This window comes from Marmota flaviventris, chromosome 5, assembly GCF_047511675.1.
Source record: "Marmota flaviventris isolate mMarFla1 chromosome 5, mMarFla1.hap1, whole genome shotgun sequence".
NCBI lineage: Eukaryota > Metazoa > Chordata > Mammalia > Rodentia > Sciuridae > Marmota > Marmota flaviventris.
In genome coordinates, this window is record NC_092502.1 from 31,489,825 (window position 1) to 31,632,727 (window position 142,903).

Below are 142,903 nucleotides of genomic sequence, written 5' to 3' on the forward strand. Positions count from 1 at the left end.
AAGCCTCGGCCCAGCCATCGCCCCTGATAAGGTGTGTGCTGGGGGAGTCAGGTACGCGGCGCGGCACTTCCCTGGCAGGTACACTCTCTTTCGCCTACGAGTGACCCAATTACAAGGTGCAGGCAGCGCCCAGAGGGGGTGGCAGTCACTCCAACTGGGCTGCGACATATCACCCGTTCCTGTCCCAAAAGATGCATTAATCCTATGCAATTCCAGCGCTGTTGGATTCCGGAAGAGTCACAGGGTCGCAATTCTCGTTCCGTTACCAGGCTGCCAAGCCCCAGGTAAAGCGCTAGGGATTGTTACCCAACCTGCTTCCCAAGGGAGCAGGTCTCAGAAAGCCAGGGTCCTCCACCAAAACTGCGCTTGCGCGGGACCAGCAACGGCGCCTCACGAAGTTTAGAGCTCGCGGATTAGCCGGGTTGGCCGTTTCGAGCACTGCGCTTGCTTGGACTCTGTTCTTCCCCTCCCCCATAACCCCTCCTTTCTGGGGGACCACGCCCCAAAAGCGAAGGCGCTTCAGTCACCAGCCCACTACAGTGCGCCTGCGCCTTGGCCCTAGTGTACGCCCCGGCCCCAGCCGTGCGTCGGACCGCGGCCGGCTCTGCAGTTGCGCAGCTCGTCTCCCGGCCCGTTTCCCCTCCATTCCCTGCCGCCTCCTGACGCCGGCGTGACGTCACCACGCCGGGCGGCCGCCATTACAGAGAGCGGAGCTCCGGAGCCAAGGCGATCGGAGAAGGAGACGCCGCGGCCGGTGGCCGAGAACTGCGGAGAGAGCCATCGGGCCAGCGCCCAGCAGCTGCCAGGGGCCACAGAAGTACCCCGGGAATCGGCGGCGGCGTGTGCGTGTGGCCCGTGTGCGGGCGGCGGCGCGGGAGTAGCGCGGAGCGGCAGTCAGTTCGGGCGGGTGGCATCATGGACGAGAAGGTGTTCACGAAGGAACTGGACCAGTGGATCGAGCAGCTGAACGAGTGCAAGCAGCTGTCCGAGTCCCAGGTTAAGAGCCTCTGCGAGAAGGTGGGTTGCTCTTGTTATGAGGGACCCGCCGCGGGCCGGGCCGCCGAGGAGAAGGCTGTGGGGAGGGTGCAATATGGCGGAGTCGCGGGCTGGGCCCCCCGAGCCTCGACGACCGGCGCCGGGCCGGGCCGGCGGCGGCTCCCCGGCGACCCGGCGCCCCCTGCCTCCCGCGCGAGGATTGGTTGTTTCCGCCGCCTAAAATGGCGCCGTTCACCCGATTCCGGGGCTTTGGAGCCTCCGGTCTGTGCCACCGGGCAGAATGGCAAGGGGGATCCGAGACCTGGAGGGTCAGGGACGGGGGCGGGTTGAGATCTCTGTGAAATGAAGCTTGTCTTCGGACGCCGGGATAGGGCCAGGTCCACCGCGGTGAGGTGGGTGAGAGGCATTTCATTAGTGCTCAGGCCTAATTCTCGGGCCAACGCTAACGCGAGGATCCCCCAAACATAAACTTATAGGCCAGATTTCAGGACCTATGTAAAGGTCACACAGCTTTAGTCCTGTCCTTGGTGGTTTGTATAATGCTCACCAAGCAAGTCTTCAGAGACCTGTTTAAAGGGCGTCTTTAAAAATCAGAAGAATTCGGTAACCTAATTTCAGCGAAGGTCATGGTGGTAGTTACAAGGGAATAGTATAACTTTATTTTTCATAGTTGGAAGAAATGGAGAATACGGTGAGTCATACTACATAAGGAGCTTTTGGATTGGAAATCAAGTTTCAGTTTAATCTGATTTATATGCTGACTCAAATTGGGTAGTGTGAAACCTTTCTCTAAGCTTAACGTACTTGGCATTTTGCCATTTATTTTTAGAATGAGCAACAAATTGGAAGAGCGTCAAAATTGGTATTCTCGCTCTTTGTTGAAAAAGTTACTTGATTTTATTTTTCTGGCTACCAGTAGTAGTTACTGGATTCCGGACTTTGTGCTTAAGGTTTAAATGATGTCTCACAGATGTTGAAAATGGATTGTTGTGGTCCACTTAATAACACTGAAGTATTTTCTATTACCTGATTCCGCTTTGTTTTTCCTTAGGGGTTGGGGAAACAGCCTGTTGGCTATCGGCTATGTTGTATTTTTAAAGTTTTGTAACTGTTTTCTAAAGTATGTAGAATGTTCATTTCCACTATGAACATTTTAACTTTCCTTTTCACAATTAACTTTGTAGCGGTTCGTTTTAGTATAGAATTGTGTATTTTGTATTAATGGAAGAGTTTTTGGAGAGCTATTTGGGCTGTCTGGCTTGTGTTTGAGTTGAAAATTAGGATCATAGGTTTGATGTGTATGTCCAGACTTTTCCAAAAACTGTGCTAAGAACAATTAGAAATTAAGTTTAATTTAGATTTATTTATTTCAAGCCTGATCAAAACTCCACCACTAGTTGATGACATCTCTTGGAATTGAATTTTAATTCTAGCAATGCATTACGTCTCCTATTTCTTTACCTTTCTTTCTCTCACAGGAGGTTGGTATTTAGAAGTTTAGAAATAGGCCTTTAAAAATTACTAAATGTATATTGTCAGGTCTTAATTTTTAGTTACTATAAATGATGGTTTTACTGACTTTGGGGGTTCAGTACTTATAAAGTTTTTAGTCTATAGTTAATTAGGTGACTAATTATTTGTGAAGAAAACATTAGAACTGACCGGCTTTGGGGCAACCACTTCACTTAGTTCTTGTTTTATTGTCTGTAAAATAGTTAAAATACATTCTGAGATCACTTTTAATCTCCTGATATATGTTTTTGTTTTAAATTAATATTTTGTGTTTAAATATCGAAACCTATTGAATATTCAAGATCACATACTTTTATGATGGACACGAAAAGCAGTGAATAATCTTGCGTATTTTCAAGAAGCTTTGAATCTGGTTGGAAAAACTTAGCATGGTGTGGATATAAGTAGGAGGCGAACCATGGAAATATAGGGTTTGCTTTGAGACTTATTATAGAAGATCACATTGGATGCTGAGGTGGAGAGGCTGAAGCTTAATGAATTCAGTGTTATTTTCCATATCTTTGTAAAACTAAGATGTAGTGAGGCTAATCAGCTATCTTCATTGCTCACTCAGAGTGTATAGATTTTAGTTCTGAGAGCCAAAAGGGTAAAAATAATAATTGAAGCTAGGTGTTAACCATCACACAGCCTTTTTAATATTTTTAACTCATAAGTATGCCAACTTTTGGAACTATATTAACTTCCCAAATCAAGTTAATTTGAAGACTGCTTTTTAGATATATGGGGTGCATGCTTGATATCATTCATACAAGTTCTAGTAAAACAAGTTTTCATGGTGAATATTTGAATAAGCCCATTGGCATCTCTGGGTGAAAACCACATGTACTCTGATGTAATTGTCTTCTAAATAGTAATTTTGAAAATACTGAGTTAAAGTTTTTCATTAGTATATAAGTAGGTTTTTTAAAAGATACTTTATAGACAAGGGCCAACATTATTGACTAGCTAAAATGTTTCAGATGTGATTAAGGTTTATATTTATTGTATGTACAGTATATTTTTTCATTTTAGGGGATCCTAATTTGTTTTAAAATTTGGTGTGTGAGTGCAGTTTTGTCTTGGGTACAGTTCTATAGTCAGTAGCCTAACTACATCTGTGTAATTGACTAACTATACTCAACAGGTTTTATTATATGAGGTCAGTAGTGACTTAACTTAGGTATGATTTTTTACTTTAACTTCGAGCTTTCAAACACATGGAGAATGTTGTTTGATAGCTAGTTTCTCCCCAGTGGAATTCTTCACCTAAGTATGCATTTTCCTTTGCTCTACAAGCACTATAAATAAAATGCAGTCATTATGACTTCATTTACTTTTACATTGTTATATGAAATGAGTAATGTACTTGTGTGAATGTGTTTGTTTAATTTAAAAGGTTGTTGGGCACATTTCCATAGAAGTGATTTGGAAAAAAAATGAAAAAAGAAGCAGTTTGAATATTGAGAACAAACATGTGGGAGAAGCATCTTACGTAATATTATTTTCATCATACTTTCATGTACAATTTTTATTCTATAATACATATAGACAAATGCTCAGAAAAATAAAATGACTTGACTATAGGGGCTAAGGCTGAGATTGCCTGGGTTTATGGATTCTAATCCCAATGTTCTAGCGTTGCTTTATAGATCCTCTTCTCTTTTGTGGGGTAGTGTTAATGAAGGATGCAGCCATGCCTGATGGTGCACACCTATCTGTAATCCCAGTGACTTGGGAGGCTGAGGCAGGAGGGTGGCAAGTTTGAGGGCAGCCATAGCAATTCAGTAAGACCCTGTCTCAAAAAATTGTAAGGTGGGGGGATGGTGGGGGGTGGAAGGTTGATAGTGGAGGTTTTAGGGGTACCGGTGAATCTGCCCAAACCGAATTGTGAATCAACAATTATCTTGAAAGCTTCTATTCATGTCATATACTGTTGTCTTACTTTATCCTGGAAACAGTAATTATTCATCCATTTTGTACGTGGCTAACTACATTTGCTTCTCAAATAAGAGTAGTAAGATGAAAACCCTAGGTCATTGTGACTTGTCTGAAATTATGACCCAGAAATTGAGTTGTAAAATATTCTAATAAAATGTAACTGACTATAAAAGTCAGTCATTGCGGCTTATGAAATGCCCTTTTTTTTTATCCTTAGCTTCTACAGTCAAATGTATGTATGTTTGTTTCATGATCTGTCAGTGTGAAATTGAAATGCAGTTTTGTATTAGCTTAATGGAGGAAACAAATCAGTTCTATTCCCATATGCAGGTATCAGTCCTTCTGTTTTTTCTATCCAAGGCTAAAAGTTCTGTGTCTTCAGAAATGGGATATAAGGTGAAACTCATACTTCAGAAAGAATGATGAGTTTTCCTAGAGGAGTAAATGGAATAATATATCTCAGTCTTGGTGTTCTTCTGTTTTTTGTATTTTTTGTGATGCTGGGGATTTTAACCCAAGGGTGCTTTTTCACTGAGCTACACCCCCCACCCTTTTTAGTCTTTTTTGTTTGTTTGTTTGTTTATTTATTTTTATGTGGTGCTGAAGATTGAACCCAGGATCTCACACAGGCAAGGCAAGCGCTCCACCGCTGAGCCACAACCCCAGCCCTCCTTTTTAGTCTTATTTTGAGACAGTCTTGCTAAGTTGCTGTGGCTGGCCTCAAACTTGCAATATTCCTGAGTAGATGGGATTACAGGCATGCAGGTGGTGCCTGGATGGTGTTTTCCTGTTTTATGGCACAAAATGTGTTCCCTATCTCATTGTAAATTAAGTGTGTCAGAGTTTATTCTTTGTTTTATTTGGAGGTTAAAAACCAGGAGACACTGAATTTGGGTGGAGATGGTGGTGAGTTCTTTTTTGAGATTGTTGAGAGAATTAAGTTGGACAAGAAAATATTCTTTTCTTTCTACTTTGACCCATTTCTCTTAATTCAACTTTTTCCCCCCGTATTCATTTTTTTCATTTTCATTCTTGTCTGAAAAAGCCCTCTTATACCCAAGCAAGATCTAAATTGGACTGGGACTAGAAACAGGAAGATTTTTGTTAAATAACTATTCTTTTGGTTTAGCAGAATAGGCTGAAGAAGGGAAAGGTTTTTAGCTGTCAGTAAATGACTTGGGGGGTGGGGTCTGAAAGAAAATAGAGAACAGTCTGGGATTAACTGCTTAATTTATGCACAACACAACATTATTGTCTATATGTTTTAGTATTATGGATTGTGATTTGGAATGGATGAAAAAGGAGAGATGTGTATGTATCTAAATCTAAACGAGCTGGCCAGTTGCTCCTGTACTCACTGTTCTCACCTCTGCCTTAGTCATTGTAGTTACTATTACAGATGGTAACTTTTTTTTTAATATTTATTTTTTAGTTGTAGTTGGACACAACACCTTTATTTCACTTGTTTATTTCTTTATGTGGTGCTGAGGATTGAACCCATGGTCTCGCACATGCAAGGCAAGCGCTCTACTGCTGAGCCACAACCCCAGCCCCAATGGTAACATTTTTTGAAAAGAATTCTTACGTTCATTGAATTTATTATTTCACAGATGATAGTTCTTACCTTTGTGATGCTGGGACAGAAAGACTATTGCAAATCTTTGTTCTAATTTCCCCCTAGGGGACAAAACAGAATTTGTTCACCTGCTACATAAAGTGTTGTTCACAGATTATTGATTGTCATTGGTACTATTAGCTGTATGAGTGTACATTTATTTTTGGAATTCATTCAACCAGTATTAATCCGTCATGTGCATCAATATCATTATTTAGCTTTGTCTGTATAGCATTATCTTATTGTAGTGCACAGGGATTTGTTTGGTTTTTGCTCTGATTAATAGCAAAGTTTCGTGTTTGTCAGAAAGTTGACTTTGTAATTAACCTTTTTTTTTTTTGGCAGTGCCTGGGGATCAGACTCAGGACCTTGCTCATGCTTCACCTTTCATTGAGCTGAATTCCAAACCCTTTTTCATTTTGAAATAGGATCTCACTAAATTGCCCAGGCTGGTCTTAACTTTCATCTTCTGCCCCAGCCTCCCGCGTAGGTGGGATTACAGGCATGCTCTATTATGTCAGTCTTGTAATTAACTCTTGATAGAAAATATTTTAGAATGTTTCTGCTAATGGTGATCAGTAACTGATTTCACTACCAGCTGTCATTTGTACACTAGCAGTAATGCCTATTCTATTTATGTTGGGTGACTTTGACTTAATAAAGACTTCCAGCTAGGTGTGGTGGTACATACCTGTAACCCTAGCAGGTTGGGTGGCTGAGGCAAGAGGATCACAGGTTCAAGGCCAGCTTCAATGATTTAGGACGACTCTTAGCAATTTAGTGGGATGTTGTCTCAAAAAATGGAAAGGACTAAGGATATTGCTCAGTGGTAAAGCACCACTGAATTCATTTTGCAGTACCAAACAAATAAACAAATAAATAAAACAGGCTTCAAATGTGCTGGGGCCATAGCTGAGTGGTAGAGTGCTTTCTTAGCAAGCATTGAGTCCCTGGTTCCATATCTCCAGCACTGAAAAACAAACAAAACAAAAAAAATACTCTAGGTTGGGGTAGAATTTTAATGTTAGCCTGCATTAAAAACTATGCAGGCTAAATCATATTTTTACAGATGAGGAAAGAAATCAAGACCCAGAGTAGTTAAATCTTATTTACTTGGATTATTGTGAGAATGTTTAAATAATTACACATGTAGTGACATTTTCAATTTATTCCCTGTATGCAGAAATGATTTGAAATGCTTAATACATACAAGTTGGTTGGTAATGAGTGAGGTCATCCTATTGCACAAGATATATGGCTTTAAAGAAAATGGTTGTTACTTTTGTTTGAAGCTAACGTGATTATATGATGCAAACAGACAACACATAATTTTGGAATTAGAATCATCCTTTATTCCTGATGTTTTCCTTTTTAAAGTTAGACCTTAACCTATGAGGCCAATTAGAAAGAAGTAGTTCCTAGAACATTACACAGAGGAATATATACACATATGTATATTTCTGTTTGTTTCTTTTATTTTTTATTTTTTTGGTAGTACTGGAGATTACAGGGCCTCAAGCATGCTAGGTAAGCACTTTATCACTGAGCTGTATCTCTAACCCTTTTTATTTTTATTTTGAGACACAGTCTCACTGAGTTGCCCAGGATGACTTCAATCTTGGCAATACTCTTGCCTCAGCCTCCCAAGTAGTTGGGATTACAGGGATGTGCCACCATGCCTGGTTTATACTATTAAAGTGTAACTATACAAATTTTAATCAAAGAGGATTAAAGTATTTCATAAAATGTTAGAGGCATCTGTTCAGTGTAATTAATGAAAGTAGTGTGGAGAAAGTTTTTATAGTTGAAGGTAATTAAGATTCATTTGCTTCTGGGACTAGCAGTTTGTCCAACTTTATGTACCACCCACAACTCAAATCTAGTCTTATATACTAATTTATCACAAACCTCAGTTGTTTTTACATTTATGAAAATAACATTATCAAAGGATGTACCTTTTATCTTCCATAAAAGCTATATGAAGACTAGTGCAGTGGCCCATGCCTGTAATCCCAGCGGCTTGGGAGACTGAGACAAGGAGGATTGCGAGTTCAAGTCAGCCTCAACAATAATGAAGCGCTAAGGAACTCATTGAGATCCTATCCCTAAGTAAAATAACAAAATAAGGCTGGGGATGTGCCTCAGTGATAAAATACTTGCCTAGTATGTGTGAGGCACTGGGTTCGATTCTGAGCACCACATATAAATAAATGAATTTTTTAAAAAGGTCCATCAACATCTAAGCAATTTTTTTTTTTTTTTTAAGCTATATGGGCTCAGGATGTGGCTCAAGTGTTAGCGCACTTGCCTGGCATGTGTGAGGCACTGGGTTCGATCCTCAGCACCACATTAAAAAAAAGATATCGTGTCCACCTAAAACTAAAATAAAAAAGATTTTTAAAAGCTATATGAAGCAAAATGAAATTCTTAGGATATTGAAAAAAATGTTATTTTTGACTGAGAGTTTTACTTTTTTAAAGAAGTATTTAAATGACTTCAAAACTGAAAAGCAAAGCAAAACTTAAAAATTAATTGCATTTTTTTCCAGCTTAGCTTCTCTATATCTTGTATTGGTAGATGTGTATTAAGAAGTATCTAGTTTATTTGAACTAGAATTCCAATAAACATTAGAATTAGATTTTTTTAAAATGTTTTTTGTTGTCTGTGGATCTTTATTTACTTATTTATGGTGCTGAGAATCAAACCCAGTGTCTCACACATGCTAGGCAAGCACTCTTCCAGTGAACTACAACCCCAGTCCAGAATTAATCAGATTTTTAATAGTACAATGACTTTTTTAAAAAATGAGGATTCCTTTGTCAAATAATACTATTAGTATTACTAAGATTGTGAAGAGCTTATTTGTGTTGACTTTGAGTTTGATCCCAGAGAAGACACAAGACCAGCATTGGCTTCTTCTTTACCTAAAAAGGATTGCTGTTTGGTGTATTCTTATATATATAATGACCTTTTCACCAAGGGCAGAATTTGTAATACAAAAACAACGAATTTCTTTAGTTAAGCTCAGGTCATTAATTATCTGATGAGCCTAAACACATTTTCCTTAATATAGACCTTGAGATTCTTTTTTTTTTTTTTTTTTTTAAGAGAAAGAGAGAGAGAGAGAATTTTTAATATTTATTTTTTAGTTTTCGGCGGACACAACATCTTTGTTTATATGTGGTGCTGAGGATTGAACCCGGGCTGCACGCATGCCAGGTGAGCGCGCTACCACTTGAGCCACATCCCCAGCCCCAGACCTTGAGATTCTTCTGTTTGACTTATATAGAACTTGCTTTTGTAGGAGTACTTTTCATTATTTATTTATTTTAAGGAGGCCACATTTAGTAAATATCTTTAAGAAAGTGCTTCTAGTTATATCCCTTTCAAGTAGTTGACACCAAAAATGAATATTAAGTCTGGGCACACTGGCACACGCCTGTAATCCCAGCAGCTCCAGAAGTGGTAGGAAGATCTTAAGTTCAAAGCCAGCCAGCAAGGCCCTGTGTCTAAGTAAAATACCAAAAATGGGCTGGGGGTGTTGCTCAGTGGTTAGTGCCTCTGGGTTCAATCCTCGTCCTTGATTAAATGATGTTTTGTTGTTTCAGATACAACTCCTTGTTTAATTATTCACTATTTAAAATGTATATGATAAAGGTATCTACTGTACCCAAGTGTATAGATGAGAAGAACAATTATGGTGTAGACTCGTAATTACTATGTGTGATTAGATCCTGATGAAGGTATTGAATATTTGCCCTTGGGTGTTCCCTGGAGTGATAGCCAGTGTTTTGTTCAACAAAGCCACTTGCTGCTCTCCTATGGCCTTGCTGTAGAATGGCATGATCTGATTTGCCAAGTCCTGATGTTTTGAAGGAGAAAGCTATTACTTTACTCATATTTTCTGTGAGAAAGCACAATGTCATTATGTTTTAAATGTTATTCAGATTTAAAGAATTGATATAAGAAGCTAAAGTAGTTGTCATGTAATCCTAGATTAAAGTATAAAACAAAAACTATTAAAAAATGGCAAGGAGGTGGTTGGGGATATAGCTTAGTGATGGAGTACTTGCCTAGAATGTGTGAGGTTCTGGGGTTCAGTGCCTAGTACTGCAGAAGAAAAAAATAAAGGGAGAAGAAAATAGAAAGGAAGTGAAAAAGAAAATAGCAAGGTTGTGGATTTTCTTTTTAACAGTTATAGAAGAAAAATCACAAAGTAAAAATGAACATGGAGATTTGGGGGCTGTATATTTAAAAATAAGAGAAACAATGTCAATAAGTTAATTAAAATAACAAGTTAAAACATAGTTTGTATAAATAAACAAGAACATTTTCTGCTACTTTTTTTTTTCCTGCCTCTGGATTTATTAGTACAAATAACACAGGAGGACACTAGTCCCCTATACACAGGGGCTCCAGGGTCACACCAATCCTTCTGTCCTCACATTCACAGACAGAGGCTTTCACTGTGAAGTCTTCGCAGGGACCTGGGCACCCTTGAGAGGAGGAGCTGGAGCTGCAACCTGAGTCTTGGCGTGGGCTTGGGTTTTGGCCTTGCCTTCAACCCCTGGCCATGTGGGCATGAGCACACTTCCCAAGCTTGGGGCAGGCAAGGAAGGCCTCTTGGGCTTAATCTCCTTGGGCTTTACCAGGACCTTGATAACCTCGGCAGGTGCATTAGGGACCTTGGCATTGTTTGCTGCATCTTTTTCAGGCCTTTCTTGTTGTGCTTCTTGGCAAAACAAAAATTTTCAGGAACTTGGGGTTTATTCCCTCAAGAGATTCATATCTTTGTGATCAGGGTTTCTTGATGCCATTTCTGTGCCATTTTCAGGACTGATTGTCCATGGTGTGGTTCTTGGACTTGGCCAAGTCTGCACTGTAAGCCACAGATGAGACCAGAAGAGGAAGAACCAGTGTCTACTTCTTAATGATTAGATGCTCAAAGAACACTGGTGGACAATTTGTTGAGGAGAAATAACATATAGTAAATAAACATGGAATGAAAAAGTTGTACCCAGAAGTGAAAAATTGCCTATTAAACCAGTGAGATGACATTTTATATGTGAGAATGGGTGCATTCTTTCTATTATTGTGTAACAATTTGGCGTAATCCAATTTTGTAATGCCTGTGAACAACAAACAGGTTTTACTATTTTGCTGTGTGGTCCCACAATTGAAAATTTCCTGAAGAGAAATTCAAATAAACAATAAAGATATATAGATCTTCAGGGGGGTGTTATATAGTAGTTTTAAATGATCATGACAATGTCACATGAAATTAAGTTCATGAAAATAAAATGGGACATCGGTCAGTCTTTTTTTTAAAAGAGGTCTTTGTGAGTACAAACAGCAAGTTCCAAGAAAGAGTAGTTTTTGTGGGTAGGAATAGACAGATAGCCATGTATTACAGGTTCACCACTGAAAAATGAACCGTAACCCAACATTTTAATGTTTTTCAGTCTTTTATTCAAAGGATTTTTGTCACACTTGTAATTATTTTGTGCTTTTAAATGTTTACTTGATTGAATATAGAAATACATAATTTGCAGCTTTTTTCCCCCGAATAGGTTAATGAGTCTGTTGTTGTTAGTTCCATGTTTTTTTCTCTTTTAATAAATTATCTTCCTTTAAAAATCTTGGCCTGGATGATTTGTGAGGTCTAGTTTAAGCCTACCTTCATTTTATGATATGATGTTAGGACGGCCTATAATAAAAAATGTCCAGGTGACTAGGGGTATAGCTCAGTTGGTATAGTGCTTACCTTGCATGCACAAGGCCCTGGGTTCAATCCCCTCTACTGTTTAAAAAAAAAAAAAAAAGAATCAATTGTTTACTGTATAGGTGATTGTTTTATTTTTTTTAAAGAATATTTTTTTTATCTATATATTTTTTTTAATATTTATTTTTTAGTTTTCGGTGGACACAACATCTTTGTTTGTATGTGGTGCTGAGGATCGAACCCTGGTCGCACGCATGCCAGATGAGCGCGCTACCACTTGAGCCACATCCCCAGCCCCTAGGTGATTGTTTTATGTAGGTTGGAAATAATTTTGAGATGTCTGAATCCAAACCAGAATGCTGAGAGGATTTTGATAATAAACTAATACTCTCACAGATTGCTTTCAAGTTAGTCTCCACAAATTCTTCAGATTCTAGGACACCGAAAAATTTTTAACTTCCCACAATTACTTGTAATAAGATTCTATTAATAGAGTAGCCTATTTCCAGTTTTAACCTTGTTCTAGGACGTTTATATATCAAATCTCTTTTTTTTAAATTCATTTATTTTAGTTTTGTGCCATTTGAATTTCAGAAGGGGTTTTGCTGAATCAAAGCGATATGGCACTGATTACATTATTTTCAAATGTTAATTATATCAGCTGACAAATTTGAAAGCCTTGCAAAAAAATGTTTTTAGGAGAAGCAAAAAAAATTTAGAATGCATGTGTTTTGTTTTTCTTCTGCTTCGTACCATAACATGATCCTTTAAATACAGAAGTCAAAATGTTAGAGTGAAAAAAAATGGTTATTTAAACACATACATCAAGCCTCTTATGTTAATTAAATTACCTTAAGAAACCTGCTTCTGGGGCTAGAGCTGTAGCTCAGTGGTAAAGTGCTTGCCTCGAGTGTGTGAGGCACTAGGTTCGATCCTCAGTACCATAAAAAATAAATATGCTATGTGTTTATCTACAAATAAATATTTTTTAAAAAAAAGAAACCTGCTTCTCTTTTGAGTACTGAACTAGAGAGTTGAGATTATGTAGCCATCTTTGAAGCTAATGATTCATGAGGGCCTGGAAGCTCTAGGGTGACCCCTAGAGAGAGAGGTTCTTCAGGCCTGACTTCTGGTTATATATAACACAGCTTTCCTCAAACATCTCTTTTTTTTCTTTTTCCTTTTCTAATATTTTCCTGAATGTAAAATAATCTTTAGTGTAGACATCTTAAGCTTTTAATGTTCTAGCATTCCAAATAGTATATTATGGTCAGTAATTATGTAAAAATAATTATCTTAAAGTTGGTAAATTGAGACAAAAACCTAAAAAGCATATTTGCAAGCGCTCCCCCCACCTTGGAGTACTGGCGATTGAACCCAGGGCCTCACACATGCTAGCACTCTACAGCTGGTTCCCAGCCCTTCACTTTTGTTTGTTTTTTTAGTAGTTGCCTTTATGATTACATTTGATATATTAGTATTTGCTCCAATATTTAGTTATTATGAATTCTTTTCTGTGAAATTTGGTAGGAGGGACAGAAAGAACTTTGGTTGGCTTTCCCCGATTTAGAAGTTGAAGTTTTCACTTAATGATTATAGTGTCCTTTCCATTTGGGAAGATGAATTGATAGTGTAAACATTGAAAATACAAACTACTAAATTACACCAGTAAGTCTACTTCATAGTATTTTAGGAAATATGTTGCATATGTCTACAAGGGAGCAAATTACTAGGATATACATTTCTGTATTTTTACACATATCACTCCTCCAATTGTAATCTGTCAGGGACTATTCTGCATCCACTAAGGAATTAAAAGGTCTTTATGTGTGTGTTATGAACTCTGAGATGTATTTTCAGAAATGCAGGCTGTTGAACAGTGTTCTAATTTTAAAACACAGGGGGAAACTATTATGTTTCTCACAGGCATACAGTTCATATGTAAACCTTTTTAACAAGGTTTGAAAGAACAGACACTAAACTGCCATTGATGGTTTCTTTGCCCGAGGGAAGTAGGAGTTCTGGAATGGAGCTCAAGGGTCATTCTGCTTCAGCTGAGTCAATTTTTTCTTTGACAAGAAAATTTTTTCTTTGCACAACTTGAATGTTTATCATTGTGATTTGCCTAAATTGACATAAAAGAAACAAGTAGCATTTAGGCTTAATTTTTCTTTCACAAAAATTAAGGAATTTTTCGACAGTCCTGAATACAACTTTTTAACCATTCATTTTAAATAGCCTTTTAGGTAATCAAGTGTGTAGAAGTGTATTTTGAAATTTAGCTTCTGATAGAATTAAATATGAAAGTTACATCTTGTTGAGACTTACATGGTATATGACTATTAGTCTTTGTTTTTAAAACGTTTGAATAATTTTTTCAGTCTTCTCTGAGGTAGGATCTGTTATTTTATTCTCAGCTATTTGCATTAGTATTTGCCAGGTGCTATTGAAAACATTAGACATGTGTTAATACCAGAAGACTTAATAATGGATTATATCTACTGAGCAGCTAGCTGCTTTTTAGTAATGATAAATCAACAGAGATAGGAATTATCCTAGAAATTTCTCAAAATACAGTAAGACAGTGGATTAGCTGTATTTCTTAATAATGTCTTGAAATGAGGGTTTTTTTTTTTTAATTTGTTCTAATTAGTGGACATGACAGTGGAGTATACTTTGAAATGATTTTTTTTCTAAACTTCCTAAAAATGTTGGATCAAATTATTGTTTTGGGGATGTTAGTGGTTGTTGAGAATTTGGAAATAGGTGCCTCAAAATGTTTGAAGAATAGAAAACTGTGGTTCTAAAACTTGGTTGTACCTAAAAAAGTACCAGCACCTGAAGAGACACTTAAAAAATTGTTTGGATCCCACTTTCAAAGAATTCAACTTAATTGGGGAAGGAAAACCTGGGGATTGGGATTTTTTTTTTTTTTTAAAGAGAGAGTGTGAGAGAGAGAGGGAGAAGAGAGAGAGAGAGAATTTTTCAATATTTATTTTCTAGTTTTCGGCGGACACAACATCTTTGTTTGTATGTGGTGCTGAGGATCGAACCCGGGCCGCACGCATGCCAGGCGAGCGCGCTACCGCTTGAGCCACATCCCCAGCCCGATTGGGATGTTTAATGTGCAACTAAGGTTGCACACCACTGTCTTAAACTTGTTGTCCTTTGTTGTTCCTAAATGTAATGAGCATTTGGCTCATTAGCAACAATTTTTTTTATTACATTTTGTTATTCTATCTAATTTAAAAGCAGTTTTCCTTAGTTAACCTCTTTTCCTTCATGGCATTACATAGTCTGTACTTTTTTGCTTGGTTACTTGTAGCCTTTCTTTCCCTGCAGTAGGAGTAATCTGCTTGTACATTACAGAACTCCAGTGGCTAGTACAGGGCTTGGCACATATTGTCATTCTGATGGTTGAGCAAATGATTGTCTTCCAGTGTTTGTAGCATATAATAAGTGATCGGTAAATGTTTATTGAATAAATAAATGATACGTGGATTTCTAATGTGTGAAATGTTTGCCATTAAAAGTAATGTTTGAATTTGTGATTTTTCTTCCTTTTTTTAAATTTACAGTTGTAGATGGACAGCATGCCTTTATTTATTTTTTTACATGGTGCTAAGGATCAAACCCAGTGCCTCACACATGGCTAGGCAAGTGCTCTGCCATGGGCTATAGCTTCAGTCCCCTGAATTTGTGATTTTATGGGGGAATGTACATGCCACCAAATGATTTTATAAAAGCAACATAAAAAGCCTGTGCATTGAAAAACTGTTCATTGAAAAAGAACTTTATATTTGGGTATAAAGAAATATGCTAAAAGACCAAATTTTAATGTCTTCCAAAAATTAGGAGAAATAAAGCCTGACCAAGAAACCCTCTTATAGCCTGAAATCCCCAGAGTGGCAGCATTATAGTTGGTCTTTTGTGGCAGCTAATGGTCTCAGTAGTCTTTAGTTAGATGGCAATTTGATAGGCTTAATAACTCCTGATATTGATAAGAGTGGGGCTTTGTATGTACCATGCTACACATTTTTTCTCCTAGATATCAGGGGTGAGATAGCCAATGAATGGAATCTAGCCATATCTTATTTTAATGGGATTATACATGTCTGCAGTTTCATCTTACTAAATTTGCCTATTTGGGTACATCAAGTGTGAGTAAATGTATCTTCATTAATGTTGTTTAAAGCCAAATGATTGCTTCATTTTTCCCCCCTCTGTAGGCTAAAGAAATCCTGACAAAAGAATCCAACGTGCAAGAGGTTCGATGTCCAGTCACTGTCTGTGGAGATGTACATGGGCAATTTCATGATCTCATGGAACTGTTTAGAATTGGTGGCAAATCACCAGATACAAATTACTTGTTTATGGGAGATTATGTTGACAGAGGATATTATTCAGTTGAAACAGTCACACTGCTTGTAGCTCTTAAGGTAATTTCAGTTTTATGTTTTGGGCCTTTTAAACTGGGTTAAGACAGTCCTCTTGTTCGCATGATTTGTGATTTTCTCCTTATGAATGTTAGTTTTAGAAGAAAATTCCACATTTTAGGAATGCAAATAATTTGGACTTTAGAATTATAATTATAGGTGCCTACATTCTGAGTAAGAGGATGGCACAGAATAAAAACAAAAGAGAATATCTTAATCAGCTTATTTGAAAAATGTTAGGATTGGTGAGATAGGAATTTTAGTTTAGTACATTGATTATGGAGAGGTAGTATAATGATAAATATAACAAGTGTTGGAGTATTTATATTCTCTGACAATAATCCTATAATTAGAATTTTACTAAGTAAGAATTTCAAGAGGAAAAGAGCATTATTCTTATAAACATTACAGCATTATCTTTATCAGAAAATATTGATCTAAATATCTCAACAGTGAGTGGATACTTAAATCCCAGTTTGCAGCTGTTAGCATGACAAAAATCTAGAATATTAGAAATGGTCATTTCCTGTAATCCCAGCTACTTGGAACAAGGCCCTAAGCAATTTAGTGAGACCCTGTCTCAAAATAGAAAGGGCTAGGATGTGGTTCAGTGTCAAAATGCCTCAGGTTCAATCTCCAGTAACCAACCCCAAACCCCATATGTGTGTGGGTACCCATACCCACACTGGTTGTAGCTTTGCGAGATATACAGGTGAAGATTTGAAGGTGAAATACAAAATGGTATTCTTTGGAGGTGGAATACTTCTTTCTGCTTTCCTTTTTTTTTTTAAATTGGAGATTGATCCCGGGAGTGTTAACCATCCAGCCACATTCCCAGCCCTTTTTATTTTAATATAGGAACTCGCATAGTTGCTGAGGCTGGCTTTGAAACTTGTGACCCTCCTTCCTCAGCCTCCCTAGATGCTGGAATTACAGGCATGCGCCATGCCACCTAGCTAAGGAAGCTAAATAGGGTATTTTTAAAAAAATATTCTTTGAATTTACTTTTTTTGGGGAAGAAGTGCCCCCCGCTAGTTTTCTTAGGCAACAGTTATTTTTATTATTAAAGAATATTCAGAATGATAAAATGGCTGTTGTAGAGATGTGATTTCAGCAAGAGTCAGATTTAATTTTAGGTGATTAATATTTGAATTGTGTAAAATGGTCTAGAACTTATTATGTTCTGCATTTTAAAAATGAAAGTGTTGAATTAGATGGAGGAACTGTTCTGCTGTGACTCCAGGTGCTATAAAAGAAACTATCCAGCTACTACTATGTACGTATCAATCCCAGCATGCAAAAAAAGCAAATATACTACCTTTAAGAATTCATGCAGGAGGGTGAATGAATTGTGTCTGCTTAAATTTCGTATGTTGAAGTCCTAACCCCTAGTACCTCAGAATGTGACTATATTTGGAACTATAGCCTTTACAGAGGTAATTAAGGTAAAATGAAAAGAGATTAAGGCACAGATAAGGGGAGAGGATGGAAAGACATGGAGAACATGTCTATATAAATCAGGGAGAGGCCTTCAAAAGAAATAAACTCTGCTTACACCTTGATCTTGGACTTTAGCCTCCAGAACTATGCGGAAATAAGTTTCTGTTGTTTAAATATTTAGTCCATGGTATTTTTGTCATGGTAGCCTTGGAAATTGAATATTGTTGGAAAGGATGACCTTTTCAGCAAATGGATCATAGGCTTAAAATGCAAAACTTCTAGAATAAAACTTAGGAAAAAATCTTTGTGATACTGCTTATATTAGAAGATTTGTTAACAGAAACATCCATCACAAATAGAAAAATTTGGCTTCATCATAATTGACCTTTTTATTCTTAAAAGACTTCGGAGAAGAAAAAGTATGTGTATTTGAATTTTCAGATATTTATTTATTGGTGCTGCTGGGATTGAACTCGGGCCTAATGCATACTAAGCACAGGCTTTACCACTGGGCTACACCCTCAGGATCAAAATTAAAAAAAAAAAAAAAAAAAAAACTCTTAATAACAAAACATAATTTTAAAATGGGCAAAACATTTGAGTAGATATTTTATCCAAGAAGATACGTTGGTCAGGAAGCATATGAAAAGAAGCTTTAACATTATTAGTCATCAAGGGAATGCAGCTAAAGTCAAAGTGAGATAACCCTTTACATCCATTAGAATGACCTTATGCTTTGCTGGTGGGAATGTGAAATGGTCCAGCTACTGATCTGTGCTACAATGTGGATAAGCATCAAAAATATTTCAAGTAATATTTAGCACAAAATACTATGTTATTGTATTAATCTATTTCTAAGTAATTTCTAGAAGAGGCAGTCTCAAGAGCCAGAAAGTAAATTAGCGGTTGCCAGGAAGTGAGAATAGGAGTGGGAGTGAGGAGTGACTGCAACCAAGCATGAGGGTCTTTTGTGGGTGATGATTAATGCAAAACTATAAATTTACTAAAAATCATTGAACTGAAAAATCATGTATGAGGTTTTATATCATGATTATGCTTGATATAATAAAGTCAGTAGTAAAGGGAGTTTGATTTTATTTATTTATTTAAATTTAATTTTTATTCATTTAACTTATTTGGTACTGGGGATTGAACCCAGGAGCATTTTACCACTAAGCCACATCCTCAGTCCTTCTTAAATTTCAAGATAGTCTTGCGAAATTGATGAGGCTGGCCTGGAACTTGCAAAGGTCCTCCTGCCTTAGCCTCCCAGGTTCCTGGGATTACAGTGTGTGCTGCACTGCACGTGGCTCCCATGGGCATTTAAAAATGTTCATCAGGGCTGGGGATGTGGCTCAAGCGTTCGATCCTCAGCACCACATACAAACAAAGATGTTGTGTCCGACGAAAACTGAAAAAAAATAAATATTAAAATTCTCTCTCTCTCTCTCTATTTTTTTTTAAAGAGAGAGAGAGAATTTTTTTTATTTTTTAGTGTTTTTTTCCGGCGTATACAACATCTTTGTTTGTATGTGGTGCTGAGGATTAAACCCTGGCCGCACGCATGCCAAGCGAGCGCGCTACCGCTTGAGCCACATCCCCAGCCCCTCTCTCTTTCTCTTTAAAAAAAAAATGTTCATCATGGATTTGTGATTTCATTTCACTGTAATTGGGGGATATGTGCTGTTTTTTTCAATATAATTGGAACTCTGAATTATCATTTGAATTTTCAAAGAGTTTTTGATGTTTTCCATTTTATTGTTTTAGGTTCGTTACCGGGAACGCATCACCATTCTTCGGGGGAATCACGAGAGCAGGCAGATTACACAAGTTTATGGTTTCTATGATGAATGTTTAAGAAAATATGGAAATGCAAATGTTTGGAAATATTTTACAGATCTTTTTGACTATCTTCCTCTCACTGCCTTGGTGGATGGGCAGGTTTGTGCACTCATATTGCTGATTATTCTTAGGGACCTCCTTCCTTAATGTTTATGTGCCTTTAACTTTTTTTCCATCCTTACATCCTTTTTAGGGATTTTTTTTTCCAAATATTCATAGCATTCACTTAAAACTTTTAAAAATGCTCTCTTTGTATCAGGCTCTTTGTATGAGGTGGGATAACAGGGATGGAAGACATAGACCATCCAGCCTGTTAGTCTGTTTTGGGAGAAGTCTAGGAGATGTATTGTACTTGTTACTGGTCCAGGTAGAGATGTACACAGAACTTACAAGTAAGAGAATTCTGAATATGAAGATACTATACTAATCTCTGGCAAGGGATGGGAGAATTAGACATTTTCTTGAAGGAGTTGACTGAGGTAGACAAAGTAGTGATGGTTTATCAGGAAATAAAAAAGGGTATTCAGTAGTTTAGTGTTTCCTGGAACAAAAATGGATCCTTCAGAGTTAAATCTCATTTAGGCAGAGCCCAGAAATATTAGTGAGGCCAGTGACAGGGTCTACTGCCTAAAGCTTAGTCTAGAATATTTACAGTTTGTTTAGATGAAGTTAACATATTAAACCAATCTTTCTTCAGATCTTCTGTCTACATGGTGGCCTCTCACCATCCATAGACACACTGGATCATATCAGAGCACTTGATCGTCTACAGGAAGTTCCCCATGAGGTAATACTTTTATTTGGTAATAAATTCTTTTTAGGGAGATGAGAAATTTAATTGTAATTGGTTCATTATATGTATTTATTCATTTAATCCTCAAAAAATAATTTCACACGGTATAAGCACTCTTGTCAACCCCATTGTTCAGAAGCCAGGATATCTGCTAAAATAATAATAGCTGTGGGACTAGGCTTAAAAAGAACCTACTTCGTTTAAAAAATCTTTGCCTTACCCAGGCATAGTGGTGTGTACCTGTAATTCCAGTGACTCTGGAGGCTCAAAGACAAGAGGATCCCTCATTCAAGGCCAGCATGGGCAACCTATTGAGACCCTGATTGAAAACAAAAAGGCCTGGAAGTGTATTTCAGTGGTAGATTGCCTACCCCCCGATTTAATATCCAATACCTTACACACTAGCCAATACTGCCTAGTACTGAAATTTGCTTACTACAGGGAGATTAGGACATGTTGCTTTTAGGACCCAGTGATATCATCTGTTCCTCATAAAGCTGGAAAATGTCTTTTTTTTTAATATTTATTTTTTTTTTAGATGTAGTTGGACACCATACCTTTATTTTTATGTGGTGCTGAGGATTGAACCCAGGGCCTCACACATGCTAGGCAAGCTCTGTACTGCTGAGCCACAACCCCAGCCCCTGGATGTTTTAACTGTAAAATCTGTTACTGTTTTCAGCAAATCCCACTAAAATGTATGACTTAGTACTGTGCTGTTTCTGATGAATTACTCAAATTATGCATTTGCCATTTTTGTAAAGCTGTTTGTAATGTGAATCTGCTTTTTAGGGTCCAATGTGTGACTTGCTGTGGTCAGATCCAGATGATCGTGGTGGTTGGGGTATATCTCCTCGAGGAGCTGGTTACACATTTGGACAAGATATTTCTGAGACATTTAATCATGCCAATGGCCTCACGTTGGTGTCTAGAGCTCACCAGCTGGTGATGGAGGTAGGTTTTATTCTTGGAAACATGATTTGCTTTTTAGTAAACTAAAGAAAAAAGGATATAGAAAAGAAGTGGCATTCACATTAATGCTTTAATGGCACAGTCCATGTATTTCTTCTGGTGAGTTTGCCATTATAGCCTGAATCTTTTCAGTAGATGTACATTAGAATTAAAATCAAACTTTTGATGATAATGAAATACATATTTAATACAATTTCACAAAATTCTTAATGGCAGGGAAATAAACTTGAGATTTAAGGGTGGGAAAGTACAGTTCTGGGAGGGATACATTTTATGATCCCATTTTTGTTTATTTCATATATTTAGCATGTATATATATATGTAGGAGAGAAGGAAGAAACAAATGTTAAGTGGTCCTTTAGATGGTAGGATTACAGGAGATTTGAATGAAAAAATTGCACAGAACATTTAATTAGTATACTTTCAGGGTACTATTTAAATTAATACTAATGTATCTTTGTGATTATTATAATAAAATCTTACTTGGTTAAAGATAGGGAAAGAGCTTTGTGAACACAACTAAACACAAAAAGTGTCAGAAGTAGCTCATTTATTCAGGTGGGCTTTGACTGGCTTAGGGATCTTCACTTATGACTGAGGAACAAACAAGATTCTGGTGTCCAGGAGTAGGTATATTAATCAGCTTTTTGTCGCTAAAACAAAATACTCAATATAAGCTATTTGTGAAGTAGAGAGGTTTATTTTGCCCCATAGGTTTTGTCAGAGGGTGGCACGTCGCAGGACCCTATGTCAAAGCAGATCGTAACCTCTCTAGCCAAGAAGCTGAGGAGACAGAGCATCTCCCCCCCCCCCCCCCCAATGACCTAAGGATCTTTCACTAGGCTTTACCTTCTAAAGGTTTCACTGCCTCCCAATAGCTGCACCCTGGACACCACATCTTTTTTTTTTTTGAGAATTTTAATATTTATTTTTTAGTTTTTGGCGGACACAACATCTTTGTATGTGGTGCTAAGGATCGAACCCGGGCCGCGCGCATGCCAGGCGAGCGCGCTACTGCTTGAGCCACATCCCTAGCCCTGGACACCACATCTTTAACATGTGGGCCTTTGAAGGATATTAGGCATCTGCCTCTAAAAGGAATGGGCTGTTTAAGATCTTTGCCAGAAGAGAGGGTGATGAGACACTGTCATTGAAAGAAGGGCAGATAGATAAGCAGTTTATTCTTTAGTGATTAGTGCTATTTTTTTTTTAAGTTTTATAATAAAATAATTTTGTAATTTGGGGAAAAGTGGGTATATTTGTGTTTTATATGTTGTTTAGAAAGAAAGTATTAATATTTCTTAAGTCTTTGTGGGGAGGGAGGGATGTCACATTTAGTTGTATAGGAAAGGAATAAGTAAACTTTAATTCCTTTCTTCTCCTTGTAGGGATATAACTGGTGCCATGATCGGAATGTAGTAACAATTTTCAGTGCTCCAAACTATTGTTATCGTTGCGGTAACCAAGCTGCAATCATGGAACTTGATGATACTCTAAAATATTCTTTGTAAGTATTTACACTTGACCATTTGGTTGTTATACCTGAATATTTAATTTTAATAGTGTTTATAAACTTAGCTAAGCCAGATTCCAACTTGGCAAGTCTCTGAAATGGAGCAGTGATATGTTGAAACACATCAGCAGAAGCTAACTCATCCTGCACAGATTCTAATATGAATTATTAGATTTTTGGACTTTTAAACCATGTTTTTGTTCTCTGGATGAGAGATCAGATACAATATGTTAGATATTTTAAAATTTGCTTATTAGCCACCCACGCCTGTAATCCCAGTGGTTCTAGAGGCTAAGGCAAAAGGATTACCAGTTCAAAGCCAGCCTCACCAATATAGTGAGGCCCTAAGCAAAACAGTGAGACCCTGTCTCTAAATAAAAATATAAAAAAGGGCTGGGGATGTGGCTCAGTTGTTAGCCTGGGTTCAATCCCTGATACCAGTGCTTATTAACTAGAAGTGCTTAAAGGAGCCTGGAGTTCTAGCTACTCAAGAGGCAGAGACAGGAGGATTGTGAGTTTGAGGCCTCCCTGGCCAACATAACAAGTCCCTGTCTCCTCTTTTATTTATTTTTTATTTAGTAGAACCCTTTCTTTTGACTCCCCCTTAATTACTGTTAAAACCCTTCTTTTCAAACAGTCTTAGAGGAGAGGGACCCCATTGTGTAAAAGCATAACTTCTCTGACTAAAGTTGCTTTGGATTTTTCAAGGGGAGGACAATTAGAAAAGTAAATGCACGATTCAGCTGCAATTATGGCTCTGTTTCATTAAGAGAAGTTAAACTTAGATAGGAAAGAAACGTGTAAATTTGACAACTGGAGTTCTTAATTTTGATTGTTCCCAAGACATTCATTGATTGATCATGCATCTTGTCTGGTTTTGCAGCTTGCAGTTTGATCCAGCACCTCGTAGAGGCGAACCACATGTTACTCGTCGTACCCCAGACTACTTCCTGTAATGAAATTTTAAACTTGTACAGTATTGCCATGAACCATATATTGACCTAATGGAAATGGGAAGAGCAACAGTAACTCCAAAGTGTCAGAAAATAGTTAACATTCAAAAAACTTGTTTTCACATGGACCAAAAGATGTGCCATATAAAAATACAAAGCCTCTTGTCATCAACAGCTGTGACCACTTTAGAATGAACCAGTTCATTGCATGCTGAAGCGACATTGTTGGTCAAGAAACCAGTTTCTGGCATAGCGCTATTTGTAGTTACTTTTGCTTTCTCTGAGAGACTGCAGATAATAAGATGTAAACATTAACACCTCGTGAATACAATTTAACTTCCATTTAGCTATAGCTTTACTCAGCATGACTGTAGATAAGGATAGCAGCAAACAATCATTGGAGCTTAATGAACATTTTTAAAAATAAGTACCAAGGCCTCCCCTCTACTTGTGAGTTTTGAAATCGTTTTGTTTATTTTCAGGGAAACCGTTTAATTTAATTGTATGATTTGTCTGCACTCAGTTTATTCCCTTCTCAAATCTCAGCCCCATGTTGTTCTTTGTTATTGTCAGAACTTGGTGAGTTGTTTTGAACAGAACTGTTTTTCCCCCTCCTGTAAGACGATGTTACTGCACAAGAGCACTGCAGTGTTTTTCATAATAAACTTGTGAACTAAGAACTGAGAAAGTCAAATTTTAATTGTATCTATGAACAAGACTGGTGCTGTTTATTTAAAAAGATTAATCAATTGATAAATTTTAGAATTTGTAGAATTCTAGGTAAAGAAAAATAAAAAAATCAAGGCCACTACATAATCTCTCTTGAACTCCTTGACATTCTTGACATGAATTTGAGGATTTATTTATATTGCATAGAGTAAATTTGTCAGATTGCTGGTATGCTCTTTACTTGTTTGTAAGAAAGGAAATCTATGCTGCTTCAATAAGATCTGCTTGTGAAACTATATTTATTTATAATTTGTGAGTTAAGTTTTTAGGGTTTTATTTTAATAAAATGGCATGTTTTTAGGTAGAACTTAAATGATATGTCTATTTAACACTAAATAGATGTGCCATATAAATAGATGTGCTTCTGGTTATAAATATTATATTGCTGTGTACATTACATGAATTCTTTAAATGATTGACAAATTGGTAAGTTCTTAACAATTTGTACATTATTTGTTAAGTCATGTTAAGAAAGCAGTGAAAACATTAGCCTGTGTTAAAGTCTATAAGTGATAGTGAAGTGAAATGGAAATATATTGTTGGATCATGGTTTAGTATTATGTGCATTGACCACAAGAGGTAAGTGGCACTTGAAGTGCCAGTGTTCAACATTTAATGAAAATTTCCCCTTTTTATCTTTTGAATGGAATTAGAAGCTAAAACAGTTCTCTGAGAACTAACATTTCATTTGATATTTTAAGCTACTGGGATAAACCTTAGGACATTTAATCATTACTTGTGAGTGCAGTAAATAAATGTTTCCTTACTTTGTACTGTGTTGAATTTGGAACCAATAGAGAAATTACAGCATTTCCCTTTTTTTACAAAGCTTTAGGAAAATGCACAATTTTGAAGTGTATAAGTGGCATACATTTTCTTGAGTGGTCCACGTTTTCTCTGATCTGAAAGAAAGTATATCTGGTATATGGGGTTAATTGTCCAGAGCAAAAAGCCCTTAATATTTCTGCATATTTCCATTTAATTTTTTTTTAACAAATATTCTTTTTTTTTTTTTTTTTTTGCTTTATCACTTTATACCTTAACTGGACACGCGGCCCATCTGTATGTAGTGGTTTTAATGCAATGCCCAAGTGATTTGGAACCAAGTAGCTGTTTCTCAGGTCCTATAAGAATTGACTCTACAGAAATACAAATCTTGTAGTTGATATGGTACTGTTATCCAGGTACAGATTCTCTAAATCGTGTGATTAGCAGAATGGGGCTTGTGATGAAAATTGCTTGGTTTTAGGATAATTATTGAATTGAAGAGAATGACTAGGCTTTTCCTCTAAACTAGAAATGTTAGTACCTTACCAGCTAATGAAATGTGTGAAGAAAACATGTTGGTAAGTATGGTAATTTCCTATAAAAATTTTTAATTATGTTTGGATGGGAATCACTTCAGTTGGGTGATATTGTCAATTTCTTTAGATTAGAAATAGATGAGAATAGGATTTTCATAACAAACTTAAAAAGCTGCTTGTATTCTAAGAACAAAGGCCTGTTGAGAAGATTTTTCTAAAAAAATGAATGAATGTTCTGGACTGGGGTTGTAACTAAGCAGCAGAGTGCTTACCTAGCATGCAAGAGGTCTTGTATTTGATCCCTGGCACTGCAAAACAAAGTTTTAAATGAATGTTGCAAGCACTCTGTACTAAGGGCTTGCAGCAGTTTGCTTTTGCAACTGAATAGATGTGCTTATATCTTGGGTTGAGAGTTTTAAGCAAATGATTTTTTTTTTTACATTGGATAATTTTTGTTTTCTAAATAGATAAAAACAAAAATTGTACTTATTAATGGGGTACCATGTACTATTTCAGTACATGTGTACATTATGGGATGTTTAAATTGGTTTTACTCTTGATTCATAGTCCTAGATGTAGATCACCTATAAAAACTTACAGTATATAATTTTATATAAGAATATAATAGTTCATATAAGGTCTGTTATGATTTTGGGCCCATTTTAATGCACCTTTGTCAGTTTCATTGAAGTACTTACAGAATTGAAAACTTGGGATTTAATGGATCAAGCATATCTGTCTCAAGCATTCATCATGTCTTTATGGTGAAAACTTTCAAAAACCTTTCTTGTAGATTTTTTATATGGGTGGTGTGTTATTGTTACCCATAGTCTCCCTGTTGTGCAGTAGCACATCAGAACTCTTTCCTCCTATCTTGTTCTTAGTGTCAGCCTTTCCTCATCCCTCCCCGCCCCTATATAAATGAAAAAATCCCCTGCCCCTCCAAACTGCATATTAAAAGTTAACTTAATAGGAAAGGGATAGGTATTTCTGTGGTTCTCAATCTTGATGCCTGTAGAGTCCTGATTTAAATTTTTTGGAGGAGTGCCCAGGTGAATCTAAATTATATTTAGTGTTAAGCACCCACTGATTTTTCCCAACTACAAATTTAAGAGAACTGGATTGTATTGTAAATGAGTGGTAGTGGTTTACAGGTTTTCATAAATAACTAAAATAGACTATATAACTCAATTTGTTTTAGTAGTGACTTTTACTTGTCTGGTATAAGTCTTCCCTTTAAATCATAAAAGTTTCCCTGAAATGGGCCTACAGTTTCATAAGACTATCTTTTTAGATGAGTCTCTTCCCATAAACTTGTTTTTCGCTAAAGCCTTAACTGTTCTCACACATTCCTTGATTGTTTCTTATCTTTCTAAATTTTTTTTAGATATTTTCCTTCACAATTTCACCTGTACTCTAGTAAATAATTTTTATCAAGATTGTAGATTTATTTGGGCATTCCTGATGATCTCTATTTCAATTATAGTTTGAGGGTTTTTAAAAAATATTCTGAGTTGTACATGGACATAACTTATTTATTTATTTGGTGCTGGGGATTGAACCCAGTGCCTCACGTGTGTGAGGCAAAGCTCTACTGCTGAGCTACAACCCTAGCCCTAGTGTGAGCTTTTATGTCTTAGAGCTATAAGTACACTTATTTCTGCTTTTTTTTTATATATATATTTAATTAATTGCACAAGTGTTGCTGTCTAGACAAAAATGGTATGTTGCTATAGCACTGTTGGCTTGCAACTGTTGCTATCCTGGAAAATAGGTTAAAATTTATCAGTTGTAATATAAATTGGAAAGAAGGAAAATGTGGGTTACATTAAAAATTGAACATAAAAAGTGGGGATGTAGCTCAGTGGCAGAACACTTAGCATGCTCAGGGCCCTAGGTTCAATCCCCACCTCGCACCTTTAAAAAAAAAATGGTGGCTCATACAGAGATTCATGACAATTAAGTGTGGAATAGGCACAGATCCCAGTTCACTTTTGCCATCTATCATGTCTAGACCAGAATTCCTTACTCTGAGAGGTAGAAGAGGAAATAATCGCTTGTGATACAATGCTGGAAAAAGGCCACACTTGTTTTTAATGACAATTGCAAACTTGTGACTAAAATTAAAAAGTAGTTGGGCTGGGGATGTGGCTCAAGCGGTAGCACACTCACCTGGCGTGCGTGGGGCGCTAGGTTCGATCCTCAGCACCACATAAAAATAAAGATGTTATGTCCACCGAAAACTAAAAAATAAATATTTTAAAAAAATTCTCTCTAAAAAAAAAAAGTAGTTTGTAACCTTAGGCTTGGCAGAAGAAGCTGGGCTAGTAATAGTTTTCTCTGCCGTGTTGCTAATGCAGCAGACCACTGCTTGTGGCTTGTTTTACTGCTGAATCTTTTCTGGATTGCCTCAGCCATGGTGTACGATCTCAAGCGTACAGAGTGCTATTGGTGGGAAAGACTTCTTTTGGGGGGGTGATACTGGGGATTGAACCCAGAGGCACTTAACCGCTGAGCAACATTCCCAGTCCTTTTTTATATTTTCTTAGAGATAGGGTCTCACTGAGTTGCTGAGGCTAGGTTTGAACTCAGGATCCTCCTGCCTCAGCCTCCCAAGTGGCTGGGATTACAGGTGCATGCCACCACGCCTGGCTGGGAAATACTTTTTAATAGATAATACTGTACATCTTCAAAGAGATGAATGATTAGGTCTTTGTTTTGTTTCCCTTTCACTGAGGAGGATACTGCCTAGTAGATCTTAGTGCAGTGATAGGCTGCAGCCACCAGCAAATGACCTTCCCATTAGTGGAAGTCAGGGTCCAGAATTGTGATAAAAAAGGAAATTAGAGTATTCCTTGCTCTGTTTAACATTAGGAAGACCAAAGTGAAAGGTCTAATTAAAACTACTGTTAATGCTCAAGACTGTTGAGTGCCTTTACCTGGTGACTGATCTGTGAGGAGACTCAGTGGTCTGATTTTGTTCAAGCTTGTGCAGGGATTCCAGAACTACTACAATGTGATAGTGTAACTGGGGGGCTAGTTTAGTGATAAGATTTTGTAGTCCTAGTTAAGTATGAGCCTTGGTCAAGTAAGTCTCAGGAAAAAAACTAAAGTATGGTAAAATATACCAGAATTACAATCTGTAGGCTATTCCAGCCTTTCCAGCATCAGTAAAGGTGTTGAATATGTGTTGAATGCTGTAGTCAATAGGGAGAAGCTGTTTAATATATTTGGTCTTAAGCATTTATTTTCTTTGTCTCCTGGAAACACAGATTTCTTTTTTTCTTTTTGGCACGGGAGATTGAGCGGGAAGTACTGGATATTCAATTTTGAGATGGCAGAAATAATCTAATATTTAGATACTCATGTCTAGCAATGAATATTTCCCATGTGCAAGTCTTCATATGGATTATTTTATTGACTTGGGTCAACACCGTTTAGAAAAACAGGGAAGTTTCTAATGTTGACATTCTGATCTGTGTCCCTAACTTGCAGAAAGTATCAATACTGTTTTTTTGCTGGAATTTTTTTTTTGGTATGGTTTGAAGGATGGGCAGGACCCTACACAGCTTTTGGGTTGAGATAGTGACCTGGGTTTTTGACTGACAACTGCTTCATGAAGCCAAGTAAATGACAGTCCCTTTGGGAAGCATGGTGAGGAGTGACTTTTTTGAGTGTTGACCTAAGTCACATATATTCTGTTCTCAGTTCATGCAGTGACCTAACTGTCTCAGGGCCATTTATTTGAACCAGATTTTTAAAAAGTAGCTGACTGAGGCTGATCCAGAAAATGACTCAGACCACAACCTCTTGCTCCTGAAGATAATCGAATGTGCACAGAGAATTCACCAAATATATTAGAAAGGGAGATTCATGGTTTTCTTAAAGAAATACATGTGGAGTGGGGCACTCCATCTTCAACTTCTAAGAGTACATAGGTATGAAATAATTCCTCTTTTTTCCACCTAAATGGTCAATTGTTTGGGGAGTGTTTTTGTAGTTGAAGAAATGACTTAAATTTTTCAGTCTCTGTGTATAGGACCTTGGGAACTAGTCAACTGTTCAGAATGGGAAGGATAGTAATGAAGGAAGTCTCTTGCTCACTGTTTGTCACCTGACCATCTCACCTACTCTATTGAAGCCAGAAACCAAGAGCAGATTACTTTCTTGTCTGATGTCCAGTTCATGGAAGATGACTTCACAAAAACTGCCCATCTCTCTGATCTGTAGATGTGCTCTTGTTTTAAAAATCTTTTCCGTTTTCATTATGTATTTGTAAAATCAAGCAGTAGAGCTGTATGCAAAAATATATATATATATATATATTTAATATTTTTACAAGTATCAATGTGTTGGTGGAAGTATACTGGGTCCCTGAAGTGGTTACATGTTCAGCAAGGAAGTAAGTTGTAAGTTAATTCACCAGTTTGTGTGTGACCACAGGTGATCGTATCTCCAATATAGGGTGACCAGTTGTCCTGGTTTTCCTTGGAGCTAGGGATTTAAGCAGAGCTTTCAATTCTCAAACCAGGATGGTTGGTCACCATAAAATGGGGTCTTGTACAAGCATAGAAAGTTTCCCACTCTCACCAGCTTAGCAGAATTCCGGTTCTGCTTTGGCTGTCAGTGGGATCCTGGTGGAGTGGAAGTGTTGATTGAATTAATTTACTCAGTCCTGACTTCTAAAGATCCATCTGTTGTTTAACTTGATGTCTTTCCATTAATTTTGTGATTTCTGGAACTTCCTGATTCCTGACATTCCAAGCCTTGTTCTGTATGCTTTAAAGTCTGGATGCAAAGTTCCGAAATCTTTGGTTTAAAGGGTCTATCAGAGGTAGGAATAAATTGACAGAAATAGAAAAATAGGGAGGAGGTAAACAAGAATGGTGTGTTGAGGGTAAGGGGTATGAGACTAGCAAACAAAAATAAAGCTTAGTTCTCTCAGCCAGGAGTAAGGAGCCACTGCTCCCTTGGGAGCACAGTAAGTGAGTCAGGAAGATGTTACCATGGTGTTTGAGTAACATCCATGGAGTAGTAAGCCGTGACCAGGCACCAGCTGAGCTGAGTGGTTTGGTGGCATGCAAAGATACTTTGAATTGGACAAATGACTGGACAGCCTTGAAGGGTCATTTTTACTTAATTGCATCATAGGACCATGGCCTTTTGTCAATTAATTTCCTTGCAAAGGAAATGGGGATTTGGTCCCAGGTATGCTGTGTGGGTCATTGTAGCTTTGAGATTTCTTCATCAGCTGCTTTCTGTTACAAGTCTTAAAATATAACCGCCTTTAATAGGACCAACAGAAAGAAATGGGTTCAAGCATTCATCCAGCAACTACTTCATGAGCACTTGGTTGTATGCCAGGTGTTACCCCGCACTGAGAATATGTGTGTAAGACAGTGTCCTTGTGATGTTTTTATTCATGAAAGATAGATACAAAAATGAGATGGGAATAATGTGCTTATAAGGCAAAAGGACAGGAAGCAAGAAAGTAAAAAATTCAGAAGTGTAGTGTATAGGACAGCAATGATCATGACCTGATAACATCTCTAGAATCTCTGCCTTCAGCTGCTGGGGGCAAGAATTCTGAAGCACTGTTAAGGAAACCTGGTGGATGGGAGCCTTTTGTAGTATTCTGACCAGAGCATTTTGCCTACATGTGAGCAGCAGGACATAGCCTAGAGAAATTGATAAAACCATACAGGTGCCAAAGGGCTCATAGTTACTGCCAGACAATCCCAATGTCTCATACTTCTTGGATCCTTTCTCAGGCTTCTAAAGGACTGATTCACAGTCCTCTCAAGTTACCAATACCTCCCCTCCACACCAGACCTTGATGACTTCAAAGTACTTCAAAGCTCAATCAGACAAATGTTCTTTGTTCCTGCCATCACAGGCACTAGTCTTGCAACTGTATCTCTAACCTTGACCACCTCAATTGGACTATTCACATGAGCATACAAACATGGTTCTCTGTTCAGTCTTAAAAACAGGCTCCTTTGACCTCACAGTCCCTCCCTTAAGTGCCTGCTCCTCTTCTACATTCCTCTGAGCAACACTAGAAAGATTACATTTTTCCCTGATTTCTCATACCACATTCTTGGCATACCACTGAAATAAAGATTTAGCAAGGTGATTTTCACATTGCCGAGTATACTATTTTTCTGATTTTAAATTCCAGTGTTTGATATTTGAAATAATCAATCTCAGCCTATTGGCTAGAATCAAATAAAATGATTGACCAAAGTAGTTTTCTGGAGATAATTTCTTCTTTGTTTACTTTTTTTTTTTTTAATAGTGGGGATTAAACTCGACCTAATGTATGCTATGCAAGTACTCTGCTACTGAGCTACCCATCCTGCTAGTCTCTTAACCATGTGATGTTGTCCAGTCCCATCCATTTGCCAGAAAGTCCCAAATTTTTATGCCAGGGATTGAACCCAGGGGCGCTTAAACACTGACAGAGTCTTGTTAGGTTGCTAAGGCTGGCTTTGCACTTGTGATCCTCCTGCCTCAGCCTCCTCAGTTTCTGGGATTGTAGTTGTGCACCACCATACCTGGCTGAAAAGCCCTAATATATGTTCTTATGCCCGTGTCTCCCATAGCTTGCAGAGTTTCATATCCATCTGCCTACTTAATGTGACTCAAATCTAACTAGCATCTCAAACTAAGTTCCTGATCTCTCACACTCCTAAGGTTTTCTTTCTTTTTTTAAAGTTTTTTAATAGTTGTAGATGAACACAATATCTTATTTTTATTTTTTATGTGGTGCTGAGGATCGAACCCAGTGCCTCACACATGCTAGGCAAGTGCTGTACCACTGAGCTATAACCCAGGCCTCCTGGAGTTTTCTTATCTCAGTAAATTGTTCATGCAGTTTTCATTAACACCTGTTTCATCCATGTGTAGTCCTATAATCATACCTCCAAATACATCCTCCTCATCTCCATTGCCCCTACCCTCATCCAAGCTTCCTAAAAGTTTTTGCTACATTTCTTCCCCTTCCCTCCAGTTGTAGCCCATTCTCTGCATAATCAAGAGTATTCTTTTGAAACTAGAACTGATCTTGCCTCATGCTGCTTACCCTCATCCCCTGAGGCTGCTTAATGCAGATGGAATAAAATCAAACTTGCTCCTGATGTCCTATAAAACTATTTGCTTCTCTGCCATCATCTTTTCATTCTCTCTCCCATTCATTAAGCTCTAATGATATTGGCCTTGCTGTTCCTGGAACACACCAAACTCATTCTTAAGAGCCTTTATACACACCCTTTAATGTGTCTCATATCTCTTGGGGGTTCCTTACACATTTCTGCTTTGATGTATTCCTCTCCCCACACTTTCTAAACCAGTTTTCTTGATAGTATTTATCCACCTAACATTCTCTTGTTTTTGCTTATTACATCTCACACATTAGAAGGTAAGCTCCCTGGGGTCAGAAGTATTTCTTACCACTGTTTACAGTGGTGATGGGGGGTGGGGGACAGGGAAGAAGGTGCTAAACACTGATTGACATAGTGCATACTGGTACTTGTGGGCTTGGACTTGAGGTTCCCCTGGAGAAATCACTGCCACTCAGTAGTTCTCTGGCAGTCAGGCCTCACTGACACTCAGCAGTCACAGGTTGACACTTGGCTTGTAGTACATACTCAGGTCACATGACTTCACCCTCACTGATATTTGCCCCCATCTGGCTCCTGGGATGCACTTCTGGAGCTCACAGATAGGTGGTTGGCTGGCAAACTTTGTGAGATTGTCCTGTTGATCTTTACCCCAATGTCCTTGCCCCTTGTGACACACATAACTGGTAAATCATGCATGCCATTGTTTTCTCATCTGTGAAGCAGCCCTTGCTGCACTGCCCTGCCCTGCCCTGTTCCTGACTCAGCCTGGCCTACTGCTGCCAGGACTTACTTTGTACTCCCCATTTCACAGAGGGACAACTGTGGCCCAAAGGCCTGGAGGCTGGTTCCCAGGTCACACATGAGATGAAGCTGCACTGATATTCAGCCACCGGTGACCAGGCCAGGGGCCTGGACAAGACTCTGTCCTGCAGAGGAGAGGCAGCCTCTGAAGTCAGCCCAGAGAGTGCCCAGGTGGAAGAGGGCAGGCTTAGGAAAGAGGCACTTTTTGGACAGCCATCTGGATCTCTGGCACCACCTGCTGATTAGAGCCAGTCAGTGCTGGTAGTTCTTGGTTATCCAGGACCAGACCTAAAGATTCATATCCTTGTTCCTGCCTTTATTTGAACCCAGCGTGGCTACTCTGAGCACCCATAGTCTCCCCTCTGATGAGGGGTGGAGCACAGCCTTCTCAGAAGGCCATTGTCTTCTGAGAAGCTCTGACCTACCTGAGTTAGCCAGACCTAGGTTCAAATTCCATCTCCCCGAATTACTGAGGTATGTCCTGGAGCAGATTATATAACCCTTCTCAGCCTTGCAATTTCTCCTGTAAAATGGATGTAGTAATAGTAACTACCTCCTAGAGTTGCCCTAGAAGGACCAAGCTCATAGGTACACTGATTTGAGCAGTGTTGCTTCTTAGTCCCTGCCTCAGGTAGGCCCACTTTAGTTTGACAAAACTCTTTAATCAAGTCTGGGTCCCAAGGGAACCTGACTTCTGATAGTGTGGATAGTGTGGGGTACAAACATGGATCAAGAAGTTTTCTGGGGGCTGGGGACATGGCTCAAGTAGTAGCACGCTCACCTTGCATGCATGAGGCACTGGGTTCTATCCTCCGCACCACATAAAGATAAAATAAAGATATTGTGTCCACCTAAAGCTAAAAAATAATTTAAAAAGTTTTCTATACCAGTTAAGTGCATAAAACAACTTCTACATAGAGCTTCCACAGCAACTTTCTGATGGCAGGTCCACAGGCCTGGTTGCCTCCATTTGAGGCAAGGAGGCAGACAAATGTTTCTTTCTGTAGCTTTGTCCAAGATCCAAAGTTGTACTCGAGCTATGGGAAAATAAGTCCTCTCTGTGTGCAGGGACCTTGTAGAAATTCTCTTGTTCTTCCCTCCCAACATCTCCCATTGCTCCTCTGACCTTGGCTGTGAATGGTTGGGCAGCCATGTGAAAGAGGCTACAGGAGCTCAAGTTTCCTTCAGGAATTGACATTGGAGTCAGTTCCATGCAACATCTCATTGTCACTTTTTCCTCATTTTTTGAGTTATAATGTGCATGCAGTAAAGTACACACATAATTGTAGCTTAGTTAATTTTTATATATGCATAATGTGAGAAACTACCACCTATATCAAGATAGAAAGTGTCTAGCATCCCAGAGACTTCATCCATCAGTACCTGCCACCTGCTAGAGGTAACACCTATTGTCTCCCCTCTCCTTAGTTTTTGCCTCTTTTTTTGGTCTTTAAATGGATTTGTATAATAACACTCCTGTATCTAGCTGCTTTTGTTCAATATTGTGAGATTAATCCATGTTATTGATATCAGTTTATTTTTCACTACTGTTTAGAATTCCATTATATGAATATACTATAAATTACTTGTTTTTATGGCTGATGTATTTGTTATTTCTAGTTTTTTACTCCTATGAATAAAGCTGCCACAATGGTTTGGATGTAGTTTTGGTGTATCCCCTAAGGCTTTGTGTCCTGGAAGCCTGTTCCTTGGTGTGGTGATATTGACTTTATGTGTGTGTGTGGGGGGGGTACTGGGGATTGAACCCCAGGGTGCCCTATCACTGGGCTGTACCCTCAGCCCTTTTTATTTTATTTTTATTTTGTATATATATATTTTTAGTTGTTGATGGACCTTTTATTTTATTCATTCATTTATATGCAGTGCTGAGAAATGAACTCAGTGCCCAAGTGCTCTGCCTTTGAGCCACAATCCCAGCCCCAGCCCTTTTTATTTTTTGTTTTGAGACAGGATCTGGGTAAGTTGCTAATCTTGAACCTGTCTCAGCATCTCAATTTGCAGGGATTATAAGCATTCACTACCATGCCCAGCAGAGGTAGTGGAAACTTTTTAAGAGGTTCCTTAACCTCATAAATTACCTAATTCAAAGTAACTAGGTCACATTCCCTCCTCAGAAGGGATTAATATTGGTGTTATGAATTCATGGGAGAGAGTGTGTTGTTGTAAAGCAAGCCACTACTCTACATGCTTGGTCTCTTCTGTGTGTATCCTGTCCCTTTCTATTTCTCTGTCATGTTATGATTCATCCAAGGGGACCCTCACCAGGACCTAGGCACTATGCTGTTTGTGCCCTTCAGCTACCAGAATTGTGAGCCAAATAAACTTCTTTACATTTTAGTAAATACCCAGCCTTGGGTATTTCATCATAACAAGGAAAATAGACTAGCAGGGTGGGGCACACCTATAATCTCAGTGATCCTGGAGGTTGAGGCAGGAGGATTGCAAGTTTGTGACCACCATTGGCAACTTAGTTTCACCCTGTCTCAAAATACCTGGGTTCAATCCACAGTAGTTCCCCCCACCACAAAAGGACTAATACAGCTGCTATGAACTTTTTTGGGGGGTGGGTATTGGGGATTGAACCCAGGGTACTTTACCACTGAACTATATTCCCAATCCTTTTTAATTTTTATTTTGAGACAGGTCTTGGATCAGATACCAGGGGTGTCTTCCTCCTCATTGCTTTAGCACTGTACATAAGAAAGAAAAAAAAAAAAAAGGCCAGACACCGTGGCCCATGCCTGCCTGTCATCCCAGGGACTCGGGAGACCAAGGCAGGATAGGAAGATCATAAATTTAAGGACATCCTCAGCAATTCAGTTAGATCCCATGCAACTTATTGAGACCCTGTCTCAAAAAATAAAAAAGGGCCCTGGATGTGGCTTAGTGGCAAAGTGTCCCTGTGTTCAGTCCCCATTAACAAAAAAGAGAAGAGACAGGGTCTCATTACGTGGCTGAGGCTGGCCTAGAACTTGTGATCTCTTGCTTCAGCCTCTTTAATCACTGGGATTACAGGCATACACCACCACACCTGGCTGCTATGAACATTTTAACATATCTTTGGGTGGACATAACAACTTATTTCTGCTTGTATATATCCAGAACCATAATTGCTCAACCATTGACTAGATATTGCCAGTTTATTGAAGTGTACCAATTTGTAGTCCCATGAAAGATATATGAAATTCCCAGTTGTTCCAACACTTGATATTGTAATTTTTAAATGTAGCCATCCTGTTAACTAAAATTTTCACAAAATTGCTGTGATATCTTCTTATTGTTGTAAAGCTCAATTTGCAGACAAGACTGAGGCTCAGCAGGGGGGAACCCACCTATTCCAGAAGACATGAGCTGTTAGCAGCAAGTGGGAGGGAGCAGTTCTATATTATTCTTGTGTACCTGTGGCTGTATGAAATTTTAAATTCAGAACACTTGGACTTGGGTGTACTAAGATGGTAGCTCTCTTATTTTCTTCATTACTTTATACAGCCTTTATCTCCATTTGGTAACAAAAATGTAATTGGGTCACTTCCTGGCATAGTCAAGTGCATGTCACTCAATCATTTCAAGGATATACTCAGTTGAATTGAGGCTTCTCACTCTCTAATTATATCCAAGAGCACGATCACATTCTGCATCATTTGTGTAGTCCTTGGTTATCATCATCTTCCTCTGCTGCTTAGGGAAGGGGACAGGCTTAACTCCTACTAGTCAAGGGTTGTCATCCTTCATTTCTGCTATGCATCTGGGCCATGGCTCTGGCTTGGACTATCTAGTTTGTTTGTTTATTTATTAGTACTCCAGCATTTTTTATTTTCTTATTTTTAAACAGGGCCTTAAGTTGCTAAGGCTGGCTTGAACTTGCAATCCTCCTGCCTCAGCCTCCCCAGCCACTGGGATTACAGGCCTGTGCCACTGTGCCCGGACTATTCATTACTTTAGTATCCCCTGTATTACTTCCAGAAGCATCTCCCTGATCATCTGCCCCCTCATTTAGTGACTTCCATGCTGCGGAAGGGCCCTCAGGACATAGTGGGCATCCCAGGAGCATCATAATGTTAATGTGGGATGCTTACACGTTAAGTGGGGAGACCGCCCCCAAACTTATCTGGGCATCCTTATTTCTCTCTGTTGCTGGGTTAGGTGAGGTGGGAATGGGAGTCTCTTAAAGCCTTTTATAAAACTGGTCTGGCATCAGCATACCTCCTCCTTCCCATATCTTTCAACAGAAGAAGATGAGGTTCAAAGAGGTGAAGTAACTCACCCAAAATAGCATAATAGAGGCAGGTGGTCTGACTCTAGTGTAGCTATTAGGGGAATAAGATAGAGGAGACATAGCAGCAAGCTATATCCAGGTTTTGGTCCAAGCAGACTGCATTACTTTTTTTTTTTTTTTTTTTTTGGTACCAGGAATTGAACTCCGATGCACTTGTCCCCTGAGCCATATCCCCAGCCTATTTTGTATTTTATTTAGAGACAGGGTCTCACTGAGTTGCTTAGTGCCTTGCTTTTGCTGAGGCTGGCTTTGAACTCCCGATTCTCCTGTCTCAGCCTCCGGAGCTACTGGGATTACAAACATGTGCCACCACGCCTGGCTGAATTACTTGTTAGTTTACATACATGCTGTTCTTTGGGTTGAACCTCATGTCCACAGTCTGTCCATGGATAAATGGCTGAGAAAGGGAGTATGAATGGAATTCGGAGCTTCCAAGGCTCATTTGTGTGCACTGAGAGGACTTTTCCTTATAGGAATCTTTCTGTGAATGCTTTACAAAAGGAGATGCTCTCTGGAAATGAATTCACCATAAAAAACAGATTTGTTCCATACAGACTTCTTGAATTCAAGGCCTTTAATATTCCTGGAGATAGTGTGCTGGGAATAGTTGCCAGTCAGGAAATGTCCCTTGTGTTTGAGGGGTGTGACCAAGATTCAATATCTGGGCTGAAATGGCAGGAGCATAGCTGGGGCTGGAACCACAGCTCTGCTCTTCAGTGGCTGTTTGATACTGGGGAAATCCTCTCTTGGCTTTTGATTCCTTCCTCTCTACAACAAGTGTTTTTTTAAAAAAATTTAATACATTTTTTATTCTTTTTAAAATAAATGGTTTTTGATTACATGGTATATGGACTGACTGAAAAAGGATGAGATTTCGGTTTCCTTGGGAACAGCTCTGGAACCAGGGGTATCCCTTTCCTTTTACACCCACAGACACAGCCACACTTACCAATGGGACTCTGTGTGGCTGGTCCTTTCTCACCTGGACTGGCAATTATGGATTAATGTGTGGGGATGAATCATTCCCAGCCTGTATCCCACATTCCTGTAATCACCTTGGTTCTCTTGAATGGAAGGTTCAAGAAAGCATGGGGTTGATCCAGAAAGTATAGAGTTAAGCCACTCCCTTCTGACTTGGCTCCTTCTTTACAGTGCTTTATCAACAAGTCTCTACTACATGGGTCTCTCATTTTACTCTGGGCTTAAGAATCACTTGGAGAATTTGTTTAAAAGGCAGGAAAACCTGCCTACAAGAAGTTAGATTCATTATATTGAGAGTGGACCCAGGAATCTGTCTTTTCATTGACATGTTTACATTTGTCCTTTATTTTACAAACCTTTGTGTTGAGAGCTGACTTTCCGGAGACTGCAGCAATGGAGTTGCTATGCTATGTCTAATTTCTTTAAGTTAAAAAAATGAATGTGGGTCAATATCAAAAGGATTCAAAGTGAAATTCACCCCAAACCCTGCCCCCAAGCCACCTAGTTCTCTTTCCTTGAAGCAACCAGTTTCTTGTGTGTCTATTCTGGCATATACAAGTGAATGGAAATCTCTCTCTTGGGGGTTAGTGCTGGGCATTGAACCTGGGACCTTGTGCATTCTAAGCATGCAAGTTCTACCACTGAGTAACACCCCCAACCCCCAAATCTTCATTTTAAAAACAAGTGTGTCCTGGTGATTCTAATATTAGGGCTTCTCAGAATTTGGAAAAACATAACTACTTTGTGCCAGGCCCCATGCTTAGGTCCTCAGGCTACTTGTGTGATGTGGAACTTCTCAGTCCTGCTTAGAATGCTCATCAAGTTTATAAGTTGCCACCCTCTATTCCACAGGCAGGAGAGCAAAGGGGTTCCAGTGGGTCTTGCCTAGGAGGTCTGAAAGCTATAGCTGCAGAGGGCAAGGGCTATGCTGCAGATAAAAATTATGAGAGCTGTGGGCCTTTCATCTTCTGTCATCAGTTGTGGCACCTGGCAGACACTGGATACCACAGCTTGCAGACAAAGACCTGGTAATCCAAGGAGCTGCTTGACCTGCCAGCCCAGTCCCAGACCGAGGAGTTGGAGGTATCTGATTTCTTTAGGGGGCCCTGTGTGGAAGCGTCTTTTGTCTTCCTAGTGTCAGGAATACCATCACATGCCTGTTGGCTACGTGAACCAGGCGCCTTGGCCTCCTGGGAAGGGGGTGTTAAGGTTTTCTCTTAGAACAGGACAGGGCTGGGCAATTGCACAATCCCTGATTGGAGTGGGGCCATACGTAGGGGCTTTCAGACCTGACTCTTTCCTGTAGAGCTGATTTATCCTGTCGAACTTATCACAGTCTTCCGGGGGCAGCCTGTACAACAGAGTTCTGTCCTGCTGGGCCTGGCTGCTTGGCTCACAGCGGGATCGCCAGCACGGTTGGTGCCTCCCACACGGGGACTAAGTGCACAGTTACTGAAAGAACGGATGGCTACATACACGCCTTCTCTCTGGGCTTGCGATTTCAATAGCTATTTGGGGCCTGGAAGCCTTTTCAAATGTCAAGGGTAGAAAATAAGGGTCAAGAACATCGAACTATGGGGCTTGAGGCTCAGATGGTAGAGTGCTTGCCTCACATGTACAAGGCTCTGGGTTCAATTCCCCATATCACGTGGAGTGGGGGAAGAACATTAAAATGAATGGAGTTGGTCAAATCATGGCTCCTCTACTTAACCATTTGGAACCCCTTTCCTCACTATAAAGGTAAAAAGAGCTAACACTATATCATTTCATGGAGTGCCTGTGGAGAGCGCTTGCAGGTCAGGGTGTATCATTTCCGTGACACATTCCTCAGTGGCTCGCACACGCCCACATCCACCCGCATTTTGTTGTTTGTTGTTTCCAGTCTTTGGAGGATTGGGGTCTTTCACACAGCTTAGGACAGCCCCTGCCTGAAAGACCCTTCCGGGACGCGGAGGTAAAGCAGCCGGTGGCTGGTGCCGGCTTTGAAGAGACCGAGCCGCGCTCTTGCGGGCGGGGGTGAGGCAAAAGCTCCGGCCCCCCAATCCCCCGATCGCGGCCCCGCCTCTTTTGGTCAGTGCTGCCCGCCGGCGCCCTGGGCCCGCCCCATCCGTCTCGGACTGCCGTCAGGCAATCTCGGCGGCCAGCCCAGCCGGCTGTGTGACGCCGCAGGCCCCGGGTCCTCGGCGCCTGCGCCCGCTTGTATAAAGGCCAACGCCGCGAGGCGCCGCTGGAGTGGCCTTGTCCAGCACCTTTTTATTTCCTCGTGTGGTCGCCGCCCCGCTCCTTTCAGCCTCCGGACCGCCGTTTTTCTTGAGACCAAACACCGTGAGTAGTCACCTACGAGCTAGAGGGGGCTGTGGCCTCGGGTTGCGGGGTGGGTGGCGTTACTGCAGCGGCTTTGGCCTGCGCGAGGAGGGCTGCGTCTGGGCCTGGCCTCGCCTCAGGCCCGGTGGAACCCGTTGTCGACCCGGTTCTCCGGGAGGCGCCGTCCGGGCCTGTTCAGCCCTTCTGCGCACAACTCGCCCAGGCCTGTAGTGGCCGCGCGCCCTCACGGCGCCTCTTGAGTATGAAACGGGCTCGGGTTCGGGCCTTTTTTGCGGGCGAGCATCAGCTGGCGCGGAACTCGGCTGCAAGGCCTGGGCCGCACGGGGCCTACCTCGGCCTTGAGCTTGTTGCTGGGGGCGGCGGCGTAAGAGTGGGCGTGTGTCGGTGCCTGAATTTTTGTTGTTGTTGTTGTTCTCTGGAGGGAGTATGGCGGCGTAGTCCCCTGCATTTTTGGCTCCCTTCCTTTCTCTCGCTTGTATCTAGTGTCACTAGCTACCGGTCCTGCTCTGCCGCCAAGTCTCAGCAGATAACCGCCTTCTCTTTCTAAATGTTTCTCAGCCTTGTTTTGCCACGGCCTAGAGCCGCCGAAATTATTTGTATTAGCAGATATCGTCGTCACAGTGGTGTGACTTTTAGGAGCCCGGGCTCCTGAAAATTTGACGTGTCTGGCTTTTTAAGGGGATAAAAAGTTTACCTGCTTTGGTTCACTTTTCAGTGGTTACTTCAGGTTTGGATTTGGGGGGCATGCATTTTATTCATCATTGCCACAATAGAACGTATGTGCCATATAACAATCTTCTCCACCCTACAGTCCAAAAAAGAGTTTTCGTAATTTCGGGTTACTGTGTGGAAGACCCCAATCCTCCAAAAACAGTTTTTTTTGTTGTTTGTTTTGTTTTTTAACTTTGTGATGTGATAGAAATCACTTTATGCCAACCTTGGAGGGTTCTCTAATTTTCAAGTACAGGAGCCTAGATAAAGAGTTTTTAAAAATGATTTTAAATTCGCCATTAATAAAAATTTTGTGTTTAATTCCACTATAATGCTGAAAGTTCTCTTTGTAACGTCTAGGATTACAAAGTGCATCGAATTACAGATTAACCAATTGCCTTTCTGTTATTTAATAAGATCCTGGCTCACTTAAGAGTAACCTAATACACGAATTTGACTGTGACTAAGCACATCTTTCTTTATTGTTAATTATTTCAAGGAAATATGAAATTGTTGTCTTGCTTTTATTTATCAACTGAGTTATTAGGTTTGTGTTTCTGGAATGTTCATTGCAGTAGTATGGAATATTTAAAAAAATGTAAAGTGTTTGGTTATTAAAGTTGGGCTCACTTTAAAATATTTTCTTTCACAGATACCTTTTGTTGTTGCCTTGTCACAGGGAGGGTCCGCCACCCTGGGCCTTTTTCCATTGAGCAGGACAACTGCATTATTGGCAAGCACTAAGTAACATGGAGAAGCAGACATGTTTGTCAGCTGAAAAGTGAAATCTGATTCTTTCTAGCCTTGGAGGAGAGAGCTGAATATTTCAATGGCAATTGTAAAACATGCTTTACCTTTTTGCTTCCTTTTAACAACTTGTTTGCTTGGGTGATGGCAACACCCAAGTTGTCTCAGAAAAGCTGAATGAATATTTTAAGTGATGTAGTGATATTTTAAGTGATATTTTAAGTGATGTTAACTCTTTGAACCTAAAATAGGTGCAAATAATAGTACTGAATGCCAAACTCTACATTTTGGTGAAAATTGACACTGTATTTCTTTTAGCCCACCTAGAAAGCTTCAAAACTAAGTTACTAAATAGGGACATGGTAGGATTGTGAATACCTGAAAGCCTGGACCTATGTGAATTTTAGAGATTTTGAATTAATCTTAACAGTAGGATATTGCTGCTATTTTTTTTTTTAAGATGGCAATAATTTGCTGTCTTAGAACCTTTAGTTTCAGTGGATTTTTTTGGTTTTTTTGCTAGAACTCAAGTTCTTTGAAGTCAATTGCTTAATTTTATGTAAGATATTTTGTTCCTAATAACTCATGATTCATTTGAGTTAATAAATGTATTTTGAAGCAGGTATTTGCCAAAAGATCTTAAACTTGGCCACCTGGACGATGAATAATGAAAGACAGAACTCCGAATTTTAATCTCCCTATGAGGTTTTGGAAATTATATTAACACCTGTTTATCCTTAAGTCCTTTTATTCTTTTGTATATGTCTTGCATTGGTTCATACATAAATGAGCATATCCTGATCTACTCTTTGGATATGAACTCAGTTTTTACTGGTAGGTCTAACTATGGGGAAATTACTGTCTTATTGGATAGCTTTGTTTATTTGGAACGATCACCTCACATTTGCAGGTGGTTGATTGTAGCAGTTAACTATTCAAATAGAGTAATTATTCAGTGGGAGCTGAAAGCAAATAAATATATTTTACTTTGAATAGAATTTACATCAGAAGTATAGACTAACTCTTAAATTTATATCAATAGTGAGTTTAGTAGGGCAGACCTTAAAAGCTTTGGTTCCTGGAAAGTATACTTTGAAAAAAATTTGTAGACATACTGTTGTCTAGCCTGTGAAGAACTACTTACAACAGGGTTTTACAAGGTTATATACTGTAGGTTATTTAGACTTTATTATAATTTATAAGTTAGACATGACAGACCGTAGTTGATGAAATGTCACATAGAACCTAGTACCTCTTGAATTTCACATTCAGTATGCCTTTTTTAGATGCCTTCAATTAAGTTGCAGAGTTCTGATGGGGAGATATTTGAAGTTGACGTAGAAATTGCCAAACAATCTGTGACAATCAAGACCATGTTGGAAGGTAAGTCTATCAGAAAACCTGGGTGGGAGGAAAGGGGAAGAAATGTGTTTGAGATAACTTGTGAATATTGGATTTACATGAACTACATCTGTCATAAGACTCAAGACTATGAAAGGGTAACATTTTCTTTTTCTTTTCTTTCTTTCTTTCTTTTTTTTTTTTTTTTGGTGGTGCTGGGGATTTTTTTTTTAACGTTTTCATTTTTTGTCTTTAAAGCATAGACTGCATTGTTCTGACACAGGTCATCTTTTCTGCAGCAGTGTCTTAATTAATGACTTTTATACTTCCTAAAAGGATAAAACACAAGATAATTAAGTCCAAAGTGATTTTTCAGGTGTCAGACAGTGGTCCATTTTTGTTTCAAATAAATTTGAATTCGTATTTTTTTTTTTTTCTTTTTGGTACTGTGGATTTAATCCAGGGGCCCTTTGCTACTAACTATACCCAGAACCCTTTTCATTTTTTTATTTTGAGACAGTGTCTCTGCATTCTGAGGGGTTCACTAAGTTTATGAGACTGGCCTCTAACTCAGCCTCCTAGGTCTCTGGGATTATAGGGATGTGCCACTGCGCCCAAATTCTAATAACAAAAACTAAAGCCTTTGGGAAAGGGCTATTTTATCATAGCTAAATAGAACACCTTTTTTTCGCATAGGGAGTAAGCTCTGTAGATGTGTCATTTTTCTTTAAAAACAAGGTTTCCCTTGTATCATTCCTCTGAACCTGCTGAGAAGTATATATATATAGAACACAGCAGAGTGACACAAGAAAACAGGTCCTGAAACTTTGAAGCCTTCTTAGTGTTACCAGTACAAATCTGTCTAAAATTGATGGAAGACAAAACTTAGTAGCAGTGGTGTTCTTTAGCACTGAAATGTCAGGTTTTTATATAAGCAAGATCTGCAGCTTACAAATACTTAAATGAAGAAAGGGGTTATGTGCCAAGTGCTAGCTATATACTAGTGAAAAGAAGGTGAGAGATAATCTTTGCCGTTGAAGAGTTATAAACTAGGAAGGGAGCAGAGCCAGACACTAAACAAAGCAAACAGTCACTTGGTGTAATTAGTGCATTAATAAAGTTGTGTGCCAAGTGATGCTGCAGGAACATCTTGACAGTGTTCTTTACCCTTTTGGAAAGACACAGTGGGAGTACTAGAAAGATTACACGTATTTCAAGTTTAGTAAAGTTAGAATGTTTTGGAAATCATTCTGAGGTAGATAGGATTAATTAGAAACAAGTATAATTAAGGTTATTAGTTGAGGTTTGTTGGGTCCAGTGGGATTTTGGTACTGTCATTGGTAGAACTGTACATGAATTGGAGAGGAATGTAGAAGAAAATGACTCTGAGCTTGAACTATGTTTTGAGATTCCTTCAAAAGATCTATGTAGAGCGGAGCATAGTGGCACACACATGTAATCTCAGATACACAGGAGGATTGCAAGTTTGAGGCCAACCTCAGCAATTTCGCGCGGCCCTATGGACTTAGTGAGACCTTGTCTTAAAAAAATAAAAGGGCTGGTTAAGCACCCTTGGGTTCAATCCCTGGTACCAAAATAAATAAGTAGATATCAATGCAGCCGTCTAGTAGGCAAATTTGGATCTTGGCCCTTGACTTTTAAAACTGCTAGAGATAGACTTGGTTTGTATGGTGCACTATTAGAGTATAACTCTGGAAGATGAGGTTAGTGCAGGGCTGAGGTGTTAAGAATATAGTCATCAGAATTGGACAAATCAGTGGAGTAGGATTTGTGGAAACAAAGGGTAGAGGAAGTATTTCTAGATGACTAGAATGATTACCAGATTCATATACTATAGACTGGCTACTTAGGATTTTATTGTAGTTGATAAGTTAGAGGACTACTAACGTAGATATTTAGGTGTGGTAGAGGTAGAAACTGAATTGTGGAGAATGTGTCTTCAGTTTTCTAAATAAGAGGCTTCTGCTTTCCAATAAAAGCTGAACACAGCATTATTTTTGGTACCAATCATGTGGCACTTGCAGTCCTATATTCTTGTAACTTACACAGATCACTTCTATTAGGTTTATAAACCCCTTGGTACATCCCACAGTCACTGTTCATCAAGTACCTGTTAAATGAAGAATTATGGTATGGTCACTAATAAAGAATATGAAAGCAATCCAGGTATCTCTAAAGGCAGGTGAGTAAGGCTTTATGTGAAAGATGTAGAAACTGACAGTAAAATTGCTGCCTGTATACTTGCTTTGGCAATGAAAGTGTTCTTTATTTCATATTAGTTGGTGCTTGACATACTAATCTGTCCCATGCTGCTTCAAAGAACATTTGTCAATTTTAAGAACATAGGGCTTCTTGAAGGTTTTATGTCACCTTTAATCACTGAAGCAAGTGGATTGATAGCAACAGTTAAATGATTCTCTCCATACCTTTTGGAAATCAGAGGTGAATGGTTTTATCTTAAGTACCAGTAGCTTATACAGGATTCTAACCTCTTGAAGACTGGAGTCTTTTGAATTTGGCAACTTACTGCTTTCCTTGTTTTGCATCTGCAGTGTCTCTTGTTAGAGTTTCATGTGACTTAGAAAACAAAATAAAACCTTTTAATCACAGGACAATCAGAAGTGAAAATCTTGGCATGTGTACATGTGGATTGGCTTATTTGTTCAGGTCCAGGGTGTGGTATCAGGACACAGGTTTCTTTTAGAAGTCCTTGAAACCAAATAGCTTAAAGGAATGACTGTTGCTACTTGTGCATTTGGTTTAAAAACAAAAAAGTGCTTCACATCCAAGTGCTGGAGAAGTAAACCGTACAATTCTTAAGGAGCTTAATTTTAATGTGACTTAAGCTTTCTTCCAAATAACCTTTGGAACTAAAAAGCTGGTTTTCTATTTTGTTTTCCCTTATCTTAACTCCCCAAGCACCAGTATTTTATATTGTGTAACTTCTTTTCTCTCATTTAATGAAAAATGAGTTTATACTTGTCCAGGAAACATAAAGATGACAAATGGAACTTGAAACATTGACATTTTATAGTTTTAGTCTACACATAGATGGGATCATGGTTGCTATTGTGGGAAGGAGAAGGGAGTTAAGTTCATCTACCCATCTAGGATAAGAAGAATTAAATTCTTTTTGAGTCTGCTCCCTCCTCAGTATGGGGGAAACTGAGTGGTCTGCCTCTGGACTATACATCCCTAGCCTACCCACCCCCACCCCCCAAGTCAGGTCTTGGTAAGATGCCCAGGCTAGCCTGGAACTTAAAGTCCTTCAGCCTCCTGAATAGCTGGGATGGCAGTCATGCACCACTGTGCCCAACTTGAATCTGTTCTTGCCTTTACTACTCCATTTACACTGCTTGTTAAATTTAGTAACCTCCAAGTGGTTAAGTGCCTTGTCTGTTTTTGATTGTCAACTAGACACTTGAAAATTGGCTTCTTTTAGTTGCTTCCAAGAGACTTTATTATACTACTTAGACTCCTATCTTGTTTTAGTCAGCTTTTTTGCTGCTGTGACTAAATGACCCCACCAGCAAAATTATAGAGGAGGAAGAGTTTATTTGAGGGCTCATGTTTTCAGAGGTCTTGGCCCATAGAAGGCTGGCTCCATTTCTTGGGACTTGAGGGATGGCTCAACATCATGGCCGGAAAGTGTGGCTAAGAGAAGCAGCTCACCTCATGGTGATCAGGAAACATTCTCCACTCTCCATATACAAATATACACACCAAAGCCATGTTGTAATTCTCACCTCTTCCAGCCACACCTTACCACTTAAGTTATCACTCAGTTAAACCCTATCAGGGGATTAATTCGCTGATTGGGTTAAGAATCTTACAACCCAGTCATTTTTTTTTTTCTCTGAACCTCCTTGCATTGTTTCACATGTGAGCTTTTGGGAGACAGCTCACATTCATACCATAACCATCATTAAAGCCTGTTCCCTAGGACTTAATCCTTGGACTTTTTTTTGTTTCTGTACTCATTCATTCCCTTGGTCATAGTACCATAGCATCATGAATCATGGCAATAGCAATTCCCAAATTCACCTACATTTTTTTTTTTTTTTTTTGAAGGGAACTGGGGATTGAACCCTGTCGCACTTTACTACTGAGCTGCATCCCCAGCCCTTTTAATTCTTTATTTTATAGAGATAGAGTCTTGCTGAGTTGCTGAGGCTGTGCTTAAACTTGAGATCCTCCTGCCTCAGCCTCCCAAGTTGTTGGGATTATGGGTGTGTGCCACAGTGCCTGGTTTTGACACCTTGCATAACAGTTACCAGTGACAGGTCTATCCTTCCCATGCCACAAACCCCAGTCTTCTCTGACTCCTCATATTCTTCCATTTTCTTGGCAAATTCTTTGGGCTTTTTCTTCAAAATGCATACAGGAGTAAATCATTTCTTAACTTCTTGTTGGGTACAAACCTTGTCCAAGTTAACGACTTGTTCCTGAATTATCAAAACCAGAGTTGTTTTCCCTCTTTTCTCCCTCCTGCTTCCTCTTATGCCAGAAAGCTGAGTATCTTACTACTATTTAGCTCCCTATTACTCAATTCTTATCTGCTTCACTTCCTATTTATTAACACCAATCTAATAATATTAGATTCTTTAGTGTTTATGTTTATTTTGTTTAGTTTTTGAGATCGGGTCTAGTTAAATTGCCTGGACTGGCCTAAAAATCCTGGGCTCAAATGATCCTTCTGCCTCAGCCTCTTGAGTAGTAGGGACTATAGGAGTGTACTGTGCTTAGCCCTTGGTGTTTTCAGAACATTCCAGACACTCCTTAGTGCATTTGCTGTTCCCTGTGCTTCAGGTATTTTTGCCTCTTAAGATTTTACTAGGATAATCTTAGGAGAAATTTTTAAATTGCAACTCCCCACTCACCATGCTCCTGTATTCATTGCTGACTCTCTCCTGCCTAGGACAGCATCTTGTATATTAGGTACTTAAATGTTTGACTAAGTATTGGCCGTGTTGCATCACTGATAACTCTGTTAAAACCATACAGCACGATAACTTTTGGCCTCTAATTTTGGTACTTGGTAACAATTACATTATTTTGTTAGGGAGCTCTTCTTTAGTTGTATAGAAACTGAAGGATAGGTCAAAAAAAAAAAAAAAACCAAAAACATTTCTATTCAGAATCTTTAAACCAAGCTAGGTATGGTGGTGCATGCCTGTAACCCCACCTATTTGAGAAGCTGGACCTGGAGGATCCCAAGTTTGAGGCCAGATTGGGCAACTTAGCTAGACCCTCTCTCCAAAAAAAAAAAAAAAAAATCCAGGGATATAGCTCAGGGGTAGAATACCCCTGGGTTCAACCCCCAGTACTGCCCGCCCCCCAAACAAAAAAGATTCACTATTTTTACCCTTCATGCAGTACTGGCGATTGAACCTGGGGGATATTCTACCACTGAGCTATGTCCCCAGCCCTTTTTTATTTTGAGACAGGATCTGGCTAAGTTGCCCATGCTGGCCTTGAACTTGGGATCCTCCTGCTGCAGCCTCCTGAGTCCCTGCTCCAGCCTCCTGAGTCGCTCCTGAGTCGCTGGATTTGCAGGTGTGCTCCACTGCATCTGGCTCACCAACCATTTTGAGAATTCGAGTTAGACCTTTGTTATCAGAGAAACTTGTAGATTCATTATTTTAGGTAATAAGTGCTTAATAGACTAAATGCAAGGGTATATGTTGAAAGTAAGTCCCTCAACCCACATTCTCTGTTAACTTCCTTAGACTTAATATCGTTCACAGTTCCTCAAGTTTTCTGGAGGTAATTTTTAGACAAATGTGTAAGCATATTTCCACTTTTATTCAGATAACATTTATCTTTATATCTGGCTTTAAAAACTTTTCTTGTTCATACCAGTGTATATGGGTTGTTTGCCTTGTTTTTGTCAGTAGCTGCATGACCTCACGCGAGCGGGCGCGTGCGTGTGTGTGTACATCTTTAAACTCTTTTGTATTTTTTGTTTTGCAGTACTGGGGATGGAACACATGGGTTTTATATTTCAGTGGATTGAAATTTTATTACTTATAATGCTTTTCATTGTTTTTCTAAATGCAGTCCATCTAGAGAATTTGGTATAAAGAGAGTAAGAATAAGGGTCTAGCCTTAATTTTGTTTCCTGATGACTGGCTATCTTAAGTCACTTTTTCATTTAGCCCCTCTTGTTAAATCTAATTAAAAACTTCTCTTTTATTATATTCTCGTCCTACTCACACAGCTTTTGGGTGGATCATGGACCCATTGTCAGGAACCACCAATTTTAAATGCTCTTATAACTATTCTTAGTAAAGTACTTTGTGTTTTCTTTCAGACAGTATGCCTTGCAAGTTTTAAATATAGCCTAGTTGGGAGTAGAGAGTTGGAAATAATGGTCACTCTTCCGGTTTTTTTAGATTTGGGAATGGATGATGAAGGAGATGATGACCCAGTTCCTCTACCAAATGTTAATGCAGCAATATTAAAAAAGGTAAGGTCTTCATTTATTTTTTTATTCATTCATTCTGGTGATTGAACCCAGGGCCTTGAGCATGCTAAAAATATGGTCTCCCACTGAGCTGCATTCCCAGCATCTTTTAAGGTCTTCAGTGAATTTAGCTTTTAAGCTTCTGCATGTTTTCATTTTTCTTTGTCTAGATGAGTAGTTCCGAATCTAGCCTATGATGCTTCTAATCCTGAAATAGGAAAATGTAGTTTTCTCTTTCTTTTTTTTTTTTTTTTTTTAATTTTGGGTAGATTTTCTGAAAGTAAACTCAACCACACTTGAATTTACTCTGGTATAGTTTTTATTGAGGCATATACTATTGGTGTTTTCCTGACATCAGTTAAGTCTACTTAACTGTCTGTATTAGAACTTTACTGCCTAAATTACTTTTAAATATGACTCTTCAACAATTATTTGAATGATTTTAAACAATACTATACAGAAAGAAGTTTTGTCTGCTTTGTTGCCACCGTTGACCATTGTCATTGATTATTAGAAATACTTTTTTTCTTTTTTTGCTGTCTTGGGAATGGAACTTGAAGCCTTGTGCATGCTAATCACATGCTTTACAGAAAGGTTTCTATACTTGGTACTCCTATGTCTATGTAGATGATATAGTAAGAAATCTGGGTCACAAGATTGTTTATACACCTAAATTTTCATAGATATTGGTAAATAGCCTTTCATAAAAATATTTCTCAGAGCATCATGGAATTGAATCATGCCTACCTTTCTTAGAGTTATATTTTTGAAATGACTAAAACCAAAAATAAAGGAACACGTAACACTTCATTCTCATTTCCCTGTTAACTTTGATCCCCCTCATTCAGGTAATCATTTAGTCTTCCAATATTTTGTGTTGCAGATAATTAACAAATAAGTATATTTCTTCTCATTCTTAAAGTAGCAGACTATATACTTGCAAATGTTTTCTTTATCCATATAACTAAATAAAATGATGATCTTTCAACTCATAGCATCCTTTTTTAAAATTCTATGTAGTATGATCATGACTATAGATAGTTGTTGCAGTTTATTTATCAAGGCCTTATAAATATTTGAGTTGTCTGGTCTTTTGTATTAGCACATTTTTGAGTATGAAAAGATGATTTTATTATAAAAATGTGTGTTATTTATTGATCATTCACTTTTCTTTTAAACAAAACACAAACATGAGAACGGAACAAATACCTCCAGGACTCACTAGCCCTTGGAGGATAGGAAGAAGTCCTGAATGGGGAACCACAAATGTTTTCCTTTATGCCTAAGGTCTCTATTTCTTTGTTCACTTTGGACTGCCATTTTTTTTTATCACCTCTTGGATGTGAGAGTCATGTATAGGAAGGTCACGATCAACTTTAAGGCTATCTGTTGCTCACAACTTGTACATTACATAGTTTGTAACTCTAAGAAAGAATATCAGACAACCTTTGCTATCTTTATTTGAATTACCTTTGGGACTGGTTATGTTCTTTCAGTGTAGCTTCTGTTTACAGAGCACAAAACCTCTAAAATACACGTGTGTTTCAATGATCAAGCGTAAAAGTTTATTTCAGGACAACCCTGGTGGCTATAATGTTTATTCCACTGTAGTGTATTGATTGTCATACCCTTGGACAAGTTGGTCTAGTGGCAGCCCAATGCAGGGGGCACACATAAACTCTACCACTGCCAAATTTGCTGACTGTTCAATCCAAACACTGCCCCACAAACAAGGTAGAATTATTGAAGTCGGTGCTCTTATGGAGCAGGAATCCATTTATTTGCCATTAATTAAATGGAGTTTTCAAAAGGTATCTGAGGCGGAGCTAGAGAGTTTTAGCTCTCAGGCTCTGGAGAGGGTACTGGGATGGCAGGAACTCATAGTTGCTCTTTCATTCTGCATGAAATGAAATGGTTTTGTTTTGAATCCCCTTTGTATTTTACTTTGAGTTAGGGTCTTGCTAAGTTGCTGAGACTGACTTCAAACTTGGGATCCTCCTGCTTCAGTCTCTCAGTTTGCTGGAAGTACAGGAGTACACCACTACTGCTTCTTACATAATTGAAATAACTTTTTAAAAAGCAATTACTTAATTTATTGAAATCCCTTATGCTTGGCTTTTCCTTTTTGAAATAATTCTTTGTGTGTGTGTGTGTGTCCGTCCATCCGTCCGTCCTGGCACTATAATTTCTCAGCTGTGTCATTTTCTCTCAACATTATACTATGAAAAAATTTTAAAGATACAGAAAAGTTGAAAGAATTACATAGCAAACAGACATCTACGTACTACTTAGAGTCTATAACTTAACAGTTCCAGTATTGATTATTGGTTTTTATGCTGCTGTACATAATTTGAATAGTCAGTTTTCTGAAACTTTATGATATATTCATTCCCTGCCACCAAGAGAACATGGATTTTTCTGCTTTGTCCTACATCAGTAGTTATATGCTCATTTCTGGGTTATTTAGAATTGCTTGGTTATAAGTGTAATGTACATATTTGGTTTTATTAGGTAGTGCTAAATTACTTTTCAAGGGAGTTATATTAATTTATACTCTCTAGTAGATGACTGAGTTTCCTTTAAATACTGCTAGTAACTAGTATCCTCACAATTTTGATTTATTTTTTTCTTAGAGTAGTATCTGACTTAGTATTATTTTGTGTCTAGTGAGGCTGACCATGTTTGACTATTCAGATTTCTTTTGTTAATTGCCTGTGTATATTTTTTAAAATATTTTTTTTAGTTGCAGTTGGACACAATACCTTTATTTTATTTTTTTATTTTTATGTGGTGCTGAGGATCGAACCCAGCACCTTGCACATGCTAGGCGAGCGCTCTACTACTGAGCCACAATCCCAGCCCCATTGCTTGTATATATTTTTAACCCATTTCTTTATAGTGATTAAGATTTTTATATTCTTGGGCTGGGGTTGTGACTCAGCAGTAGAGTACTTGCCTAGCATGTGTGAGGCACTGGGTTTCATCCTCAGCACTACATAAAAATTAAAAAATAAAGGTATTGTGTCCAACCACACCTAAAAATAAATAAATAAATAAGGATTGTTGTTGGTTGTACGCTGGTATCTTCCAGTCATTATCCTGTCAGACTTTATGATTCTTTTTGTACATTTAAAAAAAAGGCTGTATAGTTTTTGTTTATCTAATAAAACTTCTACACTCTAAGATTGTAAAGATTCTTCAGGTTTTAGTTTTTCTATTCAGGCTTGGCCATTAACTTATTATTCAAATCAACCTCTAAATAGTTATTATCCCAATATAGGAATAATGCTGTCTTAGCAGTGGAGTGACAGAATGTCCCAGAGGAATTGAACTTTCTTTGTTGTAGGTCATTCAGTGGTGCACACACCACAAGGATGACCCCCCTCCTCCTGAGGATGATGAGAACAAAGAAAAGCGAACAGACGATATCCCTGTTTGGGACCAAGAATTCCTGAAAGTTGACCAAGGAACACTTTTTGAACTTATTCTGGTATGTTTTTTAATGTATAAGATTGTTCTAGAGCTTTTACCACTTCTTACAAAGTTGAATTTGCTAAATTCATGGATATTCAATTTTAATACTTTCTAAACTCACATGTAATACTATATTTAAATTCACATATTAATAATTACATTTAATTTAAATGGTCCAATCACCAGTTATAAAGCAGCGATGTCCATCAAATAAAAAGCAAGACTTGGCTATATGCACTCTGTAAGAAACACACTTTTTAAATACAAAGGCACAATTGGGTTGGGATGGGAAAAGATGAGAGTATTGCTGTAACATTAGACAAGAAGGCAGGAGTGACTATACAAAAGTAGATTTTGGATCAAAGAATATAAACAGGGTTAAAGGGCAATTTTATAATGAGGGGATCAGTTCATTAAGAAAGCAGAACTCAAAATTGAAGCAAATCCAAGAAAAAGAAGAAATATACAAATCTGTGGGTTGTGGGTGTAGCTCAGTGGTAGAGTGCTTGCCTAGTGTGTTCAAGGCGCTGGGTTCTATCCCCAGTACTGGAAAAAAAGAAAAAAAACTATCATTGCAATATCTGTCTTATAGATAGAAAAACAGTAAAGATATGGAACACTAACACTACTAGGGTTTCTTAATTGACATCTGAAGAACATTATATATAAAACAAGTCAAAATTTAAAAGAATTCAAGTTAGACAATGGGTTCTTTAACTTCAATAGAATTAAATTAGAAATTAATTACAGATACCTGAAAAAATCTGCAAGTATTTGAAAACAAACACATTTCTAAGTAACTCATAGGTCTAAGGAAAAATCCAAAAAATTAAAGTAAGCTGAACTGCAAGTAAAACACCGAAAAATCTCTTGGGCACAGCTGAATTAATACCTGAAAGAAATTGATAGTACTAAAAATACTTAGATTAGAAAAGTTTCAAGCCAGAAAGCTAAGCTTCTACCTTAAACTAGTGAAAGATGAAATAGCTCATAATAAGCAGAAGAATGAGTATAAAAGAGGTAAGAATTAATGTCTTAAAATTGACTAGCTTTTTTTTTTTGTACTAGGGATTGAACTCAGGGGCACTCAACCACTGAGCTATATCCCCAGCCCCATTTTGTATTTTATTTAGAGACAGGGTCTCATTGAGTTGCTTAGTGCCTTGCTATTACTGAGGCTGGCTTTGAACTCGTGATCCTCCTGCCTCAGCTAGGATTACAGGTGTGTGCCACTGTGCCTGGCAGAATTAACTAGCATTTTAAGCTAATTAATGTAGATTGTCAGTCACTAACTTTGGTTTTAGCTTGAAACATCTAATATACGTGGGTGAAAACAGCTATCATTTTACAGGCTGCAAACTACTTAGACATCAAAGGTTTGCTTGATGTTACGTGCAAGACTGTTGCCAATATGATCAAGGGGAAAACTCCTGAGGAGATTCGGAAAACCTTCAATATCAAAAATGACTTTACTGAAGAGGAGGAAGCCCAGGTGGGTAACATGAAGTTTGTCTTTGATCACATGATTTTCAAGAGACTAAAACCCATTAACATGACAAGAAAAGAGGTGCTTTTATCAAGGAATCTTGAAACTTGAGGGGAGATAATAGTTACCTTCTGAGTCCTACACATACTCTTACTGCTCTGTCTCTGAGTTTAAACACTTAGATAATACTATAAGAAAAAGTGAGTTTTAAACCAAAGAGTTCCTTCATATTAATTCATTAGCACTTTCTAATTTTAGTACCTGGGGTATATAGACCATACATATTTGACCTCAGAAAAGCATAGCCAAAGGAAGAGTGTAGGCTAGAATACTTCTGAGCAAATTAGTGAATGGGGAAGAAATGAACCAACAGAATGACTGTTGGCGTGGCTATGAACCAAAATTATATGAATAAACTAGTTGAATTTGCTCTCTCAATTTTTCTAAAGTGAATTACCATTGAATTTTTTGTTTTTAATAATTTCAGCAGGACTAGAATACAGATCTGGGGAGGTAAACAAAGGGAGTTAGAAACTGTACTCTTAACCTAATATTTTCCTGTTTTGTTTTATGGGGGGTGGTTCTGAAGACACTAGATCACTAAGGGACATCCCCAGGAACACTTGATCACTAAGCTACATCCCCAGCCCTGTTTTGTATTTTATTTAGAGACAGTAAAACTGAGTTGCTTAGCACCTTGCTTTTGCTGAGGCTGGCTTTTAACTCGCAATCCTCCTGCCATAGCCTCCTGAACCGTAGGGATTACAGGTGTATGCCACCATACCTGGCTATTTTTCTGGTTTTTACGTGTCCTTCTGACTTACCTCATAGGCTGTTGATGGAATCAGTATGTAATACAAGTCTCAGGAAGACTACTCAGGTTAAGGTACTTCCTTATGTCTGTCTCTTCTTCTAGGTACGCAAAGAGAACCAGTGGTGTGAAGAGAAGTGAAATGTACCTGACACTGTAACACTATAAGGATTGTTCCAAATACTAGTTGCACTGCTCTGTTTATAATTGTTAATATTAGACAAACAGTAGACAAATGCAGCAGCAAATCAATTGTATTAGCATAATATTGTCCTTATTGCATGTGTACTTTGAGTACAGACTCCAAACCTATGGCTGAATTTCTTTTAGTGTGAGAGAAAGTTTCTTTTTTTCTTTACTCTGAATAAAACTGAACTGTGGGTTCTCTGTAGAAAGTGGCATTTTGGGCTTTCCCTCCTTTTGTAAAGCGATTTCTGCCTAGTTTATTGTCCAGTTAACTTTAGTGAGCTTTTAAAAGTTGGCGTTGTAAATAAAACAACTTGCAAAAAATTTTCTGAAATAGAATTAAAAAATATTATCTTTATTCATGAGTTGGAAACTGGAAAAAGGCTACTTGAAGTAAATGTTCTGAGTTGGGGTTGTTAGGATTTCTTCCAGCCTCCTGGAGTCGAGCAGTACCACTGGGATAGATTTGCCTGTATGTAGCAGGGTTCCCTTAATTGGACCGAAGGACTCGGGTTTTTTGTTTGTTTTTTGTTTTTTTAATCAGCTTTGAATATGTTGCCTAGAGACTCGGTTATTACCCAGTTTGTGGATTTGGAGGGGAGAAATGTAACTAGACAGTTTGATAGCTTTTCAATTAAAAAAGACACTTCATTCATGTGGTATGTCATCTTTTATAAATCAGTGTTCCCATATGGGGAAAACTATTCATACTACTTGCATGTAAAAAGTAACTTTTAACATTGAAATATGTGGCAAAATCCAGAAAACATCGTAAGTGCAAGATACTTTCAATAAAGAGTAAGTTATGTAGTAGGTAGTAAATAGTTTGCTTTTTGTGGACTTATATGTGTCTTTTCACTTACTTTAAATGGGTTAAATTTGGTTATATTTGGTTTAGCTTGAAAAATGTTTTTAGGCAGTTCATGTTCTAGCTCACTGAAGGCTACTGACATAACCAGACAATACTAATGACTTCTGTCTCTTCTAATTGTCATTTATGTGATTAACTGGAGTCAGTGCTTCACTTCTTCACACAAAACCGCATGCCATTCCCTCCACAGTAGAATGAAAATTTTTTGATGGCTTGAGATATTTCGCAGATTTTTTTCCTTTCCTACTATGTTCCCTTTATCTTTACTAGTTATCATTATCTGTATTCATATGTAATTTTACTGTATTTTCTTCACACTTACTGTGAGTTGTTCTGGTGTAGGTTATCATGACAATAGCTTGTTTATTTCTCTTCCCACTTGTTCCAAATTTATCTTGCCTAATAAAATCCCATATGTAGTCTCACATAAGTTCCATTTGTTGTCTCACATACTTCTCAGTTTATTTTTCTTTATCAGAGATCGCAAACTACAATAGGCATGTGGGTCATATCTGGCCCAGTCTGTTTTTACAGTCTTTGAGCTAAAAATAATTTTTGTTTTTTAAAACAAACAAAAAAAACCCATACTGTATTGACCAAAAAGCCTGAAATATCTTCTGACATTTTGCAGAAAGTTGATGACCATTGCAATTTGTCTTAGGAAATAAACTTGTTTTCCATTTGCCCTGGGCAGTCGGGAAGGTAACAAGAGTCCAGTCCTAGCTGGAGTGATCAACTCCTACAATAGATTTTACCATCTCAGGTAACCTTAGTAGTATCTTGACAAGCCCAGGTCTTCACTGAAGGTCTAAGATTACTAGCATATGCCATGTTGAATTTTGTAAAGGAATTTCAGCTTCTAGAAAATGGAAGCCTATTATCATTAGCTCTTGATCTGCATGCATGACACTTCAAGTTAGAATGACAGGCATAAATAACATCATTATTCATATTTAAAGGATAATGTAGTCTTTCAGAAAGATGAATGAAAAGACAACATGGTAGTTTAAATTTTTGTTCCATTCTTGACTTTTAATTATGGCCCTAAGTCTTTGTGTGTGCATGTATATGTATGGTATGGGGATTAAACCCAGGGAGGCTCTACCCCAACCCTTTTTATTTTTGAGACTGTGTCTGGCTAAGTTGAGCTGGTTTTGAACCTGTGATTCTGCTGCCTCGGCCTCCCCATTATATAGTGGTGATTGAAGGCGTGTACCACTGTGCTCACTCAGCAGATAGCTTTTTGTGGTACTGGAGATTGAACCTAGAATTTATACATGCTAGGCAAGCATGCTACCTATAACTGAGCTACATATCCAGCCACTCCCAACATTTTTTTTTTTTTTTTTTTTTGCCTCCTAGTCTTTAAACAGAAGATCCTGGTAATCTCGTGGATTAATGGGAATATGATAACTCATCCTGGGAAAAAATAGGGTATTTGTGGATATTTATCCAGATAAATCAGTCTGGCTGCAGTAATATTTTCCTAACCTTTTTTCCCTGTTCCTTCTATATGCTCATTATTCCTTTAATTTGTCTACCAGGAGTGTTCCAGGCTCACACCTGTAGTGAGTACCTCTTTCCCATTATCTTTAACAGATATACCTCAGTCTTCAAAGGTATATTCATGCTTATATTTTTACTATTATGCTAAACAAATGTGGCATGAAGATTATACCTTAAGGTTGGAGTCTCACCTCTGCTGCTTAGTGCCTACATGGCCTTGGACAAGTTAAAAATAGTACCTTCTATGAATTTCAGTCTGATGCAGTCTGCTTTATATTCATTGTTCCAGGACTTAATTACAGGCCCTTTGCTGGCAGGACTTACCTTTATTTAGCAGCACTGCTCCATGTATTTCTGTATAAAGAACATTAGTGATAAAGAGTCCCATAAAATGCAGGTATGGAGCATAAAGAAATTGAGCAGTTTCAGTGCATGAGAGAGGAGAACTGGTTAATAGCTTTGGTTTGGAAACTGGTTAGTGGTGATGAATCATAAAGCCATTCTTCAATTACTAATATACATAGGGAGAGGGGAGAAATCCTTTCTTGGTTAACCTCAAGGCTTAACTTGTTTTGTCAGGAAAGAGAATGAGGGGTAGGTATTTGGCAAATTTGGGTGACTGCCAGCTAGTACCAAAGAACTTTGTCAATATTTTTCTATATTCATAGAAAATGCATAGCTGCCTCCTGCAATATGATGTGCTTTTTTAAAGGTAATTATGATTCCTCTGACAATTCTTGGGCTTGTCAGTTTTTCATTGAATGTCTTTGTCACTTAGGATCTAAAAGTAAACCATATCCTTCCTGAATGTTAGTTTATATTTTCTCCCTAACACTGTCATAGTAAGGATAATTCTTATGTTGTAAAAACAAGTTATTTCTTTTGATGTGTTGTATTTTATTGGCTCACTTTCTTGTCTGTCCTTAATGTACAAAGTAGGTATTGCTTTATAAGAGAGCTGGGATTTTGGCAGTTCATGCAGTTCGGTGGTAGAATGCTTGCCTAGTATGTGCAAGACCCTGGGTTCAGTTATCAGCACTGATTAAAAAAAAAAAAAAAAACTCTGAAGAGACCCAAGAGTCAGTGTAGACTTTCTAAACTCAAAAGCAAAGCTAACTTGGCTTTTATATAATTAACTAGTTTTGGTTAAAAAATTTTGGCAAGCAGGAGTTTGACATGGCCTTGTTACCTTTGCCTCTCTGTTTTCCTAGAAATGGATACAGAAACTGATTCCTTCCTTTCTGGAACAGAATGTAGAGACCATTCATTCTGCTTCCTTCTGGTTGTGGCCTTCCTAGCCAGGCTTATTTTGCACAGAGCTGGGAAGCAGTACTTCTATGCCAGCCTGGGACTCTGCAGCCAGAGAACTTGAGACCACAGGAGTCCTTCAAAAGATAGTTATAAAGATTGGGAATGTAGCTCAGTTAGACTCCTTGCCTAGCATGCATGAGGCCCTAGGTTATGGAACCAGCCAACCCACCCCCCCAACTCCCCCCCCCCCCAAAAAAAAAAAGCTCAAGGGTAGTCACTGGGCTAATTAGAAAAGAGGAAAACACCTTCGAATTGGGAGACATGAGCTGGGTGCAGTGACACACACTTGTAATCCCAGTGACTCCAAAGCAGGAGGATCTTAAGTTTTGAGGGCAGCCTGGGCAATTTAGTAAAACCCTGTCTTTTAAAAAAAGTGGGGATGCTGAGGATGTAGCTCAGTGGTAGAATAGCCCTGGGCTCAATCCCCAATTTAAAAAAAAAAAAAGACATGGGAATGCCCTGCTTATGCTAGGCTGAGCCTTCACTGAATCCACTTAGCACAGGATGGGGGGCAGTTGCAGTAGATGGGAGCAGTCAATGTCTGTTTCAAGAAAGGCTTAAGTCTGCCAGTTGTCTGGGAATGTATAAGGGTATCCTGTCCTGTGAAGTCTCAGAAAACATGGTTGATTCTTGGCTAGCTGTGAGGGAAAACTGGCATGGTATTTGAAGTTGAATTTGGGTTTGCAATCTCAAATCACTCTCTGGCCTCATAGGAACATGGTGGAGTGAGTTAGGAGGATTTGGATTTCCTTTTGGAAATCAGGTGGTTTTTGTGTTTTTCTTTTTTCCTAAAAGACTGGTCTAACAAAGTTGCCAAAGGACACCCCCCCACACACCACTATACAAAGGTTGCATTGTTTATGTATCCAGTGTACTCTAAGTAAGACACCAAATCAGATGCAACAACCCAGCCTTGCAGAAGCCCTGTTTAGAATGTATTTTTTGAAACAACTAGGCCAGTAGCCAGAGTGGAATTCTTTAAAATGGGACAGATGTCCAGAGAATGGTTGGTCTCCTGTAGCATCCTCCCACAAAGAAGTAAGACTGGGATTACAGCTTCCAGTGGCCTATTTTAAAGAAACACTACTCTAGAAGATGACTTTATAAATATTTTTAAAATATAAAATCCAAAATGTTAAAGAAAAAACAATGCATAATGGTGGCTTAGTGGCTGTGCCTTGTGAAATTTTTTGCCCAGCATTTATCTAATGGCCAACTGATCTATCAGAGTGGTTTTTATGATCTCTTTCACATTCACAATAGGTCTCAGGAAGTTAGCAGTGTATTTTAACATGGTAATTGCCTTGTAAAAAGCATACTGTAGATCAGCAATCAAACTAAACAGGTCTTTTATGAAAATAGGAAAAATCCTTTTTTTTTTTTTTTTTTGGTACAGGGGATTGAACCCAGGGGTGCTTAACCACTGAGCCACATCCCAGCCCTTTTTAAAAATAAATTTAGAGACAGGGTCTCAGTTGCTTAGGGCCTTACTAAATTGCTGAGGCTGGCTTTGAACTCTGTGATCCTCCTGCCTCAGCCTTCTGAGCCTCTGGGATTATAGGCTTGGGCCTACCGCACCCAGCAGGAAAAATACTTTTAGTACCCTAATAGACATAATCGTCGCCAGCAAAGAGTGCTATTAAAATCTTTTTTGTAGGACTTTATGATGATGGACAGTTGTAAGAGATTGATTGCTTTTATTTTCCTTGAAAACAGGATATCTTTTTTCTGCTCTCAGGGAAAAAGCCTAGTGTTCATATGCAACCATTTTGTTTTCAGGGTTTATAGGATAGCAGTTTCCAACTCATCACTTTAAGGGCACTGGAAAACAGGCTTTGCTGCATCAGTTGTGGGGTAAAGGTCTGTAGTCTTAAGTTTATTCTCAGCATGAGCCCAGCCTTAGGGGTGGGGGTCCATGTCCTTATAGGGTAAATGACAAGGGTGATCTCTAGTTTCTGTAGGTTGGAAGTCTTGGGAATATGTACACCATATTAGGCAATTAACCCCCAAGTTTTGTGACCGGAAAAGAAAAGGTAAATGTCATGCTGTTACCCAAACATCTTATTCCTCAGGGTCAGACTTTGAAAAACCCAGTAAAAAGTATCTTTATTCTCATGTTTTAAAAAGTTTTTCTTTGATGATGCATTAACAATACAAAAATATTTTGAACACTACATTGGTCCTTTTTTCTCAAGACTTTTTGCAACACTACACAAGAATAGGTGATCTTTGGATTCTGAGAAACCAGTGGCTAAAGTATGTAACTAAAGGCTTTTTGTAAGGGTATATACGAGTACACAGACAGCCCTTTTTCTTTGGATTCAGGCTATGTACAATGAGGAGAAGGCAAAAGGAAAAAAAAAAAGTTAAATTAAAATAAAAGACTTGTTTCTCAAGGCTCAGGGTTGAAGCTTGGCTCAAAAATTGATTAAAGTAGGCTGTGGTGAAAACCTATGTCCACCACTAGAGGTTTCTGGGCTCCTTTAGTTTTAACAGTCCTCTTTCCTTCAGCCCCAAAGGGAAAAAAACAAGCTGGCCTGGTCTGAATGCTAGAAGGCAAGCTCTGGCTATTGGAGGAGGTTTTGGGTTTACTCTCTTAAATTGCCCAAGAGCTGGCTCAAGTGACATGGATGAGCTGGAAATGGAACTGTGAAAAAAAGACTGAATGGAGAGGGATACATACTAGATTTGGGCCATGACTTCTTTGAACTATTTGCCTGCATCACCTGGTGCCTGAGCTTTGGTGTCAGGGTTTCTTAAGTTGCTCAGGAACCCGCATTTGCCTGATAAGTTGTTAGGCCTAAACCTATTCCATTCCCTCCTCCTCTTCTAAGCTCCTGAGAATATACTAAGAGGCTTCCTCTGGTTCAGCTTATGAAGAGCAGCTGGTTTTCTGTAAACAGCTCCTCCATTCCCTTTGGAGAAGCATAGTCATCTTGAGCTTTGTGGTTGTGATCATGCTCAGATGATGTTTGATAAAACAGGTTATTCTTGATCCATGGAAGTGTCTGGTGTGGGAAGGGTGTGGCAGAGGAGGACAGATGAGGCATTTCTGTAGAGAATGTAGCTGAGCTTAGTCCTGCCCTTCTGTGACCTATAGCAGAAAAGCAAGGGAGACAAGGGTATCTGGCTAGTAAAGCACATGGTTTGGAGCGGGGTTGGGGACACCACAATATAGGCTGCCACAGGAATCAGGATTCCCTTAATGAGACGACACACTGGCATTAATATGGTCCCACCACTTGAGAAGTTTGAATTGATGGCTTCACGTTCAGGCAGAAGTTGTTCAGCCTCTGAAATCTTCAGGGCATGGACCCTACATGGAGTATTGGGAGGGCTGCTGGCCAGTTTCCATATGACTGGGGCTTCTTCTGCTTTCTCTAAAGGGATAGGCCTCTGGAGGAGGCCAGGAGTCCTGTGCATGCTAGGCCGCCTGCCTCTGAGATTCCTGTTGCTGTACTTGTGTGTTCTGCAGGGTGCTGTGAGGGGCCTGTGGTGGTCCAGGGGCAGGGAGACTGAGAATAGTGGAGAGACGTGGGGATGTTGGTGCCGACTCCACTGGGCTAGCAAGCAGTTCTGTGGGGAAGAGGGGCAGAAGGAATGAGGGTGAGTCTTGGGGAGCTGGGGACCTAGGGCAGTCTAGAGCACTGTCATCGGAAGGAACGGGGCTGGGGCAGCGGCCTTCTCCGGGTAAGTACCGAATGCATTTCTTTTTCCTCCTAGGAATAGTGAAGAGAGTTATCTGTAAACAGAGGGTGAATTCACAGTCATACACCAAAACCAAAAAATGCTGTCTTTGCACAGGTTGGCTGACCTCTTGTCCTCTCCCCATGACTTGGGTGATGGATGTGCTTATGTCCTCAAACCTGAATCAGCCCTGCAACTCTTGGGTTTGGCCCAGACTAGGTCAGGTGCAGTTTTCAGAACAACCACAAGGTGGGGACCTTTTGTAACTTGGCCTGTGGGGGCCCCCCTCCCCCCAAGGAAGCCATCTCCTAGTGTGGGTCTTTAAGCTTCTGTTTCATGTTTGTGGGGACTCAGATCTACATTAAGGCAAAGGACTGCAATGCCTGTAGTTCTTGGCTGAGCAATCCATGTCTTCAGAGCAGGGCTAAGGGGAGAAGAAGTGGACTGGGACTCTTGTATATTACAACCTAGAATTCTCAAAGCCACAGTTGGTCTTTTGAGTAGAACAGAATGATGAGGGCCTCATGTATGCACACGTGCCTCCACCCACTAATTTTTTTCTCCTTGCCCTTGAATAGGGACAAAGATAGGCATACCAGAGGGCTGAACAAGTGTTCCATAGAGCCATTGACCTTACTGTCTGAGTACCCTCAGCCTTGGCTCTGTCAGGTATGGCCTAAAAAAGGCATCTTTAACCACTTGGTGGGTGAAACTTTTCATACCCATGATAAAAAACAGAAATTTAGTGCCACAGGGCTCTCTGGGTAAGATAGTCCAAGAGTAATGCTGCTTCTCTCTCCTAACCTCTCCAGCCCTCTGATCTCAGTAGGTATGAGAGAAGAAAATCATAGGCTGCCTGGCGACAAGGTTATTTAGGTGGTTGTCTGATGTTATCATTTCGTTTTTCTCAGATTTAAGGGCTTGGGATGGAACAGGCATGGGTCCCACTTTGAAGAAGTGGAAAGCCATAATGATTTTGAGGCCTAGGAGTAGGGGCTTAGGCTTCCTGAATGATATGTGACAGATCTGTCTGCTAAGGACCTACTAGGCCTGACTGGCACCAGAGCCATCTCTTTAAGTCTGCTTTCCTTTCTGGAACATTCTGCATGTCCTCCTCCATTGCTTTCACCTAGACCCAAGTGCTCTCACAATCTGTGTTCAATGTTCACTCCCATTCTTAGGAATCTCTTGGGTATGCCAGGGGGCTGAGGGACCAGAGGGGGCTGCAGGCCCAGCAGAACATGTGTAGTCAGGGAAGCAGCTTGAAGCAAAGGGAGAATGATGGTGGGGACAAACCCACCTGCAGGGACCACACCAATCCGTCTGCTGGTTGAGGCCAAAGCGAGCACGACATTTCTTAGGCGAGCCAGTGTCTGCTCACAGCCATGCCAGAGGGGCAGAGCAGGGCAGAGGGCGAGCAGGCAGGCAGCAGGGCAGAGCAGGGCCCAGAAAGAAGAGGTAATATCAGTGTTAGCCAGTTATAGACATCCCACAGCCCCCACAAGCAGAATGGACCTCTCCATGGCACAGCCAGCCCCAGTGGGAGCCCTAGGCCCCAGAGCAAGGTTTTAGGAAAGGAGGTAACCCAGCTGGGCAATAGAGTCAGTGGGAAGAATGGTGAGGTGGAGTAAGGGTCCTCAGGCTGGCTCCTCTCTTTTGCTTGTGGGAACCCTTCTGACCTGGAGACTGCAGAGAAGCCCAGGGAGGCTCTTGGGATCCAGCCTTTTCTGCACTGGGGCTGTCCATCTCTTTCCCGACTGCCTGCCTATTTTATCCAGTTTTTCTTCATTCTTGCCAATGCCCAGTCTTTCTGACCCGAATTCCCTTAAGGGCTAAGGCTACAACTTACACTCTATGTGTAGCCTCAGAGAAAGAGCTGCAGACTTTGTCCGCACAGTCTCAATCCTAGTTTCCAGCTTCCCACTATAGGGGCAACACAGCTGAGAAAGTCACGCATGTGAAGCAGGAATTCACCCACAGGAAGGAGACCTGCAGAGTGTGGGTTTCCTGGGTCCTCTACACAGAGCACTTTACATTGCCATGAGAAACCAGAGTAAGAGATGGGGATATGATGGTGGAGAAATTGCCAGGCACTAGCTAGCAGACTGTGTGACCTGGGCTGGGCCTGGGCCTTGGTCAGCTTCTGCCCAGACAGCCTGCTCCTCCTCCTCAGCAGAACTAGACAGCCAGCATACTCTGGCTTACTCCTGGAACCACACTGGCAATTACTTACCAGCTTTTCTGGTAGAGTTTAACCATAGGTAGGGCTGACAAAAGTGGAGGATATATCACCTGCTAAATGAAGACCCCTCTCCCCTGGGTGTCAAGGGGAGCTGGTCTTCCCTTGGATTTAGTATAGCTGTTCCTTGCTTGGGAATTTGACTTGTGAAATGCAGGCCTTCATTTCCAGAGGGCCCAGGCCCTGAAGGTTCCTGGCTGAGTGCTCTGCTAACCCCTCTGGGTCAGAGCAGAGCTGCTCTTAAAATGGGAGCATGGAGAGGAGCTTATACTACTGTTGAGGCAAGGCCTCACCTGTGGTAGATTCTTGATGCTTTTCCCTTGACCGCCTCTTCTTTTTCCCCTGCAGGGAAAAAAGGAAGGATACTTAGATCAGGGAGGTAGACACTGGGCTATCTGCAGCTACTGCCTAGCCTAACTATCCCTGGAATTCTGGACATTCACACTCCTCCAACCTGGGGGTCCTATAGTTTCTTGATTGCAGTTCTTGCTAGGCTGCCATGGAGTACATTTAGGGGCTCTTCCCTCTCCCAATCTGGTCTACAATTTGAATGGCCCCTTCCCCTTCTTACCATGTGGCCCAAATACTGGCAACATCCCATGTGTGAATGGATTCTAGAGTGCAGAACAGGATGTGTGGGCTTGGCTTTAGGGTAGCTCCCCAGGCTTGCCTCTTCTGAGCCTTGGACTCTCCATGCCCCTACCTCCTCTATACCACATCTGTATTGGTCAGGACAGTAGCTCTGTTTTTCCACCTGAGATTGAGTCCTGAGACACAGTATTTTGAAGGTTCCCCTGCCCACCCTTGCTGGATGTGTTTGGCCACTCACGTAGTTGTCCCGCGCTGACCAGCCTGGGTATAGTTGCATGTGCAGCTGCCTTTCTTTACGGGCCAATTCATAATACTTGGCCTGTTCTTCCCTTGACAGTGCATGCCACTGCAGGGGTGGGGGGGAATGGGGTACATCACAGAGTCAGCAGGGTGAAAGGGATCAGAAGTCCCCCCAACCCACTTGCCCCATGGCCTCACCCTGCGACCTAGAATCTGGTTAATGGCGGCGCTCTCCTTGAGTGTGCACTCTGCAATGACCTTGGCTCTCATCTCCTTCATGTACAGCATGAACGCGTTGAGGGGCTTCTTAATGGTTGGCTTCTTAGCCTCCTTCTCTGCCTTGGATTCTGCTTGTGTCTTCCTAAGGGACAGATATCCAGACTGCTCAGGACCAAATCCCTCCCCGCTGATCACTGAGCACCTTCCTTGAGTGTGGGTGCATAAGTGTATGATCCTAAGGCTTTGTAAATGGACTCTTTTTTAGCTGACCCAAATGAATGAGCAGAGAGCTAAAACAGTGGTCAGTAGCCAGAGCCACAAGAAGGCTTAGAGGGGCCACCAGGCAGTTCTTGGGTCTGGTGGGAGGCATGTGTGACCTGGCTGACAGTAGATCTGCTCACTTGCCCATCTTATACCTTCTTGTTCCCCTTCACCCACAGAGTGTGTTTTTACTCACAAGCTGCGGTCATAGGGCTGCAGCTCCTGCTTCCCTGAGGTGGGCACAATGGCCGGGTGAGGGATGGCTGCTGGGTGACCAGGGACACCAGAGCCCAGCATCAAGGATGGGTGGGTAAACCTGGAAACAGGAAGAGAATTAACACTGAGCCAGGAATTATGGGCAGACCTTCAGACATACATGGAGGCCCATGCACAGTAGACAAGGACACAGAAGAACAGATTCCCCATCCCCACTGACCTGGACACACATATACAGAGATACATACAAATATCTGCTCCCGACACATTACACAGACACTGCAAAAATCCACGGATATGCCATTCGGGTGGTTACTAAATAGTCCCAAGTAGCTTTCAAATGTATCATCTTCTCCCCACCTGCCGCCACCAAGTCAGGCTGAAGAGCTGGGGGCTGCCTGTGGGCCTCCTCACTCCCACTTGACCCCCTCACCCCCTCCAGGGCCCTTTCCACACACAGCTAGCATGACCATTTAAAAGAATGCTGAAATCTTCCCACTGCCCACAGAATAAAATCCAGATTTTTCCCAAGTCCTGCACAGCCCTGCTTAAGCATCTATGCTGACATTTCTAGCTTCATTTCTACCCCATTTCCCAGCACACTCCACCCATAGCTAAGCCCTGTTACAGCTGTTCCCTTTATCCCTGTCAGGAAATCTTAACCCTTTCCACAAGGCGCTCTCTGACCCATCGAGCCTGCTTGCAGTCTCCTTGGGGGCTTCCTGATTACCCACTGGCCCACTTATAGCTGTGCTGTATCTATACCTCCCACCCTGAGCTGGGAGCTCCAGTGGAACTAGAAATGACTGCTGAATTTCTTGCTGTTATATTCTTGACACCAGGTCTGTCACTGAGGGAATAAGCTAAATGATAGGACACTTGTGCACTCACCTCCCAGCTTACTTCCTTACTGTTTTGTGGAGATCACTGTGCCCCTTGCTGCTTGCACAGGTATAGGATCCCTGAGCAGGCAACCCCCTGAAGGACAGAGGCTGGGGACACTTATGTAGAAGATGCTGCCTCAACTTGGGCAAAGCTCACGGGATGCCCCAGTAGGGATGCAGAACAGAGGTGAGTGCACACACATCTGCACACTGGCTGAGCTATGCATGCACTGCTATCCTGGCTTCTTTGTTGCTTTATTGCACATATGGCCTGGACAGGGGCCTCTTACACTCCTACCAGTTTTGCTGTCAGGCATTAGGGCAGCAGGGGGCTGCAGGATGACAGGCAGACAGATGGACAAACAACTAACATGGGGTAAGCACTGGCCTGAGCATGGCCTTGTGTGGGCACTTAAGCCTGGGCAACAGGAAGCAGGAGCCTGGCTGCAGGGGTAGGGGACTCACCTGGGGTAGGGGGTGCCAGGGGCTGCAGTGGGGGCAGGGAAGTGCTGTCTATATCCGCAGGAAGGGGACAGGGGGTAGAGAGGAGGGCTGGGCCTGTGGTTGGGAGAGACAGCTGTTAGCAGTCTGGCTGCCAACCAGACATGGGGAAAGCTTTTGTACCTTCTTGGCCTGACCCATAGTTTTTGAAACAGATTGGCTTCTGCTGGGATTACTTCTGGCATCTGCCACCAGGGGGCAACTTGTGCTTCACCTTGCCCTTATTTCACTGGACCAGCTTGTGCTTAAGGGCTGGAACTGCTATTCTCCTGGGACCCAGCTTAGCAGGCTTCCTGGGGCCCCTCTAGCCTGTCTCCTAAATTTCCTTGATAATATAGGGCTGATACCTGTACAAGGGCCTCTCATCCTCTACTGATAATGTCTGGATTGCTTTTCTGCTTCAATTTGCTTGCTTTCACTCTTTGTTTATCCTTTGGGTCTTGTTTGGCTGTCACTCTTTTCTCCAAAAGCCCAGAGATTCCAAGCTAGATAAGGTACCCCTATGGGCTCCTACAGCCCCCATCCAAAGCAATGCTAACAGTGCACTGTGACTGCCTGGCTTCTTGCCTGGATCACTGGGCAAACTGAGTTTGGAGAGGTCAGGGACCTAAGGATCAGACAGCTGAAGCAGTGCTTCCCTGACACCCATAACCCTACCTGGCACACAGTAAGGCTCAGTTCAGAGTCTGGCAGCCAAGTGCTGCCTGGTAAGAGCTAAGAACATAGGGCTCTCCCTCCCTGTCCCTAAAGACCTTCATTAGAGCCTAAGTGGGTAAATACCCCCTCTAGGCTCAAGTCTCTTGGCCTTGGAGCTACTAGCCTACAGTACTCTAGGGAGTTAACTGGGGATTGAACTCAGGGGCGCTTAACCACTTAGTGACATCGCCAGCCCTTTTTTTATATTTTATTTAAAGACAGGGTCTCACTGAGTTCCTTAAGGCCTTACTAAGTTGCTGAGGCTGGCTTTGAACTCGAAATCCTCCTGCCTCAGGCTCCTGAGCCGCTGGGATTACAGGTGTGTGCCACCGCGCCTGGCCTAAGCACTGTCATCCCATCTTGATATCCTGAGGATAGTCCGGATTTGTATTTATAATGGCACTTTGTCCAAAGATAATCTGGGAATGAAGGAGTGTGCTGAACATGGGTGTAGGGTAAGGGAAAGGGGGCATGCTGCACCTTTGGCCTTCCCTACCCTTCCTGGGAAGCCAACTTTTCCTTCCGCTGGTTGACTGCTCTACTCCAGAGAGCCTATCTGCACAGGTAACGTTATGGGTGACAAGTAAATGACTAAGTGGCCTGCGAAGACCCCATTTAAGCTGAGGATAGATCCTTTGGCCCACAGTCAGGCCTTCTGACTTGGGTCCAGGCTGGCTTTTTCTGGCCTAGCCTTAGTACACCCTCCAAACAGGCTGGTCAGGGGCTTGAGCTCAATCAGGTACCATAGGGACAAGGGGAACCTGCTGTTCAAGCAGCTCAGCCATGGAAGAGACCAGCCAACAGCAGGTGTTGAGGCTAGTGGGAAGTGTCCCTCTGCCCACCAGGCAGCTGAGAAGCAGCACCCTCTCTGTTGGCTATTCATGCTGTCACCTCCCTACTCAGGCCTACCTTTTCTTCCTCACATACTCATATGGCTCTGGAGGTCCCTAAGCAGTCCAGAGTTCTCCCATGATGGAGAGTTCAGGTTTCATAGGGCTGGAACCAACAGCCAGCTCTCTGGCCTCTCTAGAGGAAATATGTCAACCAACCACAAGAACCCCTAGCTCAGAGCAGGTTGGGATACAATTGCTGGTCATCCTATGGTGTTTGTAAAGAACATGGAAGGGCAGGCAACGTTCAACCACCACACAGTGCCTCCTTCCCCTTCCCACTGGGCCCATACTCACCAGCTCACAGTATGAGGGAGCTGTCCCATGCTGCTTGAGGTCAGAGAGTAGAAGCCAGAGAGGTCAGGGGTCTGCAGAGGCCTGTGAACTCCTGCCATGGAGAGGAGCCAAGTAACTGGGCTAGCTTGATCTGGGGGTGACTTCAGCAGTTCCTACATCCTAGAGCAACCTCTCTTTGTTAGAGGTCCAGACAAACTGGTTTGTTTAGGACTATCCCAGCATGATAACAGTGGCCTTCTGACAGGCAAGGGAACCAAGGGCAGAGGGGTTGGGTGACTCTCCGGAGTGCACTGGTTGACCAGTAGGCAGTCACTCAGGAGGTGGTGGCTAGGCCTCACCATTCCCTGGGCCACTGAAGCTCTGCAGTTGGAGCCTCTCTGCTGGGGGCTCTGCCTGGCTTTCTGACCAGGAGGTAGGCCCTAGTCGAGAGGAACCTTACCTGGGATGCCAGGCCTCCCCCCTACTAACCAGTCCCCCAGGTTTGAGTCAGCAGGTTTCCTACAGCTGACAATAGATTTCAGAATGACTTTGGCTGAGGGGAGGTGAATCAGCCATCACAACCACCACTTTCCATTTTCTCACTAGGACAGGAAGCTGCTCATAGTGATCAGAAGCTCACACTGCCACTGGGGCAGGCTTCTACCCCAACTTTAAGGCTTCATATTCTGACCTGGCACCATCTACCCAGTCCTCTGGTTCCCTCAGACTCCCCAAATTATCTTTCTGGCATTTTCTTTGGACCCTTGTTTTGCACAGCCTCAGGTTCTCTCATTATAAAATAGAAGGCCTTAGGCTGTTCACATCAGACCCCTCCCTATTCCAGGCCCATACCTTGTTTCTGGTTGATGTCCGAAGGTGCAGGTGTGGGGTGTGGGCTGCTGAAATGTTCGTAGAGAGGAGACAGTTGGGGGACACTGTGGGTTGGCTGATTGGCCTTGTTCTGAAAAATTAGGAGGGCAGGTGAACTTGGGGAGTCCTGAAGGAGGAAGTCATGAGGGTAGGGACATGCATATAGGCAGAGCTGCAGTGAGCAGTGTGGGCTGCTCAACTTTCAAAGAAGTGGTGCTAGCCAAAACCACAGGCCTCACCACTCAACCCACCCTGTGTCCAGCAGTGCAATCTTCTGCCCTTTAGCCCCCACACTTTGCCCAGGTAATCAAAACCTCTTGGATTTTCTGGGCACTCAGTTCCCAGAGGCATATCTCTCCTGTCTGGGAAATCTTCCTAGCCTACTTTCCCAGAGAATATCCAGCTTGTTTGAGAACCAGTGGCTTGTTTATAAGGGCTACTCACAGCCACCAGCCCCAGGCAGCAAGGCTTAGAGCTTTTCCTCTTCCAGCCCCTAGACTGGGGGTCCTGAGTCTGACCCTTAGCCCCACCTCAGTGCTAACTGGATATGGTGATACCAGGCAGGACCTCCCCACCTTGGTCCCCTAACTCAAGAGAGGTGGGGCCAACCTGCCCAGCCCCCAGTCTTCCGGTTTCCTCAGCACTCTTACTTTCCTCAGGACTCTCACTTTTCACACTAGGCGCACAGCTCTTTGTCCTGAAATGACTCAGTCAGCAGGCTGGGGGAAAGGGCTCTCTATATAACCCAGCCACAGGGAGTCACTGCCATGCCCAAGGCCCAGCTCTGCATGTCCTCAGTGCACACCTACGCAGGCCAGAGCTCTGGAGACTCATCATCCAGTCAAGGCTCAGCTTCCCACTCAGAATGTTTCTGGGGATGCTGCTGGCTAAGAGTACAGATGAGTGATCTCAGACCCGTGGCACAGAAGAAAGAGGGGACATCTTTTGGGGCAAGACAGTAATGAGAAGGTGGTTGTATTCTGGCCTCCTAGGGTAAAATTCCCTGCCAGGTGAATTTAACCAGATTCTTTCAGATCTTCAGTTTCCTCTCCTGGTAATGGCTGGAGCCTAGCACAGGTTCCTTGGTACTTGTCTATTGGGGGTCCAGGGTAAGGATGTAGGGAAAGCTAGGTATGAGCCCCAGTATAACCAGGAAGTGAAGCTCCCAGCTGGGCACAGGCTCCCACAGCAACAGCAACAGCCCTGGCCTGCCATCTGCCCCTGCATTCCTGCCTCCAGGCTATAAGCTGCACCAGTTCTTTTGCCCCAGGCAGACAGGAGCTGATGTCCTGATAGATGGCTAGCAATAGGTAAAGAGGTAGGCTGGGACAGGTGTGGGATGTGTGGACACATGTGATATCCATCAGACACTGAGTACCTACCACATGACAGGCACTGTGCCAAGCACCTCACAAGTCCAATTTCATCCCTACCAAAGTGCACACGGGCTGCCACTTCTATCTAAATCCTCCCCTAACTACCAACTCATGTCTCACTCCCTTTTATAGAAACCCCAGCAGGCCTAGCCTCTAGTTCTCAGCTCTCATTCTTCCTTCAACCCGTTCCTCTACCAGAAACTACTATCAAGGTCCCCAATGACTTCCACAATTCTGAACTCTCAGGTCAATTCTGTCTTCATTTTACCTGATTTCTTAGCAGCATCAGACACAATTGGTTTCTCCCTCCTTTTTGAAGCCGAGTTTCTTCGCTTAGCTTTCAGAATGCTACACATTTGCCTAATTTCCCTCCAACTCCACAGGCCCACTTTTTCTGACTCCCCAATACCTTTCTCTTCCAGGCTCTTGCTTTAAACATCTTCATCCAATGACTCCACATTTCTATCTCCAGACCCACTTCTCATGGGACTCCACATTCCAAATGCCTATTCAACTCTGCTTGGAGGTCTAAAATGCCCCCCAAACTCAACATATCCAAATCAGAACTTTTGACTTTCTACTCCATATGCTCCTCTCTTCCTCAGTTGATAACTCCAACCTGAAGAGTTGCTCAGACCAGAAACCTTGGAGTCGTCCTTGATTCTTCTCTTTCTCGTACCCCGTGACCAACTTTCTACCTCAAAATCTAGAATCTGCTAGGTGCAGTGGCATGCACCTGTAATCCCAGCTACTCATAAGGCTGAAGTAGGAGGATCACAAATTTGAGGTCAGCCTTGACAACTTAGCAAGATTCTGTCACAAAATAAAAAAAGCTGGGAGAGTACTCTAGGATTCAATTTCTGCCAAAAATATTAATTAATTAATTAAAAAATAAATAAATCTAGAATCCACCTACTTTTACCTTCTTCCCTGTCCCCCACCTAGTCCAAGCTGTTGTCACTTCTCACCTGGACAATTGCAGCAGTGTCCTCCCTGTCCCCTCCGCCAGTCTTCCCTCTAATAGCCAAATAAGTCAGGTCATGTCACTCATCTGCCTAAATCCTCCAGTGGCCTCCCTAACTGTTTTCCTCACCTGGGGCTTGCAAAGCTCTGTGTGAGGCTCCCTCTGGCATCTTCCACTCTTCTTGCTTACAATACCCAGGATTACCCATAGGTGTTTCAGCCTCCAGCATCCTTCTCCATCCTCTGATATGAAGTCAGTTGGGAAGCAGAAGCTAAGCATCTATTCAAGTAAGAAACTTCCTAGAAATCCCTGAGGTCTTTTTGTCCTAACAGGTTCCCAGAACAGCACTAACCAGATGGTAGGCTTTGGCAGCTGAGGGCAGGGAAACTGGGCACAAAGGAACATTAGACCCTGGCAGAAAGCATTCCACCATTCACTATCTAAAGGTACAAACGCCTGGAGCCAGCCTCAGCTCCCCAGGTGGGATGACACCTCTACAGTTGCCTCCAGAATCAGGAGGTTTTCAAGTCTACACTCCTGCTTCAGAGAAGGCGCTACCATCCAAACTTGGCTCTGGCTCCTTAACCCTTAGGACTGAGGAGACCTGGGTAGCTTAGAGGGAAAGCTGGGTATGGACAGCTCTGACCCTGAAAAACCTTAGGAGCAGGGCCTGGAATCCAAGGTGCCAGCTTTAGGAAGACAGTCCTATGCACTCTGCCCAGAGCCGCTGCAAGGCAGCAAGAGGGTGGCTTGCCCCAGGTCACAGCACAGCTCAGGCTGGGCCTGTGGAACCTCAGAGAAAACAGCTCAAACTATAGCTGCTGGCCTGCTATGTATGCACGTGACAAGGCAGTGGAATGATGGGAGTTCTGGGGGAAATGGGTTTGTCCTATCTACCAACCTTCCCTGGGAACAGGGGAAAAGCCTCATTAAGCAGGAGCCTCCAGCCAAACCACAGAAGTGCTGGGTGGGCAGGGGTGGGGCAGAGAGCTTACTGGCAGTTGGAGGGCCTGGGGTGGCCAGTCCTTTCCATGCTCATGCAAGCTGCCTCCAAGCCTCACTCCCCAGCCCCCTCCGTATCTAGTGGTAGTAGCCAGAGATGAACCCTCTAGCACAGGGCCCCTTGTTCCCCTTGCCCGTTCCAGGGCTCCAGCACAAGACTGTCCCAGGGTCAGGCTTCCAGAAAACAGGGTGGGGTCACTTATGGTAACCATGCCCAGCCCCCAAGGGAGGGAGGCAGGCCTGGATGGACTGTCCCCACCAGGCCCTGAGTGCCTCAAGAGCACAACATCATCTCTCTTACTCTGAGAGCAGAGTACACAGTAAGGGCTTAGAGCATGATGGGATGCATTAATACATAAGTAATGTCTGTACTCTTCTCTCAAGATACCCCAGGTCCCTGTTCTTTGCCTTTGCCTGAGCCCTCATGGCCCCTCCCACCAGCCTGTGGCACTTCAGGACAGGTCCAGGACTCAGACCCTAAGGCTGTCTGAGAGTCACCCATCAGTCCCCACCAATACTGTCCAGCTTCCTGCTGGATGCTTGGACCCAGCTCACCCCCAGAAGAGGTGGTCCTTCCTGATGCTACATTGTTCTTACTGCTCAAAGACCTTTCTCCACATCTACTCAAGTCTACCATCCCAAAGGTGCTCCTCCATTTTAGGGACACTTTCCATAGGCTAGAAATTTCTCATCTGGTGCTCTAGTGTGTCGTCCTCTTTTTTTGCAGGTTGAAGTCAGGAAAGGGCCAGGCAGAGGGAGGTGGAAATGGGGGACTCTTGAGGTAGGTGTCTGCTCTGGAGTTGATCTTGGGTCTGGCTGGGCTGCCCCTGCCTCCTCCCAACCCCCCCCCCCCCCCACTTCCTGCAGGCTCAGGTGAAAAATAAACACAGTCGGCATTTTCCCTGCAGACCGCAGCGGTCTGCTGTGCTCACAAGCTGTGTGCACGCTGAGAGCCCCTGCCACCACCAGCAGAGAAACTCCCTCGCCTCTGACGGTTGACTCTGAAAACCCCCAAACACTTGAGCCCCACAACACTTTCCCAGCGAAGAAAGTTGCTGTTTCCTCTGGGCTCGAGCCTAAGAGGTTAGAGGAGCATGATCTGCCTAACCAGGCCCTCCCAAGAAGGCCTCCTTATGGCAGGGACTGCAGGAGAAGAACCTCTCACATACCAGGATCCATCAGCATGCGTGATTGTTCAGGTGTACAACTGAGCTCCTACTCTGTACCAAGCAAAAGACTGAAGCCCAGAAGAGCATTTACTAGTGACAGCTGAATGCTGAGTGTTTACCATGTGACAGGCCCAGTCCTGAGCACCTGAGTTTAACTAGGATATTCCTAAAACAAATCTATAACACGGATAGTTACTATCCTCATTTGATTGATAAAGAAACTGAATTTCAAGGTCACACACAGTAAGTGGCAGAGCTAGGATGTCACCTACTGCACTGCTGGGGCCTTGTTGTTGTGGACAGAATAAGCTGGGGGGGGGGGTGCAGTGTGGGGGGGCACTGTACTAGTCCTAGAGCCAGTGCTCTAGTTCCGAGCCAGTGCTTTCCTGACCCAAAAAATGCTCTAGAGGTCAGGGACCCTTGGTATGAGTTCTGGCCACACTGCCTGCCAGGGCCTCTGGCACTGGGAGCCCATCTGATGGTGATATTTGGATATGGCCCTAAGGTCCTAGCCATCACACCCCAGTTATGCTGGCCTGTTGTGGCGTAGTAGGGGTGCCTCCAGCTTGCCAGATACCTCTGCTGTCCAGGCTCTGTACTCAGCAGACATTCACTGAAGATTTGTGGGATGAAGGCCTTTAGAATTCTCAGTGCCCCCCAGACCTTCTGCATGCCCCTGTGTACTCATCTGCCACTGTGACTTCAAATCTTTCAAGCTCCTCAGTCAAAAGGCTGTTCTTGATGCATGCCATGGAGCTGGGGAGAGACCCTTGGGAAAAAAAGTCTGTGGAAGGAATGGCAGAGCCACACCTCAGGCCTTGTGCTCCTTCCAGGGACAGACACTGACTAGACAGAAGGGTGGGTATTGCTATGGTTATTGTTCTGCTTGGCAAGTGCACAGAGGTGAAGCTGAGTAATATAAATGCCAAATGTGACAAGCCATGTGAGGCTGGCATTTTATATTCCCATTTCATACACGTGGGAAGTGAAGCTTGGGGAGGTGAGAAAGTTGCCTGTGTCATACAGTACTCCATCACCCTGTTCTGAGTTCTCAGGTCTGCAAGGATGCCAGAGAGCCACACCCTCTCCTTTGCCCTCCTCTTGCTCCATGCTTCAGCCATGGAGGACTACTGGCTCCAGAGACCATGCTGTGCCCTCTGCCCAGGGCACTCTTTCCCAACTCATCTTGGCCAATTCCTATCCATCTTGCAGGGCTCATATAAATGAGATTTCTTTCTAGAAGCCTTTCCTGTCCTCCTGTCTAAGGAGAGTTCTCTGCTGTACCTCCACTGCAACACCGACCACACCTTGCTGTAGTTGCTTGTGTCCTTGTCTGCCTCCTGCCCCGCCTTAGGTCTGGGATTATACTCTGCATTGTTTTTATTGAAAGAATGAAAGCGAACCCTCAAGGCTGGGTCTAGCAGTGTGGAGGCATGGGGGGTGGGATGGTGCTTCGGGAAACATGGCAGCATTAGGTACAGCAATCTAGGCTGGGACTGGGCATAGTGTCACAATAGCACAAAGGTTTGGAGGCTGGGAGAAGCTGGGATCACTGTTTAGGGTCAGGGAACATCCCACCTAGCAGCCAAGACTCCTTGGTCTCCTCCCCATTCCCACTGCCTCTGGGAGTTAGAATGACCAAAGGCTAGTTCATACAGTGCCTATGTACAAATTAGAAAACACCCTCTTCTTGTGGAGAGAAACCTGTCCAGTTCCTCTGGGGTATCCCAAGAATCACTCTTTCAAAAGGCCTCCTTCAATTCTCACTTCTCTTGCCTGCATTGCCGGGAACTAGGCTCCAGGGACTGACCCTGATCAGTTCCAGGGGCTCGTTTCCTGGCTCCAGACAGCCCTGCAGCCCTCTCAGGCCTGTGTCTGGAGCCACTATCCAGAACCAGTGGTGCTTAAATGCTCCAGTCTGGGTAGTTGCTGAGTAGGATGCTCTCTGAGGCCAGGGTCATGAGAACGAACTTCCCAGAAGGTGGCAGGTCCCCTAAACCTTCAAAAGATTCTTGATTTGTGGGCTCCTGCAGACCCCACCTCTGCTGATATACCCAGCGGGGCCTGGAGGACCAGGCTGCTAGAGCCCTCACTCATGCTCTTTTATCCTCAGCCCCCGCTCCTGGCCCTACTGCCCAGGACATGGTGCTCCAGAGGACAGCCCGAAAGCTTCTCGCTCACAGCACGCTGGACGCCCTGTGCCAGACGCCCACCACAGAGCACAGAGCCACAGCCATGAGGCCAGCTGACCTGGAAGGGCTAGGGGATGGCTAGGCCACACCCTCCTGGACCAGGAGGCTTCAGTCCCACCTGCTGAAACAAGCTGTTGCCATGGTAACAGAACCCTGCCAGGTGTGTGTGGCCAGTCCACCAGCTGCCTGGCCTTGACATCAGATAACAGGGCCTGCCACAGCAGAGGTGAGGACTAGAGTCCCTACACGCAGGGTTGGCAAAAACCACAGGCCAGCTCTAGAGGCACCCTCAAAGCTAGCTGAATCCTGCTGAGCTGCCTGGCCTGGCCCATGGCCTCTCGTGGTTTCTATGCATTCGTTTACTTGCATTTTCCTTCCTCCTCTTTGAGGTGAACGCCCCTCAGGACAGGATGTTTTCAGAGGAAAATATAAGCTTCCGGGAGCTGCTGCAGCTGAGCTGCTAGTTGATGCTACCAACATATTGTTGGGGACTCTACAGCAGCCAGGCAATGGGCGTCCCCCTAGCCCAAGTGGTTACTCACCGAGCTCCTCCTCGGTACCCTGCCATCCAGGAGCCTGCCATGGACCAAGGCAAGCCAGAGCACTGCCTCAGCCCAGCTTCGCCTGAAGGAAAGGAAGGGGCAGCAGGGAAAGGAACCAGGGCTCTGGAGGGAGGCACTGAAACAGTTCAGAAGCTTTATATCCCTGGGGGCAAAGCTGAAGGTTTTGCAGAAAGTTTGGCTTTGCAGAAAAGCAGGAAGAGAACAGAAAAGGCACAGGATTAGAGATGGTGATGCCACCAGTAGGGGCCTACTGAGTGCCTAGCAGTCTACAGCGCTCCACCCCACCCTGGAATCCCACCAGTCTTCCCAACTTTGCACTTTGCTGTGCAAATTTTGCAGATGAAGAGAGTGAAGTAAAGAGAGGTTAAATTACCCTCTTACAGAGGGCCTGTGGCCTTCCCACTCTATATGCGGACGGACGATGGGTGGGAAGCTGCTAGAAGATGGGGAGGCTCTCACCAGGGCTTATTTATGCCTGTGATTGAGAGCCAGGAAAGTCCAAACAAGACCCAGAAAGGCACGGGCTTAGAAGGACGGTCAGCAATGGCTCAAGGGTGGGAGAGAAGAAACTTGGAAATCTGCCCAGGCTCAACTCTGCTTTCTTGCCCCAATTCCATCTTGCCATCCAAGAGCCCGCATCCTTCCTCCAGCACTTAAAAGGTGCAAGTCTCTCCACACTGACAGCTTTGGTCTCCAGTCCATCACCTCATGGGGTTGTGGTGAGGGGAGGTGATTTAATATTTGTGTGGGCTAATATTTTTTTTGTGTGCTTAGTTAAAAGCAAACTAAAAGCAAAGAAAAAAAAATAAGAAAAAGCAAGCAAAAACAAAACGGGTCTACATGTCGCATGTACTATTCAGCTGCCTCTTACCCAAAGAGGACAGTTCTACCCTGAGGCCACATCTGGAAGTTCCCTGGGTCTAACCCTTGCAGCTACTGCCAGTTAAGGCCCTTGGGGCTCTGAATGGACTCAGTCTAGCAGTTTATCCACAGGGGGGAAAGGCAAGGTGTGGAAAGAAGCAGCTGGAGGTTTCTGGACTCAGAATGCTGCCACCCCAGCCCCTCTCACTCAAGGGGCTCACACCCAAGCAGAGGGAGGGGGGCTGGACTACTCCAACTACCCTAGGGGCCATCTGAGGCACCACCACTAATGAGGCTGAGTTAGGGATTTCACACAAACCACACCAAACAACTCTTCCAGATGCACACCTGGTGTAACAGTGTGTAGATATAGGGGAGTGGGTGAAATACCAACTCCTGGGGTGAGGAGTGGGAAGGAATGGGATCGGGGAGCCGAGAGGACCCAGCTATATGTAATTCAATTACATGATTCCTATGGCACATAATAGGAGGAACCAGGAGCATGCCTGGGTTCAAATCCTTCCTCCAGCACTTAAAAGATGCAAGTCTCTCCACACTGGCAGCTCTGGTCTCCAGTCCATCACCTCATGGGGTTGTGGTGAGGGGAGATGAGTTAATATTTGTGTGGGCTATTATTTTTTATGTGTGCTTAGTTAAAAACAAACTAAAAGTAAAGGAAAAAAAATAAGAAAAAGCAAGCATGTCCCTAGACAAAGACTTTTTAGGAAAGCCAGATTTGTGCCAGGTCCGGGCTGCTGGTCCTTGGTTTCCTTTGGACGGCAGCCTGATTACCATGGACCAGATTGCTGAGCTCCTGACAGGCCTGTGATGCCAGAACTAGGGGGTGGGAGGCGGCAGTAAGAAGAATCTGCTCTCAAAACACCCCAGTGAGGCTGAGAGCAGCTCTGGTCCCAAGCAGCTTTTCCCCTGGGTGTCACAGCCATGCCCTGGGACTCCCTCTGTTTCCTCAGTCCAGCCATTTGCAGTGACTCAGGGCCTATGAAACCCATTAGCCCAAACTGGGCTGCACAGAAGGAGGCAAGAGGTTGGGCCCAGAGAGGTCTAGCAGCAAGCTCTGGGCTGAGTCAGGACTAAAACTGGAGAAAAGAAAGAACCCACGATAGGCAGTTCCTAACCATGCTTCTGTCATGTACCAACCTGAATCAATCTTAAAGGCCATTTTTAAACACTGCATTTTTTCCTAGAAGCCCCAGGATCCTGCCTCCCAACTGAAAAAGGCAGCTCTCCCAGTTCTGTAAGGACTCCCAGAAAGAAAGGGAGCCTTGACCAGATTCAGAGCTAGGAGGTCACCCAAGGAGGGCAATGAAAAGCCAATGGCACATAATAGGAGGGACCAGAGGGACCAGCTCACAAACCCAACAGTATATGGGGTTAACTAACACTCACCTCATTGGCCCGCAATGCTCTCACCAACACACAAGCTAGAGCAGAGGGAGCAGAGCAGCAAGGAGCATGGGCTCCTTGGGCAAAAGAGACCCAAGTCCAAATCCTGACTTCAAGGTTCTAGCATGTTCTTAACCTCTCTGGAGCCTCAGTTTCCCCATCTGAAGAATAGGGCTAATAACAGTAGTTACTTTTTCAGCTTCTGGCACAGGCCTGGCACTGGGAAAGTTCTAGACACAAGTTATTGTGACTGTGGTTCTTTCAACTGCTGTTTACTGAGCACCTACTAATAACAAGGCCTGTACTAGGCTCTGAGAATCTAGTGGTGAAAGGAATAGATGAAGCCTGGGCCCTATGGATGCTCTCCAGCCCTTTCTGATCCAGATTACCATCCCAGAAAGCCCTCACTTCAACATGGCCGCCTCTACTTTCCCCACTCCATCTGTTTACATATCTCCACCCACAGGGTTGCCCACCACAGCTGGGCGGTCCCCAAGGCCGCACACTGCTTCAAAGCCTGCCAGTAAGCTCTGGGGTGGCTGCCACAGCCAAGCACACACCAACTGGCCAGCTCCCTTGGACCCCGGCTGTATCCAGCAGAGATCTAGCTGCAGCCACAGCCCTCTCCACAGGGTGCCTCTTAGCATCTGAGGGCCCACCCACCTTCTGCCTGCCTGGCCACTGAGCCAGCCACAGAGCCATCTGATTTGAATGAAACTTCAAACTTAATGACTTTCATGCTGGTTATTTAAAACGCAATGTAATTTTCTTAAACACCCTATTATTTCCTTTGATAGCTACAAAGCTTCCCCCAATCCCATAAGCATGTTTATTTTTAGGGAAAAGAGTGGTTTGCAGTTGGTCACAGAGACATAGGGAGAGAGAACCCACAGAAAGCAGGGCAAAGAGTCAGCCTTGGCAGCCTAGAGGCCCTCCTGCTTGCGGACTCTCCACCAGACACCAGGGGACCAGGCAGGGCCTGCCCTTCTCTCACCAGCATATCAGCCAGTGGCCCTCCCGTCCCCCACCTGACAGTAGCCAGGTAAGTATAAGGTCCCCTTTCCCATGCTTCCCTCAATGCTGCTGGGCCTCGACGTCCTCATCTGTAGGGTGCCTCAACTAGCGTTCTAAGGAATCTCCTTCCCATGGGCATTCCAGGCATGGACATGTCTGGGGAAGGGTCCTGAGGCTACCACCACACCCTCAGCAGCTTTCTCTTGACTCCTCCAGACATTCTGCTCTGGGTGAGGCCTCAAGGGCTGGAGCCTTGACCAGTTGGGTGAGATCTGTGCCCTGATAAAGCAGCCTGAGGCAGTGGCTGCCCACACTGGGTGTGTAGGTGTGGCCCTGCCAGTCGGGGCTCCCCAGCAAGGGAGATGGCATGGTGGTGGGTGTGCGTGCATAGGTCAGCTGAGCTCCACCAATGCGGGTCGTCCTCTGGGAGCGGCTATTTTTAGGTTCCAAGCTTTCATGTGGCCAAATGATGTGGAGTTTACAAAGCATTGGTAATGCGTTTCAGATGGCGGCCCAGCAGGCCAGGAGGCTGGGCCCATGGCCACCAGAGCCAGGTCAGAGTTACTCAGCGTCCCCACTATGGACTCCCATCACCTGTCCCTCCCTCTGCATGGCCTCTGTGACAGGATTGCGAGGCTAGCCTTGGTGTAGTCCCTGCAATGCCCAGCTAATCCTAACTGAGGTGCAGGTGACCAGCAGGCCTCTCCAGTCCACCTTATGAACCTCAGAAATCCCCGTAGCCAGGAATGCCCACCCACTATAAGGTAAGAAACTGAGACCTAGAGAGGTGAAACCATTTGCTAGAGGTCACACAGAGGGGAGGAGGTGGCTTCCTTCCCCAGCAAAGTCCCCTGCTCCCATGGGAAAACTGGATTTTTTGGGGAGGGGTGATTTGCCACCATTGGCACCAGGCCAGCTCAGACATGGTGGCGTAGGGGAAGCCATACCAAGTTAATCCCCAAGCCCCCACCCCTGTTTCCCAGGGCCATGTCCTGCCCACCCATGCCTGGAGCCTCTGCTGTACACATGTCATCTGGAAGCAGACAGTGTGGGGCCCAGACAGCTCCCTTGCCCTTGGAGAGAGCTGTCTGTTTTAAAGGGAGGAAGAGGAAGGGGGGGGCAGGAGGAAGCTTATTTGGCAGTGTGTCTGCTTCCTCTGATCTCCAGGGAGTTCTGGCTGTGAAGCACAGGCTGGGTCACCAGGCTTGCTCTGGGATCCGAAACAAAGTCTGTGGGTGCAGCTCAACAGACAATCTCCATGGGTGGGACAGCCTCCCTGCAGGGAAGCACCAAGCTCACACCCCTCCTTGCTGTGCCCCACGCCAGGGTTAGTCCCCCATTCAGCAAGACAGACACCCTCCACCCACTGGGGGACTGAGCCACGAGAAGAACCATGTTCTAGCTGGACCAGGGGCAGGGGAGCAGGTGCAAAACCTCTGACAGGACAAACCATCCAGGCAGAAGGTTGCTTGCAGGATGGGGCTGATGCGGGCCACACCTTTTTAAGAGAGGGAGGTGGTTTCCCAGGTCAAACCTCAAGCATGACAGGTCTTTGAGATGAAGCCGCTAAGTGTCTGAAGAGGCAGCTGACAATATGCTTGAGATCCTCTCCAGACCCTGATGATCTCGGAGCCCTGCTGGAGGAAATGGGGGGCAGAGGTGCTCTCTGCACCCTGAGGGGCCTAAGCAAACAAGCCACTGACCTTTGGGGTGTGGCTCCCCAAGTAAACAGGGGACCAAGCCCCTGGACTCAAATGAACTAACAGTAAAATGGCAACTACACTATGAGGGGGTACTCTTGCCTTGATTAGCCAGTACTTTGAGTCTCTCCAGTCCAAAGGCACCCCTCCCTTAGCTCTGCTCTCATTCCCCCAATCAATCACCCCTGCCCCTCCCAGCACCCTGCCCTAGCTGCCTCCCTGGCCCTCCATGTCCAACTCAGCCCATCTGCAGTGGACACCGCTCTGCCCTGCAGGATGCCAACACACTGCATGTGCCCTCCAGTCTCTCCCAGGTTTTGGAACCAGCACTGCTGGGCATCGGCTCACATGCTGTGGCCTTAGTGACAACCTTTCTAACCTCACTTCACGCCCCTCTTAGACCCTGAGCTTGGGACTGCCATTTAGGGATCAGGAACACACTTATCTCTGCCTTTCTCCTGCTTTGCTCAGCTTCCACCCAGAGTGTTCTCCCACTATCGGCTGCACAAACTCCTCTCAGAAAGCTTCCTAAGCTGCTCCCATGGCTCCTCTTGCACCTCTGTGTCCTATATCCAGCTCAAGCAGTACTTCAGGGCTGACATGAGTCCTCCAATGAGGGTCCTCTTGCCTTGCCAGGACTGAGCTCTGGGAGGGCAGGCATAGCCTCCCCTTGTGCAGAACCAGATCAGGTACACAGAAGGGGCTCAATAAATAGTTTGGACTCAAGATTCCAGCAGGCTCTGGGCTGAGCCCAGCTAAATGCCTGAGGGCCAGGAAGGCTGAGGGTGACCCCTGGGGGAGCTGGCTTCTCGGCAGGGAAGGGAAAGCATCGAGGGCTCTGGTCCAGCCTGAGCTTCAGCAGCACTGGAGCTTCTGAGTTCTTTATGCAGTGTCAGTCTTCCAGCAGTAGCCTATACGTGGGCACCACTTACACTGTGCCATGCCAGTCACCCAAGGAGGGTGGAACCCTCATTAGCCTCATTTTCAGATGAGGAAACTAAGGCCCAGAGGGGCAAAGTAACTTGCCCAGGGCCACGCAGCCAGAGTAGCAGATGCAGTAGTAGACTAAATGCTTTCCCTCCCTCCACTCCTCTAAAGGGCTTGACAAGCAGCCTTCCCTAATCTGACATCACTGTCTCCACCTGCAGAAAAGAGGTTGTTCTTCGAGGATTTGTGTACTGTACTGTTGGGTGGGGGGTGCTCCTGTGACCTAATAAAACACCTGTTTCCTCCAACAGAGCCTTGTTTGTACACAGTGGCAGGAAGCACCAGTCACAAGGTGTGAGGGGGTGTGACTTTATGGCTTTGGGACCGCAGCAGCTGGCGGGGGCTCAGAGATGCTGTGGCTCTCCTTGACCCTAAGGAGGCTCTGGGCCCATCCCTGACCCAACCTGACTTCAGTGGTTATGTGATTTTTCTTTTTCTTTTCTTTCTTTTTTGGCAGCAGGGATTGAAACCAGGGTGCTTAATCACTGAGCAACATCCCAGCCCTTTTTTCTATTTTATTTAGAGACAGGGTCTCACTGAGTTACTTAGGGTCTCACTAATTTTCTTAGGTTGGCTTTAAACTCACAATCCTCCTCCCTCAGCCTCTCGAGCCACTGGGAATACAGGCATATGCCACCGTGCCTGGCTAATTATGTGATTTTCAACAAGCACCCCTGAATCCCTGCTTATAGCTCAACTCAATCTCCCTTTTTGCAGAGGAAGGGGATGGACTGTGTTCTCAAGAGTCCCAGAGGGGCCATGTTCAATCCTTTTTTTTTTTTTTTTTTTTTCCAGTATGGAGGATTAAACCCAGGATTAAACCTCTACCATTGAGCCACATCCCCAGCCCTTTTTATTTTTTTGAGACAGGGGGTCTTGCTAAGTTGCTTAGGGCCTCACTAAGTTGCTGATACTGGACTCAAACTCCCAGGTCGCTGGGCTTCTACCCTCCCTCTTTTAATTCCCCTCACACCCAAGTCTCTGTAGCTGGGGAAGTAGGCAGAACCGGTGTGAAGATCCTCATTTGCTGGCTCAAATCAGCTCACTGGAACCCAGGAAGAGCTGGGAACTGGGTCCTAGCAACCGATCCAGAGCTCTTTGTCAGCCCCGGGGCCTTGGGAATGCCCCCTCTGTTCTGCTGAGCTAGCTTGCCCTACCCTTCCAAAGGGGTCAGCAGGCTGCCCTAAAGTTGTAACCGTTCCTCCCTGGCCCTGTGGACAAGGTGGAGCAGGAAGCCTGGCTCTCACCAGGGTCTGCAGGATAGGCCTCCTTTATGGGACTTCCCTGGCCCACTGTAGGCAGCAGTAGGGTGGAAGCACAGTCCCAGCTTGGGAGCAGCAGAGGAGGGTCTACAGACTGTCCAGATCCCACAGCTAATCCCACACAGCCTCTGAGTCAGGAAAGAAATGCACTTCAAAACAAACTGAGGTCCCACTATCCACCACAGACTAAATGAAGAGCGACAAAGACAAGACTCCGTATCAGTCATGTTTAGGCACTTCAAGGGCTGGGGAACAGTCACAGGCTTGGAACCCACCAAGAACAGGGGCAACAGGGCTGCAGAACACTGTGATTCTTCCTACTTCTTGACCCCATAGTTCTCAGGGGGTATTATGCTCCAGGAAAATAATCAAAACAGAAACTAAGGAGTGGTTTGTCCAGAGCCTCATCCTCCTGATAAAGAAGGTGGCCTGTGAGTGAGCCAGGAGCCACAGGAGGGATGCTATGAATAAAGATGATGTGCATGGGCATTGCTGGAAGCCTGCACCACACACCAGGGGAAGCATTACAGCAAGAATAAGGGGGTGCGTTCAGGGGTGACCATGTGAGCAAAGGTCCAAGGGTGGCTCCAGGCTAATGACCATGAGGGTCATCTCCCTTTTTATTCTTACAAAACAGCCTCAATTCCTCACACCTTATATAAGGGCTTTAAAGGGATGAGGAAGGAGAGTCTCTTTCAGATCAAGTTTTGGGGTGGCGAAAAGGGATTCTCAGGATGGAGCAAGTGGCTTTGGCTCCCATGCTGGCCCCAGGGATAACACTTCCCATCTGAAGAATCCCTGGATGAGGTCAGGCAGGAAGTAGGGGACCCATACACCTGAGTCCCCAGTCCCAGGGTTCAGACCCCTGTAGCCCAGAGTGGAGACACAGCCCTCCAGATGGGAGTCCACATGGGGCCTAACCTGCTAGCCACCAATAGTCCCATGAGAACTAGGATAGCAAGGGAGAAGGCATCAATCATGGACAAAGCCTGTTCCCACCCAGCCCAGGCCATGCTGGCACCTCCCTGGGCATCTCTCTGGCAAAGCTGCTAGTCCTCACTCCAAAAAGTACAAGGAAGGCTCATGAGCCCATTGCAAAAATGGAGGAAACAAGGTCCAGGATGCCTCTGCAGACAAGCTCTCTTTGGCTAAGCATGGCGAGTGTGTTAAAGCTATGCTAACCACATCATCCAGAAGAGCTGCCAGGGTGGGCAAGGCAGCCAAGGCCCAGAGGCAGGATGAGGGAGGATCCCGCTTGAATGATCGGAGGAGGAGACAACTATCTGAATTAATCCTCTCAAATGAGGATTAAGAAGGTGGGTGGCACCTATGCCAAGAGCTGGGGAAGAGAAGTGCAAGCTGAGGGAACAAATGTAAAGGTCCTGAGGTGGGAAGAGCTGGCCAGGTATCAAACCCATCAGGCTAGAGGGGCTGCTGTGAGGGAGAGGAAGGAGGTAATGAGGCACTGAGGCTGTGGTAAGTGATTTGGACTTTCCTCCAAGACTAATAGGGAAGGCCCTGAAGTTTAATCAGGTGAGAGACGTGATCTGATTTTGCTTTTAAAGGACCCCTTGGCTGCTACATGGAGTCTGGACTGTGGGTTAGGGTGACAGGGATGCAGATGGACCCTGGAAGAGGCTACTGTGCCATCTGGATGGGAAATAATGAGGGCTGGGGGTGCTCATAGATGAAGTGGAAGATCTAGGATGCACCCAGGAGCATGCCAGTCCCTGCTTTATCTGTTAGACAACCTGCAGCCCTCAGCATGCTGCTCAGGGGATCCTGGTTCACAGCCCAAGCAGGCAAGCTCTGTCCAGACCCCTCAGCTAGGCCTACTTGACAGTACTTCTCCAGACAGAATAAATCCTGTCTGGATTTATTAATCTGTGCTCTCAGCTCAGCTGGACACTCTTGGGACTGAGCCTGGTTCTGTTTTGGGTTCCCAGAACCTGGTAGCAACCTGGTACCAGACTCCCTTCTCACAATCCTCACTCCAACCTGGGCTGGTGCTCAACTGCCACTAATATCCCAGAGCAAGCCCACTGTGCCCCTCTGTTAGGGCAGAGGGCTGGGTGGTGTTCCTACACCTTCTCTCTGCACAGCTCCCCAGATGGGGGACCGTTGTCAACAGCACTTCCTTCCTCTGCTAGAGTCAGGTCTTGCTCATAACCCTCTCCTCTTGCTCCCTCAGGGCTTGTTCCCATGGTCCTCACTAGGCCTTCAATCCTGGGACTCAGTGGTGAGCCCTATGGCCAGGGCCCCACACATAAGTCCACCATTTCCCTTGTGCCCCTCACACTAAAGCTGCCACTTGATCCCCGGGCTGGAAGGATGCCCAGGTACTAGGATAACTATGGGATCAGGGACAGGGAGTGTGGCCTAAGCCTCTGCAACAGTCAAAAGCCACAACTTTTTTTTTTTTTTGTCATTGAGATGTAATTCACATTCCATAAAATGCACTATTTTAAAATGTACAATTCAGCGATTTTTCGTATATTCACAAAGTTGCAACTGCCACCACCATCTAATTCCAGAGTGTATTCGTCACCCCAAAGAGAAATCCCATGCCCATTGGCAGTCACTTCCCACTCTTCCTTCTCTCAGCTCCTGGCAAACCACTTTCTGTTTCTATGGATCTGTCAATTCTGAGCAAAAGGCTCAGAATCATTCCAGGCCACAGACTCCAAGAGAGGCCCGTAGAAAGGGCCACAGAGCAACGCTTCCTCATATCCTTTTTGGATAGAACCAGACTGGTGGTCTTGTACATCTAATCGCCTGAATTTCCCTTGGGAATGCTGCCTTATTATGTTAATTTCAGAATCCCCCCAGAGTCTGGCTCAGGACCAGCTCACTACCCTACCTCTCCACTCCTACCCCATTACAGGTCTCAGAACTGAGAAGAAAACACACACACACACACACACAAACAACAGTTATGATCTAGGCCAGTAACTGCCTGCAAGCCTATGTTAGATGCCTGGCAAACAACTTGCATGGAAAAAGCTTTGACTTAACTTCCCCCTTCCCCAAACAAAGCTTCAAAGAAACCAAATACCAAAAAGCAACTTTTTTTTTGGAAAAAAGTCTCTCTCTGCCCCATGGCAACTGGTTGTCAGTCAGACTTTTGGTTCCTGGCAAGGTTTAAGTCTGCTTGTTTAGAGGCCTTCAGACGTGGTGGCCACATGAACATCCCTCCCACACGTGAGTGGAGATGGTCTCTGGTGTGGGTTTGCCCTGCTATCTATGGAAATCCAGCAATTCATCTTGAACATCTTAGATCCTGAGCACAATTTTTTGTTTGTTTTTGGGGTACCAGGAATTGAATTTAGGGGCACTTGATCACTGTACCACATCCCAACCCGATTTTATATTGGAGATAGGGTCTCACTGAGTTGCTTAGCACGCACCTCACTTTTGCTGAGGTTGGCTTTGAACTCACAATCTTTCTGCCTCAGCTTCCTGAGCCACTGGGATGACAGGCATGTGCCACTGTACCCGGTTTGAGCACAATTATTTAAAAATTTTTTTTAGATTTCAATGGACATTTATTTTATTTATTCATATGTGGTACTGAAGATTGAACCCAGTGCCTCACACATGCTAGGCAAGCGCTCTGCTATTAAGTTATAATCCCAGCCCCTTGAGCAAAATTTTTGACCACCTACATGTCCTCAGAGAGGCTGGACAAAGGATGAGAAGACCTAATTCTAAGACTTGCTAACAAGGCTTGGTAGCATATTTGGTAGTCTGTCCCCCACAGATGGGCTTGATAAAGACCAGCTTTGGAAAAACTCCCATGACAGTTTTTCCTCAGGGCCCTTTCTAGAGCTCCCAACCAACTACAGAAGACTTTTTCCTGACTCCAGACACATTAACTCTTTTTTGTTTATTTGTTTGTTTGGTACTGGGGACTGAACCAGAGGCATTTACCACTGAGCCACATCCCCGGCCATTTTTATTTTTCTTTTGAGACAGAGTCTCACTGTTACTGAGGGCCTCACTAAGTTGATGAAGTTGGCCTCAAACTGTGATACTACTGCCTCAGCCTCCTCAGTCACTGGGATTACAGGCATGTACCACCACACCCGGCCAGACATATGAACTTTGAATTGGATGATAAATATGCTCCAAAGATATGAAGCCAATCTCTTTTGCTTTGTAAAACCCAACCATATTTGAAGTGTCCATACAATTTTCTGCATAATTCAAACAACTACTTTTATTTGCTATGTGTTATAACTATCAAGTTTGCTTAAAACAGGATCCCCTATATTCATGTACATTTCCTCACCCTATGTCACTCTAACATAGGTCCCTGCCTCTGTCCTTGTCCCCAGCCCCAAAGAGCAGCTGAGGCCAGGACACAGAAATTCAGTGCCAGAGCCTGTCCTCCCATGTTCCCAGAAACTAGGAGTTGGGGCAGCAGCTGGGTGGGGAGGAGGGTGCAATGCATAGAAAAGCATCTGCCACAGCTTGGGAAAAGACTGGAAGCTGAAAAACATATGTCCCAAGCCAGGTGAGTGGTGCTGATCCTGACTGTGGGAGTCCACCTTCTGCCTACTCTTTGACCAGTGTAAACCAAAGGACACCAAATGGTCTCATGACCCACACCCTTATAGCAAAATGAAGCCCTTCCTGCTCTGGATACTCTCCTGCCACTTGCTTACACTGTAAGAGGAACCACTGCCTTCCCTCTGCTCTGCCATGGAGTCCTGGGAGCTAGCCCAGCCAGGACTGGGGCCTAGGCCTCTTGTCCAGTCATAGTTACTATGGTGACCATAGCCCCAGTCCAATCAATGCATGCCAGTGACTGGAAATGGTGGGTTATGTCAACTGGCCCCAAATCAAAGAGTTTACACCTTGCAGGGAATCCAAAAAAGCAACTGTTCCTGCAGGATGCACGGCTATGGGGACATGACTTCATCAGGTAGCAGGGTGGGGAAGAAGCCCCCTCCCTCATAGACCTGGAAAGAAGAGAATTACCCTTTATATCACAGAGCAGAGAAGTCAAGCAGACTTCTCAATAGCTAACGTGCTTGGTGTACAGAGATGAGAAGGGGTCCAGAGGGCAAAGATTTCATTTCTCAAGTCAGCTGTCTACCAGGTTTTTAGGTCTGAGCTTCTGGAGAGCAGCCTGCATCTGTCTTCTCACCTCCCGCCAGCTTTAACAGGAAATAGCTCTCAGAACCTCCTTCCTCACTCCTGATCTGAACCAGCCTCACAGTCATCCTGTCCTCCTTCTGGGTGGACCCTGCCTGTGGCCCCATGCGCTGGGTTTACATTTGCACCCAATATCAACCTACCACAGACCTCCCCAAGCCTTCCATGCACCCTCATCTCTAACTTGGGTCAACTGGGGACTGTCTGAAATATTAATGTGAATTTTTTTTTTTTAAATGCAGCTTTAAAAGCACTCCAAATAGGCTCTTCACCCTTTATCTGGACCGATGGAAAAAAGCATGGTTTGTAATGATCATGAAATTTTTCAGAGCTCTAGGTACTTAAAGGATTTAACTCACAATTCACTGAGCTGGTCCCTTACTGATACCACTGATTTGCAGTACATCTCTGCAAACCTTTCTTAGCAGGTAAGAGACCAAGTATGCCTCCTCAAAACTCACCTGGTGTGTAGGGTCCTCCTTTGGCACAGGCACACTCATGCCAGTAAGGACACATAGTGGAGAACCTTTCTTCTGCACAACCAGAAGATCCCATCAGGTCTCATTTTTCTGCCCATCCCTGAACCCAGGCTCAGGGCTTCCCAGGAGAAAGCTAACTGCAGAGCTCTGAGCTCAAATCACATTAAACACACCAACCTCTAGAGGAAGGTGATCTCAGCTCAAAAGTTGTTCACCCCAGCATCATGCAGCACAAGGACCAGGCCTGCACCTGCTTATGAGTGTGCTGGGAAGACAAAAGCCAATAGCTCCAGGGCAGGGGATGATCCAAGGCAGGCCCTCCTTCCTCCCCCTAGAGTTCTCCTCTTGGTTCAGATCCCACTGGTTGTGTACGAGGAAAAAAGACAACCACAGAACGCTCACATACCTATTTCTTCTAGGCAAAAGTCACTTCTTGCCCATGCCTCACCTACCTGGTCAAAGGAAGAAGCAAGCGCTAGGGACACTGGCTGCTGGGGTCACTTACCAGTGGAGGCTGCGGCTGGGGATGCTGCCCTGCTCCTGAGGCGGGTGGGTAGTGCATGAGCAGATTGAAGGCGGAATAGACAGTCTCTTTGTACATGCCGCTGGAGCACCCCGGGGCCTTCAGGCCTGGAAAAACCACAGCTGGGTCAGATACCAGCCCAGGCAGCTGCTGGGGCTGAAGGCAGTCTGCTCTTGAGAGAAAAAATAAGAATTGCCAAGGGGTCTCCTTCGAGTTTGTGACTTGCTAGGGAACGGGATGCGGGTGTCTTCAGTGCCAAGTTTTGTGGGAAGACCCCGAATCCAGGCCTTCCCCTGGCGGCCCCGAATAGAACCCCCACTCAGTCCTCCAGCCAAGGAACCTTGGCCAACGCTTTCTCCTCAAGGCTGGGGATTAGTCAGTCACCTGGGCAAGAGGGGAGGCGGAGGTGGAGGGGGTCTGTTTACTCCTATAAAGGTCAGGGCACCGGAAGTGACTCGAGCCCAGCAGCGCCCGGGAAACCCGCCCCCCACTCCCCCACCCCCCGCCCTGGCTTCTATCCCCTCCCCGAGCAGCAGCCGGGGGAGGCACCCCCTGGATTCGCTGTTTCCCCATCGAGGCCAGGGCCTCAGCGCGAGGAAGAAGCCGTGCAGAAACTCACCGTCCTCCAGAGACTCTGGAAGTTTGTCCGGGAAAAGTCTCTGCGAAGTGTGCTCCCGTCCCAGAGCCTAGAGGGAGAACCAGAGGGGCCGTGAGGGGCGGCGGGGACCATGGGGCTCAGGGCCGGGGAGGAGGGCTCTGAAGGATGGAGACCCGGAGGGCCGCAGGCGGGAGGGCTGGTCAGCTCGCGCCGGCGCCCGGCGGGGCGACCCCGACACAGTGGGCGCGGGCAGACGCTCACCTCGGCCCCGACCTCGGCCTCGCTGCGTGCTCCGGCGCCGGTACCCGGGATCCCAGAGCCTTCGGCCGCGCCCTCGGACTCATTCACGAGCGACGACTTGAGCTCGGCCAGGTCGCGCTCAGGGCCCGCGGCGCTGTCGCGACTCTTGTCCTGCTCCTCGCCCTCGTCCTGGAAGGCCAGCAGCTCGTCGGGCGCTCCTAGGTCGTCGCCGCCGCCCGCGCCGCCCGCGCCGCCCCCGCCGGAGTCCAGCTGCGGCATGGTGCCCTCCGCCCGCCGGGGCGCAGGGAGCGCGGGGCGCGGAGAGTGCGGGGCGCGGAGCCGGCCCGGGAGGCGGCGAGCCCGGAGTCTGGACCTCCGAGCCCGGATCGCGGCGGGCGGAGCGCGGGCTGACTCCGCCTGGGCGGGCTGTGGGCGCCGGGTAAGGGCGCGGGGCTGAGCGGCTCCCGGAGCCGGCGGGTCGGAACATCAAAGGCGCCGCCGGCTGAGTGCCGGGGGCGGGGCGGGCACTCTGGGGGCGGGCCCCGACGGGGGCGTGGCCGAGTAGTCTGGGTCCGCCCCCTCCTCTCCCCGGAGAGGCCGGGACGCACCCACTAGGCACAGCCTTAAAGGGCTCGCTTTCCGTGAGTGAATCCTGAGTGAGACGTCGGAGCAGCTTAAAGATTGTCACTCTTCTCCTGTAATGTCAGGACCCTAAAGGAAACTCCTGACCCTGCTTTCTCCCTCCACCAAGATATTGTCATCCCGTGTCCAGGTTTCTTTTCCACTTGCGTAGGGTGAGGGTGCCTTGAGACTTGGGTGTGGTTTCAAGTCGCGGCCTTAGCGTGAACTGCGTCTGGGCGCCAGGCCCATTGTGCCCTGTGCTTTGAACTGGGGGTTTTTTAGAGCTTGGGGCCATTCGGAACCCAGGGAACCGTCAAAATTAGGAATTCTCAAAGACCCATTCTCTGCCCCATTCTCCATCTCTATGTCAATCTGGAACTTCCTTCCAGGTTGCCCGCCCACTGTGAGAACAAGTATACAATCCTCACAAATTTATTGAGCGTCTGTTGCATGCGCAGCTCATACATCACACATCTGTAACAAGCCCCTCAACCATGTGGCTCTCCGAGGTGCGAACACAGAAGACTAGGAGGAAGGAACCCCGCCGCCGAACTCCAGCCACCACCACCCAACCACGACTTTCCCAGCTTAGTTCCACACCTAGAATTTCTGTACCCCAAGGACTGATTTCCCAGGGACTTTGAGCAGCCACGTGGACCACGGTTTCCGACGTGGGGTCCTTCACCCGCAGCAACTCGATCTGGGAAGTTGCTTTCTGAAGCCCATTGACGATGGTCGGTGCAGAAGCTTCCATCTTATCTACTTGGCAGCTGGAGCCTTATTCACAGGGACCTCCCGTGACTTGGTCTCAGCTCAGCTTCTGCATCTGCAAAAAGACACTGGTTCTTTGGATCGCGGTTTTTTGGGTCTATCGGGGACCAGTAAACTGCAGGTTGGCCCCCAGCAGGTTTCTGTACTGGATTCAATGTAGATGCTCCCGCCTCTTCTAAGAGCAGTTGAAACCGAGGGTATTTGGGGGAGGGGGCATTGAACGCCTCGCCTCTCTGGCTCTGGGCCCCACAGGACCGCTGGCAGCAGTGCAAAGCCGGGCCGGAAGACAGCCGCGCCGCCCCTCCGGGTCCAGGCCCAGCCTAGCTGGCTGCGGATCAAAGAGCTAGGGCCGTCCTTCTCAGTGTTCAGATGCTATCTGCGCCTGCCCAGCGGGGAGCCGCGGCCCCCCACCTCTGGGCTAAGGTGTCCTCCCTTTGGGTCTCTCCAGCCTGCTTCCCCAAGGTGTGACCAAGTGCTCAATTGGATCCCGGTCCCTCTATCTTGCGGGGAGGGGCTCCAGCCAAAAACCGCCCTGCCTGGAGAGCACTGACACATGATCTCCCAGCCCCTCCACCCCCATCAACTACCCAGGTTGTAGGGTCTGGCTTTAGGATGAACCTCCCCTAAAAGTTGAACGGAAATAGGTATCTGCCTAACCCTAAGGCGTTTGGGGTGGGGTTAGGGGGGCTTCTGTGTTTGTGGGTGACTACAGCTTAGGCAGAACCGCCTCCTGAACAATTGGTAAGATCCCTGAGGTCTCAGTGGACACAGGCCGGTGGGGACTGAAGTTTTCTCCAATCCAAGGAGAAAAGAAAGAATTCAGAAGGGGCAAGTGAGGTGTGTCCTTTTTTTTTTTTTTTTTTTCCTCAAGGGTAAATTTTTTTCAGTTTGGTATTAGCCTTTAATAAAAAAAATTACGTTCTTTCTGCTTTATTGGTGTGAAAGCATCCTTTCTTTACTAAAATGATGGTGAGAATGTATTTTTTTAATGACCTAATTTGGCTAAAGAAAAATGACATTTTTTCTGATCTGTTCACTCCACCACTCTCAAGTTTTTTTGGATATTTTATAGGGCTGTGAAATCCCTAAGCCGGGGAACGTCCGCCCTCTGATGTCCTGGCTTGGACTCCTTGCCTTGCTGGGAGGAACAGGGGAGGGGGAAGGAAGAGTAGGGGTGTGAGGAGGGGTAATGCAGAGAGGAGGGCTGAGTCACAGGCTTTCACAGCCTCGCTGAGATCAGTCTGAAAGCTCACTGAGGGATCAGCTACTGTGCTTAGCCCTAGGCTCAGGCTGAGGAGTGGGGGGGTAGAAGTGCCTTCTGGGAGCCACAGGCTGCTTTGAGAAGTTGAGGACTTGTCAGAGCTAAGCTGGGGGCTGGATCAGCCTGTACAGAGTTGAGTGGCAGGAGTTCCAGTGGGCTGAGGCAGTCAGGGTGGCCTCCTAAAGGTGGTTTCCATCAGGGCCTAGAATGCCAAGGAGGAGAAGAACAGGAGCTTAGACTTGTTTCCCAAAAGGCAGGTACATCCCCATAGGAGCCCTTGGTCAGCACCGGTTCCTTTATCATTCCCTTATAGTCATTCAAACAATGACCCCATATACTGAGTTAATACTATGTGCGAGGCATCCTGCCAAGTGCTTCACACACATATCTCATTTAATCATCACACCAACCCTGTGACATGAGGACTATTATCCCCATCTTACTAATGAGGAATCTAAAGTTCAAAGAGTTTAAGTAAATCCCCCAATATCTCACAGCTTAAAAATGAGGGTGTCAGAACTCCAAACTCAGGCAGTCTGACTCTTGAGCCTACACCCTAATGACCATACTCCAGTATTCCATTATGGCCCTAAAATTCCAAAGGAGTCCTTATCTGCTGTGTGGTCTTGGCAGACAAATGATGATGAATGAGCTGTCACCAATATAGAATCCTAACTTTCTGGGTGGCTCTCGTGGCATGGTGGGGCCATCAAGAAGATTGGATAATCCCCCTGGATGGTATATATGGGTGGCCCAAGCCCTTGTTGGGGTTAGAGAGCCCAGAGCCTCTCCCTGAGCCCAGACCCTAGCCTGTGCCATCTCTCCTGGCTGCCCTGGGCTACCTGTACTGGTCAGTGACTTAGATCCCAAAGACCATGGGCCCTGGAGTTCCTCCACAGGGTGGTGGTTGAGACCTGCTGTGGCTGCCCCCTTGGAGGTTACAAGCAAGTTTCAAATCCACCCAGAGTGGTCTGGACTCATTAGTCAGGTCAGAGGTGTGTTTTATTAAGGCTTCATCTTTATGCTAATTAATCAGGCAAACCTGACTTTCCACGGATGTTGGATAAAGTACGAAGTCAGGACCCTCAAGGTTTGAAGGTCTGAGAAAGAAAGCTCCGGCTTTGGATCTGGGCAGACGGGTGTTTCTATCCCTGCCCTGCAATTTACTGGCTGTGAGATCCCAGACAAATCACTGACCCTCTCTTAGCCTCAGTTTCCTCCTGTGTGAAATGGGTGTTGTATCTGCCTTTGACTGTTGGCATGAGGTTGAGGCAAATCACCGTATCCTAGTAAAGAGCTCAGCACAATGTCTGGCACATTTCAGGCGCTCTAATAAATAGGTGCTCTTGAGCTAGATATTTTTCGGAAGTTGTTAGGCTAATTGGCTCTTCATGTAACGTCATGTAAATCATCTGAATGTTCTCATGGCCTAAGCCCACTTAATCATAGCTAAAGCTGAAAATATACATTTCCTTTCCTTTCCTTTCAAGTTCCTATAACATGAAAGGCCCCCATGAACTCTCTGACCTTTTTTTTAACAGGGAGAACCTTGAAATGTGGCATTTCCAGAAAATGTCTCAAAGGAGACCCAGATGGATTTAGTAAATTATAGCAGGGAGAGGTTCCTAGCAGCGTCTCTTCCTGCCTGCCAGCCTGCCTGGCATCCTGTTGGGACTTGCCAAAAGAGGCCTAGAGGCCCGGCTGCAGGCTCCTATAAGGCTTCCCGTGGAGTGTCTCTCTCAGGGCAGAGTCGGGTCACAAGTCCCAGAGTCAGTGTGGTTTGTTGCTACAAACACAGTTTGCTCTCTAGAAACTGTGTGCTTGAGTGTGTGTGACTGGGTGGCTGGGACCTGTATGTCGGCAGACACATGATGGCTTTGATGCAACATCCAATGACCATTTCTTCCTTTATAAAGAAGAAGGGGAACCTCTGTAGGTCTCTTCTCCCCCTCCCCCTGTCCCTCATATTTTATGCAATACCAAGACTTACTATCAAAATTAAAATATAACAATGAAGCTAGAAATTAGTGTTTCCTGATGAAACCCCAAGAACATTTGGCCAAATTGGCTTGAGGAGAGGGGGAATTACAAGGAGATCCACTCTGTAGGTTCAGAGAGCTTGTGACTATTTCCCACACTGTACCAAACATTGCCCAATGAATGGGCCTAGGGTTCACTTACCAAAAGGATAAAACATCTTTGATTTCCACAGGAAGGGGTTTGGAGTCAGAGTCACCAAAGTAGCTGGCGTAAAGGTGGTCCGGGAGTGGCTGTCAGGTGCCAGGCCATCAGTGTTCATTGGTCACCCAAGAACACCCAAACCACCACTGGCTGTCGTGCAACTCAAGTAAATCCTCTGCCTTCTCTGGGTCCAGAATCATCTAGAACTGCAAGGGTCCCTTACCTAGTTCCGGGTGAAGGATATGGAGAATAAGTCCAAGGACATTTTCCCTATCTGCAGCTCTTCCCTTATCCGCAGGGTCCAAGTAAAATTAAAATCCCAGGCCTCAGCCAGAGTGAAGGAACCCAAAAGGTTCTACACCTAACTGGCACCTTGACCCCGCCCCATCCTAACAGGTCTGCTGACTTCAATACAATAAGCCCCTGGAAATTTCCTATTCACATTCCTGTCCTACCCTAATGGATCTGCTGGACCCTAATACAATGAACCCCAGGAATTACCTTCCACCCTAACGGAAGCCTATATAACCCAGACCTTGCTTCAGCTTTTTGCCTTTTTCTGCCCCAAAATGAGCCATGCCAGGTGCTTGACCAATGAAGAAAAGCTAGCTGATTTGAAGTTTGCCTTTGCTGTGTTATTTGTGCTAACACCGGGCATGCCAGGAGGAGCTCACAGCCATGAGACCAGAGCTGAGGGTGAAGAGACATCACAGATGCAGTAGGAAGCAGGGTGTGCCAAGCCCTTGTGTTGATGTGGGACCACCTGCAAACTCAGAGGAATGTGCCCACATTAACCCCATTTTGGGCTGCCCCAGCCCCTTGGGGTAGGAATGTCTTACTAGGAAAGAGACACTAGTACATCTTTTTTCTTGGGACAGGGTTCTCTGCTTATCCCTAGGGCCAAACCTGGAGCTGGCAAACTGCAATGCTCAGAAATTTTTGGATGGACCGCTGAGTGAATGGTTAGATGGATTATTCACAGCAGTGATCACTTGGAATCTGGGGAGGAGTTAGCAGGTCTAGAACATGCTGTCTGGAACCTGCCATGTAGCACACTGACATCAAGCCAAATAGAGGTCCTGGGAGCCAGGGGTTCATGTCATGGTATGCACTGTGGCAGTTAGGAAGGCAGGTGGGATTTAAGACAACAGAGCCTATAAATATACATTGGAGAAAAGATAGCTTCTTCAATAAATGGTGCTGGAAAAACTGGAAATCCATATGTAGCAGAATGAAATTGAACCCCTATCTCTCACCCTGCACAAAACTCACCTCAAAGTAGATCAAGGACCTAGGCATTAGACCAGAGACTTTGCACCTACTTGAAGAAAAAGTTGGCTGAACTCTCCATTATGTCAGCTTAGGAATTGAATTCCTCAACAAGACTCCTAAAGCACAAGAAACAAAAGCACAAGAATCAATAAATGGGATGGTATCAAACTAAAAAACTTCACAGAAAAGGAAATAATCAAAAATGTGAAGAGAGAATCCATAGGATGGTAGAAAAATCTTTTGTCACCTGCACCTCAGAGCATTAATCTTCAGGATGTAAAAAGAACTCAAAAAACTTAACACACACACACACACACACACAAAACAAAACAAAAAACAAAACAAAAAAAATCAATAAATGGGCAAAGGAACTGAACAATTTATAGAAGAAGAAATACAATTGGTCAACAAATATATGAAAAAATGTTCAATATCTCTAGCAATTAGAGAAATGAAAATTAAAACTACATTGAGACTTCATCTCACTCTAGTCAGAATGGCAATTATCAAGAATACAAGTAACAAATGTTGGCAAGGATGTGGGGGAAAAATTACACTCACACATTGCTGGTGGGACTGCAGATTGGTGCACCCACTCTAGAAAGCAGTATGGAGATTCCTCAGAAAACTTGGAATGCATGGCAGGAGGGCTGGAGTTGTGGCTCAGTGGTAGAGCGTTCCCCTAGCACATGCCAGGCCCTGGGTTCAATCCTCAGCACCACATAAAAATAAATAAAGTAAAAATAAAGGTATTATGCATATATATATATATATATATATTTATATATATATATATATATATATTTATATATATATATATAAAAAACTTGGAATGGACTCACCATTGAATCAGTTATCCCATTACCCAATACATAGCCCAAAGGACTTAAAATCAGCATACTACAGTGACTCAGCCACATCAATGTTTAGAGCAGCTCAATTCACAACAGCTAAGCTATGGAATCAACCTAGGTGCACTTCAATAGATGAATGGATAAAGAAAATGTGCTATACATACACAAAGGAATATTACTCAGCCATATAGAAAAATGAAATTATGACATTCGCAGGTAAATGGATGGAACTAGAGACTATCATGCTAAGCAAAATAAGCCAATCCTAAAAAACCCAAGGCTGAATGTTCTCTCTGATATGTGGATGCTAACATACAATGAGGATGGGGAGGAAAGAATAGAAGTTTATTGGATTAGACAAAATGGAATGAAGGGAAGGGGGATGGAAATAGGAAAGACAGTAGAATGAATCAGACATAACTTTCCTAAGTTCATATATGAATACACCACCAGTGAAACTCCACATCATGTAGAATCATAAGAATGGGAAGTTATACTCCATGTATGTATAATATGTCAAAATACATTGTGCTGTCATATATATCTAAAAATAACAAGTAATAATAAAAAAAAGGACAGGGCCTTCTTCAGGTGGGGTTGTAACCCTCTCTTGGTGTTATGGTGGACTTTGACCTCATAGGGTCCGTGGGGCCCAGTGAACTGGCATCTTTGGGAAGAGTTTGATTTTTCATTAAGCTTTTGTCTAGACTGGCACCTCTTCATGTCCCAGTTCTGCAGTCCCTCCATCCTTTCTAATGGGACAATTCCTCCCAAAGATCCCCTCCCCAGGACCCCAACTCTCCCTGTTTACTACGTCTCCTAGAACAGGCCACCTCCCATGTGCATGGCCCACCATATCACAAAGGGCGACAAGACTCTCCTAGCTGAGGGCCCTGTGAAGAGTGCACCTCATTTCTAGCTTCATTTGTCCTCCAACCCAGGGCAGCTGGGGTGTGGGAAAGGAGCAACTAGGACATGGTGGGCAGAGAGACCTGTGCCAGATTCTGTCACCACTGCCTGTCCCAATGTCCACAGCCAGTAAAGGGTCTGGGAAGTCCTGGGCAAGAGAAACCTGTCTAGCCTCCATCAGGCAAGCATCTCCCACAGTGATTTGATTCTACAACTATTGTTCCCTGTGTGTATGTGTGTGTGTGTGTGTGTGTGTGTGTGTGTGTGTGTGAGAGAGAGAGAGAGAGAGAGAGAAACTGTGATTGATTGAACTCAGGTGCTCTACCACTGAGCTACTTCCCAGCCCTCTTTTTTATTTTGAAACAGGGTCTCCTTAAGTTGCTAAGGCTGGCCTTGAACATGTGATCCTCCTGCTTCAGCCTCCCAAATATCTGGGATTACAGGCATGTACCACTGTGCCTGGCTCCATATTTGATTTTCAAACCAATATATTTCCCTTGAAAGTTTGGGGAACGTGGATGCTGTTGGGTTCAGGGGGCAGTGAGGAGCTCTCCTTATCCAAAACATACAGGAATTCTGAGGGAGGTGTTCCCAGTTGGTGTTCTTGTGGAGGAAGTTAGTAAGAGCAGAACCCCCAGAGTGCTCTTGACATTTCTAACCAGTCTCACTCCTGCCCTCCTGGATTCTCACTCAGCCTTTTGGGATCGTGGAACTTTCATCTGTGCCTAGTATTAGCATGAACCAAGCATACTGTGGCATTTAATAAATGCTCACTGCCCAAAGGATGGAGTTGTTGAATTAAGGTCTACTATGGCTCTTCACATTCCTGGGCTGGAGGGATTCCATTCTTTTTTTGCTTTCATTGGGATTTCTGCAGTGTCTGAGATGTCTGTATTTTCAAGGCCCATCTCTGGTCTCTGCCTAATCCAGAAAGTTCCCCACCTGTCCAGGTAGGTCCGTGGGAATCCTTCCCTCCCTTCCAGACTCCCATTGCCCTGAGAACTGAAGCCACTCAGCTTATCCTGAGCCCAGGGGCTGTTTCCTGGGAGCGAGTCTCCTGATCTTCAGCTGCTGTCTTTGTCTCCTGTTGAACAAAAGCGGAAACTCCCAGTCGTGTGTGCAGTTGGGGTTCTTCACTTGCTCATTGTGACCTAGACCTTGGGCATGTTACCCGCCTCTTGAGCCTTCTTTTTCTCATCTGTTAAGTGGTTGTAGTAATAATACTTACCTCCAAGAGTGGAGAAGATGGGATGATTCATGCTTGTAATGACCTTAGCACAATGTCTAGTGCAGAGCAGGGAACTGCTAAGTGGTAACCATTGTCAAGTATTGTTCCCAGACAGCAAGGCGCAGCCAAGCCCAGAGAGGTGCTTCCCAGGTGCTGTCTAAGCAAGCGGCTGCCCCTGAGATCCTGCAGTGTTGCTGGTCACTACTGGACAGCGGGGGACCGTGTGGGAGGGCACCAGGAGCCCCGCCTTCTGAGGCCTGGCTGTTCAGCCTGAGTGGAGACTCGTCCTGCCAAGAGATGGCCATCTCCAGATGTCTGCGGGCTGGAGGAGCGGCTGGCCCTGTGGGGCCTGAGGGCAGAGACAGGGCTAATGGGAGGAAATTACACAGAGAGATTTCATCTCGGCTTGAGGAAGCACGTCTACCAGGCCGAGCTGGCCAACCGTGGCCGCCCAGCCTGTGACAGAGGCAGTGAGCTCTCTGTCCCCAGAGGTGTGCGAGCAGAGGCTAGGGGCTCTCCGGAGGGAAGCTGCTGCAGGGGGTTTCTACCTTCCTGGTGCCTCCAGGGCTGTGGGCAGTTCCTGCTTCTTTCTAGGTGGCCCTGTCCCTCCTTGGACCCAGATGAGCCCATAGCAAGGCCTCTAACCATCTGCAGGCACAGAGGTGAGTTCGAGGGCAAAGGTTTGGACTCCTCTGACTCCACACTGGGGCTGGAGGCTGGGAATGAGTGATGGCTGTAGAGGCTGGTCTGAAGGGATCTTAACCAACAACCCCACCTTTTTTGAAGAGGCAGCTTAGTGCAGTGGTTGGCAGCTTGAAACCTGGAGCCCAGGTACCTCCCTCAGACCTCCTGGGGTTAGGGAAGGCAGAGATTGAGGGCTAGGGCTTGTTCTTAAATCAGCCTCTCCTCACTTGCTTCAGCTTGTTCTAAAATCCGGGACTGGAAGGAGAAAGATGGGAAGACACAAAGGGAGACAGCTGGGCTCCCAATTTTGACTCTGCCACATGGGTAGCTCTGTGTCTTTGGGCAAGTTGCTTAACCTCTCTGGACTTTGTTTTTCTTACCTATAGATGGAATGATGATACTACCTATCTCTTGTGGTGATTCTTGTGAGGATTAAATGAATTATTGTTTGGAAAAGTTTGTAGTCCTGTGCTTGCTAAATAGATAGAAATCAACTGTGCAACTCAGCTATGTCTAATACTCTCAGTCACCTGTTTAGTCTTCACAACAGCCTAGTGAGGTTGGGATTGCTATTATTAGGAAAAGTGAATCCAAGGAGGTCAAGTTCCTTGCCCACGGTTACAAGTTGGTGAAAGGCAGAGCTGAGGTCTAAACTCAGGGCAGTCTGTCTTAGGGCCTGAGCTCTTTGCTGTTGGCCTCTTATGGGAGGGAGAGTGCCTCCAAAGCAGGGTGACAATACACCATCAACCAGGGGTCAGAGCAAGTCCCCTCCCCTCCCCTCAGGCAGAAAGATACCTCTAATTTGTGGACTCACTGCTGAGTGACTCTGGTTACAAATTGGAGCCCTGATGAGTAATCTCCACTGCAGGGACCTGGACGGAGGGGGTTTCTGGGCTGGGCAATCCCAAAGTCAGAAGGGGGCTGGTTATTTTTGCCTTGGTGGTGACACTGCTGAGGGGGTGGGTCACCCCAGACAGCTTCAGGGGAGACCTGGGTTCCCTGCACAGGCTCTCTGGGCATGGGTGGGGACTGTGGACCTAGGGTGTCCTGCTCACCCACTTTCTCCTCTTCCCCCACAGGACTTGTCTGCCTTGTTCATGGCTGTTCCTGGGCAGGGCCAAAGCCTGGCCCAGAGCAGATGGCCCATAAATACTTTCTGGGCTCCAGACACATTCCAGGCCTTCGCTGTTCACAGGTGCCTTCCCGTCTGTTATCTCATCCCATCCTCATAGCAACCCTGAGAGGTACAGTACCGTCTTTTAACCCTCTTTTACAGATGAGGAAACCGCAGCTCACAAAGAGGAAGTGACTCGTTCAAGGTCAAACAACTCAAACCCCGGTCTTTGGGCTCTACATTGACTTCAGCTCTGCAGCCCATAGAGACATCTCCCCCTTCCTTGGCTGAGGATAGTGGGGACAGCAGGAGCCCTCAATTGGTGGAAGTTCTGGGGAAATGGTGCTATTGGCTACCAAGCAAACGGAGCCACAGCCTCCAGGGCTTCTGGATGGGTGATGGAGTGTCTCAGATGCCAATGGTTATCCACTGGTGTAGCAACCTCTTCCTTATTTGCGGGGGAAAGCATTCTGTTTCCTGGAGACAGAATGTCAAAGAACTGTTTGGGGTGCCCCTGTCCCCATGCTCCAGCCTCCAGTGGGAGCAGAGTGATGGGCTAGGTCCTCGGAGCGGTATCCGCTCTGATGGTGAAAGTGGGTCCTTCACCTTAGGGTCACTGGTGGGCCTCTGCTGGGGATTGCGGTTTTCCTCGTCAGCATTGCTCTTCTTATTTTTGTTCACAACTCTATTATTAACGACATCTGAAAGGGTTTCCCCGTCCCGGTCAAACTTTGGTTTTTGTTTTTATAATTTTAGAACTTCTGTCCATTCCCTCTTTTCTCCTCTTTCTCTTCTGAGTCCATCCATGGTTTTTGGAAGAAATTAAAGCAAGAGTTGCATCCCTGTCCCTGTCCCCAGAAGGGCTCAGGGACCCATATGTGGAGCCAATTCTGAGGGCAGTGTCTAGGAGAAAGGGTACTTTTTTTAAAAATTATTTTAAGATGTTAATGGAGCTTTATTTTTTATTCATTTTTATTTATATGTGGTGCTGAGAATCGAACCCAGTGCCTCCCACGTGCTAGGTAAGCGCTCTACCACTGAGCCACAATCCCAGCCCGTAAAAGGTACCTTTTTAAACTAGGGATTCCTTTTGCTGCTGTATGCGGGCACTTTGGTGCTTCTAGCCCCCTTTGAGCAGTGACCCATACATTCTTCCCTCCAACATTCTCTCCCTTTGGGGGTGCTTCTAGCTGCCCAGAACATGCTGGCTGCTGATTAATCCCCTTTTATCTTGAATGCATGGCAGAGACAAGGTGAGGGATGGGAAAGGCGTCAGCAGGGCCCCTCTGCTCATCCTGATTCATAGTGGGACTGGGTCTGTGGCAGAAAACTCCCCTTCTGAAATTCATAGGTTGAGATGGGGGTTTCCTCAGCTGCAGAAGCCTGGGCCCCAGAGACTGGCCTGTTGTGGTGGATTCAGGCTCCAGGCTTGGGCCTGAGGTGGGGCTTGGAGCTTTCTGCCATCTGGACCCTGGGACCAGTGCTTGGTCTTTGGTTTCTGGGAAGGCAAGAACTGAGAAGCTGAGGAGCTACTGGGTCCTCAGAGATCAGTCTGAATTTCTGCCTCTCTGGAGTTTGAGAAACACTCCCTGTCTCTCTCTCAGCCCTGCTTCCTAGGACCCCCAAACTGGCTTCTTGCCCCAGCTCCTCCCAGGCTGAGGTGGGATCTGGCTTGCCTCTGAACTGCGCATGGCCACGCGGCCCTGCTGCTCTCGGTTCGCTCTGTGTTTGAGAGCCAGGTGCTGCCCTGAGCCAGAAAGCACTCAAACCCCTTCAGCCGTGGGACTTACAGTGCGTGAGACAGACTGCGTTTGTCAGCGTGGGAAATGCTCTCTTGGTCTTTCCTTTGCACCCACAGAAAGTCCCAAAGGCGCCCCAGGTACCAGCTTGTAGGCTGCTTGGGGAGCTAAACTGTGAGACTGGTGCAGGAAGGGCCTGACTTTTCACTGCTGCCGCCAGGACACCCAGAGAACCAAAAGTTGGAGAATAGGACTGTATGAATAGGACATGGGGTCCTTATGTCTCCTGATGGCAGACTGCGCTGCACATGCCTCAGAGGGAGAACAGCGGAAGATCAGTATGGTCAGAAAGGGAGGTGGCACACGCCTATAATCTCAGTGGCTCAGGAGCCTGAGGCAGGAGATTCAAGAATTCAAAGCCAGACTCAGCAACTTAGCGAGGCACTAAGCAACTTAGAGAGACCCTGTCTCAAAATAAAACATAAAAAGGGCTGGGGATGTGGCTCAGTGGTTAAGTGCACCTGGGTTCAATTCCTGGAACAGAAAAAGAAAGAAAGAGAGAGAGAGAGAGGGGAGGTGTGTGGAGGGGGGAGGGAAGGAAATCCAGGGCCTTGTGGGGCAAGGCTGGGGGGTGATTCTCCCCATTTCACTTCTCTGGAACCAAAGCACTGAAGAGACTGCTAGAACTCTGAGAGACTTAGGGAGAATGCCATGACATCCAGACATGTGCCCAGGGGAAAATAAGGCCCAGGGTCAGGGATCTTCCTCTACGGGTGAATGGAGTAGCCACCTGCCCGATGCTCAGGAAATCTTGAAACATGTACCAGTGTAAAACAAACAAGTCTAAGGCACCCATTTCATGTATGGGGCTTGAGTTGCTTTTGTCATAATGAAAAAAAAATCGACCATTTAATATTATTATAGAAAAATGGAAATGGAAATAAAGTTTTGGTGTGTGGGGGACAGTGGGGATGAGGAACTTGCTGCATTCACCAGCCCTGGCCCAGCATGAACAGGTGGCCCCTTCCACAGCCTCCCCTCTCCTGTTCACTGGAGGCTGGTGATCCCACCTACAAACAGCAGGGGCTGCGTGCCCACGCCCCCTAGTGGTTGGCTCTGGAACAGGCTGAGTCTCAACTATAGGGGTGGGAAGTAAAGAAGGTGAAGTCTGGACACCAGGTCCCTCAAAAGGAAACCCCTTCTCCTCCTTGCCTCCCCCCACCCTGCTACCTACACCTATTACATACTGGTGGTGCATACTCTGTCTCTTGTCACTCACCAGGGGGCTGTGGAAGCATGTTCACCTGGACTCTGTAGTGTACCTACTGACCAGACATAGGTTTCACTGACTCCAGAAAGGGTCTTTTGGAATGAAATGCTAACACTGGCTTAACAGGAGTGACAGGCCACGTCAGAGCCCAGGCAATCACTCAGCTGTTCCCAAGTCTCCTGCCTTAGCCCCACCTTCAGTGTTGGTGACAGAGCTGTGACACATGGCTGGTAAGGCCCTAGGGAGGGATAGTGCAAGTTGTCCCTGAGAGTGACCTGGCAGTTAGAAGTCCTGGATCAGTGGCTCAGGCTGGTTGGATAATAACAATGATGACAATAACAGCGTTAGTGCATGTTTACTGAATACCTCCTGTGTCCACTTACACCCTCAGACACCCAGCGGAGTCTCAGACCTGCTCACAGAAAAGGATTCTTTGGGGGGTTGGGTACTGGGGATTGAACTCAGGGGTACTTGACCACTAAGCCACATCCCCAGCCCTATTTTGTATTTTATTTAGAGACAGGGTCTCACTGAGTTGCTTGGCACCTCGCTGTTGCCGAGTCTGGCTTTGAACTTGTGATCCTCCTGTCTCAGCCTCCCGAGCCGCTGGGATTACAGGCGAACCCGGCCATATCTTTGAGATTTTAACATTAAAAAAAGAATCTCTGGGCTGGGGTTGTGGGCTCAGTGATAGAGTGCTCACCTAGCATGCATGGGGCACTGGGTTCGATCCTCAGCACCACATAAAGTAAAATAAAGACATTCTGTCCATCTATAACTAAAAAAAAAAAAGAATCCCTGCCCAGTGCAGTGGCCCATGCCTGTAATCCCAACGGTTTTGGAACCTGAGGAAGGAGGATCATGAGTTCAAAGCCAGCCTCAGCAACAGCGAGGCACCAAGCAACTCAGTGAGACCCTGTCTCTAAATAAAATACAAAATAGGGCTAGGGATGTGGCTTAGTGGTTGAGTGCTCCTGGGTTTTATCTCTGGTACACCCCCCCCCCAAAAAAAAAATCTCAAAGGTAGAAATAATAATATAACAAGCCCACATATATTCCATCATCCCAATCTAGCCATTATGAAGGTTTTGTCACAATTATTCCAATTACTCCTCCTTTCTCTCTCCTTCTTCTTTTTAATTAAATATTTTAGAGCAAGTCCAAGAATCACATCATTTCACTCTTACATGCTTCATGATGTATTCCTAAAAATATAAACAATTTCTTACATAACAACAAAGCCACTGTCATATACCTCAAACTTAATAATTCCTACCTAGTATGTGAGGCAGGCACCCATATTACAGATAAGCAGAGATCCGAAGGCAGAAGTGACCTGGCCCAAGTTCACACAGCTTGGCAGTGCTGGAGATAGGATGTGAACCCAGAGAGGCTGATTTGGGAGTCCACCCTCTAAATCACACTCTGGGCCTCAATCTCTCTGTCTGTGAAGCAGGGATGATAATGAATGCTTTGCCACATAACGGGGTGATGCAGCATGGACCATGTTATTCTTGCTTCTAACAACGGCATCAATAACAATGGAACAAAGGAATCAGGAGATAAAGTTAATAGAGAATCGGTATACTTGGAATATGACAGTTAGAGGAAATTAAGGTTGGCTGAGTCCTCATCCGTATATTAGCTTTTCTTTTATCTCATTTAATCTCTACCCCAATCCTATGATTTTAATTAACAGCTTCATTTTACAGGTGAGGGAACTAGGGGCTCAGGGGAAGGAAGTGCCCCAGGTCAGGCCACTGGTAGCTGGCAGGAGCAGCTTTTAAAGCCAGGCTGGTCTCTTGGGGGTGGCAGAAAATCCTAGGGTGTGTCAGGAGCTTCAGGTGGCCTTTGCCAAGAGCTTCAGGGCATCCTGCCATCACAGGGAATGTGTGTTCTAGAATGACTGCTTGTAAGCAACAGAAATTGGCTCTGGTGGTCTTGGGTAAAATAGGAATTTATTGGAAGCATGTGGGATAGCTCGCAGAGTGGATTAGGAAGAAGCCAGGTTGAGAAAAATATGAGCTTGGAGCAGTTGTGGGGCCTGGGCTGAATACCCTTCTGCCTATTTCTCTGCTTAGGGGTACTTTCAGAGACTGAGAGAGAGAGAGAGAGAGAGAGAGAGAGAGAGAGAATATGAATCAAGGGACCTGGCCAGGGATGGGGTGTGCGGCATACCCCTACCCATCACAGATGGGAGGTGGACTCTTTCTTGCAGGGTTCTAGAGTGCTGGGCCTTGGCCAGGGCTTTTTAAAGGAGCAAAGCAGAGCAGGAGCTGGAGGGGATTCCCCTAGGAGTCTCAGCCACTCTGGTTTTCACACTGTAACTTTGCTTCTGGTCCTCTGTGTGAGTCACATGTGAAAGTATCTTGTTTTGCTAGGCCTGTGTCTGTTGCTACCACCACCTTCACAGTAGCTACCACCTCGAGGCGGGGGGCCGTGGGTTGGGTCCCAGGCTGCATGTGGGGAGCCCGGATCTAGAGGAAGGGCAGAACCTCCTGTCTGCCACTGGGTGCTGCAGTCGTGAGAGCAAAGCAAGTGTTGAGGGATTTTCCATCCTTTGTGTCACATATATTGAATGCAAATGATATGCAAAGAGCTGGTGCCCTGGGAGACTTGAAAGGGGATTGTGTAGCTCTGGTTGGTTTGTACCTTCTGTTTCCTGAAAATACTCAACATAGCTGCTCCCAGGGAGAGCACTGGCCCCCGCCTTCTCCTGGAGACCTGCCCTGGCCCCTCTTGGACACAGCAGTACAACCTGAGGGCCCTCAATATAAAATCTAGAAAGTCTAGATGAACAAATAAAAGCATTCCAGCCAGGTGCAGTGGTGCACACCTATAGCCCCAGTACTCTGGAGGCTGAGGAAAATCACAAGTTTTGAGGAGGCCATCCTGGGCAATTTAGCGAGTCTCTGTCTTACGGGGAAAAAAAAAAGAGCTGGGGATGTAGCTTAGTGGTAGAGCACCCCTGAGTTCAATCCTCAGTGCTTCAAATGAAAGAAATTAATTAAAATAAATAAATAAAATCATTTTGAGCTGTGACTGTTCTCAGTAAAGTTCTCGATACACTGATTTTAAGAAGCTTTTTTCCGACCCTCAGGGAGTGGCCAGAGCTCTCGATGGCAGAAACAGCTGGCGAGCTGGTTGGGTCTCTTTTGTTCCTCAGTGTTTTCCATTCTGACCTCTAATTAGAGAGATTAGTGTGGACTTTTTTTTGTGTGTGTATGTGGTGTTGGGGATCGAACCTAGGGCCTTGGGCATGTAAGGCAAGCACTCTACTGACTGAGCTATATCCCCAGCCCCGGGACTTTTTCTTTTATTGTGAGTTAATTTCAAAGCCAAGTTGTAAGGTTAAATGATGGTTGTATTTGTTAATCAATCCAACCAGAGTTTCCTTTAAAAAAGCGAAACCAAGTTGTCATTGTCAAAATATTGGAAATGGGCTGTTGGGGACCTTGGGGTTTGTTGATTACAGCAATGTTCAGGATCCTGACAGTCAATGATAATAAAAGGGAGGTCGCTTATTAGACTGGATGTGCCTTGGAAAGAGGTGAAACTGGAGATGTTGGTGGGAATGAGCATTGAGGACCATGAGCCTCTAGGCATGGGCTGGGTCCCATTTCCTGAAAGGGGGGCTGCATGTCTCTGGGTAAGCCTCAGGGTGCCTGCTGGGGAGTCCATAAATACCTATCCTAAGATGGTGGGGGTTGGGGGTTGAGAAGAGATTGACACTCAGGCTGTGGGACAGGCTGGATCTGCTTGCAGTGCCTCATGCCTCTTTGCCCCGGCTCTCTGTTAAGCAGGTTCTGATGTCTTTCTGTCTTGACACTATCAACATTTGGGACTAGCTAATGTTTTATACATTCAGCTATCCTGCATATTGTAGGATGTTTTGCAGCATCCCTGGGCTGGACCCATTAGATGCCGGCAGCACACCCATAACATACCCCTCACACCAAAAGTGATGACCCAAAGTGCCTCTGGACATTGCCATATGTCCTCTTGGAAGCAAAATTACCCCAGTGGAGAACCACCAAGTTAAACATAATGTGCATTCATTGTAGAAACAACATAGACAAGTGTAGAAAATACGATAAAAATAACTAGCAACTCCAGTAACCAGAGGTAACTCCTGCTAATCTTTAGGTGGACTTCTTTCTGCATTATCTTTTCAGTGCATTTTTGCTTTTTTATAAACCTGAGGCTGCCCCGAGTGTGGCAAGTGTGCTGCCTGTAACCTGTTAAGCTCTGTACTGTGCACAGCGGACATCTCCCTTCTCTGCCAGGTCTGAGCTCTGCTGTATCTCTTCTTGAGTTCCATTGGCAGAACACCTCTTCAGTGGTGGCTTGCTAGAGGGCTGAAGAGAATGGTGAAAGGAAGCTCAGCAAGACCTCATCTTAAGGACAAAAGGCCCAAGAGACCAAAACCATCATTCACCCAGAGGTGATGTTGCTCTGGGGCTCACTCACACTAGAGCATCTAGTGGCCAGTGTCCATCCATCTTCATCTGGCCTTGGTTTTGGGTGGTCAGGCCTGGTGGAGAGTCCACCTTGCAACAGGGGGCTGCAGCGTGGACCAAGACAGTCAGAAGCTCTCATGTTCCGGAAAGGAGGTAGGAGAGAGCGCTAAACTTGTGAGCATCTGATGAAAGTAGGGACCTTGCACTAGGAAAAAAGGCCCACATCTGCCCAGTTATGTGTTCCACTAGTTAGCAATTTCTGGGTACCAGGATTTTCCTGAGAACTTCCAGTGATCCAGAGACTTATTCCTCTCTTTTCTATGAATATTTTACAAGACCTTGGGAAGGTTCTGACTTCTGCCTTTCCCTGTTACACAGGCAGGGCCTTTTCTATGGCCAGTGGTGTCAGTCCTGGGCAATGGCTAGACAGATGCATGCAAGCATGGAGCTGTAGAACTGGGATCAAGACCCAAGGATAAAAGGCACAGGAGACCACCTGCACCAATTGGAGACCACTGGAACTTCTCCAATGATAATATTGATCAAAGCAAACTTTTACCAGCAAAGGACATTTGCTGAGCCTTACTACAGAGAGGCTACATTCCTAATGTACTCTGCTATAGCCCAAGCCCATGGTGAGATAGGCAGCATTATTTGAGTTGCCATTTTTTCCAAGCTGGAAATAGGCTGAGACTTGCCTAAGGTCACACAGCCTTGTGTGTACTTCCATTCTCTCCTCTAAGACCAAACACGCCCTGGAGCCAGGCTGTCTGTGCCCTCAGCCCTGAAGCTGCACTGCCTCTAGGGGGGATGGATGTGTTTGCCTGGGCCATGAAAGACAGGCATACACTTTGCCAGAAAGCACTGGGTTCCATGGCCCTGGGCCTGCCTTCCCAGCAAGATGCAAGAATGCTTCTGGCCTTACTTCCTTCCCCAGAAACTGGGCAGCACCCCACCTGGGTGCTTCCCCAGCCAGCCCCTTACACCTCAGAAGGATTGAGGCCAAATTCTACTAGGTTGTCTCCATGTCATCTTCAGGAGGCTCCTAGGGCCAGAAAGAAATGGAAGCAAACTTGGGGGACATCTATACATCTATGAGAGGGTGAAGCTTGCCCCAGCTTGGGGACATGAAAATAGGCAAAGTGTACCTCAAGGGGCTTTAATTATATCTTATCATATATATATGCTGAGATCAAACCCAGGGCTTTGTGTATATAAGGCAAGTATTCTACCAATTGAGCTATATTCCCAGCCCTCATTTATATTTTGGGAAAAAAAAACAAAAACAAAAAAAACCTCTACAGGTACATGGGACAGTGTTCAAAAGGTGTAAGCAAACATGAGTAAAAATCATTTCCATTCCTTCCCTGATGCAGTCCATTGTTATTACTTTGTCTTTTTTGCAAATATCTACAAACACAGGCCTCCCCATCCCCTCTCCCCACTACACAAATAGCACATTAAGCACGTTGTTCTGCACTGTGGTCTTCTCACCTCACACTGTATCCTGGAGATTGCTTCATAGCAGTGCATAGGTGTATCCACCTCTATGTAAAGAATGTCATAGTATTCCATTGTGTGCATTTAAATTTACCTACAATTAAATTAACTGGCCCTCTTTTGGCTCTCCCACAGGTTTTTTCTGACATGTGGGGCAATAAAAAATGCCACCATCAATGATCTTAGACCTTCATCATTTCACACATATGCAAAGTCTACCTGGAGCTAATTCCTAGCTGTGGAATCACTGGGTCAAAGAGGATGTGCCTTTGATTTGTGATGGTGATAACCAGGTAGGGAGCTCCCAGCCAAGGGGCTCATGGTTCACCACAGCCTCACCAACAGTGGGTATTGTTACAAAACACACTGATCTTTCCCTTCTGATAGGAGAGAGACTGTGTTTGCATTTTCTTTATTATACTGAACATGAGAGAGTCTTTTTTTTTTTTTTAACTTTCAATTCCTCATGTCACCTCTCTGTGTCCTTTGCCCATTTTTCCTTTGGTTTGGTAGGCTTTTGTGTTTGTAAGGGTGATGAACAGGAGTAAGCCTATGATTCAAATGGCTTTGTAGAGCCACAAGGCCCAGACCCCTTCCTGCTGGAAGCCCTGTTGGGGACTCATGCAGAACTAGGGAACAGCATGAAAATGTCCTGGGAATGCCCCCTCTGGGTTGGCTCTGGATTGATGCAGCAGTGAGCTGGTGGGGAGAAAGGTCAGACTTGCTGTCATGCAATCTGGAAAGCAAAACTTTCACCTCAGGAGGTGTCATCCCATCAGCCTGGCTCCAGGTTGCTGCCTGTGGCCACTTGGGATCACATGGCACATTTACATGGGTTCTAATGCCATTTACATGGGTTCTAATGTGAATGGCATCCTACCCCCTGGAGTTAGGTGATGTGGTGGCCTAATGGCAATCCAAATGGACCCAGCTATGGGTAGCTAGAACTGGTCTCTGCTTTCTTGTTATTGCTGGTCCTATGACTTCCTGAGTATCCAGGTCTGGGCAGGGTCAGTGATGAGCTGAGTGTGCTTTGAGCTACATTTGGGCAGAGCTGGACAGCCCACACAGAGTGTCTGTGTTGGCCTGGGCATGGTTTCCTACAGAGACTACCTACCCAGTCTACTAAGTGTACCTGGAGGGGGAATACCCAGGGTCTCCTTTGCCCCTAGGCAGATAGACCTGGGAGGTAAGGCTTATGGGGAGCCTGAGGACAGGTGGAAAGAGGACCTGATCAGGTCTGCTAGTCCATCTTTGGATGGGACCCAGATCCCTAGGGAGCTGAGAAGTGGGGTCAGCTCATTCAGTTCTTGGGCTCAGTGTCCCTATGCAGAAGTCCAGGGGTGCCTGGTCCTTCCACAGGAGCCCAAGCCGGGAGGAGCAGTGGGCAGGAGATTTTGGCACTTCTGTGCCAGAGGCCAGCCAGACAGGGCCCCAGCTGCCCAGCCAGCTGGCCTCAGTGCAGGGCTGGCCTGGGCAATAAGAAGCCTGGGGGTCTGTGGGGAAGACAGGCCCTTTCCTGCATCTCCCAAACAGGCAATTGTGGCATCTGCCTGGAAGAAGACAGGAACAGCAGAGCGGAGACTCCTTGGTAGGCTAGATGAAGGAGAGAATGGGGTTGCCTGTTGCCTCCTTCTCCAATATGGGGATTTGATAAGCTGAGAGCCCTGGCAGGGGCAGCTTCTGGAGACTGCCCAGAATCCCACAACTGGGGCTGCTCAGTCAAGCTGAAGCCATGGGGCAGATGCCTTGTCTCTTGGCACAAAGGGAAAGGGTACTCTGGGACTGGGACTCCTCTGAGGAACATAGCAGAGGGGAGTATATCCCCACCCTCTTCCAGGACCCACCTCTCCTTGTAGTAGCAGGAGGCCTGGGGAGGTGCAGGGAAGGAATCCCTAGTGTCCACCAAAGTGTGGGAGCATGGGGCTGGCCAGCTCTGTCCTGGCACTGGGGAAAGGAAGCCTGGGTATCTAGGTGCGATTTCAGTGAAACTTGTCTGGTCTGCTGGGCAGAGTCAGACTTGGTGTTTGATTCCCTGTGCTTTGGGCTCAAGGGAGGTTAGTTCTAGGATTCCAAGGGCAAGGATAGGAGGGTAGGACTGGTCAGCCCTTTCCTAGAATCTGTGTGTGTGGCTCTGGGCTTGTCTCCTAGCCTCTCTGAGATGCTAGATCAGTATTTTCCCACAGAATTTTCTGCAGTGATGGAAATGCTCTCTTTGCTGTCCAATATGGTAGCCACCAGCCATGTGAAGCTATGGAGCCCTTAGAATGGGGCTAACGTGGCTAAGAAGCTGCATTTTAAATTAGCTTTAGTTGTAATTAACTTAAATGTAAATAGGCCCATATGGCTACCGACTTGGCCTCTGCAATTCTAGATCCTTGTGTTTCATTGGCCTCTCCCAGTTCTCTAGGTTCCCTGGATGGGAGGTGATAGGAGCTTCAGGTAGAGAAGCAGTTTCCCTGAGAGATTCCAACAAACCCTAGTCTTGAGATAAACTCCATTGAAAAAAAAAAGTTTAGGTTAAATATGTAAATACAGCCCACTGTGCCCTTCTCTTGGATTTCTAAGATGCATATTAACATGTTTAATAAAGGCACAGATATTCTTCCCACGGGAAACTCACTTAGTTTTATTTAATCACAAATTTTCCGAATGTGTTTGACCACAGCGCCTCTCTTATTTGGCATCTACTGGTGTTCTGTGGGGCTCCCTTTGGGAACATCCTGGGAAGGGAAGCGAGACACCTGGAGGAAGCGGTGCTCCCACCAGGGTGACTTCTGGTTCCTGCAGCATGTGTGTAGGGACTCCAGAGCTCCGGGTTAAATTGAGGCTATTTCCTTGAGTTTTCCCGGCCCATCCTGGCCTGGGCAGGAACCCAGCAATGGCCTTGGGAGGTTCTATCACGGTAGGCTCAGCCAGGGACAATGGCAGCCATGAGGCCAGGGTAGCTCCTCCCGGTATCAGCTGTCCATTGGCCTTAGGGTTTGGGACACCAGCCTCTCAGTGAGGAGCAAAGAGGCAGCTGCCCCATTTCATGTCTTTTAAATTTTCTGCTGCTTTGGCCGACCAAATAGTTAGCCTGTCATAGGACCATCAATGTATAGCTCGATCCTTCTAGTATCTGAACTGGACCCTGATGAGAAGAAGAGGCAGAGCATATCTGTCAGGTGCTCCCTGTGTCTGCCCAGGTAGGCAGTTTGGAGGTCAAGGCCCAGAATTGGCTGGGACATCAGTGACCAGCTTTCCCTCTGGAAGGATCCAAGAGCTCCAACTGCAAGGGCTTCATGCCTTCTGGGATGAACAGCCCAGGCCTGTTGACTGCATTAAGCCAAGTAGCAGGCATCTGCAGCCACCCACCCCACTGGCCCCACTGAGCTGGGATGTCAGGGCTCTGGTCTCTGGAGGCACTTCAGTGGGATTGGTGCTGAGGATGGCAGGAAAGTAACAATTACTCTCAGGAGAGGCCAGCAGGGCATTCACAGTTGGAGGACAGTCAGGGATAACCCACAGTGCTTTCCAGAACAGGGAATGACCAACAGGGGAAGGGCTGCCCTGAATGCTTTCTGTCCTTCTCTGGAGGGTTTTGACTCAGCGACCTGTTTCTGGGAGAAGGACTAGGCTTCCCTGGACAGCAAGACGTATACCCTCACTTCTATACCCCCTAGGACTCTGGGTACCTGTGCAACCCTGCAAGCCCTGGCCCAACAGGCCTGTTCTTCCCTACCAGCCCATCACTTTGAGCCAGAGATAGGAGCCTTGATGGAAAGAAGATCTGGAATGCTTCAGCCTGCTGACTTGGGCTCTTGACACCAGAGTATGTCTGAAGTCACATCTGGGAATCTCTAGTCAGACCCCTTGAAAGGACATCATCAGTCAATTGTGCAATTTCAGGTCTGCAGGGCTTGGGCTAGGGCGGGATCCTCAAATCTGCATCCTGTAGCCCCAACCTGCCCCAGCCTGGAGTCTGGTGGCTTGGTATGTTTTCTTATAGAGATGCTGTACACACGTGCAGGGCTACCGTGACCCACAGCTCTAGGGCACCGATCACATGGAGCACAGCATGGGCTGTGTGGGGACACACACACACACACACACACACACACACAAACACACTCTTAAATGCATGACTATCAGGCTTCACAGTGCATACCTTCCCCACCCTACCTCATACTCCCAACATGGGCTACCCAACTGTATTTGAAAGGCCAGGCAGTAAGATGATCTACACTAGGAGGCTAAGAGCTTTCCCGGGGCATTTGAAAGGGGGTTCCTTTTGTATCCAACATTTCAGGACCACATCCAACTCTATCCAGTGAGGTGCACCTGTGCCCAGATGACTCATGAGTCTGCACAGGCCTGCCAAGGGCCTGGAAGCTGCTGTTCCTAGTTGCAGCAGGTTGCTAGTGACTTATGACTCAAGATCATGAATCCATAAATCACATTTATGCCCCTGGAAGGATGATTGTGCATTAAGCTTGAAAGAGACCTTTGCTGTAGGAATTTCTGGTAAAACCCTGGTAAAAGTTATGAACCATTAGACAAGGAAATTCTAGCAGTCTTAGAAGCAGCAAGGGCTGCTATGGAAAGAGAAGATGTGAATGAAAATGTATGGTGGCCTAAATAAGCCCCGGTGGTGAGGGGACTGAACCGTATACCAGTGCTAGAGTATGGTACCTCGTTGTTCCTATGGAAATGGGGCTGCAGCGGGTACCTGGGAGATCTGACAAAAGGGATGCCAGAATCAGTGTCAGAGGGTCCCCCATCATTTCTAGATGAGAAATGGATCCAGAAGGGTCAAGAAGCTACCCTATGACTGAGCAGCACAAGAGAGGCAACGGGGAGACCCCAGCCTTGATCTTCTAAGCCTGGTTCTTTCTCTGCAGCCCACCCACACACTTCACTCTCCCAACCAGGGAGAAGCCCAAGACAGTGACTCAGAGCCCCCTTGGTCGTTTTGCTGATAATTTTTTTTTTGTTTTGTTTTGTTTTGAAGTGAGATGTTCTGCCTCTATTAAAGTCTTTAGGAAATTATAGTAATTTGGAGTTTTTCAGACATGTTTGAATTACTCACAGTCTGGAATTCCCAGGCAGGGGGTGAGACTGAGAGAGGCAGCAGAGGGCAGAAATCAGGGACACAGGATTTAGAGTCAGATTGGTTTGAGTTCGAATCCCTACTTGGATAATTAGAAACTGTGTGAGTTAACTACTCTGAGCCTTGGTTCCTCTTCTGGTTTTGGTAACAGCAATACTTAGTTCAAGGGCCACTGGGGGACTGAATGAGGTAATGAACAAGGCATGCTTGGCCCCCAGGAGGCCTGAGAGGAAGGGTTACTCCCTGGACACCAGATTAATCAGTCTGTCCAAGGTCTCAATGAGCTCTGAACCAGCCCGCCGGAGGCCTCAAGCAGAACCAGCTCAGGCTTATGCATCAGAAGCTGGGCTGTTGGGTTCAGACCAGCTCTGTGGCTGACTGGGGCCCAAGGACTTCCCTTCTCTGAGGCCTCATTTCCCACAATCTGGATTGTGACCATTCTGTTGCAAGGACCTGCACATTCAGTGCTTAGAACAATGCCTGGCATGCCATCGGTGCTCCTAGATGATCATTTTGTCACTGTTCTTGTTCTCTCTGCTTGGTCCAGCAGGGTAGCCATAGCTCATGTGCCTGCAGAGCTACCAGGAGAGTTTCCATAGCTCTGTTTTTGCCAAATATGGTGTGTATTTGTGCTTTTCTTGATCTGTGCGTGCCCCAACCTTTGCCCGTGCTGTCCCCTTAGTCAGGAAATCCCTTACTTCTGTGTCCCATCTACCAATATCCATCCAAGACCCAGCTCCCAGGGTGATGGGAAGAACTTCCCTGACCTTGCCCAGTCTGAAACATTCACGAAGAGTTCAACCAACATCTCTTGAGCGCCTGCTCTGTTTGAGGACATGCTTGAATGGATCCCTCCATTCTTTTTCTCCCGGCCCATCTCTGTTGCCCTGTCTTCTAGAACTAATTTTTTTTCTCTAGAGTCTATACAGTAAAGGGCCTTATAAGCTTGCATGAGGTCCCATGACCAGTTTGGGGCCCCGCAACCTCTCTGTCCGGGACTTTCTCCCTGACCACAGACATCCTCCCCAGGGGGCAGGCCAAGCTGTGTCATTCTTAGCCAGATGCAGATAGATCTGAGCATGCTCAGAAGGTCCAGGGGTTACCACCATTCACTGGAGATGCAAAGACCTCGAGAGGTAGCCCCCAAAGGAAGATGAGGACTTCAAACTGTTACTGTGTCTTCTCCGTGGGTTGCATGGAGATCAAAGTCTGAAGGAAGTAGAAGGTTGTTCTCTGACAAAAACATCATATTTTTAGAAGCGTTGAGTGGTTTAGGATGTTTGCCCCAATGCTGCCTTTCAGTGGAGGGGGTGGAGCTGGGGGTGGAGGCCAAGGGCTTCAACCTTGAGCAGAGGGCTGGTGGGAACGGGTTTTCTGGCACAGACCCAAGGGAAGAGGCTGAGGGTGGGAGGCTGGCCCATCATTGCTTATCCTTCATGAAGATCAGAATGCTTGGGCCACAGCACTTCAGAGCTGAGAGGCAATGGGGCTCTGAGGCCTCAAGCTCCATCTCCTTCTTTCAGAAATGGGAAAACTGAAAACGGGAGTACTGGTGCACTCCTGTAATCCCAGCAGTTTGGGAGGCTGAGGCAGGAGGATCGTGAATTCAAAGCCAAACTCAGCAATTTAGTGAGGCCCTAAGCAATTTGGTGAGACCTTGCCTCTAAATAAAATATAAAAGGGCTGAAGATATGGCTCAGTGGTTAAGTGCCCCTGGATTCAATCCCTGGTATCAAAATAAAGAAATAAATTTAAAATATAAATAAATAAATAAAAAGAAATGAGAAAACTGAGGCCCAGAGAAGAGCAGAGGCCAACCAACCTCCACCTTCCGCCTCCCAAACCCACCATCAATATACACACACCCTCCCGATCTGGGGGTTCGGGGCTTATACACATGAAACCGTTTGAGAACAATGCAAGCATTCTGTAATCAGGGCTAATTGGTGTGGTTCAGAGGAGGAGGAATGCCAGGCGTTTGGGGGTAGGACATCAGTGGGTCTCTGAATAAACTGCCCAAGAATATTCCATAAAGAATTAGAATAGCCTTGGGGTCCAGGAGAGGGAAGCCCTGGGTGGATGAGAGGACCGTCGGGCAGAATGGACAAAAACTAGGAATTGAGACCTAGCTTGGCCTGAATGTGGGGACTGGGGCAGGGGGGCAGGAGCGTGGGTCATCCGTGGAGTGGACGAGACCAGGGGATGGGCACTTCAGAGTGCACCTCACTAGCTGCTAATGAGCCTTATTTGCAAAGGTGTCTGGTTGAGTTGAACTGGCTAGAGTCTATTCAGGAGCAAACAGAGAGAGTTGTGTCAGGGGCTGCCTGGCCCTCCCCAGCTCTCCTCAGTGCCTCTACCTTATAATCAGGGTGGCTCTGTCTTAATGTTTATGCCAAACTCCCCAGCAGCCAGGCTGGGATGGTGAGCTGTAATTTATATCATTTTTCATATGGTTAAAGGCTCCAAAGCTCAGACTCCTTCAAATGGGAACCACATTGGAGAGGAGTAAAGTGAGAGGAGGGGATGTTAACAAATACGGTCCTGAAAGCCACCTGCTTCTCGTTTGGGATGTGCCTCGGTCTGTTGCTTGGATCCAGTGCTCAGCTGGTTTTTGGAAATGGCAGATCTGCTGTGGGTTACTCTCCTCAGCGTCTATGCTGAGGCTGGGGTGAGCCACTCAGCCTCCAGGGTGCCCCCATGCAAAGCTCTATAGAGACTGTTGGGAGCACTATGCTCTTTATCCTTGCCTGTCCCCACAGAGCAAAGCCAAATGGAGAAAACCCAGTGCAGGCAAAGCTCAGAGCCTGTGCGAGGGCCAGGGCCCCTGGCTGGTGCCGAGCAGTAAGGATGCTGCCTCCCCTGACACTGCTTCTTGCAAACTTCAAATGAGCCACCAAAATAGGCAAGGAAGGCCTCTGTGCTGACAGAGTGAACCCTGGGTACATGCAACAACACGGAAGCCTTAGTGCTGTGGCACATGCCTGTAATCCCAGTGACTCAGGAGGCTGAGGCAGGAGGATTGCATGTTTGAGGCCAGCCTCAGCAACTTAACGACACCCTCAGTCCTTTATGCTGTTTCTTGATACTAGAAGTAGCTACATGAGTGTTCACACTGTAAAAATTCCTGAAGCTGTACGTTTATGCTTTATGTTTTGCTTTAAATATTTATTCCTAAGTTTTAGGTGGACACAATATTTTTATTTTACATTTATATGGTGCTGAGGATCGAACCCAGTGCCTCGTACATGCTAGGCGAGCACTCTACCTCTGAGCCACATCCCCAGCCCGCTTTATGTTTTTTTGAATGTTATTTTTCACAATAAAAAAGGTTAAGAGGGGCTTGGGATATAGCTCAGTGGTACAGCACTCGCATAGCGCCTGGCATTTGTAAGGTCCTGGGTTCAATCTCCAGTACCACCAAAAAAAAAAAAAAAAAAAATTCAAGAAACAAAAAATGGAGACATTGAATCACTGGGCTCAGTACCTACTGCTCTTCCTAATTTGCCTCTTTTCTCTGTCTCATTTTCACCCCCTGGGATGCTCTCCTGCTCCTTGTCCATGTTGGTGATCAGTCCCCTTCCAGTTGTCTTACCCAACCTGGTTCAGGCCTAGATCTGTTGCTATGGTTTGAAGTGTCCCTCCAAATTTCATGTGTTGGCAGGTTGTGGTGGCTTAATCTATTCAGCCAGCAATAGTGGTGGCTCCCAGCTATTCGGAAGGCTGAGGCAGGAGGCTCACAAGTTCAAAGCCAGCCTGAGCAACTTAGTGAGACTCTTGTCTCAAAATTAAAAAGTTTTAAAAAGGACTGGGGATGTAGCTTGGTGATAGAGCACTCCTGGACTTACTCCCCAGTACTGCAAAAATAAATACATGAATAAGTAATCATGTGTTGCAAACTTAATCCTCAAACTCATCTGTTAATGATATTGGGAGGTGAGACCATTGAGAGGTAATTAGGATTAGATGAGGTCATGAGAGTGGGATCCTCATAATGGCATTAATGGCTTTATAAGAAGAGGAAGAGCCGGGTGCAGTGGTTTACGCCTGTAATCCCAGTAACTTGGGAGGCGAAGGCAGGAGAATTTCGAGTTCAAAGCCAACCTCAGCAATTAAGCGAGGTGCTAAACAACTCAGTGAGACCCTAAAAAAAAAAGGCTGGGGATGTGGCTGAGTGGTCAAGTACCCCTGAGTTCAATCCTCTACAAATAAAAGAAGAGGAGGAGAGACCCCCAGCTAGTGTCTTGTCATGTCATGCCCTTACTATGTTATGATGCATCAACCAGACCCCCACCAAATCCTGAACAGATGCCAATGCCATATTCTTGGACTTCCTAGCCTCCAGAACTGTAAGCCAAATAAACCTCTATTCTTTATAATTTATGCCACCTTAAGTGTTTTGTTATAGCAGCAAAAAAGGAAATAGACTAAGACAGCTTGCTTTGGGGTTGCTGGAATCATGGGCTAGTAGGGCTTCCTGCCCCTGAGAGATCCTGGAAGTTTAGGGGCTGATGGGAACCACCCTTCTCAGTAGTTCCTGGCCCACCCTGGGCCTAGCCTGACACTTTCTCTCGTGAAATACAGAACTATCAAAACTGTGGCCTACATTCCCTCGCCTGGGTTCCTCAGGGACAGACACTGCCCACAGGTTGAGTAAATGGACCCAGAGGTCCTTCATGCATAGCCTTCAGGAGGCCTCCAGTGGCATGCCTGCCCAGGCAATGTCAACTCTCTCTGAGGGACACCCAGGAGGGCCCTGGCTGTGAGTGAAGGGCATATCTTTAGAACATAAACATTAAAAAAAAAAAAAAAAATCTCTGATCTTCAAAGTTCTGTTTGCTCTATTTTCTTCAAGAACTATTGACATACAAAGACAAGCATTGCCTTTTAATAGGTGCAAGGAATCCCTCACTGTTGAGGTTGAAGAAACCAAATGAGAAAGTGAACCGTGTGGGACGGGGGCTGGCCCCATAGGCTGGCTTCCCCCACGCTCCTTATTTTTCTGGGGCACATGAATCTCCCCGGGCCTCCTGGCTCTTCCTCAGCCCCCGTCAGGTGAGAAACTTTCCATTGTTGCCTTATCTAGTGGCAATCCGCTTTGCCTCCTTGCAGCAACCACAGGTGCACAAAGATCTGAGGCCCTGATCTGTTCCACTCTATGCCAAGCAGAGCCGGGGACGCGAACCCCAGCATGAAACGGCGCCCACAACCGCAAGGCCCGGTGTGCGCCCTCTGAAACCGTAGGTAAAGACAATTACCGGCAATTTCCATAGCATGGTTTGTTTTTTGTTCAAAGCCCATGGAGGCTTCTCAGCAGCAAGCCCAAAATATAGTATTCCCACCGCATGCCGCCTTCATAAACGTGCGATAAAAGCTGTGGTCGCTTTGTCCCAGCTCTTCCTTTCAACAGTCAAACCTTGAAGTTTGATGTTGAAACTGCTTTTTTTTTTTTTTTTAAGTGTACTTTGATGGCTCAGATAACGCTTCCTGATAAGGAACCCGCCTTCAAAACCACTCACTGTACCTCGTGCACACCATTAGGGTGCACGTCACAAGGGAAAATCAGGCACCCAGAATTATAAGAAGTGGGATGGGAATGTGCTGAGTCTGTGAGATTGTCCTCTCTGCTGCACTGGAGATTTTGAAGAAAAAGAAAGGAAAGAAGGAAGAGAGGAAGGAAGGGAGGGAGGGAGGGTGGGAGGGAAAGAAAGGAAGGGAGGGAGGGAGGGAGGGAGGAAGGAAGGAAGGAAGGAAGGAAGGAAGGAAGGAAGGAAGGAAGGAAGGAAGGACAGGTACCTATCAGAAGGGGGTTTGGAAAAGGAGAATAGGGTGAGCAAAGTCCTAGAAATTGCTGTTTTAGCTTCAGCAAAAATTGCCAAGATTCACAGTCATGCCCATCAGTTTTAACTAGAAAACTTCATGAGCCTGCTGTTAAGTGGCCCAGAGTCCCCACAAGTTTGGAATGTATGAGCTATCTTGAGTGTGTGGCCCATCCTTCAGCCAATGTGTCCTATGATTGAATTTAAGCTCTTCTGTTTGGCTCATCAATGTCAGGCCAACAACTGCCGCTACCTGGAGTCATAACAACACAGTAGGAATAGACTCTGTGTGTCTTCAACAACGATTGTTTTGTTTTTCTAGTGCATTTTGATGTCTGTTATCCCATCTCCCTTTCCGTAAAAAAGGCTGACACAAATATGGCAGCTCCACCAACCCCATCAAGTGTCCTGTGCCCATTTTACAGATGAGGTGATAGAGAAGTAACTGCAGAAGAAACCCTGAGACCAAGAGAGGGTTTCTGGGGGAGGTCCCTTAGCTGTGTCTGTAGAGACCTGGCATTTTCAAAGACCTCCAAGTTTGGATAGGAATCAGTGGCTTCCCAGGTGTCTTAAGAGAGACCATCTTGGCTCTTGCTTTCATTTTCAGCTTCCTCTTGTGACCAGGGACCCCAGAGATCCTGTGTCTATGAGGTTGGGGTGAGAGCTGGCTTAGATCAGACAAACGGAAGCCTGAAGCCCGACTTAATAGCTGTGTGCTTTGGGTGAGTTACTTCAACTCTCTGCTCTCTGAGCCTCAACTTCATCAGGAAAATGCAGGTTTCAAAAGTAAAAGTTTTATTTTTATTTTTTTTAACTGGGGATCAAACTCAGGGATGCTTTACCACTGAGCTACCGCCCCAGTCCTTTTTATTTTTTAAAAATATTTTTTAATTGTAGATGGACACAATACTTGCATTTTACTTAGAGGATCAAACCCAGCGCCTCATATGGACGAGGCAAGCGCTCAGCCACTGAGCCACAATCTCAGCCCCCCTTTTTGTTTTGTTTTTTTAATTTTGAGATGGGGTCTCACTCAGTTGTCAAGGCTTGGACCTGTGCTTCTCCTGCCTCAGCCTCCCTAGTTGCTGGGACTACAGGTGCAGGCCACCATGCCTGGCTTCAGTAAAGTTCTTTAGGTGTAACTGTCCTTGCCAAGCATGACAGTCTGTGAAACTGTGATTCTGAAGTGCCCTGGATTTGCATAAGCACAACTTAATCTTATAGGCTTCTAAGCACTTTTGCAAATCTTTCAGCAGCCCATTTGATCTCTACCACAGCTTTCTAGGGTGGGCAGGCAGGCAGGCATGCCATATTTTCATATTCCCATTGAGAAATGGAGACATTGTGGTGCAGAGAGATTAAGTGGCTGTAGGAACCATGGCAAGCTGGCAGCTGGACACTCTTTTGTCAAAAACAAAAGTCAGTCAATCAATAAACTAAAAAAGTAAAATCCTGGCTCCAATCCTCACCCAGCTATGTGACCATAGGCACGTGGCTGAGCCTGGAGATGGGATCCCTGGCCTCAAGCATGCTACACAAGTGCTTTACCACTGAGCTATCTACCCCGAGTCCTGGTGCCAGGATTTGAACCTTATGATTTAATTTAAAATCCCGGACTATATGCCCCATACCACACTGACTTCTTATCCTGTTCACAAAGCACTGGAGGACTGCTAAGGCCCTTAGTCACTCCTCCCTCACTTGGAGCACTCCCAGACTCTGCTGAGTGTGGGTGCGGTGGGTCTTTCTTGTTCCCTCTCTGGATTCTGAGTCCTGCAGATTCTGTAGATGCATCCAATCCAGCTCCGTCTGCCCCACAAACCAGCCTGGCACATGGTGGTTCTTGGTAAGCCTTGCTCGGGGAAGGCTCAGGGAGTAAAAATAGTGCCGTGTGGAGGGTACAGTGCCCAGCTGGGGCCTAGAAGCCTGGGAGCCGAACGTTCCAGGGCTCTCTGCCTTAGTTCTCATAGCACAGAACTGCAGTTTGTCCCACCTCACCACAAACTTGGTCCTGACTTTTCTAACCATGCAGAATAATGCAATATTTAAAAGTACAAGCTTAGGGTTGGACGCTCTGTTCCCTATCCATTGTGTGACCCAGGGCAAGTGACCTGGTATTTCATGAGTATAAGACTCCATCCATTGTAAAGTACCCCATATTTTATGTCCCACCAAGAAAGGAAGAACATTCCCTGCCAGTGCAGCTACCAACAAGCTGATGAGTGTAAGACACATCTCAGTCTCGGAGATGTGATGATTCGTATGGGCATTTCAGAAAAGAAAATATGTGAATGGCTGATCTGCACACAAGAAGATGCTCCACATCATTAATCATCAGAAAAATGGAAATTAAATGCACAATGAGATACTAATATCAATCACATCCATTAGAATAGCTCCGATAGCCCCCACAAAACTGACCATCCCAGGTGTTGGCAAGGATGAGAGGCAATGGTACTGCTGATGGGAACATAAAGTCACTCTGGATCATAGTTAGGCAGCTTCTCAAAAGGTTAGACATATATCTGTTACACGATCCAGACAGTCTACTTCTAGATATTTACCCAAGAGAAATGAAATCAAGTTCACGCAAACATTTGTACACAAATGTTTATTATAACAACTTCATCTGTAATAGCCCCCAACTGGAAACAACTCGAATGTCTACCCGTGAGTGAACGAACCAATAAATAACAGTCTATCTATGGAGTTGTGCTCAGCAATTAACTGCACTTAATGCTGGAATAAAGAAGTCAGTGTGGTAGGCTGCATAAAGTCCGGCTTTTTAAATTAAATCATAAGGTTCAGACCCTGATTCAAGGGCTGGGGGGGCGAAGCTCAGTGGTAGAGTACTTGTGTAGTGTGTGCGAGGCCCAGAATTTGTCCTCGGGCTCAGCCACCTACCTAAGATCACAGCTGGTGAGGGCTGAAGCCAGGATTGTATTTTATTGATTGGTTGATTGATTGATTGGTTGACTTTTTCTTTTTTGAGGTACTAGGTTCCCTGACCAGCAATGCCAAAGGTACTCACACATCTGCTGAGATCCTGGCCAGTCACCCATTGACAGGAGTTAACACCGGTGCCCAGTTCTGTCCAGGAATTAACTAATGATCTATGCAACAACAGGAATAAATCTCACAATTATTATGTCGAATGAAAAAAAGAGCAGATTAAGAAAGTTATACATATGTATGATTTGCTTTATATTAAACTCCAGAAAAGGTAAAGTTATCTATATTGACAGAAAGCAGATCAGTGATTGCCTGAGAACTTGGGCGGGTGGCGTGGGATGGGTTAAAAGAATGGATTCTGAAAAGGGACAAGGAAACTGGGGAGTTACGGAAAGTTTTGTTTAATTGATCACAGCAATGGTTGCACGGGCATAAGTGTGTCAAAACTTATCAACTGTATGCCTTAAATAGATACAACTTAATATGCTTCAGTTGCACTTTGATATGTTGAAAAATATGAACAGACGTATGTTTTGAATGGTTTCCTGGTCTGGGCCTCAGGAATATTGTGAGATATATATAAATGAGGGAAGGTGTTTGTTCAGTCTGGTGCAGGGTAAGAGCACTGTAAATGTCAGCTCATGTCATTCCTGTCCCCACGCTTCGCCTGCACGGGTACTTTACCTCTGCGGTACTTTACCTTGAAGTTTTTGTTCCACTAAGAGGCCCCTTTACAGACAGGGGCCTGGTGTTGGGAGAGGCAAAGGCTCGGCCCTTGGTTCCACAGGGAGCTGATGCAGTCAGGCCACCCTCCTGGTCCAGAGAGGGTCCCTCACCCTAGGCTGGGCAAAAGAGGACAATCCTAGTCTTTAAGGAGGTGGAAGTGGTCTGTCTTGTAGGAGTGAAGGCCACCAGGGACTGTGACATGTGACACCTCAGCATTTGATACTGGGTCCTTACTGAGGGGGACTGACCACAGTGAGCAGCATGAAAGAGGCCCCTGCTTGGCCAGCTCTGATGTCACCCACCCTGCGGCCTGTGGCGTCCTTTCCACACACTCCTCGCTGGCTGGGCCCCTGGTCCCCTGCCAGCGAGTGCTCTGAAGCCACTCTTTGCAGTAACTGTGAGAAGCCCCCACCACAGGCTGTCTTTGGGGCGGGCCAAGGTTCGACATTACTCAGAGCTTCCAGTACCTGTGTGAGTTCAAACAGGAAGCTTGGTTTTTCCTCTCAGGTCGACAACAGCCTGTATTCTGTCTTTCTATTCAGCTCTGGGCTCCCTTGTGGACTAGGTTTCTGGGGTGAAAGTCTGAGTGTTCGTGAACCTTGGGGCCCTACCAGCAGATGTCTAGGCAGAACCAACTCATGCAGTGAGGCCCAGCCAGGAGTTCATGTCAGGCCTTGGGGACAACTTATCTCATCTACAGTCTTGTGGACTCTTACTAGGCACATAGTAGGCCTTCAACTGCTCTAGATTGAAATTTATTTGTTCAACTGATCTAGATTGAAATAACAAGTCCCCAGACAAACGCAACCCTTCTTAGCTTCCTAGTTCAACAAGTATTGCCTTCTCCTGCCCCCTTGGGCCAGCTACCCTGGAGTCACCTGCCTTCCCTGTTCCCTGTCCCAGAAGAGATATCTGTCCTTTCTCAGTGTTTCTCAAATGCAGCCCCCCCATCCCCCTGCCCTCGGTGATGGACTCCGTTTACTCTGTCCTCACTGTCACGCCTGGTCCCTCTCTCTATCCACAGACCTCACACTGGCCACAGCATCTTTCCTAGATGCTTGAGGGAACATGTGGCAAATGGATCCTCTTTGCTTCCTTTCTTCACACCTGATATTTGGCAAGTCTAAAGTCCCTGCCGTGACCTCCCACCTCTGAAAGAGGCCTTTTACCTCTCAGAACTCAGCCAGGAGTGGTGTCACAGGCCTGTCATCTCAGATACCTGGAGGCTGAGGCAGGAGGATTGCAATTTCAAGGCCAGCCTGGGCAATTTAGTGGGACTCTGTCTCCAAAAAAAAAAAAATGTGGTTGGGGATGTAGCTCAATGTTAAAGTGCTCTGGGTTTAATTCCCAGTACCACCAAAACCAACCAACCAACCAATAAATAAATAAATAAAAATATTTTATTTATTTGCTTGGTGGCAAAGTGACCCTGGGTTCCACTTCTGCTACTGCCCAAACAAAAACATAAACAACTTCAGCCTTGCTCTCCAGCATGCTCTCTATGCTCCTACTAAGGATGCCTGGCCCCTTGGGGGTCCTTAAACAAGCCATGGTCTTCCTGGTGTCCAGGGCTCCATGCAATACTTGGAATAGACCCCACTCTTCAGTCCCTGGACCTCTGAGTCCACTGACTCTCATCCTTCCAATGAATCCTTTCCTCCCCACTGCCCTGGCCTGGCTCCTCTCAACCTACCTGACCACAGCCAGAGTTGGTCTTCCTCCTCCTCTCTATGCATGGGTCCATTTTGCATGCATCATGTGTTCCACAGGGGTCTCTGGCCTCTGGTGGCAGGGTTCTGATTTGGCTATGTCACAGGCCAACCCAGCCCTGCCTCGTCGAGGGCAGTCCAACACAGAGCAGGTGTTCAACATGTGTGCTGGAGAGTCATCTCTCTGTGCCTTCCGTAACCTCAAGGGATCAGACCCAAGCCTGTGACAGGGAGCCCACAGGCTCCCTGATATAGCTAGGTTTAGTAAGGAACAAGTCCTGCGGCACTGAACCTAAGTTCAAAAGAACTGGACTCTTTCCAGAGGAATTTCTTGGACATTGAGCACCTTTGATGTCCTTCCCTGGCTTTAGCTGGAGATATGGCCTGTGGCTGAGGCTGGAAACTCAGAGAACCCCTTCCGGCTTCTTTTTTTTTTTTTTTCTTCTGGTACTGGGGATTGAACCCAGGGGCGCTCTACCCTGAGCCACATCCCCAGTTTATTTTTCATTTGGAGACAGAGTCTCGCTGGGTTGCTGAGGTTGACTTTGAATTGGTGATCCTCCTGCCTCAGCCTCCTGAGTTGCTGGGATGACAGGTGTGTGCCACAGAGCTCGGCTTCCACATTCTGTTACACTAGAGAAAGTATTCCTGGAGTCTTGGAGAAACAGGCCTGCTCCCTAGGTTGGGTGGATGCTGGGAAGTCAAAAGGGAATCCTGGCTCATCTCTGGGCCTCAGTGTCTTCATCTGCACAATGGAGAGTGTACCTGCCTCATGGGCTGGTTCTGTTGATTGAGTAGGTGAATATGCATAAAACTATTAAACAGAGCTGGACACACATTTGCTAGTTCTGAGGACGATAATGATAAGGACAACACTGGTTTGTGGAGCATGCCAGCATGGCAGAAAGTGTAATAGTCACTGGGTTGGGAGGACAGGCCCCATGCACATGGCACCAAGCCTCTCAGGAGGAGCAGGCTCTGTAGAGGTAGAGGCCACAGCTGGTGTACATTAATAATTTGTTGAATGGATTTAGAGTTTTCGGTTTTTCAGATTAGGCTGAACCGAAGCTTTTTTGTTTTGTTTGTTTGCTTTTCTTCCTGTGCCAGGGAAGGAAGTCTTTGCTAGGCAGTTAGGAAAGTAAAGATGTTAAAAGGTGTGTTTAATCTCGTAAGAGAAGAATATCTTTAGGTTCTTATTTACCAAGGATATTAATGAGTAATAATTATTGCCCGACCATCCATTCAGACCTCTGGGAACTCCTGATGGGTTTGTACAGAGGCTCAGATGAGGCTAGGAGGAGAAAAACTGCAGAATTTAAAATAACCTTATGGCTTCCAGAGAGCACATTGTTGTATCAAGATCCTGTCTAAACCTCCTGGAGTCTTTGCATGGGATGGCACCCCTAGAGGTCATCTGACCCAGCCCCCTGCCTTAAAGCCAGATGTTCATAGTCACCTAGAAATCTATGTCTGTAGCCCTTTGAAGGCTGCTGTAGTGTAAGAACTCCTCAGCAAGGATGGGCCTGAGTACCTCACACACAGCCTGGATCTCCCCTGGACCTGAGCCCTGGGTACCAGACTATGCTGGTGTTGGGGAGACAGCAGGGTGCTGAGCAGACTCAACCTAGTTGCACAGGACTCAAGGTCTGAGAGGGGAGGTGGGGACATGAACTTTACAGGAGCTCATCGTCACAATACATGCAACAAAGGAGATATCTCCCAGACGACAGGGAGGGCTGATCTCATGGGAAAAGACCTGATCTGGGGGGCCCAGGAGGTTTGGTTGCCCACTTGCAGGGAGGCATCAACCTTACCTATAGGGTGTGTGCAGGAGCCTCAGTCCTGCTGGGGCCTTTTCTCCTTGGGTTCTGCAGTCACTCATCAGTGGGAGGACCATTGGCTCTTCCTTCCCAAGAGCATTAAGAGTTTTAAAAAGAAACCTGGAGAAGAGTGGGTTTACCCAGCCCTGCAAGGGGTCATGTCCAAGGGAGGGAATCCATAGAGGTGAGGGGAGATTGGGTACCCGGTACTGGATAATCCTCACATATGTTATGAGGACATCGACCATCAAAGCTTGTTCCCCGTGGGAACCCAGACAGGGTGAACGAGGACCTGGGTCCCAGCTCTCCTCTCCAGTTCACCCAGAGGATGAGGGTTCAGCAGAGACCTGAAGTGTGCATAGAGTGGGGCTCAGGAGAAAGGGTGGAGAGTTAAGTAGTAAGAATAGTGTGGGGGCCTGGGGTTGTGGTTCAGCGGTAGAGCACTCATCTAGCACATGCGAGGCCCTGGGTTCGATCCTGAACACCACATAAAAATAAAATAAACGAAATAAACATATTGTGTCCAACTACAACTAAAAAATAAATATTAAAAAAAAGAATAGTGTGGGAAGAGTAATGTTAATAGTATCATGAAATAGTGTATTCATCAGCTTTCTGTCACTGCAGCAAAATACCTGACATAACTTATAATGAGAAGAGTTATGGGCTCAAGGTTTCAGAGGTTTCAGTCCATGGTCAGATGGCTCGGTTGCCTTTGGGCCTGTGGTAAGGCAGCACATCATGGTGAGGAGCACAGTGGCCAGGAAGCAAAGAGGGAGATAAGAAGAGAATGGGGTTGTAGTATTCCCTTCAAGGGCACGAGCCCAATAACCTAACTTCCTTCCAGTAGGCTCTGGCTCCTAAAGGTGTCACACCTCTCAATATACCATGGGCTGGAGACCAAGCCTTCAATATATGGGCCTTTGAGGCACACTCAAGAGCTAAAATAGCCTGGTGCGGTGGTGCATGCCTATAATCCCAGCAGCTCAGGAGATCGAGGTAGGAGAAATGGAAGTTCAAAGTCAAACTCAGCAATTTAGAAAGACCCTAAGCAACTCACAAAGACCCTACCCCCCAAAACAATAAATAAAATAAAAAAGGCTGGGGATATGGCTCCATGGTTAAGTGCCCCTGGATTCAATCCCTGATACCAAAAAAAAAAAAAAAAAAAAAAAAAAAAATCCAAACCATACCAAATATTTGCAAAAAAGTGCAAATAACAGAGTAAGTACTATTGTGACTAGTTTCTAAATACTATCATAAATATTGTGAGAATGGCAGTGTGAGTAGTGTGTGAATACAATGTGTGACTGTGACAACGGTGTTGTGGAATGTGTATGAAAAGACCTGTGGCCTGTTTTAAGGCAGAAGGCCCAGGAGCTGCAGCACTGAGGGAAGCTCTGGGTGAACTGGAGAGGAGAGCTGGGACCCAGGTCCTCGTTCACCCTGTCTGGGTTCCCACGGGGAACAAGCTTTGATGGTCGATATCCTCATAACATATGTGAGGATTATCCAGTACCAGGTACCCAATCTCCCCTCACCTCCATGGATTCCCTCCCTTGGACATGACCCCTTGCAGGGCTGGGTAAACCCACTCTTCTCCAGGTTTCTTTTTAAAACTCTTAATGCTCTTGGGAAGGAGGATCCAATGGTCCTCCCACTGATGAGTGACTGCAGAACCCAAGGAGTAAAGGCCCCAGCAGGGCTAAGGCTCCTGCAGACACCCTACAGGTAAGGTTGATGCCACCGGCAAGTGGGCAAACAAACCTCCCGCCTCCACCTGTGCTGTGATCTGGTGTTGGGAGTCAGGGTCAAGTGGCATTCGCCTCCCACCAGACACCAGGGTACAGGACACTCTGGTGCTGGCAAGCTTGCTCAGAGGTTAAACTTCATTTTTCAATTGAGAGTTAATTTCAAAGTTTTTTTTTTTTAATTTATACTTAAAAATTGATTTTAATGTCATAAAAATACAGATATCAGAGAAAATAAAACAATCTTGTCAAAGCTAGAGTTCTTCCTCCCAGTCCCTTCCTTGGGAAATATCAGTTAGATAAGTCTTTTTTCAGACTTTTTATTATTATCTTCTTTTTAAGCACATTTTTACTTGTAGGTATGTAGATGGAAAGATTTGTTTGGGAAATATATCTACCTTTTTTTCTTTTTCCATAAATCTTAGTTACACAGAGTATTTACCAACTTTTTTTTTCACTTAACAGTATACCTTGGAGACTTTGCATGTCAATGTACATAAATCCATTTCCTATTTTTCAGTAAACTGCCCATAACATTCCAACTTGTGCTCCCATTCTCTCACTGATGAATATTCCCATTATTTACAATTGTCACCATCATAAGCATCACTGTAGCGAATGTCCTTATATGTGACTAAGCCTAGTTTAACTCAAGGATGACTGTTTTACTGGGTGATGACATCTCTGTCAGAGGAGTATTCAAGTAAAAGGTGAAATGATACGCCTTCCTCACCCCCAAAGCATCAGTGCTCAAGATTTGTTGCATATGAGAACTACCTGGAAAGATTTTAAAGCCACAGATTGTTGGGACAGACCTCTGAAGTTTCTGATTCAGGAGGTCTGGGGTGGGGCCTGAGAATTTGCATTTCTAGCAAGTTCCCACTTGGGTGATACTACAGAGCCAGAGACTGAATTCGAATCACTACCTCAGAATGTGATTTGCTCAGTCTCCACCTACCCAAGGAGTCACACCACCCTTTAGAGACAATGTTCATGAAAAATTCATCCTGGGCCCCTTCCTCTATTGGGATGTAAGTGACAGGCCAGAGGCCTGGTAAGCAAAGATTTGGTAAGATGTTCTGCCTGGGCCTTGACAGAGCCTGACAGATCCTGACGGATCAGACAGATCCTGCCGGGCAGCCTACTACTCAACCTCTGTCCATCACCTCACCCTGTTCTTGCTTAGAGTCTAATGAAGGGCTCTAGCCTGGTGGCAAACTGTTTACACACTGTGAGATTGGGAAGTGCTCTCGGGTTTTCATAAAAGAAACAGCAGGAGACCACATTCCCAGAGAGGAGCTTCTCAAGGTCTTGAGGCTTCAGGACCCTGAGGCTGTCGGTTCCTAGCCAGATCACAGGAGGTCCTACTGGGGTGGGGAAAAGCATCTCTGGGTGGAGGTGGGGAGAACCTGAAGCCTGGATTCTTGAACTAAAAACCATCTAGTAGGATTCACTGCCTCTCCAAGACCTCCCTGGTGGATTTGGGGAAGGACACATCTGTACCTAACGATGCTCCAGTTGCAGGCTGAGAGTCAGACACAGTGGGCATTTGTCCAGTGCCTTTGTCCAAAGCAGAACCAGGACACCCTGCAGTTTACCAGGCTCCTTGCTCTGTGCTCCCCTCCCCCACACCCCTGCAACGTGGTCCACAACCATCAGCAGCCTTGATCACAGAAGGAGGCTTCCTCAGGTCTGCTGGCCCCTTTCTTTGTTGCAACTCTCTGAACAGGTGCTGGAAGAGGGTTGTGAGCTGCTAAGAGCTGCCAAGAGCTGCTCCAATCCCGACCCTTTGTGGGTACAGAACCTGGATCCAGTTCTAACCCTGGCAGCGATGATATCGGAGTAGGGAACTACCTGTGAGCCTTTCTCGCTCATTTGGTTATGTCTAAAGTCTCCTCTCATTTGTTCTTGGTGGTAATCCATGCATCTAGCACATAGTAGGCACCTAGCAGCCCCTTATAAATAAATAAATACATGAAGATTCTAGAAGGTGTCCTCTGACTGCATATTCCCTGGAAATGCAGGCTAGAACCTAGGGCCACTTACATAACTATATGAGACCCCCTTGGCATCACTGCAGCTGTAGAGGGGCTGGGTCCCACGACCAGGAACAACCTCTGCAGAACCTTGGAAGTGAAGTGGGCCCTGGAGAAACCTCCAGTCGCTTATCCAAGGTTACCCTGAAGCAGGCCTAACCACCTAGGGAAGCATGCAGAGGGGGCCTGGATTCTCCCTTTCCGGGGAGGAGCCGGTGCAGTAGATCTGCTGGGGCCCCAGGTCCGCCCACGCAGGCTCAAGGAAAGGCCACTGCTGTCCAGGATCCCACCCCTACCCCTCACCCACCTGTGCCCTCCAACTTTGCAGTGATACTGGAACTAAGGTGGGGGTGGGGATGGGAGAGAAGGTAAATCTTTTCATACTCAAAACTTAACTTCTCATTTCTTTCAAGACTCTCGATCCTAACCCAAAAGACGAAAGCACGGCTCAGGGGGAATTCTGCACGGTGGAAAAGCTCCAGGTGTTACTTTTGGTCTGGGCGGAGCTGGGCTCCAGTATTTGCAACTTGAATCTCAGACCCAAAGAGCCCAAGGCTGGGGGCGCTGAGCATCTTAAGGAGGGGTGGACGCGGACAAAGGACAGGTGTCCCTCCCCCACCTCGGGGCTGGGCAAGGAGGACCTCGCCACCTGTCCCGGCTGCAAATCCCATTTTCCGCACGGGGTGGGGGAAGGGGTGCAGCCCTGGGAGGCTTCTCTCTGGGGATCTTCCAGCCCAGCCCCTTCCTCCAGTGTCCCCAAACCCAAAGCTTTGAAGTGGCCGAATTTGATGCCCTCTCACAGCGCGGCGCCGCCCCCCGCTGTGCCAGCACCTTGGCAGTGGCCACTCTTTGCATAGGAATGGGCGGGTGGTCCCCTGGTCGGTACTCTTTGTAAACCCATCCCCAGGAAGAGCGATGGAGGGGTTGTGGGGGAATCCACCTTTGGGGTGGCAGGGTCTAAATGTGGAGGATTAGCCTCTAAAACCTTGTAAAGATACATTCCTCTTCAGGACTCAGCGGGAATCATCCCAAGTCTTCTCAAGTTTCTCTGGAGGAGGAGGCAAGGGCTGTGGGTCCAAGGCCAGAAGAGGTGGCTGCGGAGGAGGAGTGCAGGGGACAGGTTCAAAGGAAAATTCTACGGGCCATTTTGGCAATATATTTGTACCAGTACTTAAAAACCGTACAGGCCTTTGATCGATCAACTCCATTGATGCTAAGAAAATAATCAGAGATGTGCAGAGATTGTATTGGCTTACAAGGCTCCGGGGGCTCTGTCCCCGGTGTCCCCTTCAAGAGGTGACCAGGACCCAGGCATTCTTGGCTTCCCTGGTACCCTCAGCACGCAAATTACCCGATCCCAATCCAAACTCTCAAAAGTGGAGATGTTAGGAGACACCTAGAAAACAGAAGCACCGCACCCCCAGGAGGCCACAGTATGGTGTCCTAGAGGTTGTGGCTTTTGTTTTTTTTTTAAACCCTTGTTTTCTCTGATGCTGCCCAAGAGGCCTGGAATGCTGGAAGAAGCTTCTACAGGATCTGGTCTTGTCAAACATTCACTTTCCTTTCCAAAAGGCGCTGGCCCTCTGGAGGCAGGAGAGTCCCTCCACACTGTGGGTCTTTGCTCCCCATCTCCACCCCACCCCCATTTTCACACTGAATTATTAGGGGAAGACTGGTGAGGGCTGTTCCCAGGATATGAGCTAAACCCGGTGAAGCCTGCCCCTCAGTCTTTCACCATAAGGTTGATAGAGCACTGAAAAAATTCCCTTGCTCTATCTAGTAAGCTCTGGTAATCTTTTTAAGTTCCCACTTGGCAGTTTATTACTTTAAGTCATTTTATGCTTCTGATTTCTTTAACATTCATTTTGATTTTCTTCTGAAAGCACAGTAAAACCTGGGGGGGGTGGCTGTGTGGGTGGGAGTTCTGCTGTGGCTTCCAGAGGGGACTGTTACTAAGTAAGAGTTGCTTTTACTAAAACACATATACAGCCAGGTACTACAGGCTCGGGCCTGTAATCCCAGCGGCTTGGGAGGCGGAGACCAGGAGGATATTGAGTTCAAAGCCAGCCTCAGAAATTTATCAAGACCCTAGGCAACTAATTGAGACCCTGTCTGAAAATACAATATAAAAAAGGGCTGGGGATGTGGTTCAGTGGTGAAGCACCCCTAGGTCACTCCCCGGTACATAAAAAGGCACACATGATTACCTCCCAGAGAACTTCTTGTCATTGTTCTAAATTTGCTTTGGTGAATGTACCAATTCAGCATAGAGTTTGCTTTGGGGGCTGGGGGCCAGTACTAGGGATTGAACATAGGGGTGCTTTGCCAATGAGCCACATTCCTAGACCTTTCTATTTTTTTAATATTTATTTTTTAGTTGTAGTTGAACACAATACCTTTATTTTATTTTTTAATTTTTATGTGGTGCTGAGGATAGAACCCAGGGCCTTGCATGTGCTAGGCGAGCATTCTACCTCTGAGCTACAACCCCAGCCCCTAGACCTTTCTACTTTTTATTTTGAGACAGGTCCTTGCTAAATTGCTGAGGCTGGCGTGGAATTTGCAATCCTCCTGTCTCAGTCTTCTGAGTCATTTGGATTATAGGCATGTACCATCAAGCCTGGCAGCATAGAGATTTTCAAAAGATTGAAAAATTAGCTGGGTGCAGTGGCGCATGCTCGTAATCCCAGCAGCTCGGGAGGCTGAGACAGGAGGATCCAGAGTTCACAATAGTGAGGCACTAAGCAACTCAGTGAGACCTTATCTCTAAATAAAATACTCCTAGGGGAGGACTGGTGAGGGGCTGGGGATGTGGCTCAGTGATCGAGTGCCCCTGAGTTCAATCTCCAGTACAAAAAAAAATAAAATAAAATAAATATACCATATCTTGAAAAAAAGAAAAGAAAATAGATGAGCGGGGTGTGGTGGCACACACCTGCAATCCCAGTGGCTCAGGAGGCTAAGGCAGGAGGATCACAAGTTCAAAGTTAACTTCAGCAATTTAGAGAGGACCTAAGCAACTTAGCAAGACCCTGCCTCAATAAATAAATAAATAAGTACACAATAAATAAATAAATGGCTAGGAATGTGGCTCAGCAGTTAAGTGCCTAGGTTTAAAAAAAAAAAAAAAAAAGCCAGGCTTGGTAGTGCATACCTGTAGGCCCAGCTATTCAGGGGACTGAGGCAGGAGGATTGCTTGAACCCAGAAGTTGGAGGCCATTCTGGGCAACACAGTGAGAGTCCCTCTCTAAACCAACCAACAAACACAAAAACAAAGAAAGAGAAGGAGGAGGAGGAAAAGAAAAAAATTGAGATCAAGAAAGAGGATAGGACAGTCAAATATGTCTAATATTTGTTCCAGCAGAAGATAATGGGGAGAATGGAGAAGCAATATGCCAAGAGCCAGCAGCTCATCTTCCAGAACTGGTGGAATGTGGATCCACTGATGGAGAAGTCACAGTGATTTCTGAGCAGAGAAAGCAGAAATCACTTTATACCTAGCCACGTTGTAGTGAAACTTTGTGACACCAAAGACAATGAGAAAATCCTAAAAGAAACCACAGAACAAGGAAGAATCACCTACAAAGATATCATAACAGCCATCTCTTCAACAACAAAAGGCCAGAATAATCTCTTCAACGTGCTGAAGGAAAATAATTGTCATCCTAAAATTCTGTAGTAAACTACATGCTGTTCGAACATGAGGGCACAGGGAGACAGTTCAGACAAAAGAGAAAAAAGGACTGAAAAAATTTTCACATACATATGTCCTCATTGCATCAAAACTGCTAGTGTTTTCCTCAGTAAGAAGGAAATTAAACTCTGAAAGAAGAAATAGAATGGAAGAAGCAATGATGAGGTGGAAGAAGCATATGTTGGGTAAATCTAAATAAGCTTTGCATACAGAACAATAATAATAGCAACTAATCGTGGAGAAAAGAGAAAGAATAAAGTACTAGTTAGCAATAATTGAGAAGATGAAGTAGGGTTGCAAGAGGAAAGCCTTCTATGCTTCATTTATTGTTTTAGAAAGAAAGTGAACCTGTTATAAGTTACAGAAGCATGAGTTTCAAGAGAAATCTTGTACTTTTCCTTCCTTCCTTCTTTTCTTCCCTTCCCTTCCTCTCTTTCTTTCTTTCTTTTGTACTGGGGATTGAACTCAGGGGTACCTAACCCTTGAACCACATCTCTATTCCTTTTATTTTTTTAGGGCTTGCTAAGACAGAGTGATTGCCAATTTGTTGAGGCTGGCCTTGGACTTGCAATCCTCCTGCCTCAACCTCCAAATTGCTGGGATTACTGGTGTAATCGCACCATTCCTGACTTGTAACTTTTCATTTTTTTGAAAAAAATATTTTTAGTTGTAGTTGGAAACAATATCTTTATTTATTTTTTTAATGTGGTGCTGAGAATTGAACCCAGTGCCTCGCATATGCTAAGCAAGCACTCTACCACTGAGCTGCAACTCCAGCCCCTTCTTAGCTTTTCTTAAAGAGAGCTCTCAAATTGGAAAAGCTTTAGATTCCATCAATTGTGATAGAATTAATATTTTATCTTTGGATTCTATTAGAACAGTTATATATGTTAAAAATGAAAAGACAATTACTAAAGGCACAAGAAACAAGAGATAACTTCTAATCTGGTAGGGAAAATAAAGATAAGAAAATTTGACCAAATCAATCAAAAGCAGGAAAATGTGGGTGGAGGAGAAGCAAAGAAAACACAGTATAAATAGGGAACCCAAACAACAGTGGCAGATGTGGCCAAAATTATTACTTAACCTTTGATATCTGTTCTTCTTTCTCACAAGGTAATAGAATTTTTCGCTAAGTAGATGTGGCAAACAGTGTGTGGCCAGAAGTGGTGTTGACATTTCTGGGTTGCCACTAATGGGAGAGGAAATTCCCTTCTTTTGATTCTTTTCCTCTTTTGGTTGGCTGGAATTCAGATGTGATGGCAGGAGATGGCTCATCTCTCTTGTACCAGAAGATAGAAGCTGAGTATTGAGGATGACAAAGCAATAAGAGAGAAAGAGAATTGGTCCCTGATAATCAGGTGGATAAGAGCCCTCATACCAGCCAGGACTTTGAAGAGAGGGATAAAAATCTCTTATCTTGTTTAAGCACTTTCATTTTGTTTTTATTTTATTGGTATTGGGGATTGAACCCAGGGGCACTTTCCCGCTGAGCTACATCCTCAGCCTTTTTTTTTTTGACACAGGGTCTCAATAGTTGTTTAAGAGCCTTGCTAAATACCCAACTCCTCATCCTCCCAAATCATTAGAATTACAGGTATGAACTACCACACCAAGCTCTGTTTAAATAATTATAAATTTAGTATCTTTGCAAAAGCAGCTGAACCAGTGTGCAAACTAACTTAGTAAGTACAAATATGAATATGTTAGAAATCACAGGAAAAGTAAATGGAGTAGATTCACCACTTATAAAAACAGTAGTTTTCAGATTACATAAAACAAAAACAAAGCAAAATAAACATGGCCACACCTATTTGTCATGTCCAGAGTTGAACAGTTGCAACAGAGACTGCACGAAGTCAAACATAGTCACTCTCTGGCCTTTTATAGAAAAAAAAAAAAAAAATTGATGATCTTTGAATTAATTTATAAGCAAATTTTAACACATATCAAAGAACAGCTATCATATGGAGCATATTCTCTTATTTTAATGCAACAAAATTAGAAATCAAACAAAGAGATAGCCAATCTTACATTTGGAAGTATTTTGAAGACTTTATAGGGAAAAGAAGAAACCATAAATAAAATTACAAGACAGTTTGGAAAATAGGGCCACAGGTGTAGCTCAGTAGTAGAGTGCTTGCCTAGCATGTGTGAGGAACATCACAAAAACCAAAAAATTAAGATGAAGGAAATTAAAATGTCATATAAAAAAGAGTTGTGGAAATCAACTAGAGTAGCGAACAGAGAGAAATTTTATCTTTGAAACAAAACTATTAAAACATTTTATTAGGGGCCTGGGGTTGTGGCTCAAGTGGTAGAGTGCTCTCCTAGCATGTGTGAAGCACTGGGTTCCATCCTCAGCACCACATAAAAATAAAATAAAGATATTGTATCCACCTAAAAACTTAAAAATAAATATTAAAAAAGATTTATTAATGTTAAAATATTAATATTATATTTAAAAAACTAAAAATTAATAAATTGTGTTTATTAGAAAATTTGTTCAGTTTATTAGAATTTGAAAAAAGAATAACATGAAGGAAGTAGCAAAGAAGAAATAAAAATGGACAAAAGAAAGAAAAAAGAATGGAAAGTAATAAAATAAAAAAGAAGCAATGGAGAGAGAAATGAGCAGGAGTCTGTTCTTTGAAAAGACAAGCCAAGCATGGTGTTAATGCCGGTGATCCCAGATACCTGGGAGGCTGAGGCAGAAAGATTGCAAGTTCAAGGCCAGCCTGGAAATTTAAAGCATAAATAAAAAGGGCTGGGGAAGTAGCTCAGGGGTAGAGCCCCACTACTGGGTTCAATTCCCAATACTGGGGGCGGGAGGAGACCAAGATAAATATCTGGCAAAGATTTTGGCTGGTACCTCTTGATTCTGTATCTCTTGTATTAGTTATCTACTACTGAGTAACACATCACCTCAACATACAAGTGTTGGAAGGGACAACCATTCTCTGTGCTTATATTTCTGTGGCTAGTGAGTCAGGCTTGGTGCATCTGAACACTTCTGCTGGTCTCACCTGGGGACGCTCATACACTTGCCCCAATCTGATGGCATGGCCTCTGGTGGCACGGCCTCCCTAACATTGTCTGTGTCTGGCAATTGACCTGGCTGTCAGCTGAGTCATGTTTCCCTCAGGTTGTTCCAGACAGAATTCCCACTGAATAGCAAAACTGGGCAAGCCCTGGTACACAGTGCTTTTCAAGCCTCTGCTTGTGTCATATTTGCTTATGCTTCATTGACCAAATCATAACACGTCTTGGTCAAAGCAAGCCATTGAATCCGTGTGGGAGGGATTATGCGCAGGTGAGGACACAGGGATAGGGATTCATGGAGGTGGGGGAGGGGCTGTTACTAGACCAACCAATTCAAATTGTTAAGGGGAAAAATCAACACTCCCTGAGTAAAATGTGGTATTCCACATTGGATGCTGAACAGAAAAAGAACGTTAGTGGAAAAACTGATGAAATACTAATAAAGACTAGAGCGGATAGGGTACCGCTCAGTTGTAGAGTACTTACCTCACATGCCACTGTATCACTGAGCTACAACACAGCCTGGACAATTTAAATTTAGAAAACCTAATGTAATTTGCCAAACTAAAAAGTTAAGAAGGAAATCATATAGTCATCTCAATAGATGAAAATAGAAAATACATTTGTTGAAATTTCAATATCACTCACAAAAACTCTTCACCAAATCATAATTGGAGAAAAGTTCCTACACCTGCTAAAGAGCATCTATCAAACACCTATAGCAAACAATATCCTTAATGGTGAAATATTTGAGGCATTTCTTTTGAAATCAGATATGAGAGAAGTTTATCTGCTGTTGGTGATATCACTTGACATTGTACTAGATGGTTTAACTAGCACAATTAGACAGGAAAAATTAAAAAGAATAAAAACTATAATAGAGGGCTGAGGTTGTGGCTCAGTGGCAGAACGCTTGCCTCGCACATGAGGCACTGGGTTCGATCCTCAGCACCACATAAAAATAAAATAAAGGTATTGTGTCCAACTACAACTAAAACAAAATATTTTAAAAAGATAAAGATATTGTGTCCATGTATAACTAAAAAATATTTTAAAAACTACAATAAAGAAAAATTATAATTTTATGTGCAAGATGACCTGAGTGTCTAATAA

The 142,903-nt window shown here is 44.6% G+C and overlaps 3 protein-coding genes across 17 annotated transcripts; 2 read left to right on the plus strand and 1 right to left on the minus strand.

Annotated features, from left to right (window-relative positions):
- The first annotated feature begins 666 nt into the window (after positions 1-666).
- Ppp2ca (protein phosphatase 2 catalytic subunit alpha) lies at positions 667-24,412 on the plus strand. The gene is made up of 7 exons (XM_027949584.2): positions 667-1,017; positions 16,013-16,222; positions 19,427-19,600; positions 20,199-20,288; positions 21,087-21,248; positions 22,655-22,773; positions 23,663-24,412. Exons 1-7 carry the CDS (start codon positions 916-918, stop codon positions 23,733-23,735), a joined length of 930 nt encoding a protein of 309 aa, XP_027805385.1. The 5' UTR covers positions 667-915; the 3' UTR covers positions 23,736-24,412.
- A 16,715-nt stretch (positions 24,413-41,127) lies between these two features.
- Skp1 (S-phase kinase associated protein 1) lies at positions 41,128-57,837 on the plus strand. 4 transcript variants are annotated; one of them, XM_071612086.1, is made up of 7 exons: positions 41,128-41,293; positions 42,657-42,842; positions 44,038-44,134; positions 50,509-50,582; positions 53,926-54,069; positions 55,405-55,545; positions 56,456-57,837. In XM_071612086.1, exons 2-7 carry the CDS (start codon positions 42,834-42,836, stop codon positions 56,489-56,491), a joined length of 501 nt encoding a protein of 166 aa, XP_071468187.1. In that variant the 5' UTR covers positions 41,128-41,293; positions 42,657-42,833; the 3' UTR covers positions 56,492-57,837. The 4 variants fall into 4 exon arrangements, with proteins under 4 accessions (XP_071468187.1, XP_071468188.1, XP_027805412.1 ...); XM_071612087.1 differs by lacking the exon at positions 42,657-42,842 and having other exon boundaries at positions 41,129-41,293; positions 44,024-44,134; XM_027949611.2 differs by lacking the exon at positions 42,657-42,842 and having other exon boundaries at positions 41,134-41,293.
- Positions 57,838-62,304: 4,467 nt separating this feature from the next.
- On the minus strand, positions 62,305-93,582 carry Tcf7 (transcription factor 7). 12 transcript variants are annotated; one of them, XM_027949645.2, is made up of 12 exons: positions 93,310-93,582; positions 93,070-93,136; positions 92,433-92,557; positions 71,777-71,885; positions 70,946-71,036; positions 69,027-69,119; positions 67,658-67,777; positions 67,180-67,342; positions 66,980-67,087; positions 66,444-66,492; positions 63,923-63,943; positions 62,305-63,800 (listed from the first exon to the last, which is right to left on the minus strand). In XM_027949645.2, exons 1-12 carry the CDS (start codon positions 93,565-93,567, stop codon positions 63,649-63,651), a joined length of 1,356 nt encoding a protein of 451 aa, XP_027805446.1. In that variant the 5' UTR covers positions 93,568-93,582; the 3' UTR covers positions 62,305-63,648. The 12 variants fall into 12 exon arrangements, with proteins under 12 accessions (XP_027805446.1, XP_027805444.1, XP_027805449.1 ...); XM_027949643.2 differs by having other exon boundaries at positions 92,433-92,617; XM_027949650.2 differs by having other exon boundaries at positions 63,723-63,800; positions 63,923-63,966; positions 92,433-92,617.
- Positions 93,583-142,903: the final 49,321 nt, after the last annotated feature.

Excerpts from the sequence above, each read along its gene's own strand:
- Ppp2ca (XM_027949584.2), top strand. The coding sequence starts at position 916 with ATGGACGAGAAGGTGTTCACGAAGGAACTGGACCAGTGGATCGAGCAG. Across the intron at positions 16,223-19,426 it reads CACTGCTTGTAGCTCTTAAG|GTTCGTTACCGGGAACGCAT; the intron begins GTAATTTCAGTT and ends TTATTGTTTTAG. Across the intron at positions 22,774-23,662 it reads GATACTCTAAAATATTCTTT|CTTGCAGTTTGATCCAGCAC; the intron begins GTAAGTATTTAC and ends CTGGTTTTGCAG.
- Skp1 (XM_071612086.1), top strand. Across the intron at positions 44,135-50,508 it reads AATCAAGACCATGTTGGAAG|ATTTGGGAATGGATGATGAA; the intron begins GTAAGTCTATCA and ends CGGTTTTTTTAG. Across the intron at positions 50,583-53,925 it reads ATGCAGCAATATTAAAAAAG|GTCATTCAGTGGTGCACACA; the intron begins GTAAGGTCTTCA and ends TCTTTGTTGTAG.
- Tcf7 (XM_027949643.2), bottom strand. The coding sequence starts at position 93,567 with ATGCCGCAGCTGGACTCCGGCGGGGGCGGCGCGGGCGGCGCGGGCGGC. Across the intron at positions 67,778-69,026 it reads CCTGGCACCCCCTACCCCAG|GTTTACCCACCCATCCTTGA; the intron begins GTGAGTCCCCTA and ends TCCTGTTTCCAG. Across the intron at positions 67,343-67,657 it reads CAGCCCTATGACCGCAGCTT|GAAGACACAAGCAGAATCCA; the intron begins GTGAGTAAAAAC and ends TCTGTCCCTTAG.